Consider the following 114206-nt stretch of genomic DNA (forward strand, 5'->3'; position numbering starts at 1 on the left):
GCAGTGACTCAGGAGAAGGCAGCAGATGGGGAAACAGTTAGTCGTCCTCCAGCTAGGGAAGCAGCTGGGGTGCCCCAGGAGGTGATAAGCATCCCATCCCCTCTGCTATGGGGACCTGGAGCCGGGAGCCCCGAAGGCCTTAGCAGGGCCGGTCGGTAAATGCAGGAAGGACAACTGGCAGGCCCCAGATGAGCAGCCCTGAGCCAGATACCCCTGGAGCGTCTACACCCCCAGTGTCCTCCGGCCCCTGGCCAGGTGTCCATGTCACAGAATGGAGGAGTGTGGGAGAGGGGGGTTTCAAGGCTTAGCAATGAAGAGACTTGTTCCTCATCCACACAGTCAGGTGGGAGACAGGCAGGCCTCAGTGTCCTGTATTTGAAACGAGATTAAAACCCATCCCGTGTCCTGCGGAGGTGGCGTTGGGGAGGCCGTGTCTGGAGCCCGCAGCCGGTGCCAGGCTCCCCGGCGCTCTCCATGTGTGTGCCCCATCCCGGGGCTCCTACAACCTCTTGGCCTCTGAGCCCTGAATCTCTTCTATCCTCTGTTCCTAAGTTAACTTTCCCACACGCCCGCCTCTGATCCCTCTGTGAGCCTTTGCCTTCTCGGGGCTGAAATGGGTAGAGTCAGGCCTCGCTCAGGGGCAGGTGAGAAGCCAGTGAGGTGACATCACACAGCAGCACTGTTCTCCGGAGCCGAGACGCGGAAACCTGTGTCTACCTGTGGGCAGCGGACGTGGGGCAGCCTCCCAGTGGGGCGAACTATCCAGCCCCGGAAGGAACGGACTTCCAGCGTGGAAGGGTCTCAAAAACGTGACGCCGAGGGACAGAAGCCAGACCCCAAAGGGCCACGTCTCATGGGATTCCATCTCTAAGAAACGTCCAGAGTGAGCAAACCCACAGGAACGGAAAGCTCGGGGCTGGGGCTGGCGGGGGCGGGAGGAACGGGGAGTGACTGATTTCCCAGGCATCGGGCTTTCTGCTCGGGTTGATGGGGGTATTTTGGGAAGAGAGGTGGTGGTCGCAGAGCAGTGAGAATGTACCGAGCACCACCGAAATGCTCACTTAAAAAGGGCCAGAATCATTACGTAGATCTTGACCGCGCACACACAAAAAACGATGACAACCCTCCCGCCCCCTCCCTCCCTCCCTTCCTTCCGAGGGAGTCGAGTTCGGAAGTGAAGGACAGAGACAAGAAAGCTGCTCAGAAGCATCTGGTAGAAGCATCTGGAAGGGAATGGGAGGGCAGGCCAGGCCGGGAACTCCCCAGGGCCGTGTCCCAGCCTAGAAAGGTGGTTGGTTGTGTCGAGGCTCCTGAATGGCTGCCCCAAGACCTGTGGGCGCCAGGAGAATGGCCAGGCAGGGCGGGGTCCCCAAATGCCAGGGCGGAAGCCAGAACAATGGTGTCCCCTGCCTTTGGACCCCTTCCAGGGTTCACATTTTCCATGGAGATAGCACTCATGAGAACTGGCAGGGAGAAGACAAAGCCAGCGGCTGGGTCTCCCCGGCGCCGGCCATGACGTGGCTGCGTGATGCGCCGCTGCGTGGCTGCGTGGCCAGCCCCACGCCCACTCCCTGCACACACCTGGCTCCTGGGTCCCGGCCCACGGGAAAGCCTCGGGAGCTCTGCTTTCAAGGTACCTGGTGGAGCGTTGCCAGCTGGCGTGGTTCCTGAGGGGTCCACAGAGAAAGCCGGACAGGGACCCAGCCGCAGTGAGCTGCTGAGCCCCCCTCACTGCGGGGAGCACTGTGCCAAGAGTCCCGGGAGGGATCTGGGGCTCATCCTGGGCTTTGTCTGCCAACTACGAGCCCTTTGGAAATCCGTGTCACCTTTGGGGGCTTTATGCTTGCTAAGCCCTGTGTCCCCATTCTACAGCTGGAAAAACGGAGGCTCCCCACCATAATCCTGGCTCATCAACAGAGCAGGAAGCTGCATTCTATGGCTCTTCTCCCTCGTGGGGTGGGACTCTGTACAGGACACGACACAGACATTCGCACAAACGTGCCAGACTGCAGCCGGACGGCTCCTCTCTGCAGCCCACGAAGGAACCGTCACTCCCTCTCATTGCAGACAAGGACACTAAGGCCCAGAGCATGAAACCGTTCGCCCTGAGTCCCGGGCCAGGAAGCTGGAGACAGTGTCCCCCTCGTGGTAGGCACCATGGGGCCACAGCTAGTCATCAATGTGTCCTGGTCCACATTGAGGTCTGGCCTTTGCCTTCGGCTTTAAGGAGATGCACGTCATGTCTGGCCGTGTCTTTGTTTTGGGCAAGGACTGGCCACATCAGAGAGACCGGCCGTGTGATTTAGCATGGGGGCTTCGGGTCACACAGTGTCCATCGACCTGGTGACCCCGTGGGCCATGATCAATTGACCGATCGATCAATCTCGCCTGCCTAATGGGAGCCACGCACCAAGTCTGGAGGCTGGGGCTGGGCTGGGCACCCCTGGCTGGCCACGCTCCGTGCATTTGGTCGCACATCAGTGCTGGAGGCTCCCACTCCCTGAGGGCAGCAGGAACCTTGCCCGTGGACCTCTCCCGGAGCCCTGTCTTGCAACACTTCCTCAGGATGATTTTCATCCCTTGCTGTAATCAACTGTAACAGTGAGTCCATGAGTCCTTCTAGTGAGTTCTCGAACCTCCGTGTGGTTTGGGGAGCTCTCCAGGCTTGTGACAGCTAAAGTGAGAAATGGTGACCTCAGGATCCCAGCTGATGACCTGTCCCACTTGGGTCCCCCTCGGCTCCACATGAGACAGATGACCTCCAAGTCCATGTTAGGAGGAGGAAATTGGGCTTAGAGAATTAGTTCCAGGTCCAGGATGGAAACCCCTGTCTCCTAACATTTCTGGTCTGACTTTGTCTGCCGTGCAGCCCTCTGGGTGATGGATTTTTGGCAAGGCCAGCATATGACTTATTTCTGGCTGCATAACCCCCAGACGTCAGTGTTTTTTTGGTTTGTTTTGTTTTTTAGAGAATTTTTTTAAAAAATTTATTTATTTGACAGAGAGAGATCACAAGTAGGCAGAGAGGCAGGCAGAGAGAGAGAGGAAGAAGCAGGCTCCCTGCTGAGCAGAGAGCCCGATGCGGGGCTCGATCCCAGAACCCTGGGATCATGACCTGAGCTGAAGGCAGAGGCTTTAACCGACTGAGCCACCCAGGCACCCCAGATGTCAGTGTTTTAAAACAACCTTGGCCCTGTTTATTCATGACTCCAGGGGTCAGCCACTTGGGGTCAGCTGGGTGATGCTTCGGCTGCTGTCACCCAGAGTCAAGCATGTCCCCATGGTCCTGAGGCAGCCAGCCTGTGCTGGACGGTCTCAGGTGGCCTCGTTTGCAGCTGGGGGTTGGTGCTGACTCAGTTGGCCACACAGCTCCAGCCACAGCTTTGTCCAGCTTCTTCCCTGGTGTCTCAGGGAGGCTGGGGAGGACAAGCCGTGAAGCATACACACTGGACTGTTCCTGTCCCATTTAAGAATGCTCTGTTGGCCACAGCCAGCCACGCCAAGCCCAGACACCATGGGCAGGACTGAACCAGGCATGCACACAGGGAGGTGTGGACACAGGGCCGTGGCCATGTCAGTCTTGACTACTCAGACTTCCAGAAGAGGGCTGATTTCCTCACGTCCTGGTGCTCTCAAGGAATGGCTGTGGTCAGCCAGGATATGTCCTTCCTCCCCGGCAGGCACAGAGCACGGACGGGACGCGAGCCTCTGGGACGAGCGGTGTTGGAAGCTGCAGTCCTCGTGTTCTCCTCCCGGCAGCTCAGGAACCTCGCCTCTGTCTCTAGGAGCAGCGGGAAGGGGATTGCGGCTTCAAGCTGGTGACAAAGGCTGGCCAGGCAGCTGTTGGAAGGATGGACTGCCAATCACACCGTCCCTGTGCTCCGGGAGAGAGGACGCCTTTCTGGGACCTTCGGAAGCAGTCCAGCAGTGCGGGGAGGGATCGGGGCCTCTTGCCTGGGGCCGTGGGAGAGCCGGGCTCTCCCTCCCCTCTCCGGAGCCCTGCCAGCTGCTCCCAGCCTTGAGCTCTGGTGACTGTTCCCCTTCCAAGAGCTGAGACCCTTGGGCTGGGCAGCCTTCCAAGCCTCGGTCCCTCCTTCTGCAAAAGGAGGACCCTCTTTTCTTCCCTCCCTGGGTGGAAGCCAGGATTGCACTGGAAAAGGGATATTCACAGCTGAAACCCAGCTTCTGTCCCTCACTGTGAGCTGTTCCCCCACATGATGTGCCCAAGTGCCCCCAGGGGCCTGTCACTCACCCCACAGCCACTACGGCTCTGCCTTGCCTGGGTGGAGGCCAGCCATTGCCACCCCATGTGGGGGCCCCGTGGGCCCAGACTCCACACGGGCTCATACCAACCTCGTTCCCTCACACACGGCCTCACTGGTCAGGGATCCGGGCTGAGTGAGCCAGGGTCTCCCTTCCCAGGGTGCGATGCCTCTTCTGGGAAGCCCTGGAGACCTCCTGCTCCCTTCGGCTCCAGAAGGAAACGTCAGCCCAACCAAAGCCAGCTGAGGGTCACCGGGAACACGGGGCCAACAGGGCTGTGCTCCTTGCCTGAGCTTGTCCTCACCACCCTGTCTGCATGAGGGACACAGACCGTGCCATTCTCCGGCCATGTCTCCTGGAGGGGCAGGGAGGCAGGGGTCAGGACAGGAGCAAGGCAGAGCCTTCTGGAACCAAGGCCACGATGATGATGTTACCAGACCTTGATGGGTGCACCGTGCATGTTTCTGGAATGGACGTCGTCACGCTCTCCAAGAGCTGCCCTGGCTGGCATAGGCCCGCTCCGGTCACCTGCTCACTGCTTCCCAGAGACATGGCCCCTGTCACTCCCTTCTTTACAGATGGGGAAGCCGAGGTCCAGGTCACCCCAGGTCACCGGCCAGGATGGTCTGGCTGGAACTCTTGGCTTGCATTCTGCCCAAGACCCCTTTCCTCCCCAGATATCCCTGCTGGCTCTGCAGTATGAGCGGGGGCAGGGGTGGGTACGTGGGAGAGCAGGAGGCCCCACGGGACTCACCTCCCTGCCTGCCCCCACTTTTTGCTCCATCAGGGCCCTGGGAATGCACTGAGATCCCCAAGGAGGGAATGTGCTAGAAATGTGCTCCCAGCCCTCTGGGTGTCCCCTACTCCCTACCCCTCACCCCCCAGTGCTCTCCTCTCTCTCTGCAGGGGTGGCTGGGAGGGGCTGGCTTCACGGGGTTTCAGAGAGCACTGGGGGGAGGACAGTATTTACAGGGTTCCTCACCAGCCCCTGAGCCAGTGTGCACCCTCCCAGGGGCCAGCGGCCAGCAGCCGCTGGGTCCTTTACCTTCTGAAATGCAAAATCGGAGGCTGAGTTTTGGTGCTCGCTGCCCTTCCCTGCCCCCAGGTTCCCAGGGTGAGGGCTGAACTCCTGCAGCCTCTGCTTCTGCCCCCTTGGAGGCTCTTCCATCTCCAGGGTGAGGACTGAGGGCTCCCGAGGCAGGAAGACCCCTACCCACCTGGCCCCACCCCTCACTCCGTCCGCTGGACCCCTGGCCACTGCCCGCTCTGCACTCTGCGCCCTGGGCCTCTCACACCGGGACCCTCACTACGCTGGTGGGGAGGGCTCAGCCAGAGGTCCATTCGCCCGTGCAGGGCCTGGCACCTGGGCAGGTGGATATTTGCTGGGTGCAGGAATTGGCCCAGGTCTGCGTGGAGCTCCGCCCAGTTGACAGACGTGCACACAGATGAAATAAATTCTGGCAACTGAAGGTATCCCGTGCCTTCCTCCCTCAGTGCCCGGTGCCCTGCAACTGTGAGAATGTGTACAAGGGAGGGGCTGAGCCCAGAGAGCTTCCCGGCTCTCTGTCTCAACAGGGACAACCTCCTGTTGTTACTGCATCTACGGCCATCTAGAATAAAGACAACCTTTTCCAAGCTCCTCGGCAGCTGAATACACAAGTAGCTACCTTCTGACAAATGGGATACCAGTAGAAGTGTCCTCAAATAGGGGACACCTCATTTCTCCTTCCTTCCTGCTGGCTGGAGTGCAGGTTATGGCTAGAGCTCAAGCAGCCACTTTGGGCCATGAAGCCTTGTGTCTGGAAGTATGAAGCAATAAGAGTGTGGGTTTTTGAAACTCGTGCAGCCACCATATCTTACCCACACTGTTTCCTTGGGGCCTTTGGAAACTTCTAATGTGTTTTGGGTGTTCTGTTAATTTGGGTGTTCGCATTCTCTAGCTAGATCCGAACTTAATAGGTGTAAGGTGGGAGGGGAGGGCTCAGATTCTAAGGGCTCTACTGAGACTTGATGGAGGATGGGGTAGTGAGAAGATAGAGCCAAGGCTGTCTTTGAGGTTCTGTTCAGAGGTGGTAGAATGTTTCTCTCAGCATACATTAAGTGCCTTCTGTATTTGCTGAGGGAGTATACAGGGGAATGGCAGGCCTGCTATCTTCAGGGAGCTCATGATCATATAGACAGACAGGCAGACACTGAAAGAGCTCTGCTGGAAGAAGGAGCTGCCAAGCTCCTCATGTGCTTGTTCTACACAGTTATTGAGCACCCACTGTGTACCAGGTGCTGTATTAGGCCTTGAGACCAGCAATGAGCATCATAAACTCAGCATGGAGCTTAGGGAATCTGATGGGGAAGTGAGACAACAACGCAACGATCTCATCATTAAATGTCAGCGTAGAACTTGCCAAGTGCTACAAAGGGCGAATCCTGTGCCCTGAGCATGAGTGGTAATGACGGGGGCCACAGGAGGCCCCAGGGATCTTTGTGACACTCTGCACCAACAGATGGATGTTTCCAGGGCTCTCAGAGAGCGAAGCCACTTCCTCAGTGAATCTCCCACTTGTTTCAGGCCGCCCTGGACCTTGGCTGCGGTGGAAGGCAGACAGGGCCTGGCCAAAGCAAGTCCAGGCCCACAGGACGAGGGGGCACAGCCGTGCAGCAAGGCCGTGGTGGAGGTTTGAGCTATTGCACGCGGGGATGGACACGGAGAGGAGTGGACAGGCACGGGCCATCTTTAGGAATTTAAGGCGACAGGAGAGTTTGTTGACACATTGGGGACGAGGATGGGGAGAGGGGAGAGTCATGGATGGGGTGGAGGAGGGATCCCTGGGGTGTGCCTGCATGGGAGGAGAGAATCTTGTCGTTTACAAGGATTTTGAAATTGTGGTAAAATACATATAACATCGAATTTACCATCTTTACCATTTTTCAGCATCAGGGGCATGGAGCACATTCACATTTTGTGCAGACACGTCCTCTGTCTGGCTCCAGGACTTTTGTCCCTGCAACAGAGACCCTGTCCCCGTGATACACTGACCCCCACGCCCGCCCCAGCCTGGGCACCACTGTCTGCTTCATCTGTGCTTTGGAGGACTCTGGGGAGGGGCAGTGTTGCGATGCTATTGATTAAACGGCGACAGCGGTTATCTCTCTGCAGAAGGACCCTGGGTGGCTGCTCTAAGCTTTTCTATTTTTTACAATAATGTGTTAGATGAGGGCAGGGGCTCAAGGCAGGTGGGAATGGGTGGGTTCATTCCGGGATGGTCCAAATGTAGGAGGAGGATTACCCCCCAAAACACATCCTTGGAGAAAGAGGACCTCCCCCCCGCTTTCAGCCTAAGGGCCTACCAAGTATTTTATCCCAAGGGGCTCTTAGTGATGGCAGCGTGGACCCCCTTGGGAAAGCAGCCTGAGAGCCACAAGTTGGGGACCCCAACGGAGCTGACTAAAAACAAGTAAGAAAAGGAACTCCAACTTGTCACCATCACGGGAGGAGAGCCTCACCTCTTAAGTGCTGTGTGTCCCATGAACCAGCCTTTGGAAGGTCACTCTGTGCACGTGACCGTGGTGACACCGTGCAGAGAGGAGCACCCATGGCCAGGCAGGAGCCAGCACCCCTGGAGAAAGATGTACTCACACCCGTCCTCGATGCTCGGGGAGAAGCATTTCCAGAGGCTGCAAATCCCCTACGGATCCTTCCATGGCTGATGAGCCAACAGCTTGGCCAGGAGTGAGGATGACAGGCATTGCGAAAGTGTGTCCGGTGACTCGCATGGGATGCTGTAGACGCTGCTGGGAGCTCGTTGAACCCATGAGTGGCCTCTTGTATGTGATGTAAATATGTATGCAGGACCCAAGAACACACTGCTTGCCAACGAGCTGCTGTTGGACAATTTCATCCACACCGATCGACGGTGCCTATTTTCACGTTGGTCACACGGTCCTTCTTAGTGGTCTTCTCTTTGGAAAAACAGAGGCGCCCCATAGAGTTCAGCATGGCTTGAGTTTAGAGCCTGTGTGTATGTGTCTGTTTTGTGTGTGTTTTATGTATTCATGAGTTTTTGAATATTCATGTTTGTGGTGCGTCTTTGTGATTTATGCGTTTGCCTGAGCGTTTGTATGAGAGTATGTGTTTGTGGTGTGTGTTTGTGTGTTTCTGTGTGCATATGTACATCTGCCCATGGGTGTTTGTGAGTATGAGGGGTGAAGGTCAATCAAAGCTGGGCCAAGCTGAGTTGAGGCACCTGAGGCACGTACGTGCAGATGTCTGTCTCAGTATTTGGGGAGTCTGGGCATTGGGCATGGAGCCCTGGGGATGCCCGCGTCTAACAGACACGCAGGGACCCGGGCTAGTATAGTCCGGGGGGCAGGGGAGAAACTGAGTAGACAGGGAGAGGAGACACAGGGAAGGGCCACTGCGTCGGTGCTGCCAAGAGGGATGGCCCTGGTGCCGAGCTGGGCAGAAGGCGGTCTAGGTGGGTGGTGGGGGAAGAGGCGGCCGGCCATCAGCAGGGACAGCCGCTCTGGGGCCCCAACCGCAGCCACCCCCGCCCTCCCTAGCTTCCATTCCCTCCCCGCAGTCCAGGAAGGGGAGGGCTGAGGAAGCAAGCGGCCAGGCTGGGCTGCCTGAATGAAAGCTCCAGGGGCCTTGGCACACATTGGACCTTCTCCTTTGATTCTCAGGCTGTTCTGGGGCTTAATTAATGAATAGCTCAGGGGCACCCCTCTCCCTATTCAGAACAGATTCCATGGAAACTTCTCACAGGTTCTTTCGGCCGGCTCTGGCTAATGGGGCCACCCCCTCCAGGCTGTAACGGCCCCGCTGGGTTCCCAGCATGTTAATGGATGATGCTGGCCCAGGGCCGTCATCAGCCAGGGCCCCAGCCAGGAACGGGGACCTGTTCCTCCCCTCATTCAATGTCCTCAGCCCAGCAGCAGTACTGAAAGGAACCGGGGACCGGATTCTGACATTTCCCCCCATATTCCCTGGTGACTTTTGAAGATCCTCATATTTAAAGTCACCTTGGCAAGGGCCTGGGGATAACTTGCCGTAAGAGGCTGTAAGGACTCCTCATAGGGCAGGCTGAGCACTGATTTCAGACCGACAATTCCCGAGAGTCAAAAGCCAATAGCAGAAGCGGGGAGGGGGGCGTGCGTGCATGCGTGTGCGTAGGTCTATCTGCACGCATACCTCCACATCCACGTGTTTGTCTACGCCTGCTGGCTGGGGGCCCGATGCTGGACCTCAATCCACTCTCTCGCCAGCTCTAGCTGAGATGCCCACCCCTGGAGGCTCTGGGGAGAACGCACGGGGGCGGGCTCGTGGCGAGGGAAGGGGTCTGCCATGCCCTGCTCTCCGACGCTGTGCAGACTAGAGGCCCAGGCCGCTGCTGGACAAAGCATGAAGCCTTCCGAACAGGCCAGCTGCCCACGAGACCCACAGTGATAGGGCAGGAGGTGGGCTCAGGCAAATGCTGGAGGCCGCTGACAAGTCCTTGGAGGGGCTTCCAGCAGATTCCAGGGGCCCTAAAGGCCCAGCAAGCAGCTGCATGCAAGCAAAGCCGGGCACTGCAAAATCCTGGCAAGTGGTATCCCCAGAGAGCAGCTCTCTCCTGTCACGGGGGAGGTGGAATTCCTGTCCACAGTTCCTTCCCTGCTCCTCAGGTGAGAGGTAAATGGAATTTGGGGAAATGCACTGGGCCAGCCTGGAAGAAGGAAGTGGTGAGGTGAGGGGGGCAGCCACCGGGTAGCAGTAGGACCCCGTCCTTCCAGCAGGCCCTCAACGCCCGAGGAAAGGCATGTTTCACAACCACATCGGCCGCTGGGTTTGCACAGTGTGGGTGACAGCGTCACTCCCCTGGGGGCCGTTAGAAGCAGTAGGATTTATGGGGCAAACGAGACAAGTACCTATAAAACCACTGTGATTGACCAAGGCCAGTCCTGAGTAGCACAGTCTGAACCCATATCCCGTCCAAAGACTCACGTATGCACGCCGCGTAAGGTAGGAGTAATTCTAGGGGCGCCTGGGTGGCTCAGTGGGTTAAAGCCTCTGCCTTCGGCTCAGGTCATGATCCCAGGGTCCTGGGATCGAGCCCCGCATCGGGCTCTCTGCTCAGCAGGGAGCCTGCTTCCTTCTCTCTCTCTGCCTGCCTCTCTGCCTACTTCTGATCTGTCTCTCAAATAAATAAATAAAATCTTTAAAAAAAAAAAAAAAAGGTAGGAGTAATTCTAATAAAAACGCTGAGGATCTGCAGATTCTCCTGAGCCACCCGATGGTGTCGGGAACCCCCCTGGCTTTTAAGGACACTGGCCTGGCTGGGATCTGTGGCTAGTGGACTGCTGGGAACTTGGCGAGGTCGCCCGCTGGACCCCCGGTCCTCAGAGACATCCGTGAGCCCTGTGACAGCAGACCCGGCTCCGAAAGCAGAGCGGGGGCTTGGAATGAGCTCAGGTGGTTGTATGGAGCTCAAACTGCGTTCAGACCCTGAAGGGCAGCGGGCTTTCTGCAGCGGGTAGTGATTTCTTGAAATCCCAACAAAGCCCTGCTGCTGTGCTCACCCTGGCGGATGAGCAAGACTGGCCTCATGAAGGTGCTCTTGTGGGGACAGAGGGCTCTGGCCGGAAGGGCCGGGACACAACACAGGCGGCACGTGCAGCCAGGGCCGGGCGTCTGTTCCACAGACCCCCTCTTAGCTCAAAGAGGAAGAGCAAACAAATGGGGCTGCCCGGAACCCTGGAGGCCTGCAGGGCTCCGCCCCTCCTCCCTGCTGGGGGCGCCTCCCAGCCCGCACCCCCCTCCCTGGTCACTCTGCAGAGACACCCGCAGCCGCGCTCCCTGAGAACCACCCACCTCCTGGCTCGCCACACGCACGTGCCTCACGTCTGCCCACGGTCCGGCCCACACACCGGCTGGTCCTGCCCCGTGGTCTTCTCACCTGCACCCGCTCCTCCTGCCCCTTCTCCTCAGCCCACGCTTGCTGGGTGGGTAGGAGCTGAGGGCTGCAGAGGCCACGGCACGGCCTGGACTCATGTGTCACTGGCCAGCACCTTCAGACAAGTGACACAACGGTCCAACCCTGGCTCCTGGGCTGGGGTCTCCCCAATGTCCCGGTGACAGGAACAGCATCTTGAAGGCCAGGCCAGGTCAGCGTGCATCCTGGGCAGTGGCCCCGGGGCCCCCGAACCACACTGCTTTGGGAGGGTGGGCGGCCGCCACCTGGAGCCCCACCCCCTTCCCCGCGGCCAAGGTGCCAGCATGCGCTCTGTCCCTGGTCAGCCAGGACCGGGCACTTGGAGGGTCCCTGAGATGGAGAGGCAGCAGCTTCTCAGAACCCAGCTACCTACACAGACTGACAGTAAATGGTTCTGCTGCTGGGGGTCCCGGCTGACGTACAGGTGCCCTGACAACCCGGGCAAAGTGAGCCATGCATGTCCCCGGGCCTCCCCCCCGGAAGGGCGAGGGGGGAGACCTGTGTCTCTGGGGTGCTCAGGGCCTTCTGGCAGGATCCCCTTCCCCTCTGTCTCGTGGGCTTCAGCGGGGACTGGCCCCGGGGTGAGCGACACAGCGGCCACAGTTCCTCAGGACCCCTCTGCAGCCGCGGAGCCCCAGCCACACACCCAGGCTCTGCAAGCACGCCGGTGCCTGGGGTTCTCCGCGGGACCTGCGGGGTGACAGAGCCGCGGGGCAGGCCATCCCGCGGAGGGTGTGCGCGGTGGACATCAGCTCCAGTCACGGCCTGGAGGCGCATCAGTGACCGAGGCAGCTTTGAGACTGTTGGGTTTTTAATAGATCAACAGCATTGCACCCAAGTGCATAGACAAGTGTACACATTCACAGTTCTCTGTGGTATTTCCTTGGAAAACCCCAAGTACTGGGGCTGACCTTGTCTTTTCAGCCCCACCCGCCGGCCAGGCCCCTCTGGCCATGGCGCAGAGGCCAGCCCGAACGCCGCGCGCAGCTGCCCCTGCCCTTCTCCCGAGCAGGCCTGGTTCTCTGGACCTGAGGCAGGGACGTCCCTTTGACCTGAGCCCCTGAGGCCACGGCTCCTCAGAGCGAAGAGTGGGCAGGAAGGCCGTTGTTTGCCTGAGGGGTGGGAGCTGCGTCCTGGGCGCGTACAGGCCATGGGCCCCACCTTCACCACCCCCGGTGCTTGACTGGCCCCTGAGCTCCGAGTCTGCTCCCCGCAAGGGTGGTCCAGTGCCTGGGGAGTGCACCCCACAGACGCCACAAGCCAGGGCCAGCAACAGATTCAGTCAAGTTACCAATCAGCCCAGTGGGAGAAAAAGAGAAAGGAATTGACGAGGCAGCCCATGACCGAACAAAGAAGAAAAGCTAAACAATCACGCGTTCCAGCTGAATTTTTCTCGACCCGCTGTGGGAACAGAACCTAGCTGAGGAGACCCCTCCCACCGGGGGATGGCGAGGCAGAGCACCCCCCCGCCACATGCCTTGCTGGTGCGGGAGCTGGAAGCTTCCTGACCTGGTGGAGGATGGCCTGAGGTTCCCCAAGGAGACCATCATGCTCCCCCAGGGGTGACCTCAGAAGGGCTCCAGGGGCCGCCCTCAGTCCCAGCAAGAGCGAGCTTTCTAACGTCAGACACCTGGCCTCGGGGACATGGGGCTCTAGAGAGTCTCGAAATGCCACCCAAGCCAGAGGCTCTCCATGTCACCATCAGCAAGGGCGGATCTCGCAAACAACTGGCAAGACTCAGCTTCTGAGGGAGCTTGGTGCGGCAGAGGCCGGGCCGTGGAGCTGGGGTGCGCACGCGGCAAGGGCTCGTGGGCTCCCCGCTGTCCCTTCCTCCAGGCCTGGGGACAGCCGGCCCCCCTGCAAGTCTCAAAACTCCACCAGACTCCCTCCTGGGCATAGCAGCTCATGGGGACAGCGCCCCGGGGAGGTGGAGACGATGGCAGACGAGGGTCTGTGTGGAGAGGCACAGGAAGGAGCAGCCCGAGGAGCCCAAGCCTATTTGGGGCCCTGACATCTTCATGTCCCGTCACGGGGGTGGGGACAGCCTGCCCTGCACAGGCCAGTCACGTCCCTCTCTTCCGGAAGGCATGGCCCCGGCCATGTCCAGCCTGACCTACTTACTGGGTGGAGGTCGGGGCACGTGGTGTCGGAGAAGGTGCTGGCAGGCAGAAGGAGGTACCACTGGGCGGCTCCAGACAGAGCAGCTCTTCCCAGCTCAAGGCCAACGGTAGCCAGGAAGCGGCCACCCGGAGCGTGTGTTTGCCCCGCTCACGGCTGTCCCCATCCCGGACACATATGTCTCTCCGGCTGAAACTGAAAACCAGCCCAGACATGAAGCAAAGGCTTCAGGATTCCTACACAAAACACCACACAGGCGGCAAAACCACACCGAAGAGAAAAGCCCAAGAGAGTGCTGAGCTGTGGACTAGGTAGTTCTTGCCTAAAGGGATAAATCACTTTCCAATTCTGGTCACTGTGTCCTCTAGAGCGCACCTTGTCCTCAAAACCCTGAGCTCCCCGGCGGAGCCGGCACCGCGCGAGGACCCAGGGCTGGGGCCTATGGTGGGGCGGTGGCCTTCCTCGTGGGCAGCACAGGAGCCACGACAATCTCATCTGAGTCATCTGAGCTGCTGTCATCTGCGGGCGGAGGCTCCGTGGGCTGGGGCTGAGGCTGGGGCTGGGGTTGGGGTTGTGGTCCTGAGGGAGAGGACGGCCCTGCAAGGAAGCAGAGGAGGCTGTCACCCCAGCGGCTCAGGGCGGGGCAGACCTTCAGAACTGTGTGTCAGCCGCCACAGCGCCACCTCGGCTGCCAAGCCCAGCTCTGAACGTGCTGGCCATCTCCAAAAGGCCAACACCTGCAACAGGTGAGGGCTGCCCGCCGGGGATCAAGGGGCACGGGCGGTGCTCTGATTCTGGGGCCGGGGTGTGGCTGTGACCTGCGGGCAGCCAGGGCCGGCGGCCACCAGAATGGGTCAGAGCCACCTTCCTCCAGACTCAGGCCTCCAGGTGGGGGAGGCAGGCAGGACCAGGGGATGCCCAGGGAATGCCCTGAGCTTCCCAACAGACACCCCCCACACCCCGCTTTCTTCAGCACAGCTGACTTCCCCTATCCTCAGTCCACCTGCACCCTGGGTGTGGGCTCAGTGGGGAGGGATGGGGGGAGGCAGGGGGGCGCCTAGTCACAGGAAAAGCCGCACTCAGACTGCTTGGGGACATGGCAGTCATAGGGTGGCCGGGCGCTGACTGCGCTAAGGAGGGCAGGACACCACACAGCTGCTGGCAGTCATGGGACTGGTCAGCTGTCCTTTGGGACTTCCGAGGGAACTATTAAAGGAGAGCCTCAGGACACTAAAACACCTGTTTTCAAGCTTCAGTTTTTTCGTCTATAAACACTGACACTATTGGAACACACAGGGCTGGTCCCACTTGCCCTGCAGGCCACCCTGGGGGCAACCAGAGCAGTGAGTTCCCACGCCGCTCTGCAGGCACCGCAGCAACCTCTGGGCAGGGGGACACAGCTGCCCCTTAAAGATGACACATGCTCAGCAGGAGGAAGAGGTTGCCTACGCGATGATAGTCGCCAAATGTGGGGTTGGGCAAAATCAGCATGAAGCTGGTTTCTGCAGGACAACGTGAGCTTTGGGGAGCCCGGAGGTTCTAGATGACAGCCCCTCAGGCTCTGTGGGCTCTACTCACCTGCACCTTGTGTCCTCCCTGCTCACCTGCACGTCCTCCCTGCACACCTATGTGTCCTCCCTGCACACCTGCACGTCGTCCCTGCACACCTGTGTCCCCCCTACTCCCCCTGGAGCTGCTCACGTTCGCTCTTTGAACTTTATACGTGGAGCTTGTGAAGCAAACACCAACGTCACAGGTTGCAAGCTCTGACAGGCTAGACAGGGAGTGGGGACCTTCAGGTCAGACAGGGCATCGAACTCTCAGCTCGTGCAGGAGATCCTCCAGGACCCAGCCCCAGAAGAGACAGGCTGGCCAGGCCCCCCAACCCCAGCCACAACCTCCCCCACTCACCAGAGCAGGGCGGCAGGGGGGCTGGCTTCCCTGGCCCCCACGGCCCTGGTGCCTCGTCCTCAGCCGCCGGCCCCTCCACAATTTCCCCGCTGCTCATGTCGCTGTCCTCCTGACCTGAAACAATGCGCACACTCCAGGCGCCCGCCCCGCCCTGCACAGAGCCGGCAGCGGACGTGGACAGGGCTCACCACCTCCACCTGTCTCTCCACCCCAAAGGGCTTTGGCTCAGAAATCTACTTCCTGTTGTAGTTTGTCCTGAAATGAAGCACCACTCCCCACCAGTACCTGTCCTTCCCGGATTCCATCTGTGCAACCGAGAAGCTCGGGACATAACCACCCTCCCCATGAGCAGCGCACGGTGACTGCGTGGCACCCTCACACCCGAGACCTCAAGATGTATTTCTGGGGCCAAGGGCAGCATCAAAGCTCACAACAAGACCCCTCTGATCGTCTCCAGCAGTGGTACCGAGCGTGCGAGCGAGCAGCATGGAGGGAGGTTCCCAGCCAGCATAAGGGGCTGTCGGACTCGCGGGGGCCAAAGAATGCTCTGGTGGCCTTGGGTGGGCCTCCGCCTCACTCAGGACGACCCAGGGCCTGGCCCGGGATCCCACATCAGCTGCCGGGCAGAGCAGGGACTGGGCCTCACAGCTGGGGTGCGGCACCCCTGCCAGGTCCCGAGATTTCTGCACTGTTTTCTACCCTAATGAGGTGGAGAAGCAAATACCAACAAAGGTTCACTCAAAACCAACACAAAGGGAAAAGCACTGGCCCTAGGGAAGGAAACCACACGGCTGCAGTAGAGCCAAGAACAAAAGCCAGAGACATAAAGCCACGAGGCTCCAACTGTGTGGCCCGTAGCTGCCTGGACGCCGCCATGACTGGCCCCTGAGCTGCCTCCCATGGGCTCGCCTTTCCCTGCAGCCCGAGGGATGGGGGCCGAAGTCATGTGTGGGAGGCTCAGTGGAGGCATCTCCCTGTCAATGGTCTTGCTCCGTGGATAGGGGGTCAGGCCCCCACGCGTGCCCGCACACGCCAGGGCAGTGGCCACTCCGTGCTCAGAGCTCAGAGTGTCCCAGCCACCCCTCGTGTGGAAATTCAAAATGAAATGAAATTACCAGGAGAAGCAGGGCAGGGCGCAGCCAGCAGCTGGCGGGGGCTGGCCAGAGCGGGACTCCTCCTCCTAGAAGCTGCTACAGCGGTTCTTGGGCTGGAGGCACTGGAAAAAAGAGAGAGACTGGCCTCTTGGACGTCACAGACTGCTCCCATAGCCGGGGGGCCTGGCGGGACTCGCGGGGGTGCTAGAGGGCAGCAGAGCCAGCACAGGTGGGCCGCGAGGGACACAGGGGTGCCCTCTATCAGACTCTCGGGCACACACCAAAGTCAGACCTCAGACACCTTCCTCTCCCAGTCTCTCGTGCCCACTGCCATCTCCCTGGACATGGCCACCGGCTGTGCGGCTCTCCCTGGCCTGGCCAGGGCTGGCGGCACCGAGAGGGACCCTGACCTGCGCCATGCCCCGGCCGTCCCAGCTTGTCCAGAACCGGGACCGTGAGAGTCTGCCTCCACCTCTCCCCTCTGGCAGAGAGGTAGCAGAGACTGAAAAGCGATGTATGGACTGGGAAACAGGGGAAGCTTGAGCCGCCTGCCCTCACGCCACCCCTCCACCCCCAGAGACACTCCCCTCGCCTCACTGCAGATCCCACTCTGGCCGAGTCGACCTGGATGGGGTCTGAGTCTCTGCGGCCGTGGTCCCAGCCGGTGAGAGCGACTGTGAGCTGCCGTGTGAGGGGCCTGACCACACCTATGTCCCCCTGAATACTGGGGGAGCATCACTTTTTTTTTTTTTCAAAGGGTGGTATGTTAGGACAAGCGAGCCACCCTATAGACCGTGGGGACCAGAACTACACGGTGTGTAAGCCCTTCTGCTGGTTTTCCGCCGGCATGAGGAACTGTTCCAGGAAGGCCCCTCCAAGGGCCAGAACTGGCGGGCTACCCCGCCTGCAAGTGCAGGAGGGACTCTGCACAGGAATTTGCACTTGGTGGCTCGCCAAGGTCCTGGCTGCCATACCCTGCGCGGGTGCACTCTGGGCTGCCCTTGTCATCAGGCACCTTCCTGCACTGCATAGCAGTGACACAGGACAATGGTGGCCTGCCATTGGATTTACCTGTGCCTGACACGTGCCAGGTGCGCCCGGAGGATAGATTGGATGGTGGTAATGGCCTCTTCCTGCCCTGGGTCATCCTCAGCCTGGACGGTGGGGCTTGGAACATGTGGTGGCAGAGGGTCCTGTGGGGACATGACCGTGGGGGAGGGAGCCCTTTGGGAGCCTCTGCCCACCTCCCAGGTGTGGCAGGGCCCCCGCCCAGCCCCCAGAGAGTCAGGTGAACGCAGCCCCATTCCAGGGAGCCTCCTGACGCTCAGACTCTAAGAGATTCTTAAAATGAGTGTCTGGCCATTTTTGCAGAGGAGGGACGGGTCTAGAAAATGCTTATCTTAATGCTTCCATCTTTACTGAGAGCTGGGCATGCTGCCTAGTGCGTGAGCACCTCCAAGTAATGTGGCCCCCGGAGTTAAATCCATCTGGCGCCTGCACCACGGGCTCTGCCGCCGGGCCCCACATGGTCCCCACGACAGCAAGGCGCCAGGGAGGACACGCACACTGCGATGTTGTGCTGCCCCAGCTGATGGGGCACTTGACGGGACATGGAGAGAAGGCAGGTAGCGCCCCTGCTGCGTCTGGCCCCCCAGGGTTACCTGGCTGGGCGAGCTGGGCGGGCCGGGGGATTCTGAAGCACGCGCCTGGCTTGACAGTAGCTTCACCCGCGCTAGGTGTCCCCTGAAAGCTGCCTGGAGCACCGTAGCTGCCTGGAGGGAATGAGGGGAGGGAGGGAGAGAGGTTAACTCCCCTGGAAGGCTGCACAGGTACAGAGGACAGGATCCTGAGGGAAAAGCTCTACCGGCGGAGAAAACAATGTCTCTCCCTGGTGCACGGCCCCTATGCCACCCTCCAGTGCCTCCTGCAGAAAGAGCCATCCCCACCACCCGCAGACAGAGGCACCCGCGTCCCCTCCCATTGTAAACCGAGTCCTCCGTTAACTCCGCTAAATGCCGTTCCGTTTAGCGGCCAGTATTCGTCCGTATTTTACATGAAGGTATGTTTCCATGTTGGGCAGTCAATCCCATGCCATGTGCTTTCCATACACATCTTCCAAAACCAAGCGGGGCAGACATGGTCTCAGACTGTTGCCAAGGAATCATCTACCCTCTGACCTTAATCGTAAGTGGTTTCTATTTGGATGCTCTGTTAAGTCCTGAGATCACTGTTCCGGACTCTGGGGGCAGCCCTGGCTGGACATGTCACAGTGTGACAAAGGGGTCGAGCTTTTTTTGCATCTCAGGGGAGTGCCACATGAGCACACGGGGGCCTGACGTGTCATGTGCCCAGAGGGCATGACCTTCCAGAATCACGGTCACTAGGAGGAACACCGTCACTTTGTTGTTACAGGAAGCAGGGTGAAGGAGATGTTCTGAATGCGGGGTTCAGGAAGTGGCCCAACAAAGCATGGGGAGAGAACCCTCATTCGGGCAAATTCGAACAATCAGGTACATGTGTAGACAGACCTGGGGGGCTCGCTGCACACAGACAACCTGGGGCAAGGGCTGCTGTTGTCATAGCCACCAGAATCTGGCAGAAGCCCAGCCCAGCCGCAGCACCACACAGGGGTCCTGTCATCGCCTCGCCTGGGGAGGTGAGGACAGGCAGGGCTGGGGGAGCCCCGGGGGACCAGCAGCAGAACACAACAGTGCATGCCAGCTGGCTGTCTGGCTGGGAAAGACGCTACACGGTCCTTTGAGGAGTCCCCAGCTCACCCACTCACCCACTCATCCCACAAATATTTGCTGAATGCTGACCATGTGGCAGGCACCATCTAGGAACCGTGGATACAGCAGTTTAAGAAGAGAAGTGGGACTTACATAAATTGCAACAGGAGATAAGCAATTTAAAACAAGCAAAATATCAAAACGTCAAGGACGGATAAAAGCTACAAAGAGAAATAAAGCAGGCCCTGGGGCTGGAGTGATGGCTGGCACAGGGTATTCAGAGAGAGGGTCTCTGAGGATGCAACATTTCCTGTGTAAAGCAGAGGGGGCGGGGCCAGGCATGCAGGTGTCTGGAGAAAGAGCCATCTAGGCAGAGAGAGCGGCCAGTACAAAGGCCCTGTGGCAGGAGTAAGCTTGGTATTTCCAAGGAGTCCCAAGAAGCCTCCAGACTGGCTAGAGGAGAATGAGCAGGGCTGAGGGGTGGGGGTGGGCAAACAGGGTGTGTGGCATGGAGGCTCTTTAGGCAACAGCTTTGACTCTTGTTCCAAGTCTGGGAGCGAGTCATGAGAAGTGGTGGGTGTCACTTAACACTTAAAACATGCCGCGCTGGAGGCTGCCCAGGGAACAGGCTGAGGGAGGGCACGGCAGCGTGGCAAGGGGCCTTGTGGGTCCCCGTGCAGTCCAGATGGCTGGAGACTCCGTTGGGTCCCAGCACCCATCACAAGGCGTTCTGGGCTCACCAGACCTGCTTTCCTCCCAGGCAAGCCGCACTCCTGTGCACACCGTCTTCTGCCGGCAGCCCTTTCCTCTTAGCCTGGGAGCCCGCACGTCCCCCAGATCCGGGGCCAGGCCTTCCCAAGAGCCCTAACGCAAGCCTTGCCATCCTGCCCTGCAGGGACCTGTCTCCACACCTTTCTGAGTCCCGAGGGCCTGCCAGGTTACTGGACCCAAACTGATGACGGAGAAAGGTGTGTTGAAAAAGCACTGGGTGATTGAATGACTCCAAACGTGGAAAGTTATCCAAATAGTCATCGGGTGCTGGAATCACCCGGTCTGGTGGGTTTCACAAAAAGAAGGCGCCGACACATCCCACCTCACTCTAGTGCAAGAATATGTATTGGAGGGGAAGCCTGGGTGGCTCAGTGGGTTAAAGCCTGTGCCTTTGGCTCAGGTCATGATCTCAGGGTCCTGGGGTCGAGCCCCACATCCAGCTCTCTGCTCAGCGGGGAGCCTGCTTCCCCCTCTTTCTACCTGTCTTTCTACCTACTTGTGATTTCTGTCAAATAAATAAATAAATAAAATCTTAAAAAAAAAAAAAGAATACGTATTGGAAACAGGTGACATAAACCTCACTTACCTCAGTCAGAACAGCCTTTTTTTTCTGAAAATAAAGAGACAGATTATGAATTAACACGAGGATGAATTTTTCCACAATACGGCATTCGTGTTCTCGTCCTGGCCCTGCCACCATCTCCACAGATGGAAAGCAGAGCCGGGGTACCAGGGCGCACCCCTCAGTGAGAGTCTGTGGAGGGCTCTGGGGTCCCTGTCCTCCCCTGCCTGGCAGACAGTGCGGCGGGAGCCAGCAGCTATAACCAGATGGCCGGGCTTCTCCAGGCGAGCCACAGTTAAAGACAAGCCTCGTTGCTGGCGCCCACGGCTCTCAGCCAAACTGCGGCAGCTCTCCAGGAGACACGACCCACGAGTACCACCGTGGGCACTTGTCTTCAGTCCCACGTGAGGAAGCCCCTTCCCCCAGCCGGAGCTGTCCCGACGGGGGGGGCCACTCTGGATGGTCACACGGTGGCTGAGCCCCCGCCTGCTGGAGAAGCTACGAAGCTTCCCTTCACAGGTCAGGTCACTGGCTCCCAAATCTGACCCATCCTCAGAAACACCCAGGGACTGGAGAAAACAAAATTCAGCCACACCCACGGCTGAACAGTGAAGCCTGAGTCCTTCTGGTGTGGAAACCCCAGGATGACGCCTGTGTCATGGGGTTCAAGGGCCACAGTCCCTGAAACATACACCTGCCAGCTCCACGACATCGACGATGTCGATCAGAATACATGGGCCCCGCCTTTATAGAAGAGAGTATGTCCCTCGACAGATTAAGGAAACGCGGAGTAGGAGGACCAGCGGGATGTACGGTGAACGAATGAATGAAAGAGTGGATGAATGTTTAATCACAGTAACAATCAAGACCGGCAAAGACTGCGCAGACGAGGACAGTGCTAGCGAGGATGGGGGGTACGCTGCAGGATAAGGAAGTCCAACAGGAAGCCTGGAAAGAGCGTAAGTGCAGGAGTGGGAATGTGCTGTGACTTGAGAGAGAAGGAAAAGCTGTATTGCTCACGGAAATGGACCCTGAGTGGAGGAGGCATGTTGGACCGTGGCCGGCCTCTGGCCCTGTTGAGGGCAGCCTGCGGCTCACCTCAAAGCACTGGCCGGGTGGGCTTGGGCGGGTCCTGGGCTTCCTCCTCACAGCCGCAGAAACCCCTGTACCCCAAGGGGAGTCTGAGATGTGCAGACCAAGAGGACCCTGGACTGAGGTCCCAGGACCCCCAAGTCCAAACAAGTGGCCTTTCAAATGCTTTATTCTCAGATGTGGGTATGTGCATTTGATTTTCCCGAGTTGTTTTAACGAAGAATCCTGAAGAAAGGACTCAACTCAGGAGTCAAGAAGGCAGCTGTGCCCAGCTCCCAGAAGGGCCAGCAGTGGGAGCCGGTGCAGGTAGCTAGGCCTGCGTGGGGTGGGGAGCAGTCAGCTAGGGCACTGCTCTTAGAGTACGTCATGTTTTGTCTTTTTTTTTTTTTTTTTAAAAAGATTTTATTTATTTATTTGACAGAGATCACAAGTAGGCAGAGAGGCAGGCAGAGAGAGAGAGAGGAGCTGAGCAGAGAGCCCGATGCGGGGCTCGATCCCAGGACTCTGGGATCATGACCTGAGCCAAACGCAGAGGCTTAACCCACTGGGCCACTCAGGTGCCCCGTGTTTTGTGTTTTTAAAAATTAATTAATTAGGATGCCTGGGCGGCTCAGTTGGTTAAGTATCTGCCTTCAGCTCAGGTCATGATCTCAGGGTCCTGGGGTTAAGTCCCACATCGGGCTCCCTGCTCAGTGGGAAGCCTGCTTCTCCCTCTCTCTCTGTCTGCTGCTCTTTCTCTCTCTGTCAGGTAAATAAATAAAATCTTTAAAATGAAATAAAATAATTTAATTAGAGAGCTTTTTTATTACTTAATTTGAGAGAGACAGCATGAGCGAGCTGAAGGGCAGAGGGAGAGAATCACACGCAGACTCCCCGCTGAGCGAGAAGCCCGATGGCGGGGCTCGATCCCAGGACCCTGAGATCATGCTCTGAGCTGAAATCAAGAGTCAGCCATTCAGCCAACTGAGCCATCCTTAATTTGTCTTAGTGAAGCAAAGGTCCCACGGGGAGAAGGGTGAAAGGTGAGGGGAAAAGCTGCACAGTCAGTCAAGTGGCTCAGAAGCAGCAAGCACCACCCAGGTCTGGGCTGAGGAGGATGGGGAGCTTGGGACACCCTCTTGTGCAGAAAATAAGGGTGCGCCAGCAAGACCAGAGGCACCAGAGCCAGGCCCGAGCGCTCCCACAGATCAAGTATGCGACATGATGAACGTGAAAAGAAAAATGACACATTGATCTTAAAATTTAAAAGCAGCAGTGTTCCCTCCCCTGAGAGAGCGCGGGGGCAGAAGCCCGCTGGCCCCCATCCCTGGCTTGGAAATCAGCGCTTGCTTAGTACTTAAAGGAAAACAGCGAAGCTTTTAGCCTGCCTTTTTGGAAGACCGTGGAGCTGTGCCCCATGGACCAGCCGATGAGGAAAACTGCTTTACAGAAGAGTGCCAGCCACTAAGTAGTGGGGGGATCTGAAGTCACCCCACAACCGTGTGAAAGATGGGCTGAGTTACGTGGCGTGAAGGGTGTAGAGTCACTGGCACAGGGTGGGGACCAGGGCTCATGGAGCCCACTCCCCCGACAGATGGATGGGCTCATTATCGAGGGCAAGGTGTTTCCTGAGAACGGCAACATTATCCAGCACCCACAGTCACACACACGTGTGGGCGGGATTACCTAGCCTCATCTGGGCCTGGAGCACCTGGTCCCCAGCACCATCTGCGGGGATGTGCTCTGGCCGAACACGCCTCACCGGACCCGAGGCAACCTGTACACCCGACATGCCACATACGGGGAAGTAAAGGGGACAGAGGAACAAGCTAAGGGCCACCCCAAGGACACAATTGGACAGAGGCAGGATGCGGGACGTCCTGCAGGAGAACGGCCTGTGCTCTTCCAAAAGAACGTGACTTTCAAGAGAAAAGAAGGCGGGGGCTGATAAAGCACACAGCGCAGGTTTACACAACCAAGGAGGAAGCTTTTACTGGATGCAGGTCAAGACCCGACCTTGACTGGATCTGGGGTTGAAAAAGACAGCTGAGCAGCATCCTGGGGCACAGGGACAGATGTGACCGTGAGGCAGACACCAGAGGACTGAGAGAACTTTTGGCTCGTTTCAGGGCGTCTGACGGTGCGACATGTGGTCAGTGAGACGGCCTCACGCTTAGAAGACACTGAAGGTTCACAGCATCTAAGACCCTCTTACACGGTTGTGCAAAGAGACGACCCGCATAGAAAAGAAACACAGCTGCGTGTTAGCTACTGTCGAGTCGAGGTGGGGGCAAGCATTTGTGCTGGACCTTCATGAATTCGTGGAATTCTTGCAACTATTCTAAGTGTTCTGTACGTTGTCATAACAAAAGGTGGGAAGAAACCGTAGTTGGAGAAACTCTACAGACAAAACCGGAACTAAGATCGTATGATATTCAGGCCGGTAGAGGACTCCAGAGTTTCTGTTGGTTCAGCTGGAGAGAAAGGGCCCTGCTGTGTTCTGCAGAACTGGGAGCTCTTTCCGAGCACGCAGCTCGTTCAAGGAGATCGCCACCCCTACCCTGGGAGCTCAGGAGAGGGGCTCCATTCCTCCCTCCACGAGACAGCATGGAGGGTCCCCCGGGCTTCTCACCCATCCCCCCACTTCCCCCACCCTGGGCTCCTCTCTCATCCCCGAACTTCCCCACCTCCCATCGGCCCACTTGCCCCTGAGCACGAAGGCACTCAGCACAGATCTACAGCTCCTCCTCTCCTGGGGCCTGAGATGCACATGCTCAGTCTGGTGGGTGGTCTTCCCGTCCCCTAATCTCCAGGGGCTGTCCTCTGAGGAGCAGCCACTCAAGGCAGGTTTGTCGTAATCCCAGTAAAATGGACCACAGCTCAAGCTGCTGCCCCCCAGACAACCCCAGGAGAGGGGCTACTCTGGGGGTTTCAATTTCCAGTTTTTTCTGCAATGGACGCATCTGCCTGGGGACCCTGTGCTCGGGCCGGACACGGGGCAGTGATTCCAGAGCAGGTCTCCCTGGCAGCCTGCCACCAGGCCACTGTGTTCTCCCGGTCCATGGGCCAACAGAGGCTTCCGGGCGAGACACCGCCATTTTCCACTGGCCAACGACCCCCGCCCTCAACCCCGAGAAAGAGCTGAAATGGAAACCTCCCCTTCCTTCCTGCAAGACCGAGTCCTTCCATGGCAGGTCCGGGTGCTGGTCAGCCCCCATGTCGTCTCTCTGGCCGCATCTAGTCCATTCTGCATTTCCACCCACGCCCGTGGCACCAAGCCCGTAGCCCACGCAGCATAGGGACGGCCTCCACGGTCTCTCACCTGGCGTCGGTACACCTTCCACCGGGTCTGCAGGATCCTGGCTGCTGTGTCTCTTCGCCCCTCCGAGCAGCTGGAGGGGGGCCGGGAGCCCTCCTCGCTTGTATCTGGCTCCCAGTCCTGCTGAGAGGGCCTGCTGGTGGGAAGGGAAGGTCGGGGTTCTTCTGGGGTCTGCAGAAATTCAAGGTGTAAAGGACGGTTAAGCCAGGCAGGGAAGATGGGGAACGGGTCAGGCGGCAGGACGTCGGCAGGATGTCGGCGGAACACGGACGGAGCTCATCAGGCTAGACTCTATAATGCGGAGGAGAAATCTGTTGGTTCGGCACGCTGTACGACTAACAAAATCTCCACAGAAACAACGTACAGCTAATAAACAACTGAAGGTCTGTTTTCATCCCCCTCCCAGACCCAGTGTGGAGGTGCTCCCCTAGGAGGACAGCACAGCGACACCACCTGTGGGTCGTGGCCCCTTACTCGCTCTGACATACTTCCCGAGCTCAGGGACACGTGTGTGTTATTGCAAGGTCTACCTGCTTTTCGGGGGTCCTGTGTTTGGTCTTTATTTTAGTATGAGACTCTGACAGAAACAGGACCTCTGTGATGAAAGGCATTGGATTTCTAGCTGGGTTTTCCCAGTAAAAAGAAGCAAGAATTGCTATTTTGACCATTGAAATAACCCCAATTTCTACCATACTCGAGGGCCCAAATTTATTTTCTTCAGGGACATTTCTTGATAACAATCAGCACACCAGACTGTCCTCCTCACCGCTGGGGACACACATAGAGAGGAGACTGCCCTTCAGAAGACCAAAACTGGGGGCACCTGGGTGGCTCAGTCGGTTCGGCCTAGGTCATGATCTCAGGGTCCTGGGATCGAGCCCCACATTCGGCTCTCTGCTCAGTGGGGAGCCTGCTTCTCCCTCTCTCTCTCTGCCTGCCTCTCTGCCTACTTGTGATCTCTCTCTGTCAAATAAATAAATAAAGTCTTAAAAAAAAAAAAGAAAAAGACCAAAAATGTTAAAAACTGTGAAGCTGTCCTGGGTTTGAGGCACCCTGGCATCCTACTGGAGAGGCCCGTGTCCTTCCCTAACACACCCCCACATCGCTGCTTCTCTGGAGCGACATGAAACCTGTCACCACATGGCCCATCCCAGTGTGAGCAAGACAGTCACAGGAGTCACCTAAGATAAAGGAACATGCACTCAAAAACTCTTGCAAACAGCTAAAAGAATTTTAAACTTTGATAGACGTAGAAACTCCTCGAGGCAACTGTTAGTAACTGCCCCCACCGTCACCCCGCTTAAACCTACGACTAATGACTCACATCCCGATGCTAAGAACTGAATCCTGCATTTGGAAATGATTCTCCAGCAGGAAAACACCCAAAGCCTGTTACAGTGACATGCACGCCTATAGAAAATTCCAACAATGCTGGCAGTAAAACAGTTACTGGATGTCACTGCACAGAAGCAGCCGCACTTTGGTAATCTGTTCGGACGGTTTTCCAGGTGTAAGTTTTTTCTAACATCAGGGGATCAATTCTATGACCTTCTCTGGAGGACAGGGTGACAGGCAGCTTTTGGAGTCAGCAGACGGAGAACCCGATCTCCCCTGGAGGTGGCTGGACAGTGTCCCCGTGTCCTGCTGTCCCACCAGCAGATGCACCGCTCACCCACGGGTCTCCTGTCCATGGTGTCTGCACGATCGCGGGGCTGCACCTAACGTCCTAGTTCCTGCAGCTGTGTGGCAGCACGGCTCCCTCCCTCGGCCTAGTCTGTGAATGAACAGTGGGGTCCGAGACCCGCTCCTGCCTTTTATGGGGACACCAAACCTCCAGGTTGGATACGATGTCCCAGTGAGCACTGACTGTAACTCCAATGCCAGGCAAACGTGAAGGCCCTGCAGGGGATGTAGACGCAGTGATTAAGGATGTCATCCCTTGAGGAAAATAATGTTCATCGGGGCTTCCTCTCAACACGGCCACAGGGCCTCACACTGAGTTAGCGGAGGATCAAGATCCCGAGTCAGTGGGATTAGCAGGGACAGCGGCACATTTGTGGTTAGGGGCTCAGAGAAGCGGGCCTGGGCCTCGGGACCTCTGTGACCTCCTGGAGGTCAGCGCGAGGGCTGGAGGGGCGAGGGGCCCACAGCTGGGGCCACCTTCTCGATGGCGGCTGCACGTCAGTCCCCGGGGTGGACACCGGGCTACCGTGACTCCATCTCTGGAGTGTGTTGAAGAGACAATAGGGGAAACTTCCTTTCCTTCCCACGTGAGTGTCTGCGGGAACCCCCAGCGGGCCTCCCTGCAGAGGACAGTCTTCAAGAACCAGAGAAATTAAGATAAGCTGAAGAATCTCCATTGGGTTCTGTCAGGTGCTTCCCCAGGGTTCAGGATCACGGACAAGTCACAGGTGGGCAAGCGCTGCTGTTTCAGAGCCCGGGGAGTACCTGCGTGGGAAGCCTGTCCCCCACCGGCGACACGGCCCCTGGGGATACGTAAGCTCGTCTCTGCCACACACGTGGCATCCCTGGCCTCCTGGCTGCCCAGTGCTGACAGCAGGTGTGGACCTGTAGGGGAGCACGGGGTCCCCTGGAGAGTGACGGTTGCGCAGAGTGGCTTGCTTCAGGATGTGCGATGTTCACCAAAGCACTGGAAAAACCAGCACGGAAAAGCATCCCACGGAGAACACAACAGTATGCTTTACTGAGCAGCAGAAACAGTTCCCAGAAGGATCGGGAAGAATTCACAGCGTCTGTCCCTCACACTTGGCCATCCAGTACCAAGGCCACGCTGCAAACTGGGGGGTGGGGGGCTCCTGCCAGCACATGCCACGCCTCTGCCTTCCCTAGCCTCCTGGGGAAGCTGAGGCCTGTTCTTGATTTGCAGCCAGAGATGCACTCATCATCTTCTCCAGATCCCGACTTCCAGCTCTTTCCCGGTTTCGAAGCACATGGTGTCGTGCAGTCAAAGGGCCTCCCGGTGGAGACTCCAGCCAGTAAGCCTGAGAAGCTGGCCCAGATTCCAGCACCACCCTCCGCAGAGACTCAGCCCCGGTGACCGTCTCCATCAAGTCACTGGCTATAAAACAGGAAGTCGCCTTCCGAAGTAATAGAACTCCTTGGGCTGAAGCGTGCACCAGGCAAAGCTCCGCCGTCCTGGTGGGCCCCCTGGTGTTACCACGTCAGCAGCAAACAGACAGACAGAGGCTCGTGGAAAGGGACCGCAGACAGGCCACCCATCTGTCCTCTACCATCTCGCACACTAACCAGCTCGGCGCCAGCTACCTGTGGGGATGTCCTCTGGGGAAACAGGGCAGCCCCAGGATTGTAATACCTCTGTTGTTTGTGTGAACAGATTACACCCACCATCTGAGAAAACCCGTCAGCTGGAGAAAAGGATTAACACAGAGCCACCAGACGTCCAAGTGCAAGTGGCACCGGGCCCATAAGCACCAGAGGGCTTTTGAACCCTCACGGCCACACAGGTCACCTAAGCTACAGCTGCCTTCACGAGGGGACGGGGACAGGACGGTGGGAGCCCACACTTACCTCTCACCTTGAACCCACCATTTGCCACACACTCATTCAACACCTGGACGAGCGCACAACTCAGTGGCAGGCACAGGCCCCCGCAAAGACACGCCGCCATAGTGAGCGCCCTCCCCGCCAGGCCATAGTTTGAAACTCTCACAAAACACACGGGGCGGGGGGCAGGAGGTCCTTGTTCAGCATCACTCCTTCTCACCCATGAATGGACACCCCCTTGTCAGACAATTAGACTTTCTGCTTATGTCACGTCTGGGGAAGATCTTCACTCGGCTTCATTATCCAAGACTTAAACTCTCATTCAAAAGTCACTTAACTGACAACAGATGGGTTCAGAACCCCAGATTCAACACACACCATTGATGAAAACAGACAGGGATGATAAAGGGGAACTGGACCGTTAGCGTCGGAGTCAGGACAGCCGGGGACAGACCACGCAGAACCATCTAGGCCCGGCCAAGAGCCCCGCAGTGCCCGCACAGGAAGTCCGAAACCCCGCTGAGCCATACCTCGGGACTCCTCTCCACAGGGTCGTTTCTCTCTTCTCTCCTGATTTCTTCCAGTTCTTGACACTTCTTCGTAAGTGTTTGAATTTCCTCTCTAAAGCGGGAGGGGACAGATGACATATTACTCATCATTACGCAGCGGCCCCTGCCTGTATGGGATGGCAGGGAGGGCCGCCCGCAGGGCTGGCAAGGCCACCCCTTGTGCCATGATGTGGGGCCCCGCTACCAACCCCCTGCCCCTCGGGAGGGATGGGGTCCCCACTGTGGGACTGCACTCTGCGGCCTGTGTCCACAGCTAGGCCTACAGCCCTGAGAGGGCAGGGCCAGAGGATCCCCCGGCTGGCACCACCTTGGGCACGTGGGAAGAACCAGACAGACCATGATGGCAGGAGTGACACATGGGAAGGCAGCACTCGGGGTTTCCAGCACATGGTGTGCATGAATGCAAATACATCTTGCGTCCTCGCTACAGGTCTCAAAAGGTGACAAAAGAACAGCTTTTCCCTGTGCACCTGCCCCTTCTGTCTCCTTCAGTCCTGCTTTCTGACAAAACCTAGTCATGGTTCTCCGGAAGATAAATATTCTTCTTTTTTTTTTTAGATTTTATGTATTTATTTGACAGAGATCACAGGTAGGCAGAGAGGCAGGCAGAGAGGGAGGGAGAAGCAGGCTCCCTGCAGAGCAGAGAGCCCGATGCGGGGCTTGATCCCAGGACGCTGAGATCATGACCACCAAGCCACTCAGGCACCCCCGGAAGATAAATATTCTTATTCGTTCCATCAATCTGTGTCTTCCTCAGTATTCTGAGCACTGAATGTTTCCGCTCAGCGTTCGAACTTACTTTTGGGGACATTTCTCACTGAGGTAAAGCTTGTAGAATGTAAAATTCACTAGAGTAAAATACAGGATGAAATGGGTTTCCATGCGCTCATGGCTTCGTGCCAAAGCCACCAACTCCAGAACTCTCCTGTCACCCTGAAGGAGCCTGGGCCCGTCAGCCACCCCTTCCCGCTTCCCTGTCCCGCACCCTCTCTCCAAGACTTTGTGTGTGTCAGGATTGTTCGGTGCGTGGCGCTTCCCGTCTGCTTCCTTCATGCGGCCCAATGTATGGGAGGCTCGCCCACTGCTGTCCTGTGTGTCAGAACATAGTCCTTTCTATCTCTTCACGTGGACAAACTACTGTTTGTTATCCGTGCCTCAGCTGATGGGCCTGGGGCTCTGTCCCCAGTTTTGGGGTGTGAGCAATGACCCTGATGGTGCGGGAGGTCCCACCCCGGGAGTCCTGACCCAAGGGGTGTCAGCGAAGGGTGTGTGCAGAGGCAAATCCTGGCCTGGTGGGGAAGAGCGCTTTCCCAGAACTGGGACTTTTATTAGGAGGACCCGATCAGGACACGGGGGACGGGGCATGGGGCGGACCTGGGTTGGGGCTGCATGCAAACTGTTCCAGAACTGCATGGAGGCAGGACGGGAGATGCCTGGAACCCCGTGATCCCCTGACAGCCTGAGAGTCCTGGCACACTCACCTCAGAGCCTCCTCTCTCCCTCGTCTCTCCTCTTCGCCTCCCTTCATGCCTTCCAGCTCCTTCCGCAGCTCAGTGTTGGTCTGCATAAGCTGCTTCACCTCCAACCTGAGTGCACAGAACCACAGACCTTCAGTGTTCGTGAAAACAGGGGGCCACGGTTGTGCCGATAGCCACCGAGCAGGAAGAGCTCTCTGAAAACACCAGCCGCCCGACTTCCTTCCTTACGACAGTCGATGGACAGAGGTGCTCGCTGATTAGCCCGTGGAGCCAGGAACACACCCAAACAGGCCTGCCACCCCAGCCATGGGGTGGTTCCGACAGATCTTCACTGAGCACCTGCTATGTGCCCGTGACGGTTAGGTGCCTGGGATACAGGGTGACGAGCTGCGACCCCAGACAAGCTGGAATAATGTGTTATCCCAAGAGTTACACGATACATGACCCTGAGATGAGTGATCAGAGGGTCCGCCCTGCACTGCACAGGGCTGCTGCCTGAGCCGAACCATCGAGAATGGGGGGTAGGGGGGCAGCCAGGACCTCCAAACACATTGCTTCCCAACGAGGTTTCCTGGGTCCCACAGGTGGCACATGGCTAAGAACATTGCTCCGACACAAGACCTCAGTCTGACCTCAGCTCCATAGCTCACTGCCGTGTAGCCTAACTTTTCAAGGTCCCTTAATCTCCTTATGAATCAGAGGGACCACCCTGAGTGTTTCACAGAGCGCCTGTCACAGAGCAAGGGCTCATTAAGTGTAAGGTTTTATCACGCCAGGTGACAGCTGAAGAGATTATCAGAGACGTTATTTACCTTTGGAAATGACTAGCTCAATTATTAAAATCCTTCATGAAACACTAATTCTTACAAAGAACCTACCAATTTGCAGAGATGCATTTGGATTGGAGGAGTAAGAACAGGTGGGGTGTGAAAGGATTTTCCTCTGCTGTAAACAGAAAACAGCAGAGAGTAGACAAGGAGTCAGCTAAGGAGTCCTTCTGAGACCTAAATGTGCACAGGAATTGCCAGGGGACCTCATTAGACACAGAGTCAGATTCAGGAGATCTAGGTCTGACGAGGTTCTGCATCTCTAACCAGCTCCCACGTGGGAGGAGATAAAATTCTGCATCTCTAACTAGATCCCCCTCCATGGGTGGGGCCTAGAGTCTGCATCTCTAACCAGATTCCCTGATGGGCAGGGCCTAGGTTCTATACCTCTCACCAGCTCCCAGGTGGGCGGGGCCTAGGTTCTGCATCTCTCACCAGCTCCCAGGTGGGCGGGGCCTAGGTTCTGCAACTCTCACCAGCTCCCAGGTGGGCGGGGCCTAGGTTCTGCAACTCTCACCAGCTCCCAGGTGGGCGGGGCCTAGGTTCTGCATCTCTCACCAGCTCCCAGGTGATGGTGAGGCTACGGCCTCCCAGGCCATACTCAGAGAGATAAACCCCACCTCAGAAGATATGAATTTGGCTTATTTATGACAGAACTGCGACTAGAGAAGCCACAAGTAAACAGCAGAGGAGACAGACACGTTTTTAGTAGGACTACAGATCAAGACACTAGAGAACAAACAGTGAACAAGCATAATCTGGAGACTTTGCCTTTCAAACTCTCAGGGTCACACCGAACACAGCATTTATGTCTTATTTGGCATTTAGACTGGGTATCACAAACACATTACTGACTCTCTAAACCACTCTGCCTAAGATCTAACTGATGGCCTATCTACTTTGTACAAATCGATGAAAGTAAATTCTTCTCTAAAAAATAATTTGGAAGTCACTTGGGAGTTCAGCACGAACAGATTTAAATGATACCTCCCCTTCTTTCAGTGACATAATATGGTCAATTAATGTCTTCTTTTTACCACTAAAGTGACTTCTACTTCATAAGCAAAATATAGGAAGTTTCTGAATCATATAAGACTACAGCAGCAACTACTACGAGGAGCTGAGCATTTCCCCTGAATTCTCCAGAACGGCTGGACTCTAGCCACAACCCCCTCCCAGGGCCACAGGGTGCCGGCCGTACCCCACAACCTACTCTTTCTCCTGCAGCTGCATCTGTAGGGCATTCCGCTCGCCCTTCAGGCTCCGCATGGCCCCCCGGAGACGCTCGCTGTCCTCCTGCCGGTCACCTCGAGGCTGCCTGGGCACAGCAGAGCTGGACGCAGAGGGCACCACGGCATTTGAGTTGACCGCTTCAGAAGTGTGGGACTTGGGGCTTTCCATCGAACTTATTTTCTAGAGGCAACACAGGCATTTTTTTTTTTTTTTAGATTTTATTTATTTATTTGACAGAGAGAAATCACAAGTAGACGGAGAGGCAGGCAGAGCGAGAGAGAGAGAAGCAGGCTCCCTGCCGAGCAGAGAGCCCGATGCGGGACTCGATCCCAGGACTCTGAGATCATGACCTGAGCCGAAGGCAGCGGCTTAACCCACTGAGCCACCCAGGCGCCCCAACACAGGCATTTTTAAAAGATATTCTTTCTCATTTTACTTTGTGGTTATGAAACCCAAGGAAGAGACGAGGGAAACTCAAGCACAGCTATGGGACCACGTGTGACCTCACAACCCCAGGACAGCTCCACCTTGTGGGAGCCTGTCGGAAGGGGAGCCTGTCGGGGAAGTAAAGGGAACCCAGCCAGCAGAGCCCAGCCTGGGGCAGACAGGGGGCAAGGCGCCATTCATAAAACAGAACACGGGCACAGGAGGTGAATTCATAAGCTTCTTTTCTTTATGCTCATTTACCCTAATGTTTCCTTAGGATTTCTGGGACTTTCAATCTCTGCGCTTTCATCCTGAGTGATTGCCCAGCTGTGCCAGCGGAGAGCTACGGAGCCCTGCAGCCTGCCTGATGCCAGCCCGTCTCAGTCTCAGGCGAGAAAGCGCCATCCCGCGTCACGTCTGAGCCACCTCCGGTTGACTCTGTTCCCAGAGAGCTTTGTTTTCAAAATACCCACAATATAAAGAAACAGCTTGGGTTTTGCTGCTGTGTAAATACGCAGAACTGTTTTGTTAAATACTTCCCTCTAGGTTTACTCTGCTTGGCCAAAAAGTGGGCAGCCCTCACAATTTTGCCAGGCTACTCAGAAGAAGCTGAAACTTTGGGCCAGCTCCAGTAGAATCTGGCTGATTACTGGCCAGAGGAGTGAGATCGATTTTACAGATTCAAATCTCCCCTGTTTTCTGGTGTATGGACTGTTTCCTGAGGACTCAGACACACAGACTGGTGGGTGAGCGGCCACGGAAACCCACATGCACTCATCAGGCTGGGTCTCCCATCACCTGCCTCTGTCGCCAGTCACACACAGAGTCTGTCATGTGCCACGTGACCATGGCATTGCCCCCGTGACACCAGGGACGGGAGAGGCACAAGGCATGGGTCTCATCCAGACCTGCGAGAAGCCTGCCCTGGGTGCCATCCGTAGACAGTCACTGTGCATTCACACGTTCACTCCAAGTGTCCTGTGAGCAAAGGTCTCCTCTGTGTCCCCACTTTATAAGCTGCCTGGCTCTTCCTTTAGCATGAGCAGGTCCGAAAGGGTAAAAGGTGAGCTAAGAGGCACACCACTCACTTTTTCCAGCTCTGCGATCCGTCTCAGCAGCCGGGGCTTACTCCATTCCACATAACCTGATGGAAGCAACGGTTTTAAGAGACAGACCTCCTACAGCCACCCCGATGGCCCTTTCAGCCCGAGCCACCTGCCTCAAGCACGACCTGCAAGTTTCTCCTTCCATAGCCAGCTGCAAAGCCAGGAGACCCCCCCACCTGGCAGATGCTTATAAGCCAAAAGGTGCCTTCCTGGGAAGGATTCTGTCCCCCACACTGCGGCGCTGTCCCTCGTGGGCCATCCAGTCCTGATTCTACCCGTCAGGCTTGGCCCCATTTCTCAAGGTCACACGAATCCGCTTTGCCCTATCCTCTACCCTCCTCCCTCCTTCCAGCATTTCCTTCTGTGGTGCTCCTAGCTCTGCTGGCCATCTCGCCGGCCACTGGCAACCGTGCTTGGGCTCACCCTCAACTCGCCCTCTGCACACTGCTGAGTATGTCTGTGGCTGCACCCGGGGCCTGCCTCGGCTCCACTCACTCTCCCGTGCTCTGAATCCCACCCAGGTCCTCTGCTGGCCGAAGCCTCCGCCCTGAATCAGTGATATGTCCTGCCCCCACCTGGACAGCTATTCCATGCAACAGACTGGACTCATTCCCTTCCCCCATGGCCACCCCTCTCTGTCACCTCCACCTCAGTAAAGGACATCGTCCTTTTGGGCACTCAGATAAAAGCCCTGGAGCCTGGCTCCTCCCTTCTCTCAGAGGCTGCACCAGATCTCCCAAAGGCATCCGGAACCTGGCCACCTCTTACCCCCCAAGGTGCCACCCTGCTCCGGGTTGCCAGCAGCTACCGCGAGGACACCGCAGAAGCCCCGTCTCCCTACAGTCCACTCGGCACAGAAGCTGGCCTTCTCCCCTCGGCCCAAACCCCAGGGGCCTGGGCCTGGGCTCCACAGCCCTGTCCTGCATCCAACCCCATGCCTTGTCTCATTGCCACCAGCCTCCCACTGCTGCCACATGCTGGGCACGCTGGTTCTGGGCCTGGCTGTCCCTCGCCTGTCCCAGCTCTGGCAGCTGTCACTGTCTCCGAAGCCCCTATTCACACACCACCGTCCCTGACACTTGCTACCACCCGACCCATGACCGATGGGTTGGCCTCTCGATCCCCTCCAGTACGATGCTGCCCCCACGAGGGACATCTGCTTTCATTCCGGACTTGATGCCGCTTCCTAAAAGGGCGCCTGGCACACAGCAGGCGCTTGTTACATTGGGGAAGTGCGCATCTGCATTCGTGGCAGCTGAACTAGGGCCTGGGGACACAGCGGGAGGGCCAGGATGCTCCCATGGCCTCTGCCCGCACCTTCCCTCCAAGAACCGGCCACGCGGCCTCTCCTGGAGGGTCTCTCCTCGGGTGGCTCTGGGGACCGTACCCTTCGTACGTACCCTTCGTGGTGGAGATGGTGGGGGAGTTGCTCAGCACGCGGTCCAGGTCTTCCTTCAGGCTCTGGTTCTCTTCCGTGAGCTCTTGGACGCTCCGGGACAAGCTTAGGAGGGCGCTGCTCACTTTTTTCTGCCTTTTGAGGCCCATTTTCTTCTCTCCGGGAGGCCTAGGAATAACAAAGCCAAGGGCTAGGTTTGAGCTCCTAAAGCGGCTTTATAAATGCCTGAAAAGAGGGGTGGGCACATGACAGCCTGTCCCTCTCAGAGTGGCCTCTGCTGAAGTCTGCTGTGGAACAGGGAACATGGACTTTGAGCCCCAAGGAAGCAAACTGCTATCCCCCAAACCGAATCCCATTCTCATTTGTAAATCTGCATAACAAAATGCTGTATTTGATACTAGTTATCTGTTCCAGACTGCATCGCTCAAGACTGGGAACTTGCTCTCTGTCCGGTTACATAGATCCCTGTTTAATGACTCTGCCCCTTACCCCGCGAAGTCCAACATAACAGCCAATCCTTACTGTTCTGTTTCTGCATTTGCAAATTCGGCTACTGGCTAGAATTTATTTGTAAGCCCTGATCGACTCTTGGGGTACCTTTGAGGTTGCTCAGGGACACGGGCAGGGCAGCCGGAGGGGCGAGCTCCTGGCGGGGGTGGGGTAGGATGGGGGTGGGGACCCGGCCTTCCCCGTGGTCCCCAAGTGCTCCACCAGCGGCACCTCCACCATCAACTCTCCCCCAATTTGTGCTGTGGCTGGTGATCTCACGGTTTAAAACCACCCCCTCTGCCCGCACAACGCTCAGAGGCTATCCCGTGTTCCTAATCTCAAGAAAGCACGTGTGTGTGTGCGTGATGCCACTCCGGGAATCCAGTATTTACCAAATAAGCGTCTCTAAACAGAAATACACGCAGAAACAGGGCGGGTGACGATGTTGTGACCCGAGGCTCTAGGAACCTACTCTGAACGCCCGCCCCGGGAAGCGACGGCTCAGTATTCAAGCAGGTCCGTGTTGGCGGACATTTCGCAGAACATACCTGCTGCGGACAGCAAGAATCAACTGTCCTTTATGGAAAAAGCTCGCCAACCCCAGAAGGGGAATAGGGAAGCTGTGCCTGACACAGGGTGAATGTTGGATACTCGTTCGTAGCTCAGCGCTGAGGCCGGTGACATGGCCAAATCTATGATAAGGGAATCTTTGAGATATGGAAACCCCCATGCCTCTACTAAGAAACTCCTCTGGGGAAGTGAACTTGTATTCTTTGTACTTGGTATTAAAGGTTCTGGGCAAGGAAGGCCTGCTTTCGACAACAGCGTTAACTGCGTGCGGAAACCGTTCCGTAGCTGGAGCTAGGGACTGGGCGCGTGGAGAGGTGAATGTGCCAGCACGTGGCCACTAGGAGGGGACATGGGTAATGGTCCCAAGCAGAAACACATCCACTAAGACACCACACAGGTGCGAGGTCCAAAGAGGAGGGCACTGCGGGCTCCCACACAATGTCTGTGCTACTCCTAGAACCAAACACAAAACACGGCTCTCGCGGACATGATCGTACTTCTTTCCTATGGGTTCGGAGCTTGCCAAGAGAGTCTGGAGACGGTGGATCTGTAAATACCAAATTAAAGTACATTACGATACAAATGAGCATATAGACCTTTCCCCCAAAACAAGCTGAAACCAGATTCCTGATTTCCGCCTAGTGGCTGGAAGTAACACTGAGTTCCTGGGACTCACGTGCAAGCTAAGGGTCCCCGGGTGAAGCGGGACTACCCCCGCCCCACCCTGGAGAAGGCCACGCACCTCCTCGTAGTAAGTCTCCATGGCAATCCTCATCTCTTCCAAATTAGTGGTCTTCATATCAGTCTGCAGTTTGCTAGAAAGCCAAGTTCAGAGTTAGCGCGGCAGTGCCGGCAGCCCCAGGGGCAGACCAAGGGCTTCCGGGAACGTCAACCGGGGATGGCTTTGCGAGAGCTGTGGGCAGGGTGGGGAGCCTCGCAGACTCGCATGGAGACCCACGGGAGGATCCTCACCCCTCAGGACCCACCACCTCCAGGTGTGGTAACAGACTCTCTAAAGCTATTCCTTCCTAAGCAGGAGGCCTTCTGGGAAGAGGCGAAGTGACTGTGAAGGACCCAGTCTCGGGGTGAGAACAGCTGCCTCGGGGGGCGGGGGAAAGAGTGCTTTGTAAGGAGGGAGCATCACTTCTTTCCCACAGCACCAGCCCCTTCTCCCCCACCTCAGCAGCCCAGAGACTTCAGATAAAAAGCTCCAGCAGACAAATGAAAGTACAGTTAGAGTTCAGGATTCTGCAACAGGAGAAATCAGCAAATAATCCAAACGTTCACAGTTGACAATTTCAGCAAGAAACACAGGAAGGGAAGCTGTTGTACACAGGGGAGACTGGGGCAACAGAGGACTTCCCTCTGTGTTGTATTACGGGGCGGGGGAGTGTGTGCGGCCGACCCCAAGGAGCACCAGGGCGCCATGGGAATGGGCCGGCGGCTGGTGTCCCAGCACCGAGGGCTGGCATTGAGACCACAGACCCAGCACACACCATCAAGTGACCCACAGAAGACGGAGGAGAGAAAGCAGTTTCCAAATGCACAAGGGACAGGAAAAGAGATGAAGGGCTGGTCCCATTCCCAGTGACATTTGGAAGAGGGGCTGGTCCCATTCCCAGTGACATTTGGAAGAGGTGGCTAATACCTTCATCTTTTGGTGCAGGGAGGAAGCTGGGACAACGGCATAGGGCAGAGGGTGGCGGGGTGGGGGGCTGAAGCTGCAGTCTGGGCAGACAAAGCAAACCCTGGTACGGGAGACGAGGCAAGGCGAGGGGCACATGTGCTGGCTCCAGCCAGCCTTCGGTGGGGCGAGGCCTCGGGGACCCTCCAGAGCCTGCCACCCCCGGCCACCCACCAGCGTGTCCGTACTTGATCGTGTTGTCCTTCTCCTTGCACTGCTGCTCCAGCTTGAGAATCCTCTGCTTTAACCCATTAACGACCTGCCGATGGAACACCAGCACATCAAGTTGACTGCTTCCGTGTCCATGACCTCCCTGTCCCGCTGGACACTCAGATTGCCCTGTCCCCAGGCTGCCAGCTGACCTGGCAGCATCTGGACACCCTCTCCCCCTTGATCGCTGCTCTCTTTCGTAGAGTCTAGGTGCAGCGGAGAGAGGGGCCGGCTGTCCCACTGGCTCTGGGTGTGGTGGCAAGGGCAGGGCAGGGCTGGGAGATGTGCCTGCAGGGGCAGAGCCCTCCCTTTGGCTACATTCCACATTTCCAGGAACTGACGGGATGGTACGCATTTTGGAGGAAGCCACTGCCAGCACTAGACACAAAGATCCCATCCTACCTGTCCTGGGCAACTGTGTCCACAGTGTTCCCTTGGAAGTGAGCCTCTGCTGGGCAGCGTTCCCCTCCCCTCCCTCCGGGGAATGAAAGACCTCCTCGTCCACCTCATTCTTTCCTTCTCTCTATTAACATATCACTCTGGGAGATAGCACCCTTATGTTTCTGGAAGACTAACCCTTTCTTTCTTCTTGAACCATCAAACAACTGTTTAATTGGATTTTGAGCTGATTTTACATTATATTAGTAATACATGAATACATCTTTTTATAAAAAAAAATTAAAACACTATAGAGGGAACTATGCTCCTTGACCTTAACTCTCTCAACTAAATATTGTCCTCCACTGAATGCGAGTTCTCTAGACCTCATTATATGGATGTGAACCCCTCGACCGTAAGATGTTCTGCTGTGTTTGTGGAAACGGCACCCTACCGCACACAGTCTGCAACTTGTCATTTTCCTACCATGAAGGGTCTTGGTGTCTACCCCTCTTGTGCCTACAGATCTCGGTGATTCTTACACGGTGTGATCATGTGGTGTAGACATCCATCCCTCTACTGATGGATATTCAAGCTGTTAATACAAACAAACCTTCAGTAGACATCCAGCCCTCCTCATGCACGTGTGCAAATGTCTCTTGAGGGGAGACGGTGACCAGCACAGTGTCCAATCACAAGACGCAGTGACTCTGAAGGGCAATTTGGCAGCGGATGTGAAAGTGGGAACAGTCCATTCCCGAGGATCTAGAATTTCTACCTTTTTTTTTTTTTAAAGATTTTATTTATTTATTTGATGGAGAGAGGCAAGGAGAGTGCAAACACAAGCAGGGGGAGTGTGAGAGGGAGAAGCAGGCTTCCCGCCCAGCAGGGAGCTTGATGTGGAGCTTGAGCCCAGGAGCCTGGGACCACAACCCGAGCCAAAGGCAGAAGCCCAACAACTGAGGCACCCAGACACCCCTAGAATTTCTACTTTTAATCAACTTTAATAATTTTTTAAAAAAGGGGCGCCTGGGTGTCTCAATGTGTTAAGCCTCTGCCTTCGGCTCAGGTCATGGTCTCAGGGTCCTGGGATCAAGTCCCACATCAGGCTCTCTGCTCAGCAGGGAGACTGCTTCCCCCTCTCTCTCTCTCTGCCTGCTTCTCTACCTACTTGTGATCTCTCTCTGTCAAATAAACAATAAATAATCTTTTAAAAAAATAAAAAATAAAAAAAACAACCCACAGCAGGGTGTTAGATGGCTCAGTTTGTTGAGCTTCTGACTTGGTTTTGGTTCAGGTCACGATATCAGGGTCATGAGATCGAGCCCTGCATCAGGCTCTGTGCCCAGTGCACAGTCTGCTTGGGATTCTCTCTCTGCCTCTTCCTGTCCCGTGCTCACACACATTCTAAATAAAATCAATAAAATCTTCACTTGATCTTAGCCAAAAGGCCGAGAAGCGATTAAAATCAATAAAATCTTAAGAAAAAAAAAAAAACTCACAACATCGAATAAAAATGCAAAAAGTCCTTCCTCTACAAGTACATTATTTATGTAACTCCAAATTCTCATCTAAATTAATCACATAGACATTGTTGAACATAGCTGTACTGTTTTATGTTCTTTTTTAATTTAAATATTTTATTTATTTAGGGGCGCCTGGGTGGCTCAGTGGGTTAAAGCCTCTGCCTTCAGCTCTGGTCATGATCTCAGGGTCCTGGGATCAAGCCCCGCATCGGGCTCTCTGCTTGGCAGGGAGCCTGCTTCCCTCCCTCCCCACCACCTGGCCCCTGCCTGCCTCTCTGCCTACTTGGGATCTCTCTCACTGTCAAATAAATACATAAAATCTTTAAAAAATATTTTTTTTCTGAAGATGTTTTAATGAGGCATTATTCTGATTTTAATGGTTTCTGGTTTAATGGGCAACTATAAAAATCCTTACATGAAAGGCTTTTTGTTTTTATTCTGTTTTTTTTTTTCCTGCAGACACAGCTCAAAAAGACACAGCCTGGACAAATGGCAGGCACGACCTCACAGACCATTCCTCAGCTCAGTCCTGCCAACTGAAAACGCAGTGTCCATCTCGAAGCATGCCTGCGCGGTCTCAGTCCTGCTGACACTGGTTCCAATAGTCTTACTTGTGGTAGTTGGAGCAAATGTCCTCACTCAAGTACGCACCGCAGGGTAGCAGTGGGGACCTAGGCAGATGCTGCTGGCTGCGCGGGGCCTGTGGATTCTCTACGAACCTGATCTGGGCCAATCTCTTAACCTCAGTTTCAGCATTTAAAAAAATGGGGACTGAGTCCCTATCACAAAAAAATCCACTGAGATTACATATGACCATACAAGGTCTAGGAGCTGCTGCTCACCTAAGAATGATTTTCTTGTGGAAACGCCTGCGTCTGTTCTAGGCCCTGAGAGCATTTCCTGTGTGCTCTCCGCGGGGCAGAGCCAGGCTTCAGCCTCTCACGCAGCGCCGGCTGCTTGCTCTCCGTCCGGGCCAGCACTGGCCCTCTGTGTGCTCGGGGCAGATTCTTGTCTGCCCCACTCCCCCTACTACTGATCCAGCTCCCGCTGTCGTCTTGGGTGGGGGGGCTGTTACAAATTTTAGGTCACCAAACCTGATAATCACGTCACTAATGTAACTGAACTCCCTGTGTTCAGTAATCTCAGAATTGTCTGCCTTCCCGTTTCCTTTCCGCGTTTCCCCTTTCTAAGAAAAGCATGCTCCCCGACTCAGGAGAGATATGGGGGTGCGGCTCTGTCCACCTGCAGTGGCTTCCCAGCACAGCACTGGTCACAGAACGACACTGCTGCCTGTCACCACGTTCCACTCTGCCCGCTCTGGGCTGTGTGCCCCATGGCCACGGTGGCGTGTGTGCCCTAAGGGTTTAGTCTGTTCCCACTTAGTTGCCGTGTTCACTCAGCATCACTACTCGAGCCCGATGTGTGTCTCAGGTATGGCAGGGATGCCCCCATTGTGACCGCGGTTCCTACAATGGTCCTACTGCCCTGCGCGGAGCCCGCTCGGCCTCCCCTCGCATCCCCCAAAAGCATCCGCAGTTCTCCGGCTCCGTGGAGGCTGGTTTAGGGAATTCTGGGCCCTCATGCTCTGTCACTCCTCTCTACGTGAGAAAAAGGCAGCCCTCACCCATGGGGCGATTTCAAATTCAGATTTCAGTGGGAAGGTCATCTGTCCTGCGGGCGATCGTACTCACCCAGCCAGTATCAGGCCTTTTCTCTGCCAGAGTCCGAACAAAATCGGGGCCCTGCGGTAAGCAGATGGAGAGATGAGGACACGGGCTGCGCAGCCTCTCCCCCCAACAGCCTGAGGCATGGAGCCTGCGCCTTCCCAGCCCGCGGCCGGGCGCTGCCACATGGGGGGCCACCACTTACTCGGGAGGGGTCCAAAAGCTGCTCTATCTGCCGGTCCTTTCTGCTATTTTCCTCTTCTAGGCGCCGAAGCTTTGTTCTCATGAGATCCACATCACTTTTCTGCATGTGCAGTGACTGAAGGGAGACAGAACCACACACACGTACACCCGGGCACACACACGTGCACACGAACGGCCTGGTCAAATGCCCGTCGGAACAGATCTTGCAAAGCGGCCCGGTGCCTAGTCAGGGTGCTGTGTGCATCACGGAGGGGAAGGATGGCTGAATGTCAGGGCAAGGAGCCCTGCGTCTGTCACAGTGTGTGTCGCTAAAACTCGTCAAAGGCTAACTACCATCTTCTTAACACCCTTGTCCTCTGCTGGGGCTCAGGGGGTCAGAGCAAAGGCCCCACGGGTTTTCACCCATCTGGGGTGATCTGAGGAGAAAAGACCATGCAGCCCATTTCCCGCTAAACTGAGTTGATTCGATCTCACAGCTGCCGTGTACTTGGAATTCTCTCCCGCTTTCTACTCAGGACTTACATCACTCTTTTAGGAAATGGCAATGGCAGGTTATTTCTCAGTTTTGTCTTCCTTGTCCTCACTGAAAAAGCTCTCTCCCAGGCCGTGGAACCCCAGAGCCCAGAGAGCGTAAGGTTCAGCAGTGCTCACAAGCCACAATAGGCAGTGCCCATGCCGTTAGCCAGTGCAGTCAACCAGCTGCCAGCATCGGCCCGTAGCCGAACTGGCCAGCTCTCCTGGGAACACCCTTCTCCATTCTGGGCACTCATGGTGTGCAGGAAGGGGGACAGCATCTGAACAAAACCACCACCGGCCAGCTGACTCAAAGCATGCACCCACAGAGGGAGGCCTGGCAGGTCGGCCACACACCTGCGGTAGGCCAGTAGCGCTCTGGGGCACGAGAGGTCCCTGGCACTCGGTGAGGGTTTAATGAATAAGTCAGTTCATGCATAGCTGTTGAAAAGGAGAAGAAATCATATCATGGGAATTCGCTTCTGAAAATAGAGGGTACACTCTCTGTTCCCTCCTGCTTTGTACCCTGAGAAACCTTGGACGGTGTATAGGAGGCAAACATGAGGAGGCTCAGAAGGGTGGGGAGAAGAAGCAGACTAGTTCAGGAACCAGGAGATGACCTCAGAGTCCCCCCTTATGCCTCATACTCACTCACTGGAGTATGGGGGAAAGGCAAAGCCCGGACAAGCCCAAGGGCACAGACAGGAGAGCCTCCTCTCCCCAGCAGGAAAGGGCAGAAAACTTATGGACAATAATGGCTCCACCTTGGGCAGACCCTGCAGAACGGAAAATGGCCCCATCCCTGTCAGTGACAGCTAAGTGCGGAGCCCAGCCCTGACCCCCACCACCCCTGCCAGGCTGTAGCAAGGCTCCCTGCCCCCTCCTTGCTGGGGGGGGTGGTCAGGGGAGGAGTGGGGGAGGGTCAGGACTTCCCTGTCCAGGGGTAATGAGGCCACACACATACACACACACGCACGCAAAACAAAATGCAAGACTTAAATCCTAACATACCAAAAATTACATTAAATGTAAGTGATCTAAACAAACCACCCGGAAGACAGAAACTGGCAATGTAGATTAAGACCAACCATGTGTTGTCTACAAAAAGCTGATTTTAATGTGGCAAGAAAGGAGGTGGAAGTAGAAGGATGGAAAGAGAGACACCACTGAAACATTAACCAAAGAAAGCAGGAGTAGGTCCGTTAGTGCCAGTCAAGCAGACATCAGAGAGCAGAGGCGGATGTCATGTAGCGACTATCAGGATCAATGGGACACAGTGACCCTTAAAGGCACACACTGGAGGGGAAGTGATGAAACTGGAGGGGAAGCCAGACCCACGAGCCGAGTGTGGCCTTCAACACCCTTCCCTGAGCGACGAGCCGAGTGTGGCCTTCAACACCCTTCCCTGAGCGACGAGCGACGAGCGACGAGCAAGCAGCTGCATAGAAAGCCAGCAGGGGTGCCAGGGAGCACGCCCGGCGCCCCACAGAGGCTGACGGCCCACACACCACGCTGCCAGCAACGTGCACACCGTCTTCCCACAACTGTGGCACAGATGCGAGGGCGGGCACTCCCTGGGCCATGTGGCCAACCTGGACACACTTCCAGGAAACAAAACTACATGGGGTGAGTTCTGTGGCCACAACGAGTCCACTACAAGTCGGCAACAAAAACAACACGGAAATCTAAACTCTCAGACACTCAACGACATGATTCCAAATAATCGTGGGCCAAAGGGTCTTCAGGGAATTAGCACAAGAGAAAAGTACAATAATATCACACTTGGCAGGACGCAGCTGGACCAGGGCTGAGCAGAAGGAGCCATGGTACGGGCCGCCCTGGAAGGTTCCCAGGGCAGGATGCTCCGCGGAAAATGCCAGTCTCCAGGGGTCCTGGATGGTATGATTGCACGTATAGAGCATCATCAGGACACCAAGATTATAGCAATGGGGACAAGTCATGGTCACCGGGAGTTAGGAATGGTGAGAGGGGAGGGAGACAGGTATGACCACAAAGGGACAGCTCAAGGAATAGCCTGGGGCAGCACATTTGCTGACGTGTGGCAGGTACATGACCACACACACATGGCAACATGGCGCGGAACTGAAACGTACGTGGCGCCCGTGTCCATGTCCTGGTTTTGATACTGTGCGGACAGGTGGGGGAGACCGGTGCAGGGTCAGGGGACTCTCGGTGCCACCTCTGCTACTGCTCAGGACAGTCTCCACCCTGCTCCTCACTGAGTGTCAGGCTCCCTGGGGTGGTCTACACGGCGGCCCCTCGCCGAGCAAGCACTCACACCGGTACTCTGCTGAGCTCTCACAGCAGCCCCGTGAGACTATACCTCTATGGTCCCCATTTTCAACAGGAACCTGAGGCATCACTTGCCATAGAAAAATGACTGATGCTCCAGACCCCAGAGCCACAGTGTCAAAGAAGTAGACTCTCTTCTCCCTGCGTCTAAAAGCCTGAGCTGATTTTTTCCAGAAGCCTGTGACGGTGAAGTCTGAATAAAGTCAGCATAATTTTACCCAGAGACCCACCTCCAGCCCCACAAAGATTCAAGAGTTCTACCACAGTGATTATTCAGACTTCAAAACTGGGGTTCTCCCCATGATACCTGCCCAATACCTGTCCAACCCCTGCCCTGAGAACGTGGCGCGTGGGAGGCACCTTCACTGCTGTGCACTCCAGTGGGGCACAGTCTCTTGGTTCTACCTGAAATCAGAGCATCTCTTCTGGACCGACACAGAAGGACTGTGTCTTATACACAGTGGCCTAGACCAGGCGCTCCTCAGGCAGGGCTAGCTCGCAGGCCCGTCGCCATGGCCGGGCCCTGGACGTGCTTCCTGCCCACACCCTGTTTAAGCTCTGGTGCCCAGACAGGCTGTGGGCCCCAGACTGATGTTATGGAAGGGAGCGAATCCTGGCCTCTTCTCTAGGGGCCCAAGAACGCATATGGGCACTAAAGCACAGCATGGCAGTCGTGGTTATGGTGACGGTGACGAGGATGACAGTGATTCAGCTCTGTGCACTTCACACATCAGGGACTGGGAGATAGCACGCGGTGGGAAAAGCAGCCTTGGCCTCGGGAGGCAGACAGCCTCAGTGGAAGTCTTCATTCTGCTACTGGTTGACCTTGGATGGACGACTACCTTGTCTGAGTCTCAAGGTCATCACCAGGTAAGAGCCATGAACTCCCTCACAGACTCCTATGGAGATCCACAGAGTGAGGGCACGTGGAACATTCAGTTCACACGGAAGACACACACACACACACACACACACACACACATAGGAGGCTACTGATAACAATGACACCAGCGACCTTACCCGATGCCAAACCTCTATACCGAGGGACTGTGAGGCCAAGCCCGTGTTTCCCCTGCCTCCCTGCCATGCTGTGGGAGCAGAGCAGAGACGGCGCTGACGCACTGGGGAGGCCTCTCCCGCAGCTGGCTCAAGGTGGGCCACCCGGCTTCCAAGGCACAGGGCCAGGCTTCGAACTCGGGTGTCCCTCCAAAGCTCACGTTCTTTCCGCACAGACACATCAGCCCCGACCCAGGCCTTCCCACCCGTCCTTGTAGAAGGCTCTCGCTGTCCCAAACCAGCAAGGGACAGTCAGAAACACTACCTTCTTCAGCTCAATGATCTCGTCGTACATGTCTTCCTTCTCTCTGTAGACCGGGGTCCCGGGAACGTGACCTGGAGGGCGACACGCAAATGTCTGAAAAGATCATCCCAACAGCAGAAAGAATTCCTGGCTGCACCTTAAGGAAAACCAAGAAGTTGGTAAAATTACCCTTTTAAAAAAAGGAGGATTAAAAAAAAAATAAAAGAGCAAAAATACTTGCATGTTTTATAGCCTGACCATAATACCTCCCCTGAAAGTAAGGAGACCAAAACTGATAGCAATGCAGAAAAGTAAAGCAGAAGGAAGTGGAAAGGTGTGAACACAGGGCTTACTTGCAAGAAAAGGAAAGAAGGGGCCAAAAGGAGAAGCGGTACATTCAGGTTTTAAAGAGCAAACAAAACGAAAAGACTAATACCCCCTCCCATGTCGAAGCAGGGAGGCACATTCTGGTTCCGATGTGATACCCGATATACGGAGACTCCACACCACCGAAGCCTAAAGTAGAACTCGGAGCCAGCCAGCGCGGGCTGGGGGTCAGCTCGCGGTCACAGTGACAAGTGCAGAGGCCCTCGAGGGGAGCTGTGCGAGCCGTGCAGGAAACGTGGGTAAAGGCCAGGCAGGAAGACAGAGACAGGACAACAGATGCAGCTTTTCTGGTGAGATGTGGGCTTTTCCTTATTTGCAATTGTTATTTCTAAGGTTGTGTGTCCAATAGATTTCATTAAGACTCTAAGTTTAGGGAGACGGGCCCTACTGGAGCCCTGGAAGATGTCTCTGTCCACATGAGCAAAGCTACTTTCTGGGAGGACAGAGTGGATTTGCAGGACCCCGTCCTCTCTCCGTGATCTCGCAGGGATCCAGCACAGGAAGCCCCAAATCTCACTGTGTCCAAGCAGATCCCGCGCTCTCCCTCCTGCTTTCCCTCACTTGGGGCCTCACCAGCATCACTGGGCTCACCATTGCTGGCAGAACGCCTGAGATCTGACCTCTTCATTCTCAAAGCTTCTGTCACATAGTCGGGTGTGCTGCTGGGGGGGGTGGTCCATGCATGCTCCAAGGTCACGTCTGACTTCAGGGGCTGGGTCAGACTTCCTGGTTTGAACGTGCATGGATTTAATATGACAGGTACACACAAACATGACAGGAGATTTTGCCTCTAATCATCAATCTTCCTGGGCGGAAGACATCTAAAGGTGGCCATCAGATAGTGGCTATCGGTGCCTTTCTGCTAAGTGTTCAATAAGCAGATCTTAAGAGACAAAGAAAGCCCAGGTCTGTAGCATCTGCTTAGTTCCCTGGTATAAATATTCCCACCACATCCAATCTAAGCTGCCAGGGTGACATCGACCAGCTCCCAAAATTCCTAAAATGGAAAAAGAGGCTCGTGCAGGCTGGCAGGAGCTGGCTCCAACAGGCCAGGCTGGCCGGGCCGAGGCCTCCTAAGACTCAAAGACATACAGTGTCACACATCCAGACCGTCAGAAACCACACTGACCGGTTCGTAAAGGTTACGAGGCTCAGTGTCTTCGAGAAGATTAAAAACAATGTCATTCAAGGAAGTCAAATCACAAACTGTAGCTTAAATCACCACCCTCGATTCCTAACTCTCTCCTGTGGAGTGGGAAAGGTCTCTGTCAGAGCGACCACGTACCTGGCTTTGAGCTTCCCAGCCACAGTCTCTGTGGGGTTAAGGACATTCTGTTACCAAGAGGCATGCTTGCCGCTGTCCTCAAAGATCTCCAAGACGCCACTTTTCTCGGCTTAGAGTGATAAGGTGACTCTAGAAAGTCAACACATGGTTTCAGAGGTGCAAGAGATCAATGCTGTCCCCCCAACGCAAGTGTCTCAGACAATAACCAGACCACAGAATAGTCGCAAGAATATTCTGGCAAAAGTAAAAAACACAGTTATGATGTGTAGATATATTTACATTTCCTTTTAAAATTTCATTATAAAGACATAACATAACAGGAAATTTGTCTATAAACACAAATCTATAATTCTGGCAATATTGGATGTTTTCCAATGCGTGTGTAGCTCGGCATAGCCACAGTTTAGGGAACATACAATTTTGTGTCCTTTATACTCGACGTTGTAAAAAATTTTCCATTTTGCTTCCACAAGCAATAATATCAAGAACTTAATATATTAAAAAATGTGGAAGAAATGAGAAGAAAATTACCTTTCCAGGGCATTTTTTACTTTGTTATCAAAATAAGGAAAATGTTTTGAAGCTATTTTTTCATCTGGAATTTCATCTCATTATGATTTAGAACAGGAGAACAAAGACCCATTTGACCTGGACACATTTTCGCTCACCAGGACAGCTGATGGCCTTCCAAAATTGTCCATTTAAGTGCTCACTTATAAAGTAAATCAGCAATCAGGTAAACAGCTGTCCAAGCAACATTTCCCTCCTAAATGCATGTGATTCATCAACAAATAGTAAGAATTCCTCAGGAAATGTGCACGCACACAGACCAAAGCAGGAAAGGCAGAAGGAAACTCGGGTGGAGGAGCACACTGGCGAGCAGAGCCCTCATCACCCAGCCCCCGTGCTCCGGAAGCTACAGACCCACGTGGAGCGGGCCTGGACATTACAGAGACATGCTTGTGACGTTAACAGGATATGCAGTCGCTGCTGTCATGGCCCAGGAATTCAGACAAAAGCACACCTGCTGAACAGGCTTTCTGAAGGCTGTGAGGGGAACGGGCCTTGGGCCTGAGGTTTGGCCAAGCAGCGTGAGAGGCAGTGCTGGCCCACGGAGAGAGGCGCCAGAGCTTGGGATCAGGACACGCAGGTCAGCGGGGAGCAGGGCAGCCTGGATCAGTGATCAGTGCAGGACCAGACTCCCCGCCAGACGCCAAGAGAAAGCACAGGAGCCACAGGGCCGCTGAGGCTCAGCAGCCCCCTCCAATGGTGATCTGGGGGTTCTCACCGGTGTAATTTTTTTTTTTTTTTTTTTAATTTATTTGAGAGAGAGAGTGAGAGAGAGAGAGCATGAGAGGGGAGAAGGTCAGAGGGAGAAGCAGACTCCCCATGGAGCTGGGAGCCCGATGTGGGACTCGATCCCGGGACTCCGGGACCATGACCTGAGCCGAAGGCAGTCGCTTAACCAACTGAGCCACCCAGGCGCCCCTCACCGGTGTAATTTAACATGAAACACAATTCTGACATTTACAGAAATCAAGATAAAAACGATTTTCTAATTATAATTTTAAACACTTGAAATGCTGACCTTCAGTGAGAATGATGAGAGATGCTGTGATATTTACCTTCGGCACCTCATAGCCACGAGGACTTAAAACAAAATGGTTTTAAAACAAGAAGGTTTAAAACACAAACACCCCACTTTCACTTTATATCAATTGTCGGGCTCCTCCACGGAAGGAAAGCAAGATCATCAAAAATCCAAACTCAATGACAATTTCTCTCTAATGTTTATATTTCTTTGTAATAGAAAATACACTTTCTTTCCTTGGCAGGAATTATCTTTCAAATGTTTCCCTTGGGCTAACATGAAAGTCCGTTAGCATTTTATCATACACGTGACACGGTGTTTGAAGTGCACACGCATGTAAGGAACACAGATATGTGTGTAATAAAGTCTGGGACTGCCTCAGGTTTTTGGCGAGCAAAAGGAAGCCAATCCAGGATTTAAACTTTGTCCTGAAGACACTCCTAAGCGTAAAATTCACCTGTGGTTCACTGTGCTCTAGAGCAATGTCCTAACAGCGGAGAGGAAGAGGCTGGCTGGTCATCTGGACAAAGACCACGCGTCACGGACTGAACACTTGTGCCCCCACAAGTTCTCCGCTGAAACCTAACCCCTGCTGTGACCGCGTGAGGGGGTGAGGCCTGCGGGAGAGGACTAGCTCATGACGTGGGCCCTCATGATGGGATGAGAGCCCCCATAAAAGGGACCCCACTGAGCTCCCTTGCCCCTTCACCCATGGTAGCTATAACCCGGCAGCAGCTGTCCATAGTCCAGAAGAGGCCTCACCAGAACCTGACTGTGCTGCCACCCCAGTCTGGGATGTCCAGCCTCCAGGGCTGTGAGAAGTAACTGTCTGTTGTTCAGAAGGCGCCCAAACTTCAGTTCAGCTGCCCGGGCAAAGAAGAGCCCACCCCTGCCACCTTGTACCCGACGGGCAGCCACCTGCTTGCCCACAGCCAAGGACGCTGTCTCCCAGACAGAGTTGCCGCCCCTGCCGAGGACGGGGAGCACAGAGCCACCAGGCTGGCGCAGCCAGGGTGAACGCACAGGAAACCACGGCACCTGCTCAGCCCAGTGTGCCGACAGCAGCTTTCACGCAGGAGCCGATCCCGAGGGGACAAGGCTCTCTGGCCACGGCAGCGTTCCAAAGACACAAGCAGGTTCAGAGGGTAGGGAAGGAGCACAAGAGGCTGGAAACATGGCATCTGCTGGGGGCTCTGGAGACCACGAATAGGAGCCTCAGCCCCTCGCTGGGCCTCCTCCCACAGGGAGCACTGGGGCCATGGGGGAAAGCGGGAACCCCAAGAGTGCCAGCTTGTAAGACCCCAACACAAAACGGAGCCAAGCAGCGGAAGCGTCGCATTTCAATGACCCCGAGTGTTTGGAGAAGGCATTCGCGATCCTTCTCCCAAGACGCCGGGGAAGGACAGCTTCTGAAAACCATTTTCCAAGTTCAACTGCAGAAATCTGAGGGATGAGGGGCCTGGACATACTTACTTGGTGATGTGGGTGGAGGTTTGTGGAAACTTTTCCTTTTTGTTTTCTGAAAGAAAGAGGAAATGAGGTAAAGCACGCTGAGCCTTCTAGAGCAGCCCCGAGGCCCCAGTGGTGAAGCGCAGGCGTGTTCAGGAGGGGTTGGAGTAGGTGCAGGGGCAGTGATAGAGGAGCTGAACTCAGCAGAGACATGAGCACAGTCTGAGCCAAGGAAAAAGCCCATGGCACAGCGGGGCGACCCCAGGACACGTGATCAGAGCCGCACTCCAGCCAAGCTAGGTCCCCAGGGGCCCTGGCAACACTACATAGGCACAGGCTGAACACACCCCACAAACGGCGTATCTTCGACCACTCTACTGTCCTCATGCCAGCGCCTGGAGCGTCAGGCTGTGACTGTCAATGAGGGCGGATTTGGCAAGAAGAAACGCTTGTGAACAAGGCACCTGCAAGGCCACCTGGGGAGGGCTGGTCCAGCAGAGGAGTGACCCTGTCGGCATCCCGTCTCCCGGGACAACCCTGATGCCAGGCCCGGAACTGGGCACCAACTGGGTTCTCCTACCCACTACTTATGTGCCCATGCTGCAGGGGTCTCTCGTGGCAGACAGGGGGCCTGAGAGGCTCCCCCTGAGTCTACAGAGCTGCAGTGCAAGGGGGATCTGCTGGGGCCACGTGCCCTCAGGGCTCTGTGCTGAGGGATGACTGACATGCTGTCCACTCTCCCTTCAGGCTAGCTCCGGCAGCCGGGGGCCATCCGGCCACGACATCATGCAGCACCAGGATGGCTGCCAAAAGGTCTCTTTCCTCCCAGAGCCCTCACCCTCCCCTTACAGGTCAGGACTGGGGGCCGAGGGGTTGTAGCCAAAACCAGACCCAGGAGAGGAGCTTACCATCTGCCTCAAATATACGCCATTAGGGACTAACATCTGCATACAAGTCTTAAAACTATAACCACAGTGGTTTACATCCAACTAAGGGCTCAAAACTCTTCAGGTGCTGAGGAGCACGTGCGGTTTGTGTTCCAGCTCTAAAGTCAACACTCGGGGGGAATGACCTAGTGCACGCATTTGGGTAACCTGAGTAATGGCAAGACAGCCAGCGCGGGGATCAGCGGCTGCTCCCCGGTCGCACTCACCGTCTCAAAGTCAGAGTCAAAGGTAATTGCAGATAGACTGTCATCTCCCTGAAAGAAGAGATGCAAACGTTGAAATTTTAGGGCACCTGCTTGGCTCCCCACGGTCGTACACACGAGGTGGAAAGAGCCATCTAGCTACACAGGCAAAGACTCAAGAAACCCGGTCAGAATAAGCACGTGGCAACCAGACAGCTCAGCCCGGCAGAAAGATGGGGTGGGGGACACAGAGCAGAGCCTCTGCCTGCAGGTGAGCTCTGCGTCTGTCGTCTGTCCACCTAGCGACACCGTTGGCACAAACTGTTGATAAAGAGTTTGGAATAAAAGGACTTCATTTTCCACATTTTTAAAACGTGCTCTCGTTCACCTTCACCTCAAAGCACGTGACTGGATCCTGATCAGAACAAGTTGAAGTCGTTCAAAAAAACATACTCATTAATACACGCATTATTCAGACACATAACGCTCCCTGCCCTGGCCGGGGGGGGGGGGGGCTCGAATAAAATCTGCACTGCCTAATTTCAGGACTAGGAGGTCGTTTCTCAAGAAAAGAGTGTTTCCATGTAACTCACTGGCTCAAGTTTACATCCTGAAAAAAAGGAGAGAGACGGGAGGGGCAAAATTTACATTCTATTTTGTCGCTGGTTTAGGACCAGCTGCTGGGAGTTAGGACCGCATGCCCCTCCTGTGAACCGACTATCTGTGTCTGGCTGTGGGGGTCCTTGGTGTGGTGGAGCCCACTTCCCACCCCAGCGGACCTTTGCTGAAAGGCACACGGATCCTCTGCAGGGCTGAGCGTCAGCACCTAAACAACATGCTGCGAGCAGCTTGCGGGTCTCCTGCAAACGGAAGCAGCGTCCCCCTCTCTCTGAAACCCAGAGTCGGGACCCAGGGTGTGACGTGGGGCGGGGGAAGGGAGCGCACTCCGATAAGCACGATCTTTTACCAGCCACAGACTTGGGTTTTCGAGGTCACTAAACAGGTGACCTTTTCATGGGGAAAGAGCACATGCCGATTAGAGAGAGGAGTTTTCCTTGAGAAGAGTGTATGAATATAACATGCAACATTTAGGAAGGGAAGACAGGGGATTCAATGTGCAGAGCCTGGGCAAGACCAGAGGAGCCACTGCGGCGACTGCATCCAGGTACCCGGGCATCGCCAAGGACGCGCCTGCCAACGGTGCGTGTGAACCCTCTGGAAACCACACAGCAAGCAAGAGATTTCTCTTGTAGACACTCGTCATTATTACTTGTTCTGAATACACTCTTGAAAGCTGTAGTGACCTGAAGGCTCAACGAGGGAATGAGGTTATGTGTGTGTGCGGTAGATAACGCCGAGGGCCCTCCCTCTCCCACAGGTGTGCCTGCCCACTCCCTAGCCCTCTCCCGAGCCAGTCCTCCCCACGGGTCACTGTGGTGTCTAGCCCTGCCAGCCACGTCTGGAGTCACAAAGCTGCTGCAGACCTGCCCCTTCCACCGGCAGGAGGCCACAGATGGCATTAAAAACAGCGACCACGTTAAAGAAAAAAACCAATAGCGAACACATTAACAGTTGGTTCTCTGAGGCTGCCGGACTAGACAGCACCTGTTGTGCGACGGGAACCCAGGGACCATGGGCGGGCAGGCAGTCCACGGGCAGAGAGTCCCAGGAGGCCTGGAGCGGCATCAGGCTTCTGCGCATGTTGTGCGATATGGGTCATGCTTATTGGGTCTCAGCTTCCTCGACCACAGAGGACACGTTCCTCTACCAGATTTTTAAAAGCACCGAAAGACCACATACACTGCTAATTAAACACGGAGGGAGAAGACACGGCACGTCCATCTGAGATGTGGGGGCCTGCGGGGACTCTGTTCACAGCGACCGTGAGGAAGGACAGACTTTCCGAATGGCTGGGTGAAGAGCTCGGGCAATTGTCTCTTCTACAACCATTGAACACAGAAGCTTATAAAATAAATAATCGCTTGAAGTTTCTGGAAATTGACCTAAAGGCATAGAGCAATAGAGGAAGATTCATTCAAGAAAATCTACTTAATGTGGGGGAATATAGTGGGAATCCGGGGCACCCCTCACCCCCAAACTCCATTCCATAGAAACTACTTGAGAGATACCCACTCTAGGTGGGTGCAGGCAGGATGGTGGGGAATGGTAGGGTGTAAGTTCTGCCCCAGATGTGGCAGACTAGGAATTCTGGGTCCCCAAAGCCCCAACACTGGCTTGCTGGTAGGGCAGAGGTTCCACACAGGGAGAGTCAAGCCCAGAAGGCCAGCACCCCCTCCTGAAGCAGGGGTGTCACTCCAGGAGAAACACACAGCCATCCCTGCAGCTGAGCATAGCACCGAAGTCCTTCCCTGGGAAGAAGCAGGCCAGTGGTTGTGCAGGGGGGTGAGGGGCCACTGGCTTTATTTGTAGTGGGTAGTGGAGCACTCCCATGCCTCCCCGAATCCACTGTCAAGTCGAAAGCCAGCCGCGGTGACATGGTGGGGAGCAATTACATAGCCCTCCTGGCTCTGCAATCATTGCAGCAGAAAGTTAACCAGCAGAGCAAGTGGAACTCTAACATATCCAGGAACGCCTTCCTGGGGTCAGAGTCAACCCTGAGGCTCAGGGAGGCCGTCTGCATTAGACCGCACCCACCAGGAGCAGGCTCAGGGTGGGCTTGGAAACATTCTCCACACCACACCTCGATCCACCAAGGGGCACAAGCCCATGGACACTACCTTGAACCAAACACTGGTTCAACGAGGAACTCCGAGGCTAGAGCAGCTCCCAGGAAGCCAGGCTTCGAGGTAAAATCACACATCCCTGAAGTCCAGGGGCCACATGGGCGGCTCAGGTTGCCCTCTCAGGCTGCCCTTTCAGATGGAGAGGAGCAACCCAAGCTGCTAGACCTTGGCTGCAGGTGGGCAAAAACTGTAAACTCCCTCCCTGTGCCAGCAGCCTCCAGGCCACAGATGCGCACGTGCAGGCACACGCAGGCACACACACCACAGATGCACATGTGCATGCAAGCAGGCACACACATAATGCACACACACACACACGCACAGGCGTACATACTGCACACGCACACACACCAGATGCACACATGCATGCACACGCACGCACGCACATCACAGATGCATGCGTGCCCACACGCACACACACATACGTACACGTAGTGGTCAAGGGCAGAAAGTTGACCAGAAAGTGGCTTGTGCTGACCCAAGGGTGACCCCTAGGTGGTGAGGCTAGAGGACGTAAATAAGAAAGAATCCAAGCAGGGAATCAGGGGCCGCACAGTGTGGGGAGATCAAGTGCGGGTCAGTCCAGCCAAGTCACTCAGTGAACAGATGAGCCACCAAGCAAACCACATTGGTCCCATGGGGAGGAGAGATCAAAACCCAGAGTTGCTGTAACATTCTTTCTAAATGTCTAGCTTCCAACAGGAAACTATGAGACATAGAGAAAAACAGGAAAGTGTGAGCGATAGATGGGGAAAAAGCAGAAACAGAAACTTCTGAAGGGGCCCAGATGACAGACTTAGCAAAGTCTTTCAGAGCAGCCGTCATAAGTATGTTCGAGCTGTGTTGACGGGAGGCTGCAGGAGGGTCCGGGAGGCAGGAAGGCCCAGGGGTTGTGCAAGAGGTCAGGGGAGGCCAGGGGGTCACCTGAGTAGTAAAGCACATGACACAGAACCTCATACATGGTGAATGCCTAATAAATGTTCTTACTGTCTTGTTCTAGAAACTCTAAGCCCTTCCACAAGCGCTGGCTCTTAAATCACTGGTGGTCCCACTTGGGCTCCGTGTCATCCCGTGACTCTATACACAGCCACTGCACGGTGAGCCCTCTGGCAGAGAGTAAGCACTCTGGGAAGTCCACCAGCCAGCCCAGAGGCAGCTGCAGTCCACTAGGGGAACGGACAGACAGCACAGTGCCTGCTCTCAAGGGGTTCCTGTCTGATACCAGACAGACCCAAGCTCAGCAGAAAGCCACAAGTTAGCCTGGACCAAGGGCTGAGAGTCTCCTAAGTGCTGAGAGAGCTTTGTACTGGTTCCTCTACGAGGCCGGGTTCCTTGACACCAAGGCACAGGGCTTTACTGATTTTGCATCCTCAGAGCCTCACGTGGAAGGGGCTTAACAAATCCTTAAGTGTGTAAGAATGATCACATCTGCGCTGTTCCTAGTAGCAAAAAAGTGCAAACAAGAGGGGGAAAGCAGGGAAACGGATAAAGTAGGGGTAGCTACAGTTCAGACTTTCTTTCTTTTTTTTTTTTAAAAAGATTTTATTTATTTCTCAGAGAGAGAGAGCACAAGCAGGCAGAGTGGTAGGCAGAGGCAGAGAGAGAAGCAGGCTCCCTGTGAGCAAGAAGCCCGATGTAGGACCTGAACCCAGGGCCCCCAGGATCGTGACCTGAGCCGAAGGCAGCTGCTCAACCAACTGAGCCACCCAGGCGTCCCCACAGTTCAGACTTTCTAAATCATGCTCTTGAAAATGTGTGGCTATAGGAAAATGTTAACAACAAATTAAATAGTAAAGGTCACAAAACAACTTAAATATGATCTTGATTTTTCTTTTTTAAAGCTGTGTGGGAAGAGATCCATTGAGAAAAGATCAGGAAGGAAATACACCAACACTAAGGTGATCTTGTGTAGGTGCTTAGATCATGGGTAAATTGGCGTTCCACATTCTAGCGCTCACAATTTTCACAATCACGAACTAAGGAGTTACTTTCTAAAGATAAAAGAGCAGTGAGTGAGTCCCAGGTAGGTGGCCCGGCCTTCCAGATGAGACAGGACTAGGTGTCTGGAGGGATGCTCTGCACAGGCAAGCTCTGTGTAGCCCTGCCCAGCACGGCCTTCTCCGTGAGAAGGAAGCAAACTGAGCAAAATGTCCTCTGTCTGGAACCCTCCAGAAGCCCTGAAATAAAGTCCAAACCCCGTACGGCCTGCGAGGCTGTCCGGGGTCAGGCCAGCACCCACCTTCCCCAAGGAGGTTGCCCAGCAAGCTTTCTTTCCCGCTTTGGAACACACACCATGTTCCCCACCCCAGGACCGTAATGCTTGCTGGCCCTTCTGCGCTCAGATCTCCTTCTGGACAGGGACATCCAGGGCATCCTGGGCACCTGCCCGGCGCACACAGCCTAAAGCAGCCCTCTGCAACCCACCGCGGCCACATAGGCCTGTTTCATGTTCTACACAAGCCATGTTAGTGCGGTTTATTGCCTCGTTCTCCTCCCACCCGAATGCCGCCCATTCATCCACGTTGACCCTCCAGCGAAGAGCGTGCGCGCCAAAAACACTCGAAAAAGGCAAGAGCTGACAGCACGCTTGCTCTCTGCCAAGGGAGGAAACTTGGAGGCACCTCCTCCGGGAAGCCTTCTCCGACCTGTGCTGGGCAGCGCGCTGTTCCCAGGAGCCTGGGACTGGGGCTTCTTCCCCCGACCCACTCGCCACCACACGCCTCGTGCATCCGGATGGCTCCGTCCCGCAGCCCCGGCCGCTGCTCCCGCCCCGGAGGCCCGGTTGGACTGGCACTTACGCAGTGGGCTCCGTTGCCCCGCGGACCGCGGTCGCAGGCTCGGCACAGGCCGGGGCCTCGCAGGCGCGGCGCGGCGAGGGCTCAGCGTTCGGGAGGGCTTCCTGGAAGCGGCGGCCTGTGCAGGGGCGGGCGGGGTTTACGGGCCGCTGGGGGCTGGGCGGGGGGCGGCGACGCCCGGCCGGCTGCACGCGGGCGGGGGCCCGAGGGCAGCTCTTATGCGGTAACAATAATGGCAGCTGTCACCCGGCGGCCGCCGGCCGTGCGCCCCTTCCTCCGGCCCGCGGCCGGCCGGGAGAGCCGGAGAGTTGTAGGGAGTGAGGAGGCCCGCCCGCGCTTACCGTCTCCGATGCCGGCTCCGCGGTGCCTAGCGACATGGCGGCGGCGCTGCCCAGCCGCCCCTCGGCGCTGCGGGCTCGGGTGTCGGGCTGTGCGGCTCCGCCAGCCGCCCGGCAGCCCGCAGCCTCTGGGCCTGCCAGCCCGCGCGACAGCCGCGACCCCGCTGCCATGGCAACCGCGCCGCCTGCGGAGCCCCGGATGTGGCCGGCGCCGGCGAGCCCGGCCGACCGTGCGCGTGCGCTGGGGTGCCTGCGGGCCGACCCGTAGAGCGCCGGGAGCTGAGGGGCGGGGCGGGGGGGGCGGATGTCGGAGGTTGCTGGGGGACGTCCTGAGAGCCCGGCCGGTGGCGCTTAACGATCGGTTCCTGGGGTGCGTCCCCCAGCCCTCCCTCGTGAAGGCTCCTCGACGAACCTGTACGCTAGTCACCAGAACGGAATGCTAGCATTTGTTAGATTAACGCTGAAAGGGACAAGGGGCTGGTGCAGTGTCCCAGGCTGCTCCTTCTGGATACGTGGCATTCGTAAAGTTATTCTCCCTGATCTCTGCTTTAGGCTCTTGGGTTCTGATGTAGCCCAGGACAATAAAAAAATAATGAGTTCGCATTACACTCAGTGGCGTCATGAAGATCTTCAGGAGCACTGGGCTCCAAAGCTTATTTAAATTATTATTAGCAAGAACCATTTGCTCTTGCTCCTTCATACAGGTCTCCAAGGGCACCTACCCTGTCCCCTCACCCTGCTTTTTTCCCCCTGGCCACCTGACATTATCTACAAGAGTATTCCGTGTCTAGATCGTAAGCTGTCTGCGGCAGGGTCTTTGTTTAGTTCACAGCCGTGCCTCCATGCCTTGGAACAGGGTCTGGCTCAGGCAGATGCTCAATTAATACATATTTGGCATCCAAGGAGTCATGTAACTTCTCTGTGCTTCTGTTTCCTCAAATAAAAAGTGGAGAAAAGTGTTGTTGTGAGGCTCCAATGAGTCGGTATCTGTAACGTGCTTAGTTGCCCGTGCCAGAGTGCGTGCAATGTGACAGACTTCGTTTGATGGGGTGAATGAAGGAACCGCTGTAGTGTGGTGTGGCAGAAATGCTTGGCAGGTTATTACTGCTCTAGTTCTGGTACCAACACCTACTACAGGTTCGTGGCCCTCTTGTCCTCCCCTGCACAACAAAGGGGTGAGCCACAAGATGGTTCAGAGGCTGTCGCCCCACCAGCAGGAGAAACTGAGCTGGTTATCTTAACGACTCCCATCCGTTTCCTCCAGGTATTGCCCACAAAGGGGACAAGAGCTTTTGCTACCTAAACTGCCTATGCAGGTGTACCTCTTGTTCAGCTCCTGGGGCTCTACAATCCCCTTGCTCTTCTCTTTGTGTTGCTTCACTTACTTTCCCTCATTTAGTTAGAGAGAGAGTACACATCCATGACTTTTTATCTGCTCTTCTGAATTCCTAAAGCTTCTAAAAAGTCTTTCAAAATTATTTTGTTGGCAAAACCTGTTCTGACCTCAACTCCATGCCAACAAAAGTTTGAGTTGCTTATGTATTCCACTTGGAGTATATATTAATGCATCTCACAGTGTGTGTGGGGGGGCTTTTAACACATTGGATTAAGGCAGGAGATACTGCTGAGATTGTAATCTTACATACAGTGTGTATATACCAGTAGCTTCCCTTAAGTGTGAATAGTTACGTGTTCTGATCCACGTGTCCTCAAAAGTTTCAGGTACGAAATGGTGGACCTGTATAATATAGTATTTAACTTTGGAGCCCGACTGCCTGGGTTCAGATCCAGACTGTGTCAGCCCACTAGCTGGGAGTTAGCCTCTCTACCCTTCAGGTTACTCACCTGTGAGGATGGTAATAGTACCCACCCTCCTAGAGTTGGCACAGAATCACCTGGATTTATGTTAAGTGAAGCACTTAGCACAGTGGGGCTGAAAGATGTTTTTCCCCCACAACTGCTCAATCACGCAAATATTAGTATCCCCAGTTTTACAATGAGGGATCACAATTCAGGGAAGATAACTGTGCAGTCAAACCCTCTCACCCATGTAGTTCTAAGGGGATGGGTTGTCTGGTGTGCTTACCCATCAAAGTCCGTGTTTTTTTAAGTTCTTTTTTTTAGTTTAGTACTCCTAGAAATTCTGCTTTCTATATGTAATATGTACCTGGTGTTTCCCCATAAATTTCGCCGAAACACTGACACTGTGGGAAGATGAGGCTTGTTCAGTTGCTGTTGTTGTCGGAGCCAGAGGTGGGGCTTGATCTCACGACCCTAAGATCAGACCTGAGCTGAGATCAAGAGTCAGAGGCTTAACCCACTGAGCCACCCAGGCACCCCAAGATGAGGCTTGTTTTTGTCCACTGGCTTTGAGTAGTCTGGCACGCAGCTGATGGGCCCTGAGGATCCAGTTTTGAGGCCAAAGGACCAGTGACTTCGCCTTGAAGGTGGGGAAGTCCCTTTCCCATCGTGCAACCCTCCCACCTGCCCCTAGAGCAGACTCTAGGTTCTCGGGAGGCGAGACCACGCCTTTTCCGGCCTTGGACCCACCCCTTCCTCCAGAAAAAGCCCCGCCTTCCGGGCGCAATGCCCCCTGGATCCTCCGCACGTACCACCGGCGTCCCTGTGAGGCTGACCGGTGGGGCCCACCGGTGCGGCGCCGGCCTGGCTCAGCGCTACTCAGTTTGAACTCGTTCCCCAAGTGTGGGCTCCCGCGGCTCCCAGAGTGGCCTTCCGGGGACTTTGAGGGTCTCCTGTGGCCAGCTGTCCTTTTGCGCGCTCCCGCCAGACCCGGCAAGTGGCACGGTCCGGGGCGGTGCCTGCGGCGGCCGAGGGACGCGGAGCAGGTGAGCCGCGGGGCCCCGGGAGCGGTGGCGGCCTAGGCGGCTGCCCGGGTCAAGTCCGGACCGGGGACTAGGGGTCCAGGTCTCGTGCCCCCTCTGGGCCCGTCGGCCGGTTGGGCCGCGGCGGCTCCCTCAGCGAGGGTCCCTCCCTCGTCAAGGAACTAGCATCACCGAGGACAGACTGCGACCGAGTCCCTGCCCACCCCCAGCCTCCCGAGAGAGCGCACCCTGACCGAAGGACTGAGGGGCTCCCGGCCCCTTCGCGGCAGGACTCGCAGGTGCACTTCCCGGCCCGGGAGGGACTGACAGTGGACAGAGCACCTCCGCCTCCCCGCGCTGCTGGCTGCGGGTGGTGTCGGATGCTAACGCCCCGACCCCGAGAGAGACGCTGTGCCCTGTGAGCGTGGCTGGTACCAGAACGCGCGCACACACCCCTAACTGGCTCACGCGCTGTCCAAGGTTGGCAGGACCCGAACTCCTAAAGTCCCTTTCCAGCTTGGGAGGCCGGAACTCAGGGCCTTGCCTGCTCCTGACCAGCGCCACCCAGGCTGAGGTTTCGCATCACCTCCCGGCAGCTCCCTCAGAGGGCGACCGTCTTCAGCGCCTGGCCCAAGGAGACACAGGGGCTGCCTATGGCTAGCGTGGGTGGGACCTGGCTCTGACGTTTTCTTTGCAGGACTCTCCAGCCTCACCATGGACCCAGAGTGCTCCCAACTCCTCCCGGCTCTCTGTGCGGTTCTGGCAGACCCCAGGCAGCCCATGGCAGATGACACCTGTTTGGAGAAGCTGCTGGACTGGTTTAAAACCATAACTGAAGCTGGTAAGGGGGAGGGTGCTGCTGTTGACTGTCTCCCGGAGGCCAGAGGGTGCCTGTGCAGGGGAAGGGGTGACCCTCTGTTTCCCTTCCTTCACATCCTAGAGAGCCCCTCTGGCTAATTGGGGACACATCAAGTTGAAACCTGAGGGAATGAGCAGGGGACAGATACATCTTGAGGTTCTGATCTCCTCCCAGCCCTGATTCAGGCCCCCTCTTGTTCAGTTCACACTAGGTAACTGCAGAGGAACTTACTTTGTTGTTACTGTTGCGTTTACTTGTTTATTTCAAGAAACCACTTTTTGTTATTTTGAAACTAATAGGTATTCTTTAGGTGAAACTTGAACAACATAAAGGAGTAAAGAGGAAAATTAAACCACCATCAACTTTTTAATTTCTTCTCAGTCCCTTTTCCTAACACATCATAAAGCTGTTTTTCTTTATCTTTATCTTTTTTTTTTCAAGATTTTTATTTATTTATTGAGAGAGGACATTTGTGCAAACGGGTGGTGGGGCAGAAGGAGAGGGAAAAGAATCTGAACGGACGACCCACTGAGTGTGGAGCCCTTCGAGGGGCTTAATCCCATGACCCTGAGAGCATACCTGAGCTGAAATCGAGAGTCAGACGATTAACTGACTGAGCTACTCCGGCGCCCCAAAGTTGCGGGTTTGTTTGTTTGTTTGTTTTTTCAATATTTTATTTATTTATTTGACAGAGATCGCAGGTAGGCAGAGAGGCAGGCAGAGAGAAGGGTGGGGGAAGCAGGCTCCCCGCTGAGCAGTGCCAGGACCCTGAGATCACAACCCTAGCTGAAGGCAGAGGTTTTAACCCACTGAGTCACCCAGGTGCCCCAAAGCTGCGTTTTTATAAAAATGAAGTCACACCATAAACATAACATCGTGTCTTGCTCTTTCTCTGATACCGTTACAGTGGGAGTTTTCTGTGTAGAACATGTTGATTTTATCAACTCTGTTCATTTATTGTGTGATTGGACCATATCTTATATAACCACAGCCCTCTCATTAGGTGTTTGTGTTTCTGATGCTTCTTATTATAAATAACTCGGCTTTCTTCTTGTGGAAATCTTTTCATGTCGACTGTTGATCTCTTCATGGTTGATCTCTTGGCTGGCAGTGGCCTTAGGATAGAGCCCGTGTCGGTAATTTCTTCTCTTCATTTGGTGTATCCTGCTCTTTTCCCCTCCTTGGAGTTGAGCATCTCAGTCTCTCCTTTTTAATACACGCATGAAAGGCTGCATACTTCTTTGGAAGCTTAGTCCTGCACGTTTTACTGCAAGGGGCTTCTGTCGTTTGTCTTCGGGTATATTGTACTATCGTGGTGGGTTTTTTTCCCTCACGCACAAGGGATTTGAAAGGGTATCTTTTAGATTCACAGTGTGGGGTTTTCTTCAGTCTTCTTATCCTTGACTTCTAACTTGTTTCTTTGGACTTGGAAAACATGCATATTTTGATTTCTCTGTACCCATTAGGGTTTTTATCATGGCGGAGCCCACAGACAATTTCCACAGATGCTCTGTAGACGTCGTAGCTACTGCGCTTCTGGTATTTGTAGAGTCCTCAGCTGTGGCCTAGTTTGTCGTCAGATTTTAAAAATTCCTTTCAGACAGGTTTCTCGGAGACGTAATTCACATAACACGGACCTGATGCATAGTGTTACTGGTTGGTTTTCAGTGAGTTCACACCCAGGGCCGTACGAGCATTGGCACAGTGTGATTCTGCAGCCCCGGTCCCCCCCTTCTAGGAAGCGGGGTGCATCCGCAGTTCACCTCTCCCCCGGCTGGCCTGGGCTCTGTCGGCCTTGGCGCTCCACAGGATGGCTCTTTATTCAGCTGTCCGTGGCGCAGGCCCACTGTGTTCTTGCTCATCACTTTGCTGGATTGTTTTTGAGGTGGGAAAACCCTATCCTGAGATAGTGGATTCAACAGTTTTTCTCTGAAATTCCGTTCTGTGTTTTCCTGTACGGATCTTGAAGCTAGCTTAGGTCCGTGCAGGTGCAGGCTCTCCCACCTTTGAATAGCGACATTCTCCCGAAGGCACCCATCACACTTTCTGCTTTCATGTCCAGTTTGTCGCCGTTCCTCTTGCTGCCGCCGTGCCCTGGCCACTGTGCCCCCCAGCCCTCCCGGGAAGCGTCATCCTGCTTCCCCTATTCTGACAAACGGTGCATGGCTGGATTGTTCTCATTTTTTTTTTTCTTTTAAAGATTTTATTTATGGGGCGCCTGGGTGGCTCAGCCGCTGCCTTCGGCTCAGGTCATGATCTCAGGGTCCTGGGATTGAGTCCCGCATCGGGCTCTCTGCTCAGCAGGGAGCCTGCTTCCTCCACTTTCTCTCTCTGCCTGCCTCTCTGCCTACTTGTGATCTCTCTCTGTCAAATGAATAAATAAATAAAAAAAAAGATTTTGTTTATTTGACAGAGATCACAAGTAGGCAGAGAGGCAGGCAGAGAGAGAGGAGGAAGCAGGCTGCCCCCTGAGCAGAGAGCCCGATGCGGGGCTTGATCCCAGGACCCTGAGATCATGACCTGAGCCGAAGGCAGAGGCTTAACCCACTGAGCCACCCAGGCGCCCCTGGATTGTCCTCATTTTAATAAGAGCAGAGAGAGAGAAAGGGATGCAGGCTCCCTGCTGAGCAGAGAGCCCGATGCGGGGCTCGATCCCAGGACCATGAGATTATGACCTGAGCCGAAGGCAGAGGCTTTAACCCACTGAGCCACCCAGGTGCCCAAGTTGATGGCTTTTAGATTCACCCATGTGGTTATTGGTTTCTCGGATTCCTGCTCTCTCTTCTTCACTCCGGTCTTTTTCCTTCTCACTGAACCACAGTCGGTGGTGGTTGTGTCTGCAAGGGCCTCTCAACGGAAAACCCTCCCAGCCTGCACCCCACATTTCCCTTGGCCCACCTGGGTGCCTTCGGACAGCAGCATCATGGAGTACAGACCTCTCTGGTGCCCGTCTGGAAAAGGATGGCTGTTCCATTGTACTTCTTGCGAGCAGTAGTCTCAGTGTAAGAAAAAGCATCCATCTGAGGGGCAAGGTGGTCTCCTGCTTTAATTTGCATTTCTTGTTTGTAATCAGCAGCAACAGAAGGCCTGTTCTGGTGTGCTGGGCCCTTGTGTTTCTGTCCTGTCCCTTACCTGATGTGGGGGTGATGCCTTTCTAGTTTGCGCCCTCCCATTGAGTTCAGGTCGTGACTTCTTTTTGGTTGTCGCAAATATTTTCTCCCATGGGATTGCTAAATCTAACAGCGGGAGAGATAGAGGTCTGGAAAATGCCATAAGAATGGTCCTTTAGGGGAAGGGCTGGCTGGCTCATCCGGAGCGTGTGCAACTCTTGACCTCGGGGATGGGAGTTTGAGCCCCACTTTGGGTGTAGAGATTACTTAAATAAATAAAACTTAAAGCACCTGGGTGGTCCAGTCAGTTAAGCATCAGACTCTTGATTTTGGTTCAGATCGTGATCTCAGGGTTATGGATCAAGCAGTCATGCTGTGTGCCCAGAGGGGAATCTGCTTGGGATTCTCTCTCTGCTCCTCCCCCCACTCATTCCTGTGTGTGCGCATGTGCATTCTCTCTCTCTAGAATAGATAAACTGTATTAAAAAAAAAAAAAAAAAAAAAGAATGGTCCTTTAGGGCAAGCTGCGTCACGGTGTCTTGGTAACCATCTCTCTGGCTGGGCCTGCCCCCAGGGTCCAGTCTCCTGTTGTTGCAGGAGAACCCCTGCCTCGTGGAGCTGCTGTGCCATGTGCTGAAACCCCAGGACCTGAGTTCCAGAGTCCTCTCCTTCTCACTCCGCCTCACGGGGGTGTTTGCAGCCCAGGAAGATTGCTTCCAGTATCTTCAGGTGAGCCTGGGTCCTGCCACCTCAGTGTCCCGCCGAGAAGTGCACAGCTCACTTCTTGCAGGTGCACAAAACAGGGCGGCCGCCGTGGCCCCTCAGTCTTTGCCCCGTGCTGCCCCGTGCTATGACTCATAGCACCAGGTTTTTATTCCTGAGGGGGATCCTTCTTTGAAAAGCTGGCCCAGAATGATGTTGGGGTAAAAGGGTCAAATGTTTGGAATCAGAGCTGGGGTTGACTCAGCTCTGACACTTGGCCCGCGGCGTGCACTTGCCCGACACCATGAGCCCTCTGAGCCTTGGTTTCTTCCTGTGACAGAGAGGAGGGCTGTGCGTGTCACAAGGCTTAACCAAGACCACCGCTCTCACACTTGGTCCTGTTGGATGAATGAATGAGTGACTCACAAGAATTTCTGTGTAGTACTAAGGCATGGAGCTTAGAGAGCCCCCAGAGCCGTGCATCTTACGGCTCTGCACACCCCTGCATGGGCACAGCTGGGTTGGTTAGGCGACGCCTGATGGGAGCCTGTCTGGCCTGTGATGGCATCTCTGGGCACCTCGGAGCCTCCCCAGCTCGCGGGAGGGCACATCAGCTTTCTCTGACCCAATGTGCCCAAGGCCCGGGAAGGCCATGCTATGATGTGGCTGCTTGAAGAGAAGACAGTAGTGGGGAGGGAGGTGTCCCCTCAGTAGCTTTGGGGTGCCACTCGTGGGCGCTCCTCAGTCCAGCTGTGCGTGTTCTCCAGAGGCGCAGCTTGCTGTGGACCCACCTTCCAGGGTGTTCTCTGGCCGCACCGAAGTGTGTCTTGGGGCATAAGTCTGTGCTTGCTGTGCTCGCGTGACACACATGATCAGGGCATAAGTCTGTAATTGCTGTGCTCGAGTGACACACATGATCACACACACACACACCTGTGGTGCCTTGCAGTTTGTGAAGCTCTTCGGGGTTTGCAGAAGCCCTTTCGTTTCATCCTGGCAGCCTGGCCAGTCAGCAGACCAGCGGTCTTCATTTTGCAGATGAGGATACGGGGGAGGCCTAACGTAGGAGCCCCGCAGAAGTGGCAGCGCTCACACTAGACCTTCAGGAGTCTGCTGCTGGCTCCCAGGGGCCTGGGCCGGGGATGGGCTCTCAGCTGCGTGGAGAGGCTGCTTTCCCCGCTCTGGAGCCCGCAGCACTGGGTGGCCTGTTTCCTTCCCAGCTACCCCTGCACAGACTCCTGGGATGTCTTAAGCCCCACGGGCTCCTCATCAGCTAGCTGTACTTGACAGTGTCCAGGCAGGGCACATGCAGATGGACGAAGCTAGGCAAGGGGCCGAACCTCTGTGTCCCGCCCTCCCCCGCTGGCGAGGGGCCCTCACTTTGGGACGGTCCCGCTTCGAGACAACGGCTCCCACAAGGTGCCTTCCCTGTGAGCCATCAGCGGTGGCACCCCTTCAGGGGCCCGTGGCTCCTGTAGAGTTAGACTCTTGTCTGTGAGCAGTTGGCATCTGTCTCTGAGGTCTCGCTGTCCCAGATCCTGGAGTTGGAGATGATCAGAGGGGCTCCTTGTAGCTTGAGGGTCAGGCTGTAGCTGAACAGGATGCCCTGGGGCGTGGCCGGGCAGGCAGAGGCTCTGACCGCTGTTGGTTTGGCAGAGGAAGGCTCAGAGTGAATGACTGCACCAGCCAGCAGTGCCTTCGGTAAGAGGCAGCGTCGGGTTTCCCATACGCCTTGTGGAAACTCAGCAGTGAATGAGAATGTCACACTCCGGCAGCAAATGTAGGACACTGCGTGATAGTCCCGTGGGCATCCATAGCCAGTGGAGCTTGGGTGGGGGGAATTAGCCACTGCCAGCTTGAGTGGGGAGGTGTCAGCTTTGTGAGGGCGGTGGGCTCGCAGCGGGGTTGTAAAGGATTTGACCAGGTGCGAGGAGTGGGGCGGGCGAACACAGCAGGTGTGCTGGGGCGCCGGAGTGGGGATACCTGGAGGAGGGTGGGTGCCCTGGTGGACCTTGCCTGCCCAGCTCAGGAGTTCGATAGGCTGTGGAGACCGTCGGGGTCTGACCAATGTCCTGGTTAGCGTTGGACTTTCAGAGGTGAAACTTACGGTGCTCTTTTGGGGGGAGGATTTCTGAAGTAAACAACCGACAGGGTTGATGAACTTTGATTTATAACCTAGTTCTTCTCCCAAAGCTGTCCCCTGGTGGGCAGACGTGATCTTGCCGGGGCCGCTGGGGCTGGCACTGGTGGTCACCTGCCATTTCCCAGAAGCCTGTGTTGGCAGCGAGTGAGAACGTCCCAGAGAAGTGCCTTGACCCCCAAACAACAGCAAAACCATCTCTGATCTGCTGTTCTCCTGGAAACGGGCCCAGGTCACCTCTTCCTTCTGTGCTTCCCAGCAGGGGGAATTGCTACCCAGGCTCTTTGGGGAGGCAGGCCCCCTGGGGGGAGCCGCCTGGACTGCCCCCACCGTCCGCAGCGGCTGGATCCAGGGTCTGCGCTCCCTGGCGCAGCATCCCAGTGCCCTGCACTTCCTGGCGGACTGCGGTGAGTCCCCTGCCTGCTCCGCCCTCGGCCGGTGGCCTTGCCGCACCCGTGCGACCCTGCTGACATCACAGCACCTTGCTGGGTCACGTTTGCGCATCTGTGGAAGTGGCTGTGATGTCATGGGGCTGCTGTGAGGAGCATACGGGGTCATGGGTGGGGAGCGGGGGGCTGGAGGCCCCTCGAGGTCACTGCGGTGTCCTTAGCTCGCAGGACAGACCCAACAGTTAGGGTGACTTGGAAATTAATAGGATCTAAAGGCTCCTCGCAGGGGTCTAGGGCAGCCACCCTGGGAGCTCTCCCACTCCGGTGCCTGGCCGCTGAGCAGATGGGAGGCAGGGCCGAGCAAGCCACTTGGCGCTGTTACCATATCTGCCCTCTCCCTTGGGTTCTGTCCCAGCTGAACCCCATTTTCTTCTCTCCCCGCCCTGTTCCCGACCCCAGGTGCCGTTGACACCATCTTCTCCCTGCAGGGAGATTCCAGCCTGTTTGTGGCCTCGGCAGCCGGGCAGCTCCTGGTGCACATTCTGAGCTTGTCTATGCGAGGCCTGGCTGAGGGCCCCCCCGGCCTGCAGGCTGATGATTGGCCGCCGTGTGCCCAGAAGATCGTGGGTCACATCGAAGAGTCCCTGCGCTCCACGGCCACCCCGCAGATCACACAGGCTCTGAACGTCCTGACCACGACGTTCAGTCACTGCCACGACCCTTGGACGCAAGTTCTGTGGGTGCGGCTGCATCCGCTCGTGGCCGCTCTGCTGGAGAAGGACCCCGTGCCAGCTGCACACTCGCTTGTGGATCTCCTCCTCAGTGTGGCCCGGTCAGTTCCTCTGCGGTGCAGCTGGGGTGCGCAGGCATTGGGGGTACTGTTTCCCTTGGGAAGTCTTAGGGTACCTCTTATACCTGGGGCCACAACTCGTGGGCTCCACCAGGGCACACGGGGGACAGGGGATGCTGGAGGGGTTCTGGAAGGCCACATGCCTAGGAAGGACTCTGTCTCCGCCAGACGTACTGGCAGCACGCGGGCTTCGGTGGGCAGGACTGAGAGCTGACTTTCTTTCTGGGCTTCTCTGCAGTTCTCCTGGGCTGAGTTCTTCTAGTTGCGGCCTGTGGGAGACTCTGGCTCAGACTGTGAGCCATCTGAGCCCCACCCAAGCAGGGCTGTTGGCATTAGGGATCCTGAAACTGCAGGACTGGTAAGGATTGGGGTTTATTTTGTGTGAGGACAAACAGGGAGGTCTCGGGCATGGGCCTCATGGTCAAGGAGCTTTTGGGGAGTTCCTGAAACCAGAGAAGGGTCAGAGGCGGCCAGCAGGGTGTGGCTGGGCCATACTTGGGTCATTGCCAAGGCCTTGCTGGAGGCTGTGGCCTCTGCATGTTGTAGAGACAGAAGAACGTTTTCAAACAAAAGCTTTACAGGTTCCCCAGAGATGAAACAGAGTCTTGGGCTGCTCTGGTCAGAGCAGGGCTAGATTTGTACCCAGGATCTGCTTGCTCAGCTGCCCTCTGATCCCCTCCCCAGTGGCCTTAGCATGCTGTGCACATTGCTGGTGTGGGTTCTAGGGGCCCTGGGTAGGCAGGAGTGACTAGAGAGCCTCCCACAGGGAGAGGGAAGGAGGCAGGGGTCCAGAAGAAAGAGGGAGTCTTTCCAGGATTCTGGGCAGATGAGAGGTGGTCACGTTGGCCCGCGTTGCAGGTGAAGGTCGCCACAGGGCCTGGGAGGACAGTGTAGGCCTGGCTCTGGGCCCCAGCTCTCCAGATGTTCAGGGAGAGGAATTGGTCTGAAGGGGGAGGACCAGGCAGCCAGCCTGGAGGGAGAATTCTGTGCTGGCTTAGCCTTCCACCTGACCCTGAGCCCAAGACACAGGAGATGAAGCCCCAGGAATGCTCCTGGGAGCTGGGCCTCCTGTTCCCCGGCCCTTAGCAGACACTGTCCATTGGAGCAGGTGTGGCCCGTCCTTTTAGGGTCTGTTTCTGGGGCCTGGGGAGGTGCTTTCTAGCAGCTTCCTCGGAGTCCCACGCTGGCGGCCTGTGTGCCAGTGGCCTGAGTGCTGGGCATGGTGCTTGCAAGAAAGCTGTTCCTCAAGAGGGTGTCTGGATGTGACTTGCTGAGGATGTCGGAGGACAGCCGGCTCAGCCCAGGGCTGAGAAGGGTGCTCACCATGTCCTCTGTGCTTAGTCCACAGGCACTGAGGGCGCAGGCCTTTGCTGTCCTCCTCCAGCCTCTGGCCTGTGTCCTCAAAGCCACGGCTCAGGGCCCCGGACCCTCAGGTATGCTGCTTCCTCAGGGTGGGCAGGTGCAGGAGGGCAGGCCGCAGGGGTCTGGAGCTCGTCCTTGGTGGTGGGGCAGGCCAGTGGGCGGCAGGGTACCCCGCTGGCTGCTCCCACTGAGAATGCAGGGTCCTGGGTAGGGGGTGTCGCCCTGGGCCTGTCTGCTGCTTGTCTCCTGTCCCAGCTGTGGGATGAATGGGGCAGCATCACCCCCAGTGGGTGGTATCTGAGGTGGCCCCAGAGCAAGCTGGGCCCGTGCCACATGGCAGTTCCCGGCCCACAATAGGCCCACCAGCTGTCGCCTGGATGCGTCCCAGTTCTGGGACCAGGGTGGTGGTGGAGTGGTGGCTTCCTCTGTTGTGACTCGTCTTGCTTCTGCTGCACGATGTGTCAGCAAAGGGGACCCAAAGGGGACCCGCTTGTGCCTGGGAGCCCTGCGTTGAGTGTAGGGACCAGTCTGCTGAGCAGCAGGACCAGCCCAGGAACAGGTTGTGGGAAGGACCTCAGGAGCCTGGTAGACAGGATTGGAGCCTGGTAGACAGGATCAGAACCTGGGTCTGGCCACCCCCTGTCACCCTGGGCACGTCCCCCGCTGGGAGCCTCCGGTGCTGGTCTCCAGCATGCAGCGGCAGCCCGGAGGCCTGCAGGGGCGTGTGGGAGGCTCGCTGACAGGGTGCTGCCTCTGGCTGGGCCCGCAGGCCTGCTGGACAGTACCGCAGCTGACTCGGTGACGGCCGACATGCTCCCGCCCTCCAAGGCAGCCTGTGTGGGTCTCCTGTGCCGGACCCTGGCCCACCTGGAGCTGCTGCTGCCCCTGGTGAGTGCAGCCTGGGCCCGTGTCCGTGGCAGCAGCGGGACGCGGGGCCTGTGCTGACCCCTCCCTCTCCCCCAGCCCCAGCGCCCCTGCCCCTGGCCTCAGGTGCCCCTGCTGGGGGCCGCAGTGACCCTGTTGCAGCTGTGCGGGGGTTCTGGGAGCCCTGCCTCCGACGCGGGGCGCCAGCTCTGCGCGCTCCTACTGGGCTGTGTGCGGGTCCAGCGGGCGGCCCTCGATTTCCTGGGGACGCTGTCTCAGGAGACAGGTAAGCCAGAGCGCCCCACGGGCCCCGCTTGCCTGCTGCTCTGCTGTGCCGGGATCACTGTTCTCCATGCGTCCTCTCTGGGGCAGGGTGGGATTCGGCCGGCCCATGGGTTCTGTCCCCTGCTTTCCACGGATTGATGCACTCTCACGCTTGGGAGGTCCCTGGAGGGGATTGGGTGCTTCCTCCATGTCTGTCTCAGGCCCCCCAGAGTTGGTGACGCAGGTGTTTGCTGTCCTTCTGGAATATCTCAGGAGCCCAGACTCCAGCCCCACGGTACAGGCACGGGGTGCAGGGGGAGGGTGGGGAGGAGGGGCGAGATGTGTGGGGAGCACCATGCAGGCCTTTGAGAGCAGGGCCTGCTACAGGGCCAGTGGCTTCTTTTTTCTAGATTTATTGGGAGATAAAACAGGGAGGGGGCAGAGGGAGGGGGAGACAGTGCCAAGCAGTCCCTGTGCTGAGCGTGGAGCTCCGTCTCACGACCCTGAGATCGCAATCTGAGCCAGAACCCAGAGTCGGGCACTTAGCTGACTGAGCCCTGTAGACGCCCCCAGAGTCACTTCAGAGTGAGGGGCAGGCGCCGGCACAGGGTTTGACCCAGGCCCAGCGGTGGGGAGGACTGAGCTCTGGGCGGGCTGAGCCGTGGGGAGCAGGGAATTAATTCCCCAGGAGAGTGGGGACTGCGGCCAGCCGGGCCCTGCCCTGGGGGTCCAAACTACTTGTCAGCGTTTTCTGCAAACATAGTCCTCATGGTGCCCACGGTGGCTGGGCTCTGGTGGGTGCAGTGAGCGCCCCCTGCCATCAGGCTGGCAGTTGGAGGTGGGGACAGCAGGTTTGGTGGCTTCCTGGGCTTCTGAGGAAAGGGGGCCTGCAGAGTTTGTCCAGTACAAGAGGGGGGCGTCCTGATGGGAGCGGCCTCCTCCTCCTGTCTTGGGCCCCGGAATGCCAGCTCTGCTGCTGCCCAGGGCTCCTGCCTCATAAAAATGAAACCCGCTGCTGCCCTCTCCCTGCCCCTGGGGCCCCATCTCGTGTCCTAGAGCAGGGGTAGGAGCACGGGATAGGCAGACCAGGACAGGCAGGCCAGCTGCTGCCTCATTGCCCCTGGCCCTGCAGCCCTGCTTTGCCTGCTCCAGGTTCTGAAGAAGGCCTTCCAGGCCACGTTCAGGTGGCTCCTGAGTTCCCCCAGGACCCCCGGCTGCTCAGACCTGGATTCTGACGCCGTGCTATTCCTAAGAGGTAATCTGGGCCCTCCCTAGGTAAAGCGAGGGGGTTGCCGGGGTGAGCGGTTGGGGGCAGGGCGGGCCTGGCCTGGGCCCCTCTGAGCGGCCCCTCCTGCCCCAGAGCTGCTCCCTGTGCTGCAGAAGCGCCTGTGCAGCCCCTGCTGGGAGGTGAGGGACTCCAGCCTCGAGTTCCTGACTCAGATGACCAGACGTTGGGGAGGTGAGTGCTGGGTGGGAGGGGGCCCAGGCTCGGCCCACTGGCTATCTCTTGTCGGCTTCGGGAAGCAGAGCACCATGGCTGCCCTTGGAGAAGCGAGGGAGGAGGCTGCAGGCTCCGGCCTTAGTCACAGCCACCTGTGGCCACTTGGACCCCCAGGGCAGGCCGGCTTCAGACACGCACTCCTCGCTTCGGAGGTGCCCAGGCTCACCGAGCAGCTCCTGCGAGACCCTGAGAGTTACGTCCGAGCCAGCGCAGTGACTGCCATGGGGCAGCTCTCCAGCCAGGGGCTGTGTGTCCCCTCCGCCGGCCCTGAGCACCCAGGGGGCCAGCAGGTAGGAGGCGGTGGATCCCCAGGGAGCTGTCTTGATGCGCAGGGTCCAGTGGGTTGGCCTCCCAGTGTCGGGCAGTCTGGGTCCAGGGTTCCGTCACACACGTTCCCTGAATCTCTGGCTCTTCTTCCAAGCACCCTGTCACTTGATACACGAGCAAATGGGGGCTGAGGGGAAAAGCAGGTTTCACCCCGCACCTGGGTGGCGGGGGGTCGTCATTGGGCAGGGGTTCTGTGCCCGTCGTTGGGGGCCTGCCTTCCCCTGTTCCCTCTACTGCCTCTTGCTCTGTCCTCCAGAAGAGCCTGCTCGGGGAACTTCTGCACATCCTGTCCGCAGACTCGGAGGGATTCCCACGGAGGGCCGTCATGCAGGTCTTCACCCAGTGGCTGAGGGATAGCCATGCCGACGTGGTTGGGGACACGGAACAGTTTGTGGCCGGCGTGCTTCAGGTGGCCGGCCAGGATCTGGACTGGGAGGTCCGGGCCCAGGGCCTAGAGCTGGCGCTGGTGTTCCTGGAGCAGACACTGGGCCCGTCCCGCTCCCACTGTCCCTATGCCGTGACCCCGCCCGTGGCGGCCCCCGCCGGCCCGCTGACCCAGGCCCTGCAGTCACTGTGCCGAGTGCGGCTCTTCGAGTTCGCCTTCCGTGCCTTGTTTGACTGTGACCGACCCGTGGCTCAGAAGTCCTGTGATCTGCTCCTCCTCCTGAGGGCCAAGACGGCTTCCTCCAGCAGTCTGCAGGAGCCCAGGAGCAGCCCCGACGTGGCCTCCGTGGAGGCCGCCCTGCAGAGGTGGCGGGCGGGCGATCAGGCCCAGCCCCTGGGGGACCTGGAGCCCGAGGTCGTGCTGGCCGTGCTGAGGTCGATGGACCTGGAGGGCCTTCGGGGGGCACTGGCCGAGAGCAGCGACCACGTGGAGAAGAGCCCTCAGTCACTCTTGCAGGACATGCTGGCCACGGTGGGCATCCGGGGGGAGAATGAGGCCGACTGCTACTGAGGCAGCCCTGGGCTGACGTGCCCGGGCCCCCCGCCCCTGTGCCTTGGGACCCTGTTGTCCTGAGAGCGCTGGCCAGTCTGGTGGTGTGAGGGATCTTCGGGGAGACCGGAACCAGGTGGGACCAGCCAGGTTGACGAGTCTGTCTTGATGTATGTGATGAAGGAAAGTGGCTTATTTTTTACCCAAAATAAATGGTGTTTGGCAGTGCCGCTGAGTTAGCCTGTGTTAGACTGCCCTGGGGGGTAGGTTCCGGGCCTGGTGGGTTTGGAGAAACATCTGCAGAAGGATTTCTCTGCTGAACAGCCACATGCTTAATGGGTGTGTGTTGGGGCGTCTCCACTTGGACCCACTGTACCCCAGGGATGCCTAGACCTCAGAGAGCCAACAGCTTGGGCTGGAGCATGTCTGGCCCTGGATTCCAGCGCCCTGTGATTGTGACCCCGGGTTGGACCAAGGCCAGGCCTCCAGCCTCTGAACCCCCAAGATCACCATACACTCGTAGTGACTGACAGCTTGCTGTCTCAGCCGGCCGGGCATGGAGAGCTGTTGGTACTGTGGCAGGGAGTCGGGACCCGGGCTGGTGCCCAGGGGCTGTACGGCTACCCGGGGGCCAGCTCTGCCGCCTCCAGGTCATGGGACCTTGGGCACGTCTCTACCTCTAGGAACCCATTTTCTCATCTGTGAAATGGAGAATCTCCCCTTTGCCTCCCACAGATAGGTGTCCTGGAGTTCTGAAGCAGCTGGCCTGGTCAAGAAAGAACTCCCAAGAGAAATTTAGAAACGTTTTTAATGAAAAGAAAGTAAAAATACAACTTATGGCAGTTTGTGGGATGAAGCAGAGTGCTCAGAGGGAAGGTTACAGCCTTGAGCGCAGAGATTAGGAAATGAGCATCTCAAATCAATAGGTTCTACCTTTGATGAGTAGAAAAAGAACAGAATAAATCTAAAGCAGAAAGAAAAGAGGAGTCAAAATTGGAGCCGAGATCAGTGAAATTGAAACCAGGAAAGGAGTAGAGGAAATCACCTAAGCCAAAAGCTGATCCTTTGAAGAGATCAGTAAGTGGAATTGAAAAGCTGACGACGGAAAAGAGAGGATATGCAAAGGACTAACCCCCGAAATCAAAGTGGGGCGTTCACTGCAGGTGCCGCAGACACGGGAAACCCACCAGGAATAACGGTAACGGGGTCCTGCGAGCGGGTTCGTGCCACAGACTTGACCTCGATGAGACAGGTCGATCCCTTGAAAGACACAATCTGCCAAAACTCACCCAGAAAGAAATGGAGGATTTCCGTAGGCCTGTTTCTGGTAAGGAAACGGAGTCAGTAGTTCATAGCTTTCCGAAACAGAGCAGGGGGCCCGGGATGGGTGCGCTGGTGAGCTTAGCAGACACTCGGAGGAAAGGAGCGCCAGAATGCTAGTCTGGTGAGGCATCACCTGACTCCCAAATTCCACAGAGGCTCCAGGAAAGCGCAGGAAACCAGGATGCGGTGAACAGAGGCGGCAGGTGTCCAAGCACTAGCCCTTCGAATCCCATGATGTAGGAAAACACCGCCACTGCTACTGCCACCTGGTGGGACCCATCCCGGGCGTGCACGGCTGGGTTAGCCTTTGAAAACTAATGTAAGCTGTGCTGCCCACAGGCTAAAGGAGAAAATTCAGATGCAGAAAAAGCATCAATAACCGCTGCCCTGTTCTCCCCCAGATGAAGGCCCCAGAGACTTCTGGAGGGAGAGAGAGATGTGCGGACAGCAAGGTCAGCTGCTCTGGGAGCCTGCTCGGTGGGAAGCTGCCGCAGCCGTCCCGGCAGGCTTTGCAGTCACGATGCAGGCCCAGTGCTTTCCACCTGCCCTCGACGGGGGTCGAGTCCTGGCTTCGCCACTCACGGGCTGCCGTGTCCTGGGTGGCACCCTGCCTCCCCTGAGTTCTGTGTGGGCCGCCCCGGAGTGCAGAGAGCCGGCGGGGGCAACATGGTGTGTCACTCACAGCGACGGGGATGGATGGGTTAGTTTCTTGCCTTGCTCCTTCCTCTTTAACTGTTGTGTCCCCAAGGTCATGTGGATTGGCCTGCTCTCCTGCTCTGCCCACCTCCTTCCCCTGGCTTCACACACCACCCTCATGCTTCTGCCCAGGCTTCTCTCTGAGCCCTGGACCTGCATGTCCACTGCCCACGGGTCATCTGCCCTGGGACAGGGAGAAGACACTAATACTTCCCTGTGTCTGCTACCTCTCTGTGGGTTCCTGCAGCCACTTCCTCATGGATCTCCTTCCACCGGCCTTCCCTCCCTCCAATCTGTTCTCCCTGGCTGCAGAGTGAGCTGTCTAAACCTGGCCATTGTCCCTTCCCTGCCCAGAACCAGCCATGGCTCCCCGTTGCCAGCAGGCTGCACACAAGGCCTTTTGGGCCAGGCACCCATCAGGCTGTCCTGCACGATCTCTTACAGAGCCCTGTCTTATTCTCCTGGAGAATCACCCACAGGAGACTACGGGAGTCATGGGCAGTGGCTAGATCTCTGGGCCTCTCCTTTTCAGCTTCAGCAGGTGGTCTGTGGGGGGCTCAGGAGCCTGCATGGACAGCCAGCACTGCAGGAGAGGCGGGTGATGACCATCCCTGTTTTGCTTAGTCCTAAGATGTCATCCTGTTCCTGTCCTTCTGAGGGTACACTGACACCAAGACTCTAAGCAGACAACTGTTTTCTTCCAGCACGTGGCAGTCCACTGAGCACGTTCCACAGTCCCCGTCTCCCACTGCCACGGCCGAGAGCTCACTGTCCATCTCACTGCTGTCTTCTCTCTGTGACTTCTCTTAGCATTTGTCTCCTTGTCTTTGGTTTTCTGCAATTTTACTATCATGTAGGTGAGGGTTTTTTGTTGTTGTTGTTGTTTGTTTTGTTTTGTTTTGTTTTAATTCTTGGGATTCACTGGGATTCTTGAATCTAGATTTTCTTCCATTAGTTCTGGCAAATTCTCACCTGTCGTTTTGGATGTTGTCCCTGCTCCGTATTATCTCTCACTTTACCTAGAACGCCAGTAAATACGTGTGATCTCACTTTTCCCTTCACATACCCTGTCTTTTTTGATTTCTCTGTGTTCCATTCTCTCTGTGCTTTTTGGAAAATCTGTCATCACTTCATAGAGCTTCTGCTGTGTGCTGGTACTTTCAAGCTTGCCTTTTTGTCTTTGAACACAGCAAGCTCCCCAAGCCTGGGTCTACTACCTACACTAGTCGTGGTGACACTAGCGGCTTATCCCGCACCTTAAGGGGGCACGGCTGAAATACAGGTTCCCTGGCTGCTCACAGAGTGTTTCTGTTCTTGGCGGCTTTCCTCCCGATGGTGAAAGGGGACCCAGGCCCCTCTGTTCTGGTGCCTTACCACCAGCCCACAGCTCCTAAGGCTCCTGTGGGTTTGGGTCCCTGCCAGGCATACAGAAAAGAGAGGAGAGCATGAAGGATCAAACAGGAGTGGCTTTGTGGGCTGGGCGTGGAAGGCCCACGTTCCCACGCATGTTCCCTGGCCCGGCTTCAGTCCCCGTGGTCATGCCCAACAGCGCCGCACTCTGGGGAGCATGGCGGTGGGGGGAGAGTGACTGGGGCCAGCCAGCTGGGATCTGCCACAAGGTGGGACAATCCCAGGGTCCAAGTCTGTCTCCGTGCCTGCCTGTGCCTCCTCGTTTCCACCCGTGTTGGCCGCTAACCGTGTGCTCCTCCCTGGTTCTCCAACACCTGGAGGCCTAGGGTGAAGGGGAACTTTTCTAGGGAGGAGCTCAGTGGGGACCGCCCCCAACCCACACTCACAGCTCGAACCTGGGAGCCCCACCCACGTACCGTGGCCCTGGGTCTGAGGTCACTGTGGGTGCAGCTCCCTGGGGTTCCCAGCAGGATTGGGGGGCAGGTGTGATTCTGACCCATCCCCACCCGAAGAGCGCAGTCCTTCAGGTTTTCAAGTTTAGAGTGAGAACTGGCTCTGACTTCTGCCCTCTGACCCCACTGTGGGAGTCACGGGTCGTGGGCCCTTGGAGAGGTAAACTCAGAGAATGAAAGCTCTGATCCAGCCGGATCCTGTGGCCATGGCCTCAGGCATGTCCTCCACCCTCTTCCACCTGGGAGCTGGGATGAATAAAGCCTTCCTCTGTGTGCCATGGGCTCCTGGGAGGCAGGGGGCTGGACCCTGGTAGGTCTGGGTCCTGCCCACACACTCTGGGCTGGTCCTTAGCAGCCTGAGGGTGGGGGGCATTTAGGGCTCTCACCATGTGCTGACTGTGGGAGATTGGCGGCTGCTGGCTGGGGCCCTGGGGAAGGGGTGTATCAGTTAGCTCCTGCTGTGTAACAAGCTCTCTAGACAGTGACTTGGAACGATAACGTTTGATTGTGTCTAAAGGGTCTGGGGGGTCCCCTGCAGGCATTGCTGCTTCTCTAGGCTTGCTCTCCTGCATCTGGGCTCCGCCAGTGAGTTGGCTGGGGGCTAGCTGTTCCCAGGTGGTCTCAACGGGAATGGCCCAGGCCCCCTGTGCTCTCGAACCTTCCAGCAGGCCAGCCCAGGCTTGCTCTCATGTGGTCCCTCTAGCCCACAGAGAGCAGGGCCAGGCACTCACCTCCCCGGGGACCTGAGCTCCGCACTGCCACAGTGTCTTGTCCGTCACCCTCACTGGCCCAACCATGTCACGAGACAGGCTCGGATTCAAGGTGGGATATGGGCTCCACCTCCTGACAGGAGTTTCTGCAAAGGGCACATGGGTGATTCAGGGAGGGCTGGAGAATTGGGGCGGCTTTGGGGTTGATCTTCCACAGAGGGGGATCCCTGAACCCTTGCCCCCTTGAGCTGGCCTCCAGGGGTTAGGGGGAGGCTGGGCCTTGGTGCTCCCAGAGCTGCTCACCTGCCTGGGATGTGTCTTCAGCGGGCCGGTGGGAACAATAGCCCAGCCTCAGGACACCACACCAAGTCCTTCCGGAGCCAGGCCCACACCCAGGTACTGCAGCCAGCATGGGAGATTTGTTGAATGACTGAGTGACCAAAGTCAGCCCGCAGTAAGTAGCAAGAGGAAAACCTGTGTGCAAGCCTGGTTCAGGGTTTGGGGGGGCTGTCTCCACAGCGAACCACACCCCCCTTGCCTGCCTGGGAGCCTGAGGGCAGAGACCTTGAGCCTCGTCCCCTCTGTGGAGACAGTCTTCCCTGCACTCGTCTGTTCCCGTCAGAGCCAAGATGTGTCGCCATGGAAACTGCTTGGCAAACACGCCAGCAGGCAGAGGCGGCAAACAGCAGCTTGGGCGCCTGTTGCAGTGAGGGTGGCGGGGATGGCATGAGCGAGCGGCAGCCCGGCAGCGCGTGTGTGACCTGTGTGTGGGGGGAGGGCAGTGAGGGCTCGGGCGGGGCTGCCCGCAGGTGGGCGCGGCCAGGCGTGCCCTGTGCCCGTGTGCGGATGGAGGCAGGGGTGTCCGAGCCCGTGCGCTGGGCGTGCCACGTGCAGACCGGCCGTGTGCAGGGGCGGGGCTGATGGGCCGCGAGGCTTGGCAGCGCACCCGCCTGGTCTGAGTGCTTCGTAGGACACGGACGGGAGCGTGACAGAGGTGGCCTCGGCGTCCCAGCCCACAGCGCGCCATTCCTCGCTGAGGACCACCGCTGAACCAGGTGAGGCGCGTGTGAGGAGGGCTTCTGGGAAGAAGTCGCGCTTGGGCTCATGGTGGAGTGGGCGTCGCCCCTGCCAAGGAGGGCCGGGGCTCCCGGTAGAAGGTGCTGCCCCCCAAGGGCCTGGAGGTGGGCTGGGAGGGAAGGAGGCAGCCTGGAGCAGGTGGGGAGGTCACCTGCACGGGGAGGGGCTCCGTCCCAGTTTGGGAACCCCAGGTGAGGGCTGCGGGATGCCTTCTAGGCAGAGGGACCCCAGAGGCAGAAAGAAGATAGCCTCTGGGACACACAGAGCCAGGGGCACGTGTGGGATACGGGGGGCCGAGGGGCTCCAGGGGGAAGCCTGGACTTCGAGAGCAAGGGGACTTCTTCAGAGGCCTCTGTGGGGTGCGTGGCCTGGAGGGGGCCGCAGGGAGGCCTGGACCATCCCCCAGGTGAGGTTGGGCAGTCTGGCTGGGGCTAGGGCTGGTCAGGAGATCACCTGGGAGTTGACCAGAGGCTCCCCGGTGACCGTGGGGGTGAGGGAGCGTCTCCTGGGTTGGGAGATGCTGTGGGGAGAGGGCATGGGGGGAGGCTTGGGTGCACCCCGAAGGTGGGGTGATTGTGTCCCCGGGGCTGCCCCACCAGGAGCTCCCAGAACAGGCTCAGAGCTTGGGGCTCGGATGGGCCGGACCCCACCGCTGCCTGGGGCTCCAGCTCCTGCTGCTCCGGCCCTCCCAGTGGGGCGGGTGTGCACTGCACCCAGCAGGCCCGTCTGGGAGACCCCCCTCCAGGTGGGACTTCCTGACACTCAGGGAGCGCGCCCGTGTCCTTGGCACCCACGCTCAGCTGCTGTAGCTCCGGGCCGGGGTGTGGATGTGGCTGCAGGGGGCTCACGGCCTTACCTGGAAAGGGGGTCATGCAGCTTGTACCTCATTCCACCACCCTCCCTGCTCTGGCTGGTGGGAGACGCCGTGACACTGGCTTACTGAACCCCTGCAGCCCAGTAGTGTCTGGCCCCACTCAGGACCCCTCCCCTACCACCTTCCCTGGCTGAGCTCCTCCTCCAGTGCTGGGCCTGCGCAGGCTCAGCTGGGCCCTGGGGATGGAGCTGTTATGCCAGTGGCTGCTGGGGCCCAGAGCAGGGGCTGTGGTCCCTGGGGCCCAGGTGAGCCACTTCTGGAGTCCAGGTGACCCTGACGGGGACTGGTGTCCCCAGGACACAGGGCTGCCTCCCCCGGAGAGGGTGTGTGTCCTAGCCTCCTGCCCACCCAGTGTCTCTGTGTCTCTGAGAAGAGTGGGGGGACTCTCTCTAGTCCCCTGACCTCCCCAAACCAGGAGAGGCAAGGGGATGCCCCAGAGGGAGGCAGACACAGGTGGAGGGGACGTTGGCCAGAGCAGCCCTCCTGGACCCCCACTGCCCCCTCAGGCTTGGCCGAGCCCATGGGGAGGGCCCTCCTTGTGTGGTGTGTTGGGGCGGCCCCTCGGTGCCTGGCTGCTCTCTGGGGGCACACGACTTTGTGAGCCTGGCTCGAAGGGATATTGATCCAGAGCTCGGAGGTGGCCCCGCCAGGCTGGGCCCTCTGGCAGCTCCAGCCCTGCTCTGCCCCTCACTGCCATCTCTCCCACCTCCAACGCCAAGGGCTTCTGTCTGCCCACCCCCCCCCCCACCAACCCGTGGCTGCCCGAGCTGGAGGTGAGGAGCTGCAGCTCCGGGAGCTGGGAGTGCCCGGGAGCCCAGGGTGCGGTTCTAGGCTGGTGGGTGGGCGGGGGCTGAGCTTCACTTTCCAGGGACCACAGCTCAACCTCAGGAGCAGTGCTGGGACCGGAGGCCTGGGGGAGCTGCGGCACGGGCAGGGAGGCCCTGAGTCCACATCCCTGCTCCATTCGAGCTGACCCCAGGTCCCACTGAGCAGCAGGGTAAGATCCTCCCACAGCCTGGGCCTGATGTTCCCGCCTCCCCCGCACGGCTCCCAGGGGACCTAGTGGGAGACATGAACGTCCGTGCTGGGCTGTCAGTCCCCTTGCCTTCGTTCCAAGGCCCCTGACCACCCCCGCCCCGCCCCCCATATCGCCCTGCTCCCCTTCCTGAGCCCTTCATCCCCCTAATCCCTCGGATAGTCCTTTCCCCAGAGGCCCCACCCACTCTGACCTGCAGCCCCCCAGGCCACTGGCCCGCCTCACGCTGCACAGGCTCTCCAGCGCCGACCACAGTGCTCTGTCGGCCCTTGCCGTGTCTGCTGCCAGCGGACAGAAGGGTGGCCCGCCCCCCCGCCCAGCACCCCGCACGCCGCAGCTGTCTGAGCTTTGCTGGATGACGGCTGCCTCGTTCTCGGGGCCGACGGAGGGCTTCCTGGCCCCGGCAACAGCCCTGTGGACGGGTTTCCTATTTGCAGCCCGGGATCAGTTTCCTGAGGCTACGACGAGTCCCACAGACCACAGGGCTGGGAAACAGCCGAGACCCATGCTCTCCGTCCTGGAGAGGCCGTGCTCTTTCTAGACACTCTGGAGGAGGGTTCTTCCCGCGGCCCCGGCCTCCCATGCTTGTGGTCACACCCTGCGTGTTGGCCGTGGGGGTCACCACGACGTGGCCTCCCTGCGTCGTCTTCTGTCACTGAGAAGGACACCTGCCGTCGGATCTAGGGCCACTCTGATCCAGGATGATCTCCTCTTCAAGTTCTTACCTTAATTCCTTCTACAAAGACCTTATTCCCATTCTGAGGCTGCAGACGGGCCTCTACCCAACCCCTCCCAGGGAGCAGGTGCAGGGAGATGCGGGCGCTTCCCCAGACCCTGTCTGCCTGGCCAGAGGATGGCAGTGAGCCTGGAGCTGGACTTTGACATCACGGCCTGTTTTGAGAACCGACTCTAATGAGGAGACATCACCGGAGTGGTCTGGGGTCCGCGGCCAGTGTGTCCCGGGGGCAGCGCGGAGGGGCGGGCGGGGAGGCGTGTGGCTCCCGGGTCTCTGACCCCCACGGGGAGAACCCTGCCGTGCGTCCAACGTGTAGCCCCGTGAGCCAGACTCTGTGTGTGGGCATTTATCCCGAGGGGGAGAGAGCCGGACACACGGGCCGCAAAGATGTACAGAAGTAAGATCAGCACAGATGGTGCACTCGTAAAATAGCGGGGAACCTGGGGAAAAAAAAACTAAACATCCCGAACCAGGTGACTCGTCCACGAAACACCACGCACCCAGGTGGGGTCGCCCGTTTCCACTCGTTGTCGGGGAGGGCGCCGCCCGCGGGGCCAGACGTGGGGCGCGGACCCCTGAGAAATAGGTTCGGACACGGAGCAAAAAGATTCTGGGAAGGATGTCCAGCAGCAAGTCGAGAGACGCCCTTGCGAGGGTTACACGACAGGGTCTTCTTTGTTTCCCTTGCTTTTTCAGAGTTTTCCAAATCTGCTACAATGGACGTTTGTTGTCACATCATTTCTTACGGTTTAAGCAACAGACGCCCATGATGACAAATCCCTCAGCCATCCGTGGGGGCACTTGTTTGTCCAGACTGAGGCCAGGCAGACGGGTGGGCGGCTGGGGAGGGCCCGGGGGCCGGCGGTCCAGAGCAGGGCGACACTTGGCTCAAAGGGATCCCTTAGCATAGAGGTTTCCAGAGAGAAACAGGGCAGCTTGGGGGCCAGACCGGAGCTGGAGCGGTAAGGACAGCCTTCAGACGGGGCCTCCCCCTGCACGTGGAGCCCGCTCCTGCCACGGGGCTGCCGTGCGGGGCTGGGACCACACTCGCCGCTGGCCCTGGGCGGAGCCGGGCACTACTCTCACGGCCGCTGGCTGTGGGGGCCCCACGGGAGCCCGGATGCCCTGGCCGTGGGAGAGAAGGAGGACCCCCCGCTCAGGGGCCTTGAGAACAGAGCCCCTCGGTCTCTCCCTCCGGCCGGCTCCCCAGCCATCAACCCCAGGTAGGGCCCTTGGGGAAGGGACAGAGGGAATTCATGGGAGTTGGCGGCGCCCGGCAGGGCAGAGCAGTGGGGAGGAGCACCTTGCCTCCCAGAAGTCTGTGGGGAAGCTTCTCCCCCAACTACAGGGGCCAGGAGGCGGGAGAGGCTTCCCGGCCATCCAGGTGACATTTGGGAGCCTGGGGTGCCCGCTCCCTGCCCTCACCTGTTCGCCGAGCTTTTGGGGTCCCAAGCCAGCGCCCAGTGTGGTTGGGACTCAGGACAGTGGTTGCTTGAATTGGTGGGTCTGTCTGGGCCCCACAGATGGGGGGATGGGCTGCACGGCCCCACACACCCTGCCTGGCCCACTCCCGTGCTTTCCTGGGTGATGGCAGGCAGATGGCCGTGCAAGCGGACTCAGGACCGGGAGGTCCGTGTGCTGTCAGCGGGGAGGCCTGATAACCTGGGGCTGTGGGGCTGGGGCAGGGACCCCTGGGGAGGGACAGCAGGAGGGAGCCCCAGGCATCCTGGCGTGTCTTGATTTGGGGAGCTCAAGGTGGGGCACATTTGTAGCCGAGACAGGTGTGTGGTCCTTGGGCAGCAGCCCTCTGGGAGCCCAGGAGTCCCCTGACGCCAGAAGGGGACCTCACCCTTCACCCTATGGGAACCTCGTTCCAGGGCTGTCCCCAGTGTCTCTCCCCAGCTGTGCAGACACCCTCCCCCACACCTCCAGCGTCCAGACTGGGACAGGCTCTAAAGGCCGGGGGCAAGGCTGCTTCTGTAAACGGGGAGAAGATTGTTCTCCCCGGTCTTTAATGGCATGCCAGGATCTGGTGTGGGTTCTCTGTACGGTTGAAGGGACCCTCGCCGGGGGTGAGGGCACCTCCGGCCCCCACAGCGCAGACATCAGCCCTGGCCCCTCCCCCGGCATCTCCCAGACCCCATTCTAGAGCATTCTCTGTCTGTACTCCCCAGCTCCTCTGGTCTCATTCCCCGTCACACCACATCTCCTGAAAGAACGGTAGGGCCCCGCCCGTTTGCCCCCTGCCCTTCACTCCTTACTCCTTACCTCCACTCGATAGGACAGCTTCATCCAGGGAAAGCCCCAGAAACCTGAGAACCCGGCCCGGAGGCCCCCTTCCCATCCTCCCTCCTGGACGGCCCTCCCCTCTAGGCCACTGGCTGTGCCAACACCCCCCCCCCCAACAATCTTGTCCCTGGTCTGTCCTGGCCACGCGGCCAGGAAGGGGTGCCGGTGAGGGTGTCAGGAGAGGGACGGGTCCACAGCATGCCGGCTCATGCTCCAAACCCAGCGTCCCCCCACCTCTCCTCACCATGGCCAAGGTGTCCTAAGTGGGTCTCAGACTCCTTGCCCCCAGAGCTCGCATTTCCTCCCGCTGGCAGCTCCTGCTGTGCCATCTGGCCCATGTGCGAAAGAGGGATGAGCCCCGTCTTCCTCATCTCGGCGTGGAGCACGGCCCTGCGGATACGCACGGGGAAGCCCCCAGGACTCCAGACTAGGCCGGGGTGCTCCTTCCTGCTCGCAGGAGCAGTGATGATGGGTGGGGTGCTCCTGTTCCCGTGGAGGTGGGCTGCCTTGGGAGTCTCTGTGGCTCTCACCCACCCTTCGGGGGATATCTTAGGGATCCCCAACCTGACGCTTCCAGGGCAGGTGGCCTGAGGACTCTGAGGGTCAGCCCGGTGACTTGGCCCCAAGCCACAGGCTGTATCCGTGCCATCAGCGTCCCAGATCAGGGACCTCGACGGGCCCGGAAGCCTGGATCAAGTCTTCACTCCCTCCTGGTCCAGCTCAGAGGTGGTGCCGATAGATGTTTGGGGGAATATGTGACCTCAGTTGGACACGAACGAAAGAGGTAGCCTTTCCTCTGACGGCATAAAGGGTTTCTTCATCCAGCACATACTCACTGACCGTCTGCTACGTCCCAGGCTCTGATCCAGACGCCTCCCAGAGCACTCGAGTCCCCGCATGGGGAGGGAGGGATGGATGGTGAGCAGGAAACCGGGCTCCGCTGCACACAATCGTCGTATGAACTGCAGACTGGACCTGGCTGAGCAGGGGAGAGAGGGAGGGGTCCGTGCACCCTGCACAGTCAGGGCTTCATGAGCCGCGGAGCAGGAGCCAAGGCCACGGGGGTGGGGCGGAATGTTCCGGAAGAGAACACAGAGACCCGGGAGGAAGACCACCACGACCGTGCCGGGTGGCGTCCAGAGCTGCGTGAGGTCAGGATGAGGACTGGGGCTTGGGACGAGATGACGTGATGCACCTCAGGAACCGCACGGAACTCAGTGTCCGTTTCCGGGACTCCCTGAGCCTCTATGTCCCTATCTGTAACATGGGATGACAGGGCTTCCTGCCCGCTGTTGGCATAAGGATTACCGGAGGTGACCGCGTCACCCAGCCCCTGGCCCACCCCCTGGAGGGGACATTCAGTGTATCTAGGGAGGTGCAGGGGTACACATACTGAGTTTCAGGGGACTGTCACGGAAGCCCCCTCCAGCCGGTGCTCTGCAGGTGACCCAGCCGAGGGGCTGTTCCCACGCCCTGCCCTGTGGAGCCAGGACCTTTGGCATCTCCGTCCTGCAGGTGGGAAAGGAGCTCAGATGGGAAAGGGCTTTCCCTGGCCCAGCTGCCTGAGTACCAAGTCTAGATGGTTGACCACCGGCCCCCTGGCGCAGGACGATTTGTATGCCTCCCCGGGCTTGCTGGGAAGTCTTTGCAAAATCCTCCAGACGGGACCGGTCCTCAGTCAAAGTTCTTTGGGGGCGAATGGTGGAAGCCCCTAAGGCACACCCAAGGCCACGGGGCCTCGGGTGGCCATCAGGGCTGGCTCCACCGACTCTAGAACATTCCCCGCTCTGCACTGAGGCTGCTCTCAGTTTTTTGTCCATAAAATGGGGACAACAGAGCTCAGGCTCGTTGAGATGCTGAAATGAGGGCACCTGTGCAGCACGCTCAGAGTGCCTGGCACAGAAAAGTCCTGGAAAGTCATTCCATTCTTACAGGAGGACCGCCAAATCCAGGGGGAGTTCTGGCGGGCACGGTGACAGAACTGGATGTGTGTCATATACTGGAGTTGTACCCCACATTACTGAGGTAACTGCTGCTTGAGTGCAGGCTTACCTGCCTCACCTGGGGCCTTCCCTGGACCGTGCGGGCTTACCTGCCTCACCTGGGGCCTTCCCTGGACCGTGCGGGCTTACCTGCCTCACCTGGGGTCTTACCTGCCTCACCTGTTTGGGTCCAGGAGCTCAGGCTCCACCCCCTGCCCTCTCCCATGTGTTTCTGGGAGCGGCAGGAAGTCCCAGGCGTGCTCTGCCCGAGCTTCGTGGAGGTCAGCAGCCATGCCTGGGGCCCGGGAGTTCCAATCAGCCTTCTGCCCGCTGGTGGACGGCGCGGGGTTCAGACGGCAGCAGCGAGCAGCCCCGCTCCTGCCTGACGATTCCATCACACCTTCCACGGGGTCCCACCCTAGTTAGTCTCTGCCCCGGTGCTGAGGTCCCACGGGGACCCCACGACAGGTGTCCATGCTGCCCTCCGTCGCACTGCTTCTGCCAGTTCCCGAGGATGCGGGGCTGCAAGGTAGGGATGAGGTGCGAAGGTCATGGGCATCACATGGGGGATGGGAAGCCTGGGGGGTGTGGGGACCCCATGGGGGCCGGAGCGAAGGTAGCAGTGTCTGGGCTGACTGGGCTGCGGTGCAGTACGGGTCCGGTTGCATGAGCCCTGAGGACGCCCTGGGGGCGGACATACCTCCGCTTGGCTGTGGGGAAACGGAGCTCCCCGCACGGCCCCGGGGCAGGAGGTGGGGAGTGTCGGGACAGCGTGCCAGGGTGGTTTGGGGCAGGGTTGGTGCTCCGAGCTCAGGGCCAGAGCGGGACTTCCCAGCCAGCCCCGCAGAGGAGACACCCCGCCGTGCAGGGGTCTGGGGAGGGACAGGGCCATTGGCAGCCCAGGACAGCATGGCCCAGGTGCTGGAAGCAGACAGGCAGCAGCAGAGTCCAGGGTGAGGGAAAGAGGGCATGGAGCCCCCTCAACCATGGGGTGGTAGGGACCCCGAGAAGCTCACCCCACGCAGGGCTCCTCCCCTCCTGCTCCTTCGGAGGGGCCTCAGGGACCCCCGTGCTCCTGGGCAGGGAGGCTCAGTGTGCTGTTACAGCCCCAGGAAAACAAGGCCGCAGGAGAGACACGGAAGTTAGGCGCATGGCTGGCGTCTGGAAAGGGAGGGGCACGGGGAAGGGAAAGGGAGGGCGTCCCGAGTCTAGGCTAGGGCTCAGGGCTCACCGGTGAAGGGAGCCGCAGCAGGAGACCCGGGTCCCACTCCCAGACCTTTGCCCCTGTGCTCTAAGCCCTGGGTACCCCCTCGGCAAACGGAAGCCCTCGGAGCAGCACGAAGCCGTCACCGCGCCTTTCGCGTGCAGCTGCTCTAGATTCCCGAGGGCTGGGCCCGGGCTCCTGAAGGGCTCCCTGCAGCTGCTGGGCTGTTGTGCGGAGCGTATTCAGAATAACAAGAATCAGAGTGTTTCTTGCCCAGAGGCTCGGGCCTCTGTCCAGTCCGTCGGGGACAAGGGCGCAGTGCTGTGGGGTTGGGCAGCCTGCCCTTCCAGCAAAGCAGAGGCTCAGACAGGGGACATGGGCACCCCAGAGGTTCGGAGGGGTCGGCTGAACAGCATGGCCAAGGCCCCAGTGTGGAAGGGCCGTGCAGTCATCCCTGCCCTCAGGAGAGGACACGTGCCACCCGGTGTCCACAGTTCAACGTCCCCTGCTTCGGGGACGCAGTCAGCACATAGGAGCTCGGGCCCCATCGTGAGGCACGGCTCAGAGACACGGGCTGGCTGCCATCCAGCCACGTGGCTCCGTCTGAGGCCCAGGGACCGACACAGTGCCCGCGACCTCGCACGTCAGAGGGGCTCCCGTGAGACGATGCAGGAGGAGGTCCGGTGTGTCCCGCGCCCCGTGTCCTGCTGCACTCACCCACATGCAGAGGAGCGTGCCAGAGGGTGGCACAGCCGGGACCGGCACGGAAAGACAGAGGGACTCCAACAGACTTGTGCCCAAGCTGGAGCCTCAGGTCCCAGTGACCTGCCAGCCCCAGCGCGTGTGAGACCAGTGTGCTCCTCCCAGTGTGGCTGCTCCTCCCAGGCTCTTTGGGCCCCTGGTGGCCAGTGGGGCCGGGGCCGGTGCCAGGACAGGGTGCGTGGGGTTTCGCCGGCTGGCGCCAGCCCCATCCCCCCCATGCAGTTGCCCGCGGGTGTGCAGGAGTCTCAGGGAAGGAGGTTCGGGGAGAAGACCATGGTTCTCCGTAGATCCTGGACACCCTACGCGGGATCCACGAGGCCAAAACTGTTCTCGCAACAAAGCTGAGGCCTAATGGGCGGTTTCCTCACACGTGTAGGTGGGCTTCTCCAGGGGCCACGTGATGCCACGTGTGGGGGCGTGTGCTGAAGGTGGCAGAACTTTGTCCTTGTGTTTGACACGTGTCTCGGTTCTAAGTTCAGAGGCGGTCGGCGCCTGTAGCCCACGTGTGCCAGAGCTCCTGGGGATCCCCGTGGTCTGTCTGCGTGGCGAAGCCCCAGCAGGCATCACGGGCTGCGCACGGGGCCTGGCCAGCCTCCTTCGGAACTGCCGGCCACGTTTCCCCAAACTCTGGCACCCGGGTCTGTGCCTGAGGCTCCCAGACGCGCCTTCTGGGCCTTTCCTGTGCCACGGGACTGGGTTCTGTGGGGACGGCGGAACTGAGCCCGAGGCTTACAGTTTGGGTCCGATTCCCACCGGGGACAGACGTGGCAGGGCTGTTGGACGTTCCGTACAGAGGAGGCATTCTTGATTTCCTGGGGCTGTGCCTGGGCTGGGGGGGGGGCGTCCGGGGGCCATGGACCCCAGAGCGGAGTGTGGTGCGGGGGATGTGGGCGAGCACACGGACAGGATAACCCCTGCGGGGGGGAGGCTCTCATGGGAGGAGGACCTGGAAATGAGGCCCGGAGTGAGGGGCGCTGTCGCGGGAGGCAGGAGAGCCTCCTCCAAAGCTTTGGAGCTGTGCATCCCCAGGCAGGTGGCTTCCCCTCTCTGGCCTCCGTCTCCTTGGCTTATACGGTGGGTGAATACTGGCAGCTACGTTTTGGGTAGTTGTGGGTCCTCATGAGGTGTTGGGTCAAAAACCTAGCTTGGGGTTTAGAGGATGGAGGCCCTGAGGGGCTCAGGGTGTGGACTTGGCAGCGGGGCGGGTTGCCGACTGGGGCTGCTTCCGTCTGCCCTTGACACAGGCCCTCCCAAGCGTCCAGGAAAGCCGGGCTGCCCTGAGAGCTAGTTTTTAGACTGCTGTCAATGACGGAAGGATCCCAAGCCGGCTGGGACAGCAAGGGAATGAATGGGGGTGGTTACAGCTGGCGGGAATGTGTCACAGTGTTACTGGGTACCCCGAGAACGCTCGTGAGTGGAAGGTGTGGGGAGAGGCAAGGGCGGAGGAACAGGGTCAGGGCACCCATGTCCAGAAATAAACCGTGAGTGTGCATGGTGTCGGGGGCTCAAGGCAGCTCCCCGTCCCCCACCTGGGATGGTGCCTTCTCCCTCCTGCCCAGGAGGACACTGAGGCCATAGGGTTGAAAGTCAAAGGACTCCCTCAACCAGGGTCTCCTGAGTGGCCTTCTTTCCCCGACCCCTAGGGCCCTGGATGGCGAGGAGCTCACAGCCGACCCGGAAAGCTGGCCAGAGGGTCCAGCGTCTGCACAGTATGGTGCTGGCCCACTGGGGGGGAGGTGGGCAAGACGTGCACACGGAGTACCCCCCCACACCCCCCAGGGGGAGGCCAGAGCTCTCAGCATGGCCTTATCCGTGCCTGTCTCTCCATCCCTCCTCCCACCACACCGGTCTCCTCATTGCCCCTGAAGCTACCCACAGGGCCTTTGCACCTGCTTCTTCACTTGGTACACAGGCCCCAGACCCTCCCTGGCCACTTCCAGGCTTTGGGGACATTGTCTTCTCAGTGGGCCCCCAGACAGCTCTGCCTTTTCTCCCCGGGGCCATTTTTCCTCTTTTAACACCCCCCACCTGGTATCCACTTTTACTACCTTGTACTGTCTGCCTTACGTTGCTGGAATTTAAGCTCCCGAAGGCCAGGGACCTGTGCCTATTTGGTCCAGGGGGAGTTGGCCAAGCCCCATGCGTGAGCAGGTGCTCACGGACTGTCCGTCCAATGGAACGGACAAAGGAAGGAGGGAAGCTGACCCTGTGCGCGCCATGCTGCACCCCCCCCCCCAAAACACAGCAACCTCTGAAAAGCCAGATCTTCTCTTGGGTCCTTCTGGCTCCATGGAGAGCCTGCCTGCGAGGGCCCCTCCCCAGGCCCTGTGATTTGGTTTGTGTGTTCATGCAGCTGATGCTTTCTCCAGGCAGCCCCATGTCCATACCTTGTTGCAAATTGCCAGCTTTGTGCTGGAGTCCAGTGGAGAAGGTGGGATCCCCACTGGTCCGGGTGATTGGGGCTCCCGCTGCTCCGGCTGATGGGGGCCCACCTCTCTGGGTGATGGATCGCCCACCACTCTGGGCAATGCGGCTTCAGGTGATGGGGGCTCCCGGGGCTCTGGGTGATGGGGGCTCCCACTGCTCTGGGTGATGAAGCCCATTACAGGTGCATTCCTGCTCCCCGCCCCGCCCCGCCTGTTCCCAGCTTGGTGGCTCTAGGGACGATTCTTTTTTTTTTTTTGCTTTGTGCCAGGTACTTTGAGAGGTGTTTTTTTTTTGTTGTTTTTATTTTTATTTTTTTTCCAATTTATTTATTTTCAGAAAAACAGTATTCATTATTTTTTCACCACACCCAGTGCTCCATGCAAGCCGTGCCCTCTATAATACCCACCACCTGTTAACCCAACCTCCAACCTCCCCTGCCACTTCAAACCCCTCAGATTGTTTTTCAGAGTCCATAGTCTCTCATGGTTCACCTCCCCTTCCAATTTACCCAAAAGCACATACCCTCCCCAATGTCCATAACCCTATCCCCCTTCTCCCAACCCCCTCCCCCCAGCAACCCACAGTTTGTTTCGTGAGATTAAGAGTCACTTATGGTTTGTCTCCCTCCCTATCCCATCTTGTTTCATGGATTCTTCTCCTACCCACTTAAGCCCCCATGTTGCATCACCATTTCCTCATATCAGGGAGATCATATGATAGTTGTCTTTCTCCGCTTGACTTATTTCGCTAAGCATGATACGCTCTAGTTCCATCCATGTTGTCGCAAATGGCAAGATTTCGTTTCTTTTGATGGCTGCATAGTATTCCATTGTGTATATATACCACATCTTCTTGATCCATTCATCTGTTGATGGACATCTAGGTTCTTTCCATAGTTTGGCTATTGTGGACATTGCTGCTATAAACATTCGGGTGCGCGTGCCCCTTTGGATCACTACGTTTGTATCTTTAGGGTAAATACCCAGTAGTGCAATTGCTGGGTCATAGGGCAGTTCTATTTTCAACATTTTGAGGAACCTCCATGCTGTTTTCCAGAGTGGTTGCACCAGCTTGCATTCCCACCAACAGTGTAGGAGGGTTCCCCTTTCTCTGCATCCTCGCCAGCATCTGTCATTTCCTGACTTGTTGATTTTAGCCATTCTGACTGGTGTGAGGTGATATCTCATTGTGGTTTTGATTTGTATTTCCCTGATGCCGAGTGATATGGAGCACTTTTTCATGTGTCTGTTGGCCATCTGGATGTCTTCTTTGCAGAAACGTCTGTTCATGTCCTCTGCCCATTTCTTGATTGGATTATTTGTTCTTTGGGTGTTGAGTTTGTTAAGTTCTTTATAGATTTTGGACACTAGTCCTTTATCTGATATGTCGTTTGCAAATATCTTCTCCCATTCTGTCAGTTGTCTTTTGATTTTGTTAACTGTTTCCTTTGCTGTGCAAAAGCTTTTGATCTTGATGAAATCCCAACAGTTCATTTTTGCCTTTGCTTCCCTTGCTTTTGGCGATGTTCCTAGGAAGATGTTGCTGCGGCTGAGGTCGAAGAGGTTGCTGCCTGTGTTCTCCTCAAGGATTTTGATGGATTCCTTTCTCACATTGAGGTCCTTAATCCATTTTGAGTTTATTTTTGTGTGTGGTGTAAGGAAATGGTCCAATTTCATTTTTCTGCACGTGGCTGTCCAATTTTTCCAACACCATTTATTGAAGAGGCTGTCTTTATTCCATTGGACATTCTTTCCTGCTTTGTCAAAGATTAGTTGACCATAGAGTTGAGGGTCCATTTCTGGGCTCTCTATTCTGTTCCATTGATCTATGTGTCTGTTTTTGTGCCAGTACCATGCTGTCTTGATGATGACAGCTTTGTAATAGAGCTTGAAGTCCGGAATTGTGATGCCACCAACTTTGGCTTTCTTTGTCAATATCCCTTTGGCTATTTGAGGTCTTTTCTGGTTCCATATAAATTTTAAAATTATTTGTTCCATTTCTTTGAAAAAGATGGATGGTACTTTGATAGGAATTGCATTAAATGTGTAGATTGCTTTAGGTAGCATAGACATTTTCACAATATTTATTCTTCCAATCCAGGAGCATGGAACATTTTTCCATTTCTTTGTGTCTTCCTCAATTTCTTTCATGAGTACTTTATAGTTTTCTGAGTATAGATTCTTAGCCTCTTTGGTTAGGTTTATTCCTAGGTATCTTATGGTTTGGGGTGCAATTGTAAATGGGATTGACTCCTTAATTTCTCTTTCTTCCGTCTTGTTGTTGGTGTAGAGAAATGCAACTGATTTCTGTGCATTGATCTTATATCCTGACACTTTACTGAATTCCTGTACAAGTTCTAGCAGTTTTGGAGTGGAGTCTTTTGGGTTTTCCACATAGAGTATCATATCATCTGTGAAGAGTGATAATTTGACTTCTTCTTTGCCGATTTGGATGCCTTTAATTTTGTTGTCTGATTGCTGAGGCTAGGACTTCTAGTACTATGTTGAATAGCAGTGGTGATAATGGACATCCCTGCCGTGTTCCTGACCTTAGTGGAAAAGCTTTCAGTTTTTCTCCATTGAGAATGATATTTGCGGTGGGTTTTTCATAGATGGCTTTGATGATATTGAGGTATGTGCCCTCTATCCCTACACTTTGAAGGGTTTTGATCAGGAAGGGATGCTGTACTTTGTCAAATGCTTTTTCAGCATCTATTGAGAGTATCATATGGTTCTTGTTCTTTCTTTTATTGATGTGTTGTATCACATTGACTGATTTGCGGATGTTGAACCAACCTTGCAGCCCTGGGATAAATCCCACTTGGTCGTGGTGAATAATCCTTTTAATGTACTGTTGAATCCTATTGGCTAGTATTTTGGTGAGAATTTTCGCATCTGTGTTCATCAAGGATATTGGTCTATAGCTCTCTTTTTTGATGGGATCCTTGTCTGGTTTTGGGATCAAGGTGATGTTGGCGTCATAAAATGAGTTTGGAAGTTTTCCTTCCATTTCTATTTTTTGGAACAGTTTCAGGAGAATAGGAATTAGTTCTTCTTTAAATGTTTGGTAGAATTCCCCGGGGAAGCCGTCTGGCCCTGGGCTTTTGTTTGTTTGGCGGTTTTTAGTGACTGTTTCAATCTCCTTACTGGTTATGGGTCTGTTCAGGCTTTCTATTTCTTCCTGGTTCAATTTTGGTAGTTTATATGTTTCTAGGAATGCATCCATTTCTTCCAGATTGTCAAATTTGTTGGCGTAGAGTTGCTCATAGTATGTTCTTATAATAGTTTGTATTTCTTTGGTGTTAGTTGTGATCTCTCCTCTTTCATTCATGATTTTATTTATTTGGGTCCTTTCTCTTTTCTTTTTGATAAGTCTGGCCAGGGGGTTATCAATTTTATTAATTCTTTCAAAGAACCAGCTCCTAGTTTCATTGATTTGTTCTATTGTTTTTTTGGTTTCTATTTCATTGATTTCTGCTCTGATCTTTATGATTTCTCTTCTCCTGCTGGGCTTAGGGTTTCTTTCTTGTTCTTTCTCCAGCTCCTTTAGGTGTAGGGTTAGGTTGCGTACCTGAGACCTTTCTTGTTTCTTGAGAAAAGCTTGTACTGCTATATATTTTCCTCTCAGGACTGCCTTTGTTGTGTAGGGACAATTCTTTTGAACCTCGCTCTACATCGTCCGCTCCCTCTTGGAAACGTGGGTAGCAACGGTCCCACCTGCCCCAGGGTTCAAGCGGAGACGGCCCCACCTGGGACTCAGCGGCGCGTTGTATTGGCTGCTGACCCCTTCAAGCTCGAGGGTCATTGGCAAGACGGTTCTGAAAAACAGTGGGGCCATACAGACACGTGGTGCCTTCTGGGAATCTCTCCTGAGGACAGAATCTCAGATCTGTGTACCAAGACGTCCATCATGGCATTTTGGAGGGGCAGTCAGGAAAAAACAGCATTTCTTTAAAAAAAAGTAGTCTCACACTGAGCGTGGAGCCCAACATGGGGCTCAGACTCCTGACCCGGAGATCAACAGTTGGACCCTGAACCAACTGAGCCAGCCAGGCACCCCCTACAATGGCTTTTTTTCATAGAATGTCGAAGGACTTGGGGAAATGCTCATCATATACAAAATTGAAAGGATGTAAGCTTGCGTGCGGAATCAGGCCTGATCTCTGTTCTTAAAACACACACGCAGAAGGAAAGATGTGCCTCTGAGGGCTGGCTCTCCATCCTGGCCGGCCCCCGACTCCTCCAGGAACTCCGGAAAACAGGCCAGGGTATCTGTACGGATATATGTTCCAAGAAAAGTTGGGAATTCCAGAGGACGCCGTGGTGTATATGTGTGTATATTGGTGTGGGTTTGCACAGAGGTCTGTGCACACACGTGCCTGTATGTGTGTTTCCCAGATGAATGTTTTAAGTCAGGGTTAGCCAAAGGGGGTGTGGGCTCATTTCTCCATTCTTCCGCCCAAAACAAGGCCCGTTCCTGTTTTGGGGTTTTGCATCACTGGCTTGTCTTTCTAAACGGAGAGTGGGCCAAGTGCTGTTCTCCTCTGCGTTCTGATCCCCGCCCCCCACCCCGCCGTGCTCTGCTCTGTTACACGTTCGTTTTCTGGCTTCCTCCGTCGTCAGCTCCCCCTGCTCTGCGAGGCTCCCCTGCCCACGGCACACGCCTCTGGATGGAGACGGGAGCCTGCCGTCCACCGGGAACGTGGTAGCATTTCAGGGAGCCTGTGCAGGGAAGGGGCCTCGTCTCCCATGAGCTCGGATGTTCGTGTCCACACTCAGACTCGCAAGGAGAACGCCGATCTGTGAAGGGACTTTGTCCCCTTCTCCCAGCCCATCTGTCCTCCCCTGTGTCTGCTCTCCCCGCCCCGTCGGTTCCAGCCCTTAAAGCGCTCTTTGTGGCTTGGCCCCATCACCCTATTTATAGCTTTCTGTGGTTGGCACGTGTGCCCATGCCTCGCATGTGCGGGGAAACCTCCGGACCCGGTGCTGTGCGGGCTCCCGGCCGGCCGGGCAACTCGGGGAGCAGGCTTCCGTCCTTGGGCGTGCGGGGAACTGCCCGGAAGGCCTCCAGTTAGCACAAGGAGGTGCTGCGGGGCCCCAGGCGATGGGGTGCACAGAAGAACAGGAACGACTGGGTTTCTTCTTGGGGAGGCCCTTCCCCCCGCGTCTGAGGGCAGGTGGGGTGGGGGAGTGGGTGCTGGGTCTCCATGGAGACAGGGGCTGGGGGCTAGAGCAGGAGGACATACGTCCTTCTGTTCCCTGACGGGTGGGAGGGCTGCATGTGCTCAGCGGGGGCTGTCCCCCTCTCCGCAGGGTGCCGCCAGGCCTGGACGTGTCCGTGCCACAGCCCCTTGCTGTCTCAAGGAGACCCCACACAGGGCAGAGCTGGGAGCCCCAGGACGCTGGCCTAGCACCTGTTGGAGGGAAGCTTTCGGTGGTTCCCATCGGCCTGCAGAAGGTTCTGGAAGAGCTGGTGGCCGTCCCCAAGGGTGTCCATGGGCCACAGCAGGGGCTGCCCGGAGAGGCCAGGCCCGCCATGCTGCAGTGCAGGCCGGCCCAGGAGTTCAGCTTCGGCCCACGGGCTCTGAAGGAGGCACTGGTGTCCACTGACCCCACCCTGCAGCAGCGCTACGTGGCCACCTTCACCCCTGCGGAGAGGCTCTTCCTGGCCGAGGCCTACAACCCCCAGAGGACGCTCTTCTGCTCCCTGCTCATCCGCTCCGCCTTCGACTGGCTCCTCAGCCGCCCTGAGGCCCCCGAGGACTTCCAGACCTTCCATGCCTCCCTGCCGTCCCGGAGGCCGGGCCTGGCCCGCAAGCACATCTACTTACAGCCCATAGGTACAAGGCTTGGGGGGCCTGTGGGGGTTGGTGGGGACAGCCCTGAGCCAGCAGGGCCCCGCGGGGAACTTGGACTCTGAATCTGGGTAGGGACTCTGTGCTCAGACCCCAGGTGGGCCCTCCTGGGAACGGGACAGCGCCAGGGGTTTGGATGTGGGGGTGCGGGCCGGCAGAGGGAACTGGGGCAGGTGAGGACCTGGCTTTGCAGAGGAGGAATAGGCGGGAGAACCTGCGTGTCCCGCCTGCCCTGGGGGACCAGAGGCCCACAGGCACCCCTCCTTCTCCATGGCCCTGCAGCTATGCCTGGAGAGGCTGCCTCCACCCATTGCTCCAGCTATGCCTGGAGAGGCTGCCTCCATCCATTGCTCCCAAACCATGCACTTGGCTCCTTGTCACCTGCTAGTGACTCCCCAGGGCTTCCTGTGCCCATGTGAGCAGATCACGGGCACCTCGTGAACGTAGTTCTGGATCTGAGGTGGCCCGGGGCTCTGCATTTCCATCCATCCAGTCCCAGGCCCTCCAGGGTGCCACCCCGGGTCTGTGCCCCTCTGTCCTCCTGCAACACAGCCTGGTGGGGGCTCGGCAAAGGGCACCTCGCCCTCCCGGCCTCACTGGCACCCTCCCTGTGTCCCACTCTGCTCTTGCCAGGCAGGCTTTTTGCAGCATTAACCCCGAGGGGCCTCTCTGACCCGCCTCTGCTGCCCCCTCCCTGCCAGCCTTATGGACTGTGACCCTGGGTGAGTCCCTGCTGCCCCCCCACCCAGAGCTCCCTGCCCCCCAGACTTCTTATCTTTCCTCTGGGCATTGGCCTTTCCTCCATTTTTCTTTGTCCCTTAAAAAATGTTACAGCCCGACTCTGGAAAGGCAGGTCCCTGTCAACCTTCTTGGACCAGTGGGGATGGGATGCTGGGGGAAGGGGTGCTGGACTACTGGGTGCTGCTGGGGGCACTGAGGTGCTGGTGGGGATGCTGGACTGCTTGTTGTGGGGGGGGTGCTGGGGTGCTGGCAGGGATGCTGATGTGCTGGGTGCTGGTAGGGGTGCTGGCAGGGGTGCTGCGGTGCTACCTAGGGGGCTGCGGGTTGGTGGCAGGGGTGCTAGTGGGAATGCTAGGGTATTGGCGGGAGCTGCTGGGGTGCTGGCAGGGGTGCTAGGATGCTAGGTACCAGCAGGGGTGCTAGCAGGAGTGCTGAAGTGCTGGCAGGGTCTGGGGTGCTGGGTGCTAGCAGGGGTACCAGTGGGGATGCTGGGTGTTGGCAGGGATGCTGGGGTGCTGATGGAGGTGCTGAGGTGCTGGTGGGGGCACTGGGGTGCTGGGTACTAGCAGGAGTGCGGACAGGGGTGCTGGATGCAAGCAGGGGTGCTGGGTTGCTGGGTGCTAGCAGGGGAGTGGCAGGGGGTGCTGGTGGGTGTGTTAGGGTGCTGGCAGGAGGTGCAGGGGTACTAGTGGGGGTGCTGGGTTGTTGGGTGCTAGCAGGAGGCCGGTGGGAGGTGCTGGGATGCTGGCGGGGGTCTTAGGGTGCTAAGTGGGTGCTGGGGTCCTAGTGATGGTGCTGGGTTGTTGGTGCTAACAGGATGCCGGCGGGGGGTACTGGGATGCTGGCAGGGGTGTTAGGGTGCTAAGTGGGTGCTGGGGTTCTAGTGGTGGTGCTGGGTGATAGCAGGGGTGCTGGCAGGGGTACTCTGCTGTTAGCAGGGGTACTAGTGGGGATGCTAAGGTGTTGGCAGGGGTGTTGGGGTGTTGGCGGAGGTACTGAGGTGCTGGTAGGGGTTTTGGGATGCTGGGTGATAGCAGGGGTGTTGGTGGGGGCTGCTGGGGTGCTGGCGGGGGTACTGGGGCACTGGCGGGCGTGCTGAGTTGCTGCGGGGGTGGTGGGTACTAGCTGGGTACTACCAGGGGTACTGGTGGTGCTGTCAGGGTGCTGGCAAGAGATGCTAGGGTGATGGTGGTGCTGGGTGCTGTTGGGAGTGCTGGGGTGCTGGGTACTAGCTGTGTTGCTGGTTCAGGTGCTGGGTGCTAGCAGGTTGCTCGGGTGCTGGCAGGGGGTGCTAGGATGCTGGTAGGAGTGCTGAGGTGCTGGCAGGGGTCCTGGGTTATGGGGTACTAATAGTGTGGTGGCAGGAGTGCTGGGGTGCTGGTGGGGCTGCTGAGGTTTGCCGGGGGTAATGGTTGCTGGTGGGTTGCCGAAGTGCTGGCAGGGGTGCTGGCAGGGGTGCTGGGGGGCTGGTGTGGATGCTGGCATGCTAGTGGGGTACAGGTGTGCTAGTGGGAGTGCTGGGTCCTGGGAGCTAACAGGATTGCTCACGGGGGTGCTGTGGTGTTGGGGGCTAGCAGGGGTGCTGTTGGGGGTGCTAGTGGGGTGCTGGGTGCTGGGGTGGGGTGCTGAGGTGCTGGTGGGGGTCCTAGGGTGCTGGGTGTGAGCAGGGCTGCTGGTGGGGGGTGCTCGGGTGCTATGTGCTAGCAGGGGTGCTGGCAGTGGGTGCTGTGGTGCTGGCAGTGGGTGCTAGGGTTCTAAGTGCTAACAGGGGTGCTGGCGGGTGGTGTCGGAGTGCTGGCTGGGGGTGTTGGGGTGCTAATGGGAGTGCTGGAGTATTGATGGGTTTGATGGGGTTCTAGTGGGGGTGCTGGGGTGTCGGCAGGGGTCCTGCAGTGCTTTTGGGGGTACTAGGGTGCTGGGTGCTAGCAGGGGTGCTGGTGTGGGTGCTAGGGTGTTACATACTAGTAGGGATGCTGGTGGGGTGCTGGGTGCTGGCGGAGTTGCTGATGTCCTGGCAGATGCTAGGGTGTGGTGCTGGTGGGGTACTGGGTGCTGGGTGATAGCATGGGTCCTTGGGGTACTGGGGTGCTTGTGCAGGTGCTGGGGTTGTGGTGGGGGTGCTAAGGTGCTGCAGAAGTGCTGGTGGGAGTGCTGGGGTGATGGGTGCTAGCAAGGTGTTGGTGGGGGGTGTGGGGATGCTGGCAGGGGTGTTAGGGTGCTGATGGGTGGTGCTGGCATGCTTGTGCAGGTGCAGGGGTGCTTGTGGGTATGCTGTGGTGCTAGTGGGGGTGCTGAGGTTTCCTGAGGGTGCTGCAGTGCTTGTGGGGGTGCTAGGGTGCTGGGTGCTATTAGGTCCTGGCGTGGGTACTAGGGTGCTGCATATTAACAGGGATGCTGGTGGGGTGCTGGGGTGGTGGTGGAGGTGCTGGGGTGCTAGCAGGTGTGCTGGGGTGCTTATGGGGGTGCTGTGGTACTAGGGGGTTCTGGGAGCTGGCAGGATTGCTGAGGTCTGGTGGAGGTGCTAGGGTGCTGGGTGGTAGCAGGGGTGCTTGCTTGCAGGGCTGCTGAGGTGCTGGTAGGGTTACTGGGGTGCTGGGTGATAGCATGGGTCCTTGTGGGGGTGCTGGGGTGCTTGTGGATGTGCTCAGAGGGGTGCGGAGGTGCTTGCCAGGGCACTGGGTGCTAGCGGGGTGCTGGCGGAGGTGTTGGGATGCTGGCGGGGGTCTTAGGATGCTGGTGGGGGTGCTGGGTACTGTGGAGCTAGTGGGGGTGTTGGGTGCTGGAAGGGGTGTTGTGCTAGAGGGGATACTGAGGTGCTGGTGGGGGTGCTGGGGTGTTAGTGGGGTGCTGGGTGCAGGTGGGGGTGCTGAGGTGCTTTTGGGGGTTGCTGGGTGCTGGAAGTGTTGCTAGTGTACTGGGTGCTTGTAGGGGTGCTGGTGCTAGTACAGGAGCTAGCAGGGGTGCTGGGATAATGGATGCTAGCAAGGGTGCTGATGGGGTGTGCTGGGATGTGGATGGGGGTGTTAGGGTGCTGGTGGGTGTTCTGGGGTGCTAGTGGGGGTGCTGGGATGCTGGGTGCTAGCAGGGATGCTGATGGGGTGTGCTGGCATACTGCTGGGAATGTTAGGGTTCTCGTGGGAGGGTTTGGGGTACTAATGGGGGTGCTGGGTACTAGCAGGTTGCTGGAGGGTGGTGCTGGGATGCAGATGGAGTTGTTAGGGTGCTGGTGGGGGTGCCTGGTGCTAACAGGGTGCTTGTGAGGGTGCTGAGGTGGTGGTGGTGGTGCTGGGTACTAGCAGCAGTGCTGGTGGGGGTGCTGGGTTCTAGCAGGCCTGCTTGGGTGCTGTTGGGGGTATGTGGGTGCTTGTGGGGGTACTGGGGTACTGGCAGCAGTGCTGGGGTGCAGGAGGGGTGCTGAGGTGTTGGCTGGGGTACTGGTTTGCTGAGTGTTAGCAGGGGTGCTGGCAGGTGGTGCTGGTGTTGGTGCTGGGGTGCTGGGTGTTAACAGGGTGCTGGAGGGGGGCACTGGGTAGCCGGCGGGGTGTTAGGATACTGGTGGGGGTGCTGGGGTGCTTGGGTATTGGTGGGATGCTTGTGTGGTAGTGGGGTGCTGAGGTGCTGGTGGAGGTGCTGGGGCATTGGGTGCTAGCCATGGTCCTGGCAGGAGGTGCTGGGATGCAGGTGGGGGTGCTGGAGTCCTGGTTGCTTGCAGGGTGCTGATAGGGAGTGCTGGGGTGCTGGCGGGAGTACTTGGTGCTGGGTGATAGTAGGGGTGGGCAGGGATGCTGGGGTGCTGAGTGATAGCAGGGATGCTGGCAGGGGTGCTGGGGTGCTAGCAGGTGTGCTAGTGGGGGTGCTGGGGTATTGGTGGTGGTGCTGCAGTACTAGTGGGGGTGCTGGTGTTTGGGGGGGTTGCAGGGTTGCTAGTGGAGGTGCTGAGGTGCTGGCGGGGGTGCTGGAGTATTGGGTGCTATCAGGGGTGTCTTGGGGGCTGCTGGGGTGCTGATGGGGGTACTAAGGTGCTAGATGCCGGCAGGGGTGCTGAGGTGCTGGCGGAGGGTCCTGGGGTGCTGGGTACTAGCAGTGGTGCAGGAGGAGGTGCTGGGTACTAGCAGGAGTTCTGGGATGCTGGTGGGGGTGCTGGGTACTAGCAGGGTGTGCTGGGTGCTAGCAGGGTGCTGGTGGGGTTGCTGGGTTGCTTGTGGGGGTGCTGGCTGTGTACTGGGTGATAGCATGGGTGCTAGTGGGGTGTGGTGGGATGCTTGTGTTTGTGCTGGGGTTCTGGGGGCGTGCTGGTGTGGTGGCAGGGGTGCTGGAGTGCTGGGTGCTAGCAGGGGTGCTAGTGGGAGGTACTAGAATGCTGGCAATGGTTTTAGGGTGCTAGGTGGGTGTGGTGGGGTGCTAATGAGGGTGCTGGTGGGGTTTCTAGTGTTCTAGGGTTATACTAGTGGGGGTGCTGGTCACTGACGGGGGTGCTGAGGTGTTGGAAGGGGTGCTGGGGTGCTGGTGGGGGTACTGGGGCACTGGCGGGGGTGCTGAGTTGCTGGTGGGGTGGTGGGTACTAGCAGGGGTGCTGGCGGGGCTGCTGGGGTATTGGTGGGGGTGCTAGGGTGCTGGCGGGGGTTGCTGGTGTACAAAAGGGTTGCTGGATACTGGTGGGGGTCTGGGTCCTGGTGGGGTGCTGAGGAGCTGGTGGGGGTGCTAGGGTGTTGGGTGCTAGCAGGGGTGTTGGCAGGGGTGCTATGGTGTTGGGGGTGCTGGGTGATAGTGGGGGTACTGAGTGCTGGCGTGAGTGCTGAGATGCTGCTATGGGTTCTAGGATGCTAGCAGGGGTGCTGAGGTGCTGGCGGGGTGCTGGGGTGCTGGGTACTAGCAGTGTTGCTTGTGGGGGTGCTAGGTGCTAGTGGGGTTGCTGGGGTGCTGGCAGAGATTCTGGGGTGCTTGGAGCCATCAGCGATGCTGGAGTGCTTGGTGCCTGATGGGGTGCTGGCTGGGGGTGCTTGGGTGCTAGTGGTGTGTGCTGGGGTATTGGCGGGTGTTCTGAGATGCTGGCAGTGGTGCTGGGGTGCTGGGTACTAGCAGTGGTGCTGGTGGGGTGCTGGGGTGCTGGGTGCAGGCAGGGTGCTGGCAGGGGTGCTGAGGTGCTGGCAAGGCTGCTGGGGTATTGGTGGGGGTGCTGGGGTGCTGGGTGCTAGCAGGAGTGCTGGTGGGGGTGCTGAGGTGCTAGTGAGGGTGCTGGGGTGCTGGTAGGGGGTGCTGGGTTACAAATGCTTCTGGGGTTCTGTTGGGGTGCTGCAGTGCTAGTGGGTGTGCTGGGTGCTGGTGGGGGCAGGGGGTGCCTGCGGGCAATGCTGGGGTGATGGTGGTGCTGGGTGCTGGGGAGGGTGCTGAGGTGCTGACGGGGGTCCTAGGGTGCTGGGTGTTAGAGGGGTGCTAGCAGGGGTGCTGAGGTGCTGGCAGGGGTGCTGGGGTGCTGGGAACAAGCTGGGTTCCTGGCGGGGTTGCTGGGTGTTAATGGGGTTGCTGGTGTGCTGGTGTTAGCAGGGGTGCTGGCACGTGTGCTGGGATGCTGGTGGGGATGTTAGGGTTCTGGTGGGAGGTGCTGGGGTGCTTGGTGCTAGCAGGGTGCTGGCGGGGGTTACTGGAATGCTGGTGGGTGTGTCAGGTGTCTGGTGGGAGTGCTGGGGTGCTAATGGCGGTGCTAGCAGGGTGCTGGGGTGTGGGTAGTGGTGTTAGGGTACTGGTGGGGTTGCTGGGTGCTAGCAGGGTGCTGGCAGGGGTGCTGAGGTGTCAGCAGGGTTGCTGAAGTGTTGGTGGGGGTGTTGGGGTGCTGGGTACTAGCAACATTGCTGGCAGGGGTGCTGGCAGGATGTGCTGGGGTGCTAGTGGGGGGATGCTGGGGTGCTGATGGGGTTGTTGGGGTACTGGTGTGAGTGCTGAGATGCTGGCAGGGGTGCTGGGGTGCTGGGTACTAGCAGTGGTTCTGGTAGGATTGCTGGGGTGCTAGTGGGGGTACTGGGGTGTTGGAGGTATTGGTTACTGGTGTGGTGCTGGGGTGCTGGGTGCTCGCAGGGTGATGGCAGGGGTTGGGGTGGGGGGTGCTAGTGGAGTGCTGGGTGCTAGTGGGAGTGCTAGGGTGCTGGGTACTGGCGGGGGTGCCGGATTGCTGGTGGGGTACTGGAGTGCTTGGTGTCAGCAGGGGTGCTGGCTGGGTATGTGTCAGTGCTGGTGTGGGTACTTGGGTGCTGGGTGACATAGTGTGAGTGCTAGGGTGCTACATACTAGCAGGGATGCTGGCGGGTTCCTGGGTGCTAGTGAGGGTCCTGGGGCACTTGCTGAGGTGCTGGGGTGCTGGTTGGGTTGCTGTGGTGCTAGTGAGGGTACTGGGGTACTGGCAGTGGTGCTGGATGTTGGTGGGAGTGCTGGGCGCTGGAGGGGACACTCGATGCTGGCAGGGTTGCTGGGGTGCTGGTGGGTGAGCTGGGTGCTAGCAGAAGTGCTGGCAGGGGTGCTCAGGTGCTGGCAGGTGGTGCTGGGATGCTAGTAGGTGGTCCTGGGTGCTAGCGGGGGTGCTGGATGCTAGCAGGGGTGCTAGTGGCAGATGCTGTATGCTGGTAGAGGTGCTGTGGTGCTGACAGGAGGTTACTAGGTGCTGGCTGCAGTGCTGGGGTGCTTGCAGGGGTGCTGGCAGGGTGCTGGATGCTAGTGGGGGTGTTGGGGTTCTGGGGCATTGGCTGAGGTGCTGGGGTGCTGGTGCTGGGGTGCTAGCAGAGGTGCTGGTGGGTGCTGGGGTGTGGTGGGGGGTGCTGGCTGGGGTGTTGGGTTGCTGGGGGCTGGGGTGCCTGGCACTGGGGGTGTGCTGGGTGCTGGGGTGCTATGTGCTGACAGGGGTGCTGAGGGTGCTGGGATACTGGTGCTGGGGTGCTGGGGTGCTGGGTACTGGGGGGGTTGCTGGGCGTGGCCAGTGGGGGCCCGGGCGGCTGACGCCCCGCCCCGCCCCCAGATCTGAGCGAGGGTCCGGCGGGCAGCGGTTTGCTGGAGCACCTGAGGAACTGCACGGAGGCCTTCTTCCTGGGCTTGCAGGTCCGCTGCCTGCCCTCGGTGGCGGCCGCGTCCATTCACTGCTGCTCACGTCCCAGCCAGGACTCGGACAGGCTCCAGCTGCACACAGGTGGGCGAGTGCGGCGGGGCACAGCCTCTGCCACTTCGCATGGGGCCCTTGCCAGGAGGCAGAGGGCAGGAGGAAGACCCCGGGGGAAGGCAGGAATCCCTTCCCCCTCTTTGCTGGGGGAGCCTCTATTTCCCAGCCTTGGGCAGGGGAGGGTGGGGCAGAGTTGCCTTCCCTCTCCCGCGGGTGTGGGGCGGAACTCCCAGCCCCGAGTCCACGGGGAAGCCCCAGGGTGCGCCAGGCCAGTGAAGCAAGCCCTCCTCCGGCTGCCCGCTGCATTGCACGGCCTCCCTCCAGCCTTTAGCCTTGTGTGCGTCCAGAAGACCCTTCCCTGTGCCCCCCGCAAATCCCTGGGGTTGCTGGCAGCTCAAGAGTGGCGGGGTTGGGGGTCCCCGCACAGATGGACCGGAGGCTCTCAGATGCGTGGGACAGCCCGACACAAGTCTAGGGGCTCCCAGCAGGGGCAAATGCCATGTCTGGGGTGCACCAGGGTCTTTCGTCAGCGGCGGGAACCCCTAGTGGTGCTCTTCCTTCCCACTCGGGGCTCTACCTGGATGTGCGATACCTCCCCTGTGCGTTACCTCCCCTGGGTCTGGTACCTTCTCGGTGCCCCTGCTCCAGCCACACGTCATTCCCTTGTGGAGGACCGATCCCTGCACCGCACCATGGACGCCGTGCCCCCGTGCCCCGAATTCTGCATTTCACTTCTCCTCTTGTGCCTTTCTATAGTTGCTCATGGATTCTTTCTTAAACCAGCAGCGTCACTCCTAAAAATACCGACTTCCTGCTGGAATTTAAGCTCTGTATTCAAACCATGAACGCGGCTGCTGGGAGGGCTGCTTCCACCACCTGGAGCGCGCCCGTGGTTCTCTGCTCGCTCGGCCTTGCTGTTGGCCTCTCTTGTTATTTTTCATCGTTAGCCATCTTAATTGGAAAATTAGTTTAACTTTGAGAAGAACTCGTGGCCTTGGACAGTGTGATCGGCTCTAGGGAGGATTCTAGATTTCCTCTGCCAGGTACGGGCAGGTGGTGCCCGAGACAGAGGCGGGCAGTTTTTCGGGGCCACCCACGGCCCTGGGAGTCCAGCCTGCACTCCCCCTACCCAGACCGATCCCAGAAGAAGCTCAGCCTTAAGCTTCCTGCTCCAATCCTACGCCCTGCATCCCTGTTCTGATTTCTCATCAGATCTCTGGTTTTTCTTAAATCCTGTTTATGGAGGCATAATTCACGTGTAGGGAAATTGTCCCTTTGTACCAGCTCTGTGAGCCTTGACGACCACACCTGTAACCTAGTGGCCACCGTGACCAGTAGAAAAGTTTGCTTTGTACACCCCCCCTCGGCCCCAGGATGGGCATGGTGTCCCCTGTGGCCATCGCCACCCCACCTAGGACCCTTTAAGAAGCTTTTTTTGCGTTTCACTCGGCTTATCTGGTTCTCCTGGGCAGGAGGTGAGCTCACGGTCCCCAGTGTGCATTATAAGGAGCCCATTACGGGCACGGACTTTTCAGGGGGGCAGGGAGTTCTTGGCTGGGGCATGTGCTGTCCTGATGCTGGTGGGTCCTCCCTGTGCGCCAGGTTTCAGGTTTGGCCACTGAAACCCTCTTCTGGTCCTAGACCTTGCTGGCCCTTTGGCCCTGCCTACGGGACCCGGCCCTGCTCGAGGCTCGGTCCTGGACTGCTGTGTCTCTGCCCACCACCACCGCCACCTTCAGGTCTCTCTGACCCTCTCTGCCTTGTCCTCTGAAGACCCTAATGACTGCCCTGAGCCCACCCAGAAAATCCAGAGTAACTTCTGGTTTTTAAGGCCTTTAATTTAATCACGTCCACAGCGTCCCTGCTGCTTTATGAGGCAGCACATTCACAGGCCCTGGGGACTCGGATACATGGGTCTCTGGGGCTCCTGCTATATCTGGTGGCTGCCGGGGCACTGTCCCCTGAACACTGGTCCCATTGGTCAAGTGACCTTCTTGACGTCCCCACCGGGATGTATCTGGGCCTTTCAACTACCCCGTCCGAGCCAGCTCTTCTGAGTTTTGGAAATGGAGACCCTGAGGGCCTGCTCACGTGACCCCGGCTGCCTGACCCTGAGGCCCAGGCCTGTGGCTCCTGCTCTGTGTTGTGCAGTGTGGCTGCTGGGACTTCCCCACCTCGGACCGTGAGCTTCTTGGGGAATGTGGCCAGCTTGCACCTGACTTAGGGAGGGGCTGGCCACAGGCAGATGGAAGAGAACAGCCTGGAACCTGGGCTGGGGAGACGGGGCCCCAGCCGCCCCCTCACCGCCCCTCGGGCCCTCTCCCCTCGCAGACGGCATCCTGTCTTTCCTGAAGAACAGCAAGCCGGGGGACGCCCTGTGCGTGCTGGGCCTCACACTGTCCGACCTGTACCCTTGCGAGGCCTGGAGCTTCACCTTCGGCAAGTTCCTTCCAGGCCACGGTGAGCCGGCGCCCCGGCAGCCCCCGCCCTAGCTGTGCTTAGGGGTGGGTGGGCGCACCCTGGGGTGCAGGGGCGGGGCAGCAAGTGCATGGGAGCCCCAACTCTCCTGGGAAGACGACACCCTACCTGGAAACTGCTCCAGAATACACACCCCCAAGTCCTGCCTCCTCTTGGGCAGGGATCTCGCAGTGGCCTTTGTGGAGGTGCACTGGCAGGGCCGGGCTCCAGGACCCATGCATCCCAAGGACAGGGTGGGTTTGCTCCCAGGCATCCCCTGAGATGCCGCCTTGTGTCTGTTTCTCCCCAGAGGTAGGCGTCTGCAGCTTTGCCCGGTTCTCGGGGGATCTCTTGCCATCGGGACCCAGCGCCTCTGATCCAGCCTTGGTGGAGGTGGCCACAGATGACCCTGTGACTCCCGGGCAGGACGGAGGCCCAACTGTGTGCTTCAGTGCCCTGGGGATGGTCCAGTGCTGCAAGGTGGGCAGGGAAGCCAGGGCATGGGGTCAGTGCATGGGGTGGGGGAGGAAGGAGATGGGGCAGCAAGAGGATGGAAGGCCCCGGGGGCTCTGGTGAGTTCCAGGCCGCTGCTGAGGATGGGCAATCAGCCAGAAGGGCCTGAGCGCTCCAAACAGCCCCATGCCGAAGGCCAGGCTGTCCAGAGCACAGACAACAGGGCTTGGAGCCGCCCACACCTTTGCCTGAGCTCATGCAGCTGGGAGTAGGCAGGGTTGGGGTGTGAACCTGTTTGCTGCCCCAGCTCTTGTGCTGGGTGGGCCCTGGGTGCTCCAGAGCTGTCCACCTGTGCCCTGTGCCGTCGGGAGCAGGGGCGAGGGCACAGGGCCTGCTTCCTGGCCATGGGGGCTCCTGTGGGCGCCGACCCCAGCATTGGGGGCTTGGCTGGTGGCCGGGGTCACAGCGGCAAGGGCAATGCTGCTATGTGGTCTCCCTCAGGTCACATGTCACGAGCTCTGCCATCTCCTGGGGCTGGGGAACTGCCGCTGGCTGCACTGCCTCATGCAGGGGGCGCTCAGCCTGGACGAGGCCCTGCGGCGGCCCCTGGACCTCTGTCCCATCTGTCTGCGGAAGCTGCAGCACGTCCTCGGCTTCAAGCTCGTCGACAGGTACAAGGTGAGCCGCCGGCCCACTGGCAGGGAGAGAGGGCATCTGAGCGCCCTAGCAGGCCTCGTGCATGGGGCTCAGGGGGCAGCAGGCCGGGAGTTGGGCCCTGCGGGCGAGACCTGCAGGCCAAGTGAACAGACCCCTGTGCCAACCTCCTGGCCTCCTGCTGGTGCTGGGCAGCGTTCATGGCCCTCGCCGGGCGCCTGGCCCACGGTCTGCACCCAGTGATGGGGGCTGTGGCTATCAGGTTGCTGCTCTGTGGGAGGGAAGAGGGGCAGATGGTTTTTCTCTCTCAGGTCACGCTCTCTGAGCGCTGGTCAGGTGCTAGGCCTATCCTAACACTTCCTGCATCTGCTCAGGGCCCCTCCGGCATCGCACAGGGCCCAAGCCACCCCCTCCAGCTTCCCCCCCAGCCTGCCAGGCCAGCCCCTGGGAGGAGGAAGCCCTTGCAGGCCCTGGGGAGGCGGCCAGGCCAAGTTTGCGGGTCAATGCTGCCCTCTGCTGTCGCCTCAAGGCGCTGCGCGCAGCAGGGTCCCAGGCCCGCCCAGGGACCCAGGGAGAGGGCCTCACCGCTGTCCTGGGGAGGCCGTAAGTGGTGATTTTCTGGTGAAGGTGGGGAATGCCAGACTCCATTTTGGACAGGTTCTCAGGCAGGAGGGAGTTTCTGACCTCGCCCCTCCGGACGGGAGGGCCTGAATCTCTCAGGCTCCTAGGAGTGCTGCGGCGCAGGGACCCCACTTTGATGACTGCTGACCGAGCAGGCTGGGTGTTTCCAAGTTCCAGAGCTGCCTCCCGATGCAGATCTTTTCTGGGTGACTGGGAAATGGCCAAAGTCCAGGTGGAAGGGCCCCCCGCAACACAGCCCCACTGACTTAGGGGGCGTGGACACACGCTGCAGGACACGTGTAGGGAAGGTGGCTGGCTCTGGCTGATGAAAAGCAGGGGTGTCTTCACTTGTGTCCCTCCTCGGGCCTGTGTTCCCCTGACCCAGGGCTCCCCCCTTCTGCACACACCCCTGCCCAGGAAGGGAGCCTGTTCTGGAGCCTCACCCATGTGACTGGAGGGGCTCAGAGGAGGAGGAGGAGGACGGGGGCCCTGGAACCCGGGTCGGTCCCTGGACGCTCTGGCAGTGACCGTGTGCTGATGGAGGGCTGGGTGGGGAACAGTCCTTGCTGCCCCCTTGTTCCGGTCAGTGGGGTGCTGGAAACACTGACCAAGCCGTGGAGGGGTGTGGGGGATACTGGGAGCAGTGCTGGGAAGGGGGATCTAGCACGTGGTCACAGGTGTATTCACCATGCAGACACCAGACGGAAGTGAGAGCAAAGATCAGAAAAGTAAGACCATGTGCAGGAGAAGTTCTGAGTATTTACTGCTCTTAATACGGTGTGAGTTAAATTGAACTTCAGGCATGCGCGGCTTCTGAGTGTTTGCATCGGGAGCCCTGGGGGGCCCGGGCTGGTGGGGGCAGGGTGGTCCCCCACAAAGGGGCTGGGTCTTAGGGCAGCACTCTGGCTGAAGTGGCGGCACCCACACAGCCCAGCCTCTGTCTCTCTCTCCCAGAGACTTTACGCCTGGACTCAGGCGGGGACGCGGACTCGAACCAGCCAGGCTGCGGGGGCGGCGTCTGCGGCGGACACCCTGCCCGGCAGCACAGACTCGGGTCTGAGCTGCGGGAGCGCGTCGGAGCCGGGCAGCAGCCTGTCGGAGCCCCTAACCCCTGACGCGGGGAGCCACAGCTTCTCTGTGGGGCCGGAGCTGGAGCACGAGGAGGGGCTGGGCTCGCTGGCCATCCCTGAGAGCCCGCCGCAGCTCGGACCCCCGTGCGAGGCCATCGAGGAGCACGGGCAGTGGCTGGCGCTGTGCATCCAGGCCCTGGAGCGGGAGGTGACAGAGGAAGAGCTGGCACAGGTGGACGGGGCTGTGGATGCCTTGGCCGGGTGGGGGATGTTCACGGGGCAGCTCCCCGCACCCCGGCCCGGCCTGCCCTGCAGTCGCGACGGCCCGGGGCTGCGCAGGGTCCTGGGGGGCACGCTCTCCTCCCTGCGGAGGAAGCTGAGCACGCGCAGACTGGCCAGGGCGGGGTCGTCCCCCTGTCGCTGGAGAGCGGAGGAGAATTAACCCGGAAGCCCATCTGTCTGACCCCGTGCACCCCCAGGATCAGCGGCAGTCCTGGGTCCTGTCCCCAGGGTACCAGCAGAGAGTCTTCAGGCCCAGCCTGGACAGCACTGGGGACTCTGGGCCTCCCTCGCCCGCCCCACTAGAGCAGAGGCTGCCCGGGGCAGAAGCCAGGCTGCATGCCCGGGGGACGTGAGGGGCTTACAGTTTGGCCGACCCCATGCGGGCAGGGCTATCGCAGCCTTCTGAGCCTCGGGCTGCACGCAGTGCCTGCAGAGGCTGCCGGGCAGGGTCACAGTGACCGAGGCCCTCCGTGTCCCTGACCTGGTCACCTGCTGTCCCCTGCAGTGGTGAGAGCAGTGTGGGCTGCGGACAAGGGGTGCCGCTGGGGTCTCAGGTCCTGGCATTTACGGGGTCGTCGCAGACTCTGTGGACTCCTTTTCATGCGGGCTGGGCCGAGGCGGCCAGCTTATCTGGGGTGTCTGTGTCCCTTTGCTTCTGTCACACGGTTCCTGAGCTGAAGCTTGGGCGTGCACGGGCGTCTGCCAGCTCCGTCCTAGCTCTGTGTGTCTGTGTAGCAGCAGAGGGAAGGTTCCCGGCCCCCAGCAGTGCGCCTACAGCTACGTCTCCCTCCTGGAAAGAGACCAGACAGGGGTGCTCTTACACTCCGGGGCTAGCTTTACAGTCTGGGGGCTTTCCTAAGAAAAACTGCAAAATACAACCCAGATCGAGGATCTCCTCCCCCAGCAAGCAGGCCTGAAGCTTCCTCTCTGCAGACTCCCGGTAGGAGCACAGGGTCCCAGGCCTGCAAAGCACTGGGTGCAGGTGTGGGCTCCAGGTCAGGGTCCCGGGGGCCGCAGGCATCTCCATGACCAGGAGGTCAGGGAGGGAAATGGGGAGAAGCCAGCAGAGGAAGGCTTGTGCCTGGGGAGCTGTCGCCGCGAACACAGCCCCCAACCTTCGTTTGTGCCTTAAAGCCCCAACCCTGTGCTTAGAGCTAAGACATTTGCACTGGGGGCAGAGGCTGTAGGAAGGAAGGTTGGCTGCATGGAGGGCTGGCTCCTGAGGCTCAGGCCACGGGCCCAGGACCTCCAGGAGCACCCCAAAATGCCGCTGCCCTGTACCCCCAGGTTCACAGGGAGGGGCCCTGGGACCCCTCCCTTTAAGGATGGTGGTGGCACCGTCAGGCAGAGCTGGGGTGAATGGGAACCTGCTCTATCCGCATGGCTTGGACGGGCCCTCCTGCTGCCTCGGTCACGTTACCTGTTTCCCAGTTTCCTTCTGTCTTCTGCAAAAGGTGGGTCTCCCGATGGTAGCGGAGAAGCTAGGATGTGGGGAGGGAGCACTCGGGGCGGTGCCTGAGCCATGGGGGTGGCGGCCTGTCTGCTCTGCCTCCAGGCTGCAAAGGGACAGTGGTTTGAAAGCCAGCTGCTAGGGGGAACATTGTAAGAATAAAACTTGGAGGAACAGAGGTTCCTTCTGGCATTAAGGAGGCTGGAGGGGTGGGGAGCAGTTTGGGACAGTCCCCAGGGGCGGTGGCACACGTTATGCGAGCGGAACTGGGTATCGACACCATGGCTCCCTAAGGGCCGGTTTTTGTTAATAAACATACAAAGTGGACTGTATTGCCTTCGAGCTCTGTATCCGTCCCCAGTCCCCAAGAGTCCCACACAGGGCTAAAAATACTCTGCGGTCAAGACATCACGTGTACGGGGACTCCCGAAGCAGCTTCAGCACCCATCTAAACAGTTCTGATGAAGGTGGGTATGGCGGCAGCCTCCTCTCCCGGTGGCCACTGTCCCTGCCCCCGGGTCCACCCTGTGGGCACAGGAGGGCCTCGCTGCTTCACCCCCGCACAGTGCCAGAGTAGGGGTCAGAAGGTGGCTGTGGGCCTGGTAACAGTCTCATGGGACAGCGGATTCAGACCTTTCCAAGAGGAATGAACTCTCGAAAAGGCTTAAAAATAACCCCAAACATGCCATACCTTGGCCAAGCAGCTAATGTTGAACCTAAGAGTCCAAATTTAGATCCCATCAAGTTCAAAAGAGCAGCTACACCATTCCAGGGGGGCGCACACGCGCCCACATTCAAGGTCTGAGCCCGGGACCTTGAGATGCTGCTTTCGGAATCGACAGGCAGGGGCGGCTGAGGACCCCCAATCTACCCGGGAAGGGACAGGCCCATTTTCCTGCAAAGAACCCGCCCCTTCAAGCAGGTCCGTCTAGGCAGCAGGGACATGTGCCTGTCACTTGTCCCGGGCTGCGAGGCTGGAGGGCACACTGGCCCATCTGCTTCCAGCTCTGCGGAAGCATGCAGGGGAAGGCTGAGCAGGAAGGGGAGTCGGGGCCCCCAGCTCTGGGTTTCCTGGGAGGCTCTGGCTGCCGCAGGACGTGGTTTGGGGGCAGCACTCTGGGGCAAGGGCACCGGGACTTGGGCTCTGCGTCTGTCTGTCCAGAGGGGTCAAGGCCCCAGCTGAGTCCGAGTACCCCGGGTAAAGCCGGTGGTGGGGGGAGGACATCAGGGCTTCCTCGGGGGGCTCTTGAACTGGACCCAGGCTGTGGAGGCCGCTATAGCCCGGGAGGACTCCCCCTCGCGGTGGGGCAGCTATGCATGGACAGGAGCCGGTTTCAAGGATGCCAGGGGATCGCACACTTGAGGCCCTCAGCGAGCGAGCGGACGCCACAGGGTGACTGGGAGTCGCGGGCAGAACCGGCCAAGGCGGCTCCCACTGCCCTTCCCAGTACCACCCAGCAGCACCTGGCCTCACGAGAACGCGGAGCACCCACGCGTTATTTTTGAACTCTATTCTTGGGCACAGACGCAAATGAAAACAAGCTAGTCACAGGTTTAAAAAAGCAATTTTCCAAAAAACCTCCAGGGGCCACAAGGCGGTCAGTCCTCCTGCACCCTGTGTTGACCCATGTGACCCACGGAGTCGCTCACCAGAGGTGGCTCAAGGGCACAGCCCGTGCCCCAGCTGACCTGCAGCCGGCCTCCACCTCCTGGGTCGGAAATGACCCCAGGCACCCAACGAATGAACCAGAAACACCATCAACGAGGCTCCCTGTGAGGCCAGGCCAAGTTGCGGCTACCCCGAGCCTCTTGACACGCTTGTGAGGTTCTGGCCACGAGGCCAGGCCCAGTGTCCCCTGTCCTTGGGCCGCTCCTGCACATGGGCCGCACTGCGCTGCTTCTCTAGCACTGTCCCCTCCCTCCCGCAGCTCTCTGGCTAGGCCGCAGCCTCACAGTGTCACCTCCCAGCTGTGGTGAACATGGGACCTTCCAGGTCCCACTGACATGCAGAGCACCGTGTCACGTTCCTCACAGTGCTCGACCTCCCATTTGTAAGGCTGTGTCGTGGGTCTCTCACCAGCCCGAGGTCCACGGGGACCAGGCAGGACACCGAGTCCCGCTTGCCACCAGCTCCCCGCCCACGAGGCACATGAAGACACACTCACCTGCTCCTGGAACAAGTAACCGATGGAGCAGAGGGCTTCTGGGCTGGAGGATCCTGTCTGAGGTGGATGTCACTGTCTTTTCCCTCATTGGGACTTTTGGCAACACATGGAGATTCGCTGTCTCTTGCCACACCAGCTAGAGCGAGAGCAGAACTTCAGAGGGAGTGTGCCGGACCCTTCCGTGAGGATGGGCCTTCCGCCGCGAGCCCTCAGGCCAGCGTGGTGCCTTCCTCCTTGGGCCCACGTGGGGGGATGCTCCCGGGGGCTGCACTGGACCGACC

At 57.8% G+C, this 114206-nt stretch overlaps 3 protein-coding genes across 11 annotated transcripts; 2 read left to right on the forward strand and 1 right to left on the reverse strand.

The window, feature by feature from the left end:
- Positions 1–12024: 12024 nt before the first annotated feature.
- Positions 12025–58040, reverse strand: IQCE (IQ motif containing E). 4 transcript variants are annotated; one of them, XM_044232929.1, is made up of 23 exons: positions 57939–58040; positions 52083–52130; positions 50954–50999; positions 47890–48018; positions 47196–47330; positions 46239–46309; positions 42093–42206; positions 41915–41965; positions 38298–38368; positions 37168–37240; positions 36923–36972; positions 35371–35534; positions 33953–34008; positions 32419–32618; positions 30382–30486; positions 28862–28952; positions 24810–24977; positions 20441–20464; positions 18016–18126; positions 17426–17547; positions 16376–16476; positions 15261–15374; positions 12025–13946 (listed from the first exon to the last, which is right to left on the reverse strand). In XM_044232929.1, the coding sequence occupies exons 1-23, from the start codon at positions 57972–57974 to the stop codon at positions 13789–13791; spliced, it is 2238 nt and encodes a 745-aa protein (XP_044088864.1). In that variant the 5' UTR covers positions 57975–58040; the 3' UTR covers positions 12025–13788. The 4 variants fall into 4 exon arrangements, with proteins under 4 accessions (XP_044088864.1, XP_044088867.1, XP_044088865.1 ...); XM_044232932.1 differs by lacking the exon at positions 57939–58040 and adding an exon at positions 53859–53875; XM_044232930.1 differs by lacking the exon at positions 15261–15374 and having other exon boundaries at positions 57939–58027.
- Positions 58041–60534: 2494 nt separating this feature from the next.
- Positions 60535–74287, forward strand: BRAT1 (BRCA1 associated ATM activator 1). Of its 6 annotated transcripts, XM_044232851.1 has the most exons (15): positions 60535–60781; positions 60937–61056; positions 61455–61598; positions 65301–65455; positions 67828–67975; positions 68417–68789; positions 69046–69165; positions 70149–70240; positions 70939–71057; positions 71133–71319; positions 71519–71592; positions 72450–72552; positions 72658–72756; positions 72913–73088; positions 73382–74287. In XM_044232851.1, the coding sequence occupies exons 3-15, from the start codon at positions 61472–61474 to the stop codon at positions 74078–74080; spliced, it is 2472 nt and encodes an 823-aa protein (XP_044088786.1). In that variant the 5' UTR covers positions 60535–60781; positions 60937–61056; positions 61455–61471; the 3' UTR covers positions 74081–74287. The 6 variants fall into 6 exon arrangements, with proteins under 6 accessions (XP_044088786.1, XP_044088785.1, XP_044088784.1 ...); XM_044232850.1 differs by lacking the exon at positions 60937–61056; XM_044232849.1 differs by lacking the exon at positions 60535–60781 and having other exon boundaries at positions 60791–61056.
- Positions 74288–79633: 5346 nt separating this feature from the next.
- AMZ1 (archaelysin family metallopeptidase 1) lies at positions 79634–110470 on the forward strand. The gene is made up of 7 exons (XM_044234035.1): positions 79634–79705; positions 96350–96876; positions 104636–104803; positions 107105–107233; positions 107541–107710; positions 108185–108361; positions 109913–110470. Exons 2-7 carry the CDS (start codon positions 96573–96575, stop codon positions 110468–110470), a joined length of 1506 nt encoding a protein of 501 aa, XP_044089970.1. The 5' UTR covers positions 79634–79705; positions 96350–96572.
- Positions 110471–114206: the final 3736 nt, after the last annotated feature.

Source organism: Neovison vison, chromosome 14 (assembly GCF_020171115.1).
Source record: "Neovison vison isolate M4711 chromosome 14, ASM_NN_V1, whole genome shotgun sequence".
NCBI lineage: Eukaryota > Metazoa > Chordata > Mammalia > Carnivora > Mustelidae > Neogale > Neogale vison.

What these genes read in the sequence shown, in the direction of transcription:
- BRAT1 (XM_044232851.1), top strand. Translation starts at nt 61,472, where the DNA reads ATGGACCCAGAGTGCTCCCAACTCCTCCCGGCTCTCTGTGCGGTTCTG. An exon ending in TAAAACCATAACTGAAGCTG is followed by an intron (nt 61,599 to 65,300) that starts GTAAGGGGGAGG and finishes GCCTGCCCCCAG; the next exon opens with GGTCCAGTCTCCTGTTGTTG. An exon ending in GATGACCAGACGTTGGGGAG is followed by an intron (nt 72,757 to 72,912) that starts GTGAGTGCTGGG and finishes TTGGACCCCCAG; the next exon opens with GGCAGGCCGGCTTCAGACAC.
- AMZ1 (XM_044234035.1), top strand. Translation starts at nt 96,573, where the DNA reads ATGCTGCAGTGCAGGCCGGCCCAGGAGTTCAGCTTCGGCCCACGGGCT. An exon ending in CATCTACTTACAGCCCATAG is followed by an intron (nt 96,877 to 104,635) that starts GTACAAGGCTTG and finishes CCCCGCCCCCAG; the next exon opens with ATCTGAGCGAGGGTCCGGCG. An exon ending in GGATGGTCCAGTGCTGCAAG is followed by an intron (nt 107,711 to 108,184) that starts GTGGGCAGGGAA and finishes GGTCTCCCTCAG; the next exon opens with GTCACATGTCACGAGCTCTG.
- IQCE (XM_044232929.1), bottom strand. Translation starts at nt 57,974, where the DNA reads ATGTCGCTAGGCACCGCGGAGCCGGCATCGGAGACG. An exon ending in CAGGCGTTCTGCCAGCAATG is followed by an intron (nt 46,310 to 47,195) that starts GTGAGCCCAGTG and finishes GTCGCCCTCCAG; the next exon opens with GTCACGTTCCCGGGACCCCG. An exon ending in GAGAAGGACAACACGATCAA is followed by an intron (nt 37,241 to 38,297) that starts GTACGGACACGC and finishes TTGGCTTTCTAG; the next exon opens with CAAACTGCAGACTGATATGA.